Source organism: Saccostrea echinata, unplaced genomic scaffold, assembly GCF_033153115.1.
Source record: "Saccostrea echinata isolate AGI-Se365-2 ecotype Australia unplaced genomic scaffold, CSIRO_AGI_Sech_v1 ptg000012l, whole genome shotgun sequence".
In the NCBI taxonomy this organism is placed as follows: Eukaryota; Metazoa; Mollusca; class Bivalvia; order Ostreida; family Ostreidae; genus Saccostrea; species Saccostrea echinata.
The window spans coordinates 7955331-8099509 of record NW_026889761.1 but is presented as its reverse complement, the minus strand read 5'-3'; the positions used below and the strand labels follow the sequence as shown (position 1 = coordinate 8099509).

At 33.3% G+C, this 144179-nt stretch overlaps 8 protein-coding genes across 9 annotated transcripts in view; 3 read left to right on the top strand and 5 right to left on the bottom strand.

Moving 5' to 3' along the window:
- The window catches only part of LOC133185895 (uncharacterized), an 11504-nt gene extending 2705 nt beyond the window's left edge, over positions 1-8799 (bottom strand). The window contains exons 1-4 of the mRNA XM_061321187.1: positions 8405-8799; positions 8009-8154; positions 3031-3232; positions 519-626 (exon numbers count right to left, since the gene is read on the bottom strand). Coding sequence (XP_061177171.1) covers positions 519-626; positions 3031-3232; positions 8009-8154; positions 8405-8642 — 694 coding nt within the window. The 5' untranslated portion in view covers positions 8643-8799. The remainder of the gene's footprint in view (positions 1-518; positions 627-3030; positions 3233-8008; positions 8155-8404) is intronic.
- A 39284-nt stretch (positions 8800-48083) lies between these two features.
- Positions 48084-51395, bottom strand: LOC133185756 (uncharacterized). Its single transcript, XM_061321055.1, has 3 exons — positions 51084-51395; positions 48377-48461; positions 48084-48277 (listed from the first exon to the last, which is right to left on the bottom strand). Exons 1-3 carry the CDS (start codon positions 51393-51395, stop codon positions 48084-48086), a joined length of 591 nt encoding a protein of 196 aa, XP_061177039.1.
- An 8438-nt stretch (positions 51396-59833) lies between these two features.
- Positions 59834-66040, bottom strand: LOC133185288 (uncharacterized). The gene is made up of 7 exons (XM_061320405.1): positions 65876-66040; positions 65701-65733; positions 64558-64596; positions 64037-64245; positions 63711-63880; positions 63096-63271; positions 59834-60333 (listed from the first exon to the last, which is right to left on the bottom strand). Exons 1-7 carry the CDS (start codon positions 66021-66023, stop codon positions 60269-60271), a joined length of 840 nt encoding a protein of 279 aa, XP_061176389.1. The 5' UTR covers positions 66024-66040; the 3' UTR covers positions 59834-60268.
- An 8438-nt stretch (positions 66041-74478) lies between these two features.
- Positions 74479-83015, top strand: LOC133185287 (uncharacterized). The gene is made up of 5 exons (XM_061320404.1): positions 74479-74575; positions 78180-78277; positions 78561-78701; positions 79407-79547; positions 81802-83015. The coding sequence occupies exons 2-5, from the start codon at positions 78181-78183 to the stop codon at positions 81960-81962; spliced, it is 540 nt and encodes a 179-aa protein (XP_061176388.1). The 5' UTR covers positions 74479-74575; position 78180; the 3' UTR covers positions 81963-83015.
- A 6576-nt stretch (positions 83016-89591) lies between these two features.
- LOC133185291 (uncharacterized) lies at positions 89592-94202 on the top strand. Its single transcript, XM_061320409.1, has 4 exons — positions 89592-89741; positions 89939-90082; positions 91336-91488; positions 92370-94202. Exons 1-4 carry the CDS (start codon positions 89660-89662, stop codon positions 92495-92497), a joined length of 507 nt encoding a protein of 168 aa, XP_061176393.1. The 5' UTR covers positions 89592-89659; the 3' UTR covers positions 92498-94202.
- Positions 94203-95119: 917 nt separating this feature from the next.
- Positions 95120-104046, bottom strand: LOC133185286 (toll-interacting protein-like). 2 transcript variants are annotated; one of them, XM_061320401.1, is made up of 8 exons: positions 103942-104046; positions 101452-101625; positions 101014-101147; positions 99357-99405; positions 99007-99159; positions 97685-97763; positions 97396-97413; positions 95120-95987 (listed from the first exon to the last, which is right to left on the bottom strand). In XM_061320401.1, exons 1-8 carry the CDS (start codon positions 103999-104001, stop codon positions 95779-95781), a joined length of 876 nt encoding a protein of 291 aa, XP_061176385.1. In that variant the 5' UTR covers positions 104002-104046; the 3' UTR covers positions 95120-95778. The 2 variants fall into 2 exon arrangements, with proteins under 2 accessions (XP_061176385.1, XP_061176387.1); XM_061320403.1 differs by lacking the exon at positions 97396-97413.
- Positions 104047-107810: 3764 nt separating this feature from the next.
- On the bottom strand, positions 107811-117183 carry LOC133185755 (uncharacterized). The gene is made up of 6 exons (XM_061321054.1): positions 117015-117183; positions 112145-112396; positions 111335-111464; positions 109980-110106; positions 108833-108981; positions 107811-108180 (listed from the first exon to the last, which is right to left on the bottom strand). The coding sequence occupies exons 1-6, from the start codon at positions 117181-117183 to the stop codon at positions 108132-108134; spliced, it is 876 nt and encodes a 291-aa protein (XP_061177038.1). The 3' UTR covers positions 107811-108131.
- Positions 117184-124646: 7463 nt separating this feature from the next.
- Positions 124647-135593, top strand: LOC133185285 (heme transporter FLVCR2-like). The gene is made up of 11 exons (XM_061320400.1): positions 124647-124698; positions 127422-128005; positions 128179-128320; positions 129295-129432; positions 129690-129757; positions 131192-131295; positions 132369-132479; positions 132759-132864; positions 133102-133213; positions 133401-133444; positions 135185-135593. The coding sequence occupies exons 1-11, from the start codon at positions 124686-124688 to the stop codon at positions 135284-135286; spliced, it is 1524 nt and encodes a 507-aa protein (XP_061176384.1). The 5' UTR covers positions 124647-124685; the 3' UTR covers positions 135287-135593.
- The last annotated feature ends 8586 nt before the right edge of the window (positions 135594-144179 follow it).

Below are 144179 nucleotides of genomic sequence, written 5' to 3'. Positions count from 1 at the left end.
ATACTAACCTCTGATGGTGCGTTTGACAGGAAATCTGCACCCAAATCTGACTTGGCTGACAATGTACTCACCCTTGATGTTGCGTTTGGCCGACAGTATGCACCCAAATCTGACTTGGCTGACAATATACTAACCTCTGATGTTGCGATTGCCTGGCAGTGTGCACCCAACTCTGACTCGGCCGAAAATATAATAGTCTAACCTCTGACGTTGCGTTTGGCCGGCAGTGTTCACCCAGATCTGACTGGCTGACAATATACTAACCTCTGATGTTGCGTTTGAATGGCAGTATGCACCCAAATTTGCCTCGTGTCATGTTGTAAAATTTAAATTTACCGGGTGGCAGTAAATACAAAATTTACAACATGACAGTTGTCATGTTGTAAATTTTGTATTTACTGCCACCTGGTAAATTCAAAATTTACAACATGACACTCGGTTGACAATATACTAACCTCTGATGTTGCGTTTGGTCGGCAGTATGCACCCAAATCGGCCTCGGCGGACAATATACTAACCTCTGATGTTGCGTTTGGCTGGCAGTGTGCACCCAAATCTGACTCGGCTTTGGAGGACTTCGGAGGGTTCTCCATAATACACAGAGGAAGTGGTCCTAGGATCGAAGGCTAGGGAAAATACAAATCAATTATATTATCATTTTAATTACAATGGGAAAAACTGATAAATGAGATGACTAACAACTTTACATATAAGTCATTTTATATCATCAAAAGAGGAACAAGAGGGTAAACTTATAAATCAGATATATTCATGCAATTTCTATTAAAAGTAGCAATATTTCTATTATACCACTTGTACAACACCTGTGCTAAGTTTGGTAGATATGCATGCATAACTGAAAGACGGGGGGAAATATCTTAGGCAATCAGAGGTCTATGTGGCCATGATAAATTCCACCTATATTACATGTAACAATACAAAAGCACGACATGGGGGAATATTTTTACCGGATGTAGTGGCTGTACATCCAAAACATTTTTTTTTAATTTACAATAGACACCGGGTAATATAGACAGGGTTCCTTGAGCTGCCAGCTAATGTGAGCTGAGAAGGCGGACTCTGGGTAGACAAAACTATATAAGTACATCTAATACTTGTTTGTAGAGCTATTCAAACAAGTATGTGGGTACATGCACTTCAAGGGCGGATCTAGAGGGGTCCGGACCCCTGCCCCTGGACTTTTCAGAGCTATGTAAAAGAAACAAAAAAAAGACCTTGGAAACATGACCCCTCTTAAAATGGTAAGGAGAGTGATTTACGTATATGAAGAAAATTGACTTAAGAATGTGTATTCTCCACACACACAGTGATTTTTTTTTCAGGTTTGGGAGAGTTGTATACGTTTTATTTACTTATTTATTTATTTTTGTTTGTCAAAAAATTTTGAGTCTGACATTTGGTAAAGTTAATTTAGAAACACCTGCCGGAAAAAAATCCTGGATCCACCTCTGTTATTTTTTTCGAGTATTGCTGTAATTAGAAGTATTTTTGTTTCGTTTTTTTAATACAGTACACTGTACTTTAAATCAAAATTTTACGTTTAATTTAACAAAGAAGTTAAGTATTTTTGCATATTGAATAATTCTCGTAGATTCAGTTTTTGACCCATCACCAAAAGCCATTTCCAAACAAATTTCCATTTGTTGTTAGCTAGTCCATTCAATAAAACTCAAGTCCTGTAGTATACTATGTTTTGACATATTTTCCACGTTAAAGCAGTGCTCTATTACGTATAATCATGATAATTATCTGAGCATTTAAATCTACAGTTAGAATATTGTCTATGATGAAGTTTTCTAACCTATAGAGAACATTTATTAAAGTCGGGGAAAAACTGACTTAATCATTCTGGAATAATATGAATCAGCAATGTCTGTAATATATATAACTTGTAATTTTCTTGAAAAGAAACCATTCATTTTTAATAAATTCATACTAATACCTAAGTACCAGATACTAAGAAAAGTGTGTAAAAAAGTGTTAAGTGCATCCTCTTAAAACTATCTTTCATGTGGAGAAAATGTTTTTATTCCCATACTATAATGTCTCCTAACTATCCTATCAAGAGATAACTTTTAAATACATATACCAAATCTGACAAATCCTGACTGTGGAATATCAATTATACATTAATAGTTGTATGAGGATAAAAAAATCCAGCATATAACTCATATGTATATATAGATTTAAAAAAATAAAGTGGGATATTCATATTTGGGAAAAATGCAAATTAAGAATGATGTTACATTCATCAACTTCTATGAATCACTGCAAAACAAAACAGTTACTTCAATTCAATCACAGTCTATTATTACCATTTACTTCACCTGAAATTTTATGTGCCATTAATTATACATAAATAAGCCACATTATTATCATCATTTTGTTTTTTTGTTTTTTTTTATTCTAAAGTTAATTTTGAAATGGAGGAAAATTTCAACCTGAACATACATATATATGAACAACATCTACTTGTATAATTCATGATTCCATTTTTTTCCAGCTTTCTCTTAAAATCTTAAATTCAATATGCATTTTGAAAAGATATGAAGAAGATGCAAACTTTTAGCCAGATCTGTTCATTAATTACATGTAAAAGATAGACCTCATTTGATCTTATAGGGAAAAAAAAATTAATTTACAACTTTAAACACTGCACCTTATCAATGGTCATCATTTTGAATTTTTACCCCCTCAACTTTCTAAATAGAATTTTTTTAATTAAAAGTAAAATAATTAATTAATTAAATAAATAAACACTAAATAAACAAATATATAAATAAATAAATAAAAAAAATAAATTAATGACTTAAAAAAAAATAAAAAATTTTATTTAAAAAAAAAAACTTTAGCGCATTCCATAAACAAGATGAGGTTCATTAAAAGGCTGTGAAAACTAACAATTCTGTGTCTACTTGGATAATGTCAGGGTGTTTTATTAAACCATTAAGCATTAACATTGTAAAATTGTTCCCAAGGTTAGTGTATCAAAGTTCATAGACTACAAACCTGTCCAAGGCCTGCGGGAGTTGAGGGTATTAATGTACTCGGTGCGCTGGGTCTTGTCAACCCACTTTGGTTCCATCCTGACTGGTTCTCTTGACCCGCGGGTCAGGTTGTTACGGTAACCAGTAAATCTGTCTGTCACTCCCACAAAATCTCCAAACTGTCGGATACGGTCTGCAGCATTGTAAGTCGAAGTGTCCAAGGCCTGTCAAAGAACATAAACTCTGAATATTTTTCAAAGAAAATCAGTGCCTCTTTGTGTATTTCAATACTATTTCAAAAACTCAACTATGATCCCTTGCTGATGGGATTAACACAGCCTCTCATTATCAAATTCAATTCTTAAAAAGTGGTGTTATTGTAATTATGTAGTAGTATTCCAATTTGACAAGAAATCAGCAGATAATTTTGAGTCATAATATAACTCTTTGTAGAATTGGTAGTTTCTACAAAGTATAAAGGGGCATAATTCTTACAGTTAACAGTCAATAAAATCTATCAAAATTGCTCCAAAGAAACTATAAACATTGTATAAAGAAATACATGTATATGTGGTATACGTGTAAAACTGATTGAAGACTTATGTTGATGCCCCTCTTACAAATCAATTTCCGAGTGTTTATCAAACAAGTCACTTCACACTTTTGCAGGCCACAAGAAGCCATGAATGATTTAAAACCTTATTAAACATTTCTGTTGCTATTGACACTAGCTATAAAAAACAGCAATAAATTTCATTCCAAATAATGCAGCTGGTGAATAGATTATACAAAAAAGATGTTCAAATCATGTGAATAAAATCATGTATAAATCAAAGATGTTCAAGAACTGCGAACGATAGCATTGTTCTCCCGCCTACCTCCAAGTCGATTTTCAAAAGTTAACATATTTGGATGATTTTTCATATTCAAATAAATATTTATATGAATTTTCATAAAACATTACTTCTTGGGGAAAACAAAGAGAGATAACTCCATAATTTGGGTAAAACTTGTGTTTTTCACTACAGAAATCAACGGAAAATGGAAAATATTTTTAAAACATCTCCCCCCCCCCCCCCCCCCCCCGAAACAAAAATTCCTTTTTACTTGTCATATGGACTGTCATTTTACAAATTCATACCAAATCTTTTTGTGTTTCACGGGGGGGGGGGGGGGGGGGGGACATATGTTTACAGACAAAATACTACAAAAATGCTTATTTTTTTCACCAATTTCAAAGGTTTTTACAACTAAAATATTGTATTTTTTAATAATATATCTTTAATTTTACATGCGTAAAACATAAGCAAAGATTTTAGGAACATTTATTCCTATCCAAGAATATTTAAAAATGTGTTGATGCTTTAAAGCCCGATTTCAATGGAAAATATCGTCTACCCCCCTTATTTTAAGAGCTGGAATTAGGAATAATTAACTATTTAACACTGGCATTATAATTATCAGTCAATTACCATTAAACTGTTCTTTGCATTCAACAAGGATTTTACGGTCAAATTGCCATAAGTATTGAATTAAATGGTTGTAAAATGTACGCGGGAATCGAAAGTTAGCGTGCGTAGTTCTTTAAAAAAGATTTCAAATAGTACACAGTTGGAGTGGGTTATCCAAAATTATCTACATGTATGTACTAAACATATTTATAATGACCGAATTAAAACACTTATAATATGTACATTTCTGTGGTTTATAATATAAATAAAATAGACTCTATACACTAGCTACTATGTGCATGCATCTCTCCTCTTCTGAATTGAATAAAAGAATGCACTGCTTAAAAGTTATCTTCCATTGACTCACTGATGTCTAGAAGAGGATTTTTCTGGAGGCACAGTTTCACTGGAAAGTCGACAATACCTTAATGCATTGAAAGCTCTACAGATATTGGCTAAGACATCCAGCCTCCCTTTGGTCTTCTGCAGTTGAGAGGTGATAAAGGTAATCTAAATGGCTTGCAAGGTTATAAGCTTATAAGGGTTTGTTATGACTCCAGTCCTTAACATTTTTACCTGCATACACGGCTATAAATAATAGTGAATAGGACTTCTGGGGATTAGAGCAATTGTAAGATTGTTTCATTCCAAATCCTGCAAGAGGCTTTGCTAAAAAATCTAATTTTTTAGCTCTACTGGTAAGAGACCAGAAGAGCTTATGCGATAGTAAGGTGTCCGTCGTCCGTCCGTCTGTCTGTCTGTCTGTCTGTAAACAATTTTTCAAAATGCTACTCCTCCTACAGTTTTGGTCTGATTTTAGTATAACTTGGCACACAAGTAGACTACACTAAGATACATAATTTAGTGCATCAGTTTTTTTCGATGAACGGTGTTGCCATGGTTACTAAAAATAGAAATTTCTGTGAAATTCATTTAAAACGCTACTCCTCCTACAGTTTTGGTCTGATTTTAATATAACTTGGCACACAAGTAGACTACATTAAGATTCATAATTCAGTGCATCGGTTTTTGATTTCGATGAATGGTGTTGCCATGGTTACTAGAAATAGAAATTTCTGTGAAATTCATTTAAAACACTACTCCTCCTACAGTTTTGGTCTGATTTCAATATAACTTGGCACACAAGAAGACTACACTATGATACATAATTCAGTGCATCGGTTTTTGATTTCGATGAACGGTGTTGCCATGGTTACTAAAAATAGAAATTTCTGTGAAATTCATTTAAAACACTACTCCTCCTACAGTTTTGGTCTGATTTTAATATAACTTGGCACAGAAGAAGACTACACTAAGTTACATAATTTAGTGCATCGGTTTTTGATTTCGATGAACGGTGTTGCCATGGTTACTAGAAATAGAAATTTCTGTGAAATTCATTTAAAACGCTACTCCTCCTACAGTTTTGGTCTGATTTCAATATAACTTGGCACACAAGTAGACTACACTAAGATACATAATTTAGTGCATCAGTTTTTGATTTCGATGAATGGTGTTGCCATGGTTACTAAATATAGAAATTTCTGTGAAATTCATTTAAAACTCTACTCCTCCTACAGTTTTTGTTTGATTTCAATATAACTTGGCACACAAGTAGACTACATTTAGATACATAATTCACTGCATCAGTTTTTGATTTCGATGAACGGTGTTGCCATGGTTACTAAAAATAGAAATTTCTGTGAAATACTTTTAAAAAGCTACTCCTCCTACAGTTTTTGTTTGATTTCAATATAACTTGGAAGTAGACTACATTAAGATACATAATTCTATTTATTGCTGCATGCTGCAAAGTTTCAAATCCAAGTGCTACTTTACTGTTATACCTACAGACCAGTAGAGCTACAGTCTCATCAGAGACTTCTGGTTTATTTTAAGTTACACATGTATATCTTGGTACTAAAAAAAATATTTAATATGCACTTAAGCTTCATAGCAAAATGTTTGCTTGTCAACAACATTCAAAGCATTAACTTTGCACAGAATATCCTATGTAAATCATAGACACAGTAAAAATTTAGATCTAGAAAATGTCATTTGTGTGCTCTCTGTTCCAAATTAGAAATGAGCTGGCAAGAATTTATATAGCCAACCTAGTCCATCATGACACTGACTTTAATAGAACTACATGTAAATCTATAATTTCAACAAGGTGCTACTCAGATGTTTTGGGAGCCATGTCAGATATACAGTCCTACCACTCAAGAGCCTCACTGGCATCAAGTCAGCGGTATCTCATGGTGAACCTCTAAAAATTGCTGGAGTAACGAATTAATAAAAAATAATGCTTCATACTAGAATTTGATAAACATTAAAGCATTATCCACTGGTAAACATACAAAATCAAAGAACCTAGCCAGGATAAAATGCCAGATTGTTTATGTAAATGGAGTCTAACTACATATAGCACATGAAGATTCTGCTGGTTTAGTGTAACTACAGATGACTTACAAGTTATTATCACTGCAATAGAACAACAACAAAGCACAATTGCATCAAAGTTGCAACATTACTGACTTCAAACCGCTCCCTACTCTTGACTCTAGCTTAGCCCCTAAGCTTGATCCTGTCAGGCTACCGGATAATATGATCCGATACAAGAATTTGAAGACATGACATTATCAAAGATTCAGGTATTTGTGATCATACTGCAGGTCACTTTCTTTTCGCCACATATTATTTTCGTGAGATAGCTATCTGGTAGTTTTGAGCAAGACAAAATTCACGTGAGATTTGATTATTATTGTAAATAGTCCTAAACAATACAAATGTATGCAAAAATGAAATTTTCCTGAGCAGGCAGACATTCATAATTGTGCGAAAATAAAGTTCTCGCAAATTAAAGAGTGATTTACAGTAGCAAAAATCTAAACATTGCAGAACAATAACTCTGAATTCTTTTTCAGCAAGGATTCATTATATGTATTTCCATATTGTAGCACATTATAAATGCAGAGCAAAATACAAAACATGTAACTTCAATATTCTGAGCTGACTTGTGATGCTTTTACTAAAGGGAATCTGTGCATGATTCAATCAAGTGATGCTTTCTAGACATTGTAGCCATTTTTGTTAACAATCACTTGAAATAAAGCCATCAAAACATTCTCTGTGCTGCATGTCAAACATGTGTATCAGTGTTCTGTTGTGCATGAGTGGGAACAATTACCTTTCATTGGACCAAGAATCACTGGAATTCAAGTTAATTTTTCTTTTATCATAACATTTATGAGCCATCTATTATACATTTTGCTTTGAGAGAATTGACAGTACATGTAACCTTATTTGGACATAATTCATTTACATGATGTAGCTGTTATAAATAGTCCAGATGTCTTGGAAAGTACCTGATTACATCAGATTTTCATGTCTGACACAATCTAAGTTTGTCTTTTTTGTAAGCAACTGGTAGCACTTAATTGCTTCCAAAAAATAATGGTTTACTATTAGACTGCAATTATTTATAACAAAACATATATTACATCTTTCACCTGAAATCACACTGACAGGAAAGTACATATATCCCACCTGTTGGATCCCCCTGAGGTTGTCCACACCCCACTGGTGAAGCTCCCGCACCTGGTTCTCTTGTTTGTCTCGTAATGAGTTGACGTGGAGTCGTGATTTGAGATCTTTGATATACCCTGCTGCGTTAGCCAGATTGTCTGCTGGTCCTGAATTATATAAGCAGGGCAATTTTTAAATTTGCCAAATACATGTAGTAAAAACAAAAGGTTATTTTGACATAATGGCATAATGGACACTCAAAGTAACACTTTTACATCTTCTATTTTTCATATACTGTGAATGAAGTTATATTCCAATTATTATAACTAATTTGAGTATGTTTAAAGACATATTTATCTAGTATTAGTGTGGAATTTCTTAATACTTATGATTTTATTTTAACAAAAACAAACTTACTGACACCCTCGGGAACGCTTGTTCGAGGGTCATAAAATCTCTTAAAACTGTCCGAAGTGGACATGATATTTCCGTCCAGTTTAAGATGATCCACGGCATTGTTGATTCTTGTCAGCTCGTTGGCCAGTTCATTGGTGCAGTAGTACTCTCCACTCTGCATGAGGTCTTTAATCTCCGTTTGGACAGCGTTGGCCGTGGCTATCAGGCCAGGATCTGGTCGTCCTACTCTCTGATACATAATTCTTGACTTTTACTCAAACGTCAGCAAGATAAAAGACAACAGAGAGTCACTGTTTCATCCCCAGTATCCACGTTTAAACGTTAGCAACGACCTATCTCTTATAACCTCCGGTGTAAACAAAATCGAGATCGTCTTTCTGTCACGGCTGTTTATATTAGATACAAACGCCCGTGTGAGCTAGATGAGCAGGTGCGTGACACGGGACATAACTCTCGCGGACTTGCCAAATAGCCTTAGTTGTATTTGATAAATACTCAGTAATGATTTCTTTATATTTTTCAACCAAAGTTTTATCCTACATCTTAACTCAAATTGAAATAATAAATATCTTTAAATAGTTCCATTATATCATCCAGTGTGTATGGAATATATTGTAAATATTGAGATATCCACATAAATGATGACAAAATGTTGCCAGAGACTACCATTAACCAGAAAAAAAACTACTTTTGAATAATTTTTAGAATTTATTTTGGTATGACCGCACCTTAATACATTTAAATAATTTTGGTTAAAGGGGGTCTTCATATTGAAAATGATGAAATTTTCCTTCACATTTAAGATTTATAGGCCATCTTTAATATAATGTTTGTTTGCCCTCTCCCGACTCAGGGTAAAAAGATTGATTCGGTAGGTAGGTTGGAATTTTTTCTAGAAAATTTTAAGGATACACCAAAGGCTTCTTTTTTTTTTCAAGATTTTCAATAATTTTGAGAATTTTGGCTAAGAAAAAGAAGTTAATCACTGCTCTATAATGCTTGTAAAATTCTTGGTAATTATGAAATGGTTTTCTAATTATTGAACAATAATGAAACATAAACACTACCACATGTGAATGTTCCGTTATTGAAGCTTCTGATTTGATCTGTGACTGCCTGCTTATGAAAGACGCAATAAATCACTGTGACCACTTGGGGAATTCTTCACTAGCCACACAGAGGTTATCTGTAATTAAACTACAGGGACTCTAGATTTAGAGAAGATCTAACAGATCACTGATGACCATAAAGTAGGAGGTGGAGCTTAGCTCTTGCCATTTTGCCGGGAAATCTTTCTGATTCAGAATTGAACCTATTTTACTTAATCAAAAACATCTAAATACAGAAAAGAACCTCCCATTCTCGTGAATATGCATAGGAAATATGGCTAAGTGACAGGTATCCAGAGCTGAATCTCCAAGGTGTCATATATTCCTAGCTTTGGCAGATTTTGTTGTGTAATGGGTTTTTGCCCTCTACTGTAAAGTAAGATCAGACAGTTTGTGGTATTATTTCAAAGGATTCAGCTCCCTTATTTATTGACCAATTTCTCTGAAAATTGGATGGGTTGCTTCTCAAATGTGTTTTCACAAAACCGTATCTCAGATTTTTTATATCTAGCTTAGTTTTGGAATTACTGAGGGAAATGTTTAATTAGGCTAATAAACTGGTAACATTGAAGTGCAAATGGCTGTAACTTTTGAATTAGAAGATTTATCAAAAATCTGAGATACAGTTTGTAAGTTCCTTCCACCTTGAGGCAATATGACCACTTTGAGGGGTTAAATACAAAAAAGTTGATTTATAAAATATTTATGCACCTCATATTTAAATTAATTATTTTTTTAATTAGGATAATGAAATACAGTAAATTTAACAAGCTTTCAAATGATATATACTTTTATTATGTTAAAACCTTTGGTGTATCCTTAACATACATATTGAGAGAATGAGAAAATCCAGGAATAAAAAGAAAAAAATATCGTTTCCCGGAGGTTAAAAAAAAATTGAGTCGGGTCATTTTTAGGCAGTCGGTCGGGAGAGGGCAACAACATATTTTTAAAGATGGCCTTAGCAATTCGTCTTAATTTATATCTTTTCAACGTCAATGATTACAGTTCATATATTTATTCGTTTTGATATTTTTATGGCGTCCTATTTCAATATCTAAAATATATAATTGCTAGCGCTCTCGAGCGCTAGCAACTACGTTAGTCTATATTTCTGAAATACGCATGCTCGACTTCACGGTCGGGGATTCTGGGAAAACTACTGTAGATAGACTGTGCGATAACAATTTCGTTTTGTCATACAAAAATAGAAATGATCCGAATTTACACTGGCCTTTCCTGTCTGATATGCGCGATATACATTTCGTATGTTAGAGACAGTCAATACCAGTCTAGATCCGGATTCTGAATTTTTTTTTAATTTATTGTCTAACCTACACATAAAAGTACAAGAAAAAATTTGGCCATATAATGCCAAGATTCTAGACATCTAGCTTTCCTTACAGTTTTACCACCTTAGTGGATAATTCCGGCAAGCTCGGAAAAAAACAACAACAACAAAAATCTTTTTCAGAGTATGTCGGAAAGACATGTCAATTTAGTGTTTATCATCTGAAAATACATATGATCTGAAGTTTCGTGTTTTGTTGTCCAACCTGCACGTAAATGAACAAAAAGTAACAGTAACTCGGGTCTTATAAAACCAAGACTGTTATTTCTAAAGTTGTAATGAATACATAGCTTTTCTAATCTACCTTCATGGATCTTTCCGGCAACCTCGGATATGTTTTCCGAGCTTGCCGGAAAGGGCAGAAGGTGCTCATTGGTTCTACTGACCTTTTATTTTTCACCTCGAAATTGAAATTACAGTAAAATACAGAATGCTTAAAGCACAGTTAGGAGTTATGCCATTGCCGACGTGAAGCACATTCTTAGATTCACCATTTTGAATTGTGCCCACCCACCCCTAAACTCCTTAAGTAGGCTGGGGGGTCAACAAATTAACCATCAGATATAACTTATTTTTTTAGATATGATATCTTAAGCTGTCAACTATCATTTGGAAAAGAAAAAATTCATACATTTTAGTTTTAAAATTTGATCATTTTTGTATATCTTTATATGGAGCTCTTCTTCTAAAGGAGATCAATATAGTCTAAAAATGGTCACGACCACCCAGCCCTCTTAATAATTAATCGATTCAGCAAATTTAACAAATGGTTCAGATATCTTCTTCTGTATTTTATTATGCTACGGCGCTAGCTCACCAATCTTTTTAAAAGATAAGCTTGTGACAGTCTTATCTTACTAATATACTTTTTATAAATTAAGGAATATGTTTTACCAAATAATATTGCAGTGCAAAGTGGTCAATAATGTTCTTAAATAGCATACATCTAGATGATCGAACTATTGATATCTGCAAGGAGATTCTGTACAAAAGTTTTAACAATTCTTCGTTTTATATAATCAAAAAATGGCTATAACAATGTACAACTAATTCCATCTTGGTCGGCCCAAATGTATCCTAATCCAATTTCAAATAATTATATTAAATGCATTTATTAAACCTTTTTGGAATATTCTGATGTTGTTCTGATTAAGAAGTAACTCCTTTCAATCAAAATTTTATGAGGAATTGCGGGGGGGGGGGGGTATCTTTAAAAAATAAGGAAAAAGGTTCATAAGTTGATATTATTATTTTATAAATTTATATTTAAATGGCCATTCAACCCAATAATCATTCCTATAACCTCAGAAAGAATGATGCACAATTCAAAATTCCTCACATTAGAAGTATAGATTATATGGAAAGTTTTCTTCCATCAACAGTTACACAGTGAAATAACATGTCATATTGTTTTAGAAATGCTTCTGGGATATCTTCATTCAAGAATCTTTTGAATTTTTATTTCTGTAATAAAGGGGAAAAAGTAATGAACTTTTTTCATTTTGGAATAAGAAAACACAATCTAATACATTTTCAGTCAAGGAAAAACAGTGAAAAACGACATTGTCATAAACCAAGAGAGCAACTCTCTCAATTATAATCCCAATAAATTTACACAGTTTCATCAGTTGATCTTTGCTATTTAAATTAAATAATTGTTCGAACTTAAAACATTAGGATTTGTATAATAGTAGTTGGGCAAACATTTAAGTCTAGAATTCTTAATGTATGGGTCAGTGCATTTAAATAAATATTGAATTTCATCTCCTATTTCCTTATATGGACACAAGTGACAAATTCTGTTTTCTCTTGCAATATTATACCATCTTCCTGTCTCAACTGGAAGCTTAGTATTTCCAGTTTTAAAAACACAACATTTCATAGAAAGTTTAGAAGACAAATTCAACAAGTATTTCTCAAAAGTTAATGATTTTTTAAACAATCTATAATTAAGACTTTTTTTTTATCTTTCATGCCTCTTCAACCACAAATTCAAATCCCCACGAACCAGTTTTTTTCTATAACCACTGATGAAACTATGTGATTTTACAGTACTGTACCGATTTTAATACAGAAATACACAACAATTACATATAGAAACATTTAGAACATTTTCCCATAAGAATCAATATACACGCTAAATGTCTTGCAAGTTTGCACATCAGTAATTCGGTCAAGGTTCCAAACAAAAAATCGACAGGGCAAAATAATTCCAGAAACTCCCTCCAAATTAGGCCACTTACACACTAAACAGAAATTGAATTTGTTGGTGCTGTTTTTGGACATTTGGGGTGTGTAGATTTTTTTTAATTGCTCCATTTAAGATCAACTTAAGGACAGATGATGCAAACAAAACCAAATTGCTGAATGCATTGGTATATATTTTTGGACCTATTTTGCTTTTAAATGATGAAAATAATAAATTTCTAAAATATTAAGAAATTATAAACTTTCTACGATGTTCAAAAATATACCTTTCTGCCACCATCCTTATTAGTCTTTATAACTTTTTGTCACTTTAATTCCCATTATTGTGAAACTTTAAAAGAAAACTTAAAATCGATGCGATTAAACTTAGTCAACATGACTTCAGTTTTTATTTTCAAGATTTTTGATAAAAGTTTGTGTCATCTGTCTTTAAGGAGAGAGTTATGCGATTCTTCACTTGATTGCCTCGCGGGTTGGGTATGTGCATTCTGTTCCAAAATGTTTGAAAGGAAGTATCTGAAGAAGTACGCTTTGATACAATCATCCTCTTAATGTTACGTAAGTATAGATAGCATTACACGAATATCGCATAGTTCAACTCAATATTGATTTCGAATCAAGGAAGGGTAACTCCACACTCGTACCAGGAATTGTACCAGTAGGAATTGATTCTCCGACTCACGTTTCCGTACTGGAATTCTTCCCCAGCATGTAAGCGATAATATCCTGAAAATGTAAGAAGAACCATTGATCTGTAAAATTAAGATTTTTTTTTTTTACAACAGGAACACTCTATTACACTGTATCATATTTTGATCGTTGATATGTAGTGTAATGCAGGTTTGATAAGAAACTTTTTTAATATGCTTATTTCCATCGTCGGATACCCACGGGTGATCTCGTCTTTTACTCTTTTACTTTTTTTTTTTTTTTTGATAGGGTTGTAGTACCAGTCTTACTATATGGCTCTAAAGTATGGGGATATGAAAATCTTGAAATTATTGAACGTTTGCACTTGAAGTTTTTAAAGCATGTATTTAATTTGAAAAGGTCCACGCCATCGTACATGGTCTATGGTGAAACAGGTCGCTTTCTTCTGTATATCTCGGTATATTGTAGAATGATTTCATATTGGGCAAAGCTTTTTTCAGGCCCGCAAAATAAAATTGTAAATGTTTTATACAAAATATGTTTAAAACTGTACTGTGTTGGAAATTTAACAAACCCATGGTTAGACTAGACTGAAGCTAGCAGCCAATAACAGCAGCCACTAAGCCCGTAGAAGCTAGCAGCCAATAAGGAAATTCATCAAAGGACTGAGAGTACTCTGACGCAATACTGTTTAATACCTCATTTTCGACAATTTATAATTAATAATAAGATAATTAATGCAACACTTAATTATTTAATGATTCAAACACTTGGAGGACGTATTTCAAGCATTTATTTTTAGACCTTCTTTGGCTATTGAACATACTAACACTAGTGAAAGGTTAAGGACCTTAGGGAGAATTCCTTGCGAGTTTTAAGAAGGGCCCTGGGGAAAGGAAGGGGCCAGTGTTACAACGCACTTTGAAAAATTACGCACTTTGAAAAAAAAATTCAGAGTGCGTTAATTTTGGGACCACGTTAACGCACTTTGAAAAATTTTACTTTTTTTTCAAAGTGCGTTAATATCGACCATATTAACGCACTTTGAAAAGAAAATGTGCACGGCTTGGTCAATATTCTTGCAAATTTTAGGTATGATGAATAATTATTTGAACCTGGTTTAATACTTTTTCAGTGATGATGTCACTTCAGGATCTGAGATAAAGACGTTTTAAAGATATTTAGGGGTTGTTTTCTTCCCGACAGTTCTCGTAAATGTTATAAAGGGAAATAGGTCTTATAGAAATGATTGCATAATTTCGTTCCTTTTTTATTTAATCCATTCTGTAATAAGTTCAGTGGATGAAGGGGTCGATGTGTGACTTAAAGCATGGCATTTTTCTTTGGGAAAAAGGAGCAATTATGATTTTTCTCCACTATGAAAATTCTCTCTTTCTCTCTCTCTTTCTATCTATCTCTCTCTTTCTCTCTCTTTCTCTCTCTCTCTCTCTCTCTGTATATATATCTATTATATTCAATATGAACATACGCTAGACTGATTAATTTGATAGTAATAAAATAAAACATTAGCCACAATACTCATTCGACTGGAACTCTTAAATTTTTTATATCATAATAAGGCTAGATATATATCAAATGTAAAAAAAAATTCTAAGATTCTGGTATATAATATTTGCCCTGTCCGTCCGTCTGTCTGTCTAGCTGTTTGTCTGTTTGTCCGCAAAAAACTTTAACCTTGTCCATAACTTTTGATTGGGCGGAGCTTTGACTCTCATGTCCCACATGCGTATTTCTTGTGACCTTTCTTTGGGTAACAACATATCTGAACTTTTAACCTTGACCTAGGAGTCTGAGCTAATTTGATTTTCCTGAAAATGAACATAAATAGACTTTCAGTTTTAAAAGAACTAAATTTCGATTAACTAAAGACTTCCTTATAAAGTGCTTTTTACTGTATTTAGAATGTTCCATTTTTTTCTTCAAATATGACCTTAAGATGTACGAGTTATGTAAATAAATATATCTGGGTAGGAATGATAAAGAGTTGAGCTGAGAGATCTTCAACCTGTCTTTTCTTCGTTGTCGATGAGGGTTGATCAATTCATCAGTTTTTAGAAAGAAATACAACAAAACAAGGGCACCGCAAAGCGGAGCATTCCTTCCCCAAAAGCATAATTATTCTGTAAATCAAGGCAGCATTTGACAACGACACTAACACACAATCGCGTTACTATATCCACTCAAACGTTGCGAGGGGATAATAATGTTGTCTATTGCCAAAATTTAAGTCCAAAATTTTTGTTTTATACATATTTTTTTCAAAGTGCGGTAAGTGTGTACATGGTTAAAAATTATGATGTACACTCTTAACGCACTTTGAAAAATTTTTTCAAAGTGCGTTGATTTGGTCCCAAATTCACCGCACTTTGAAAAAATTTTTCAAAGTGCGTTGATTTTGTCCCAAAATAAACGCACTTTGAAAAATTTTTTCAAAGTGCGTAATTTTTTCAAAGTGCGTTGCCACAGGCCAGTTAGCTAACCTGAACTTTGTTGTTTTTCACTTTGTGTATAAATGTACTGGTTAAAGGTCGGCTATTATACCCCTTGTCTTTGAAGTGTGCTTCAAATCATTACTGGGGCAAAGTAGAGGGCCCCTAGGAATATCATTTCCCGCTATCAGAATGGGGCTGTAGTGATACCACCAAGTGGTGCCAAGGGTGGGGGACGTATTTCAAGCATTCATTTTGAATCCATCTTTGGCAACTAGAACAAATTAACACTAGTGAAAGGTTGAGGACCTTAGGAAGAACCACTTGCCAGTTTTATGAAGGGTCCCGGGGAAGAAAAAGGGCCAGTAAGCTAACCTAAATGTTGTTGTTTTTCTCTTTCTGTTTTAATATACGGGTTTAAGGTCAGCTATTATACCCCTTGTCTTTGAAGTGTGCTTCAAATCATTACTGGGGCAAGGTAGAGGGCCCCTAGGACTATCATTTCCCGCTATCAGAATGGGGCTGTAGTGGTACCACCAAGTGGTGCCAAGGGCGGGGGACGTATTTCAAGCATTCATTTTGAAACCATCTTTGGCAACTAGAACAAACTAACACTAGTGAAAGGTTAAGGACCTGAGGGAGAACCACTTGCCAGTTTTATGAAGTGGAAGAAAAAGGGCCAATTAGCTAACCTGAACTTTGTTGTTTTCCACATTGATAAACGAGTTAAAGGTCAGCTATTACACCCATTATCTTTGATCATTAAATGATATCTGGAGACAAATAAGCACTTCGAATAACACCTTAGTTTACCCTAGTTATTTACAGTTTTTATTTTCTAAAGAAAATCAAAGTTTATTCGTTGATAATGTTTTTGCAATGAATTTCCTTTCACATTCTTCAGTTCTTTTATTCCTACGATATTTTTTTTCATTTGAAAAGTACAAATTTGCTGTATATTCATACGTTATATACAAATTTACATTACTGGTAACTTTTCCTCTAAAACAGTTGTAGAGTAAAGTTTCGATGTTAACTTAAGCAGTATGTACTAAAGTAACAATAGTTAACTATAGTGAACAATAGTCTATTTCTGCTATGATAGTGGCACCACAAAATGGTTCCTATGGTCGTTGGTGGTGCTTTTGGCCCGACCATATATCGTGCATTTATTTCTATATCATTCATGGCCACCGGTACCAGAACACATCAACTCTGAGTAAGCCCAGATTACCTTGGGCCTTATCAGGTTTTGGAAAGGTCAGTGGCCAGTTACCTCACCCAAACTTTTGTCATATTTGCATTGCATAACCGCTGGGGAAAATGTTGGTTCCTTTCATGAATTGTTAAAAAGTCCATCAAACAATTACTGGTACATAGTAAAAGAGCAAAATCAGTATACTTAATGTCTCATTCTTCAAATATATTTCGTTAACAGTAAAGACTGTGTACTATTAAATACATATATCCATGTTGATAAGATAAAAATCAATTGATCCTTACATCTATATCAATTATTGTCGTTGTTTCAATTGTGTTTTATTGAAAGAACAACCACTATTGAAATAATCATTTCAATTGTGAACGTTATTTGAAAAGTAGTTGACATCCGTTCTAGGTTTTGAAATGCATTCTCAACCACTATTGAAATACTTATTTTATAAGTGGTTGCAACAATGCACAATTTAAGAAATGGCTCTCGGCGTAAATAAAGTCGTGAAACTCGTAAAGATTTCCTGCACGCGAATAAAAGCTGATTCACGTGTTAAAGGTCGGCGTTTATCACCGTTATTTTTGAAGTGTGCAAAAACCGATTACTAGAGCAGAGTAAGAGAACAATATGGTTATAATTTGCCACTCACAGATTTTGTTTTTAGGGAATCACAAGAGGTGCCCAAGATCTTGGACAAATTTGAAGCAATTATTATCATCATATTTTTTTGTAAATTCTGGGCAAAAGAAGAATGTAGACATGAATGAAATGAAATATCCCTGATAAATTTTGAGAGGATTCTGAATTGTGATGGACCTGACAGGATAAGTTAGCTGACATCAACATTGTCATTTTCACATTGCATAGTAAGATTGTGTTATGAGTCCTTCCGTATATTGAAATGTACTGTAAACATTTACTTAAGTAGGTAAGAGTTTAAAAGCCTATTGTTCTCAAATTTCAAACCAGCAATTGGTACCAAAGAGATAAATGTGCCCATGAACTCTAGTTTTACTTCATAGAACCACTAAAGCCACTATCCTATCCAATCTGATCTCTTACCCAGTATGCTTTTGTTACACTTCAAAGGTAAGGGCCCGACCCAAAATAAACGCACTTTGAAAAATTTTTTCAAAGTGCGTAATTTTTTCAAAGTGCGTTGCCACAGGCCAGTTAGCTAACCTGAACTTTGTTGTTTTTCACTTTGTGTATAAATGTACTGGTTAAAGGTCGGCTATTATACCCCTTGTCTTTGAAGTGTGCTTCAAATCATTACTGGGGCAAAGTAGAGGGCCCCTAGGAATATCATTTCCCGCTATCAGAATGGGGCTGTAGTGATACCACCAAGTGGTGCCAAGGGTGGGGGACGTATTTCAAGCATTCATTTTGAATCCATCTTTGGCAACTAGAACAAATTAACACTAGTGAAAGGTTGAGGACCTTAGGAAGAACCACTTGCCAGTTTTATGAAGGGTCCCGGGGAAGAAAAAGGGCCAGTAAGCTAACCTAAATGTTGTTGTTTTTCTCTTTCTGTTTTAATATACGGGTTTAAGGTCAGCTATTATACCCCTTGTCTTTGAAGTGTGCTTCAAATCATTACTGGGGCAAGGTAGAGGGCCCCTAGGACTATCATTTCCCGCTATCAGAATGGGGCTGTAGTGGTACCACCAAGTGGTGCCAAGGGCGGGGGACGTATTTCAAGCATTCATTTTGAAACCATCTTTGGCAACTAGAACAAACTAACACTAGTGAAAGGTTAAGGACCTGAGGGAGAACCACTTGCCAGTTTTATGAAGTGGAAGAAAAAGGGCCAATTAGCTAACCTGAACTTTGTTGTTTTCCACATTGATAAACGAGTTAAAGGTCAGCTATTACACCCATTATCTTTGATCATTAAATGATATCTGGAGACAAATAAGCACTTCGAATAACACCTTAGTTTACCCTAGTTATTTACAGTTTTTATTTTCTAAAGAAAATCAAAGTTTATTCGTTGATAATGTTTTTGCAATGAATTTCCTTTCACATTCTTCAGTTCTTTTATTCCTACGATATTTTTTTTCATTTGAAAAGTACAAATTTGCTGTATATTCATACGTTATATACAAATTTACATTACTGGTAACTTTTCCTCTAAAACAGTTGTAGAGTAAAGTTTCGATGTTAACTTAAGCAGTATGTACTAAAGTAACAATAGTTAACTATAGTGAACAATAGTCTATTTCTGCTATGATAGTGGCACCACAAAATGGTTCCTATGGTCGTTGGTGGTGCTTTTGGCCCGACCATATATCGTGCATTTATTTCTATATCATTCATGGCCACCGGTACCAGAACACATCAACTCTGAGTAAGCCCAGATTACCTTGGGCCTTATCAGGTTTTGGAAAGGTCAGTGGCCAGTTACCTCACCCAAACTTTTGTCATATTTGCATTGCATAACCGCTGGGGAAAATGTTGGTTCCTTTCATGAATTGTTAAAAAGTCCATCAAACAATTACTGGTACATAGTAAAAGAGCAAAATCAGTATACTTAATGTCTCATTCTTCAAATATATTTCGTTAACAGTAAAGACTGTGTACTATTAAATACATATATCCATGTTGATAAGATAAAAATCAATTGATCCTTACATCTATATCAATTATTGTCGTTGTTTCAATTGTGTTTTATTGAAAGAACAACCACTATTGAAATAATCATTTCAATTGTGAACGTTATTTGAAAAGTAGTTGACATCCGTTCTAGGTTTTGAAATGCATTCTCAACCACTATTGAAATACTTATTTTATAAGTGGTTGCAACAATGCACAATTTAAGAAATGGCTCTCGGCGTAAATAAAGTCGTGAAACTCGTAAAGATTTCCTGCACGCGAATAAAAGCTGATTCACGTGTTAAAGGTCGGCGTTTATCACCGTTATTTTTGAAGTGTGCAAAAACCGATTACTAGAGCAGAGTAAGAGAACAATATGGTTATAATTTGCCACTCACAGATTTTGTTTTTAGGGAATCACAAGAGGTGCCCAAGATCTTGGACAAATTTGAAGCAATTATTATCATCATATTTTTTTGTAAATTCTGGGCAAAAGAAGAATGTAGACATGAATGAAATGAAATATCCCTGATAAATTTTGAGAGGATTCTGAATTGTGATGGACCTGACAGGATAAGTTAGCTGACATCAACATTGTCATTTTCACATTGCATAGTAAGATTGTGTTATGAGTCCTTCCGTATATTGAAATGTACTGTAAACATTTACTTAAGTAGGTAAGAGTTTAAAAGCCTATTGTTCTCAAATTTCAAACCAGCAATTGGTACCAAAGAGATAAATGTGCCCATGAACTCTAGTTTTACTTCATAGAACCACTAAAGCCACTATCCTATCCAATCTGATCTCTTACCCAGTATGCTTTTGTTACACTTCAAAGGTAAGGGAGGCAGTAGTCTTTCTTTAACTTCATCTCACAATGCAATATAAGAAGAAGTTTGGTTTAGTCTACTGGTCCCTCTCAGGACCAGAGTGCCGGAGATCCCTCAAAAAGTTGACAAGATATACTCAATAAGAATACCTACCCATAGAGTGCTATTTTAAATGTTGTCCACAGATGACAAAGAAAAAAATGCTAACAATTTGCTCCCAAACCTTTACACCACTTAATGGTACCCCCTACAACCCTAATGTGACAGTAGGAAATGATAGCCCTATTTTGCCTCAGTCATGGTTGAATGCACTATTCAAAGGCAAGGTTGATAATAGCTGATATTTAACTCTTTCAAACAATAGAGTGTCCTTGGGTAGAGGGTATGCAGTTACCTTGAATCAATTTTCTAGATGAAAGATCAACGTCAGAAAATAGCATTGCATAAGAAAACTTAGTTTAGAGTATGTCTTCTCTCCCCTTGACCTTACCTGGCTCAAACTTTACTCATAGAGTACCCATGGAGGGTGTTCAAGGACTTGGCCATTTTTTTCAAACAAAGGTCAAGGTAAAGAAAACCTCCTTGTGTAAAATCCGTGTTCAGAGCATATTTTCTATCCGCTTGGCTCTTTTGGGCTCATACTTTATACATACAGTCCTCTTGGGTAGAGGGTTTGCAGTGACATGGAACCAATCTTCTAGATGAAAAGTATGCCATGACATATACTACTAAACTTTTATAGATGAAAGGTCAAAGTCAGTAAACTCTCTGTGTACAATCCTTGTCCAGGGTTTATTTTTTCTCCCGTTTGCCCTACGTGGATTAAACATTTATTTTCTAGGATGGTGGTCAAGTTTATAGAAAACCACTGCAAATAAATTTCTTGATCATTTTTCCTTCCATCCAAGTCACAAAGAAAACTACAACTGAGTTCAAGGCTTAAATCCATCTTCACCAGACTTGTTGCAGACGGGTAAACATGACTCTCTGGGTATAATTACCATAATTACCATATGGGCCTGTACAAAATTGGACTAGGCAGGAATTAATCATCATTATTCTAATCAAATGAAATATACGGAGATAACGAATGGAGATAACGAACAATATTCAAGCTCAAAAGTCCATTAAACAATACAAAATAGGAGCAGAGCAAACACGGACCTCCAAACATCAGAGGTGGGATCAGGTGCCATGGAGGAGTGAGCATCCCCTGCCGACCGGTCACACCCGCCGTGTGCTCCTTGTCATGATCGAGAAATAACGGAAAAATCCGTCGACAATTAACAAGAAACACACTAGAGGTATGATAAAATATATAGAGAAACAAAGAGTTAATTTCTATTGTAAAACGTTATATTTTGTATGTTGTTAAACTATTCCCTTGCGTCTGTTTGGTCCCTCCCTTCGACAAGAACCAAATCTCATGGCACTTTCGAAAAGTTTGCCAACATATACATATCCTATGTATGCAAAATTTTGGGAACAGCTTTATATTGAGTATTTTGTTAGGCAAGTATTCCATCCCTCACCCTCTTCCCCCAGCAGCCTTTATTTTTAGCTCATCTGATCTGACGGCTCAAATAAACTTTTAATTTTGATTAAAATCTCTGTCATTGTTGTTGTCTTTGGCGTAAATTTTTTACAATATTATCTTCTCAAGAACTGTTGGAACAGTTTAAACAAAATTGCCTAAAAGTTTCCTTGGGTAAAGGGGATTTCAGTTTTTTCAAATAAGGGTAAAGCTCATTTTAAGGAGATATAAGATGACTGAAAATTTCAAAAGTCTTATTCTCAAGAACCACTGAGTCAGAAAAGTTTAATTTATTTGAAAGCTTCATTACATAGTGTGGATTTATTTTGTCCACACATGACCCCCCAGGGATAGAGTGGGGCCAAAAGAGGCAATTAAAGTTTTACATGGGAACGTATAAGAAAAAAAAACTTTTCAAGACCCACTTGTTAAGAGCAATGGGAAATTATTGTGATAGCTTCATTACATGATGTGTAATCAAAATTGTTCTTACAAAAGCACTACTCCTCCTACCGTTTTATCTAATTTGTTTGAGACTGTACAAGTAGATTATACTAAGATACATAATTCTGTTTATCTTCTTTAAAGAGATTTACTTGAACAGTGTTGTCATGGTTAGTAAGATAGATACAGTCAAACCTCATTACCTCAAACTTATTGGGACCACTATTAAAGTTTGAGATATCCGATGATTCGAGATAACCTTGAATTTATACATGTTATAGGTGGATTCATGAACCATAGGAACCCCTATTTGACCCCCAGGGTGAAAATGAAAATTCCGAAACATTATTGCACATCTACAGGACACCACCCACCATCTTTCATAAGATGATTAGGCTACTGTGTAAAATGTAAGAGGGGTTCTGGGAACCAGGGGGGGGGGGGTTGGGTTGCATAAAAACGTCATTTTTCAACCCCATATGACCCTAAGTGTGAAAATGAAAATTCCAAAACCTTATTGCACATCTACGGGACACCATCAACCATCTTCTATTAGATGATTAGGCTACTGCGTAAAATGTAAGAGGAGTTCTAGGAACCAGGAGATTTTTGCATTTTTGACCTCCATTTGACCCAAGGGTGATAAGGGTAAAATTGAAAATTTCAAAGCCTTATTGCAAATTTACAGGACACCGCCAATCATATTCCAAAAGACTGATTGGTTACTGCTTATAATATATGAGGAGTTTGAGGAAGAAGAAAATGTGACAGACGGGAGGACGGAATAGGGAAACAACATTACAAGAAAACTATACAGGGCCTGGATATGGAATATCTTAAACATAATCCTCCATCGTGTTCATGTTCTTCTTCACCCTATAACTATAGTCCTGCTGGACACGTTATTACTGGTGACGTAAATATAGTTAATAATGAGGACCTCAGATCATTAATTTTAAAAGGTCCTAAATATAGGGAACCCCGATCCTTCAACTGGCGTCGGAATTCCATAAATATTATGGATTCTGTAGAGGATTACGCCAGGCGATGGGCCAGATATGAAAAAGAAGACCTTGACACTTTGTCAGAATGAATTAAATGTATCAGATGTATGTTAAAATCGCACATTAAAAGATTGAGGGCAATATGAGAAACATCTATCCTTCTGTATTTAATAATCTAGAAGTGAAAAAAGATTTAGATAGATTACGTGATCAGTACGTACTGGTCCCTGCTGACAAATCAGATAACAACATTGTCTTTGTTTGTAAGGCTCATTATATTAAATGTATTTTAGAGGAACTTGGATTAAATTCTACATGTGGTAATCCAACTTATAATCATAGTTCCCTTTCTAAAGAAGAACTTCTTCAAAATCATATGTCAGTTTTGAATATTTTTAATATTCCAAACAACAATTACCATATCTATATTTGATTCCGAAACTCCATAAAAATCCTTAAAACAAAGATACATAGAGGGTTCCAGTAAATGTTCAACCAAGCCTCTATCTTTACTCCTCACTAAAATATTAACGGTGGTGAAGGAGAAACTTCAAGAGTACTGTGCAACAATACATTCGAGAAGTGATGTAAATCAGATGTGGATACTTAAAAATTCCAAGGAACTTTTGGAAAATTTGAAATCACAAGATTTTACCAAAATCAACAGCTTAAAAACTTACGACTTTTCAACTTTATACAGAACCATTCCCCACGATAAATTAAAGTCCAGGCTTTTTGATATGATTGACAGCTGCTTTTTCAATCAAAATGGAACTCGTGAATTTACTTACCTTGTCATTGATCATTTGCAAAATTATGCTAATAAAAACATTCTGATTGTACACATAAGTACTCTGAAGTTGACATTAAAAAGATGCTTGAGTTTCTGATTGACAATATCTATGTGGTTTTTGGAGACCAGGTCTTCCAACAATCTATTGGAATTCCCATGGGTACCAATTGCGCCCCGTTATTAGCAGACTTTTTTTGTATTCATATGAAGCAGAGTTTGTCCAAAATCTTATACGTGCTACAATGCGCAACGATTCCTTCAATGTACCTTAGTAATTTTTCTCAAAGATGTTTTCAAGTAACGATAATCATTGTGTTATTGAAAAAAACAAACAAACAAAAAGTCTTCACTTTTTTGGATGAGATATACAGCATAATTAAGTATAATAAAAGTCGTACAAAATTTCTTCAATAATTGAAACTATGCAAGGAAATTAGAAAATAATATTGAAGATTACCTTGGTATATCCTTAATTTAAGCACTGTCAAGGAGTCGAAATCAGAGATCAAGAGTTATAGAAATGGCTGGGACTGGACATTACCACCCGACAGTTAATTCATGCATTCTGAGTATACTGTAAATGTACTTTTTAGCTAACCTTAGCCGAAGGCACAAATGAGCTTTTCTGATCAAAGAGTTTCCGTCGTCCGTTTGTCGTCCGTTAAACTTTTCACATTTTCGACTTTTCTCAAGAAACCCCGGACTAGTTTCAACCATACTTGTCACAAAGCATCCTTGGGTAAAGGAAAAATTAAGTTTGTACAAAGGATGCTCACTCCTCCATGGTACCTGATCCCACCTCTAAATTTTTAGGTCCGTGTTTGCTCTGCTTCAAATTTGTATGTTTCATTGAACGTTCGAGATTGAATACTGTTCGTTTTCTTCGTATTTCATCCTATGAAATTGATGTTGAGTTCTGGTTGTAGAAAATCTAACGAAGATTGAGACACCTTTTTTTTTTATCTATCAATAAGAACCCAGGGGAGAAGCAAGGTGCAAATAATACATTAACCAGTCCTCGTCTCTAGATAAGGGAAAATTTTAGTACTGTAATATTTGACCTCAAAGCAGTCATAATAATTATTCCAATCATTAACTCAGAAAGAGTAAAGGGTTAGACTAAAGACTGAGCAGAAATTTGTGCAGGTGGCAACAAACTCTAAGTCAGACCCACATATTGCAAGTCAAAATTAGAATATATGAACTCAGAATTAGAGTATATGAACTCAGCATTAGAGAATATGAACTCTGCATTAGAGAATATGTACTCAACTCGGCAACTCATCACGTTACTTTACAAAGAAGTATTTTGCTGTATCGGCAAAGAGCCTCCAAACGGCTGCAGGTGTTACTGTATGTGGCCATACGGCCACATATATACCTTCACCAGAGACTCAAGTACTCCGCATAAGTGAATATCCTCTTCATTATGTATGCAATTTTAAGACAACTTATTTAATATTTTATCGGAGGTGAAGAAATCAAATTAATTTTGTCTCAGTTTCTCCTAGTATGTAATTGCTCACATGAACTGAATGAACTAAGAAGGTTATTGTAAAGACAATATAATTTTATCATATCATTATGTGGGAGAATTGGCTAAATATCGGATTAGAGACTGGGATATAGTAGTACAATCATGAATGGAAAATTTGTACTCGTACTGACAAAACATCCATTTCTTTTTCCTGCAACCCCATGAAACAGTAGCAGAAAGAAAAACTTGTAGAAGGATTCCTTTATTTTTCTTTCTAAAAATGTACCCAAAAGATTTAGAAATATAATATTTTAGCTAAGAATGTTTATCTAATATTCAAAGAAATGTGAAATTTTTATATAGACAATTGTAAAACTGTTTGTGAAGAATTTATTATCGCTAGAACACATATTGAACACGAAGTTTTCACTGAAATCCAGCCTTGTGCTATATTAAGAATTTAAAAGGAAAGAAGTAAATGAAGCATCAGATGATATTCGGTTTTTTTTTCTCTGAATGCATTGGATTTCCTATTAGGTGATCACAGTGTAAATCGATATTAAGTATATGAAATTAAAATGACTCTTAATCTCAAAAAAAAAAAAAAAAAAAAAAAAAAAAAAAAAATTCCCAGAATACTGGTTATCCCTGACATATTGAAAATAAATCATGTTTTCCAATTATCAGGATTTCAGTTAATTAAGGAAGAGTCTGTAAATATCGAAGTCATGCGTTTCCTTTATACTTTAACTTATAATTTTCTCCCATGGTACGTTACATTATTCATAATGCATTTCTATTACAAAGATTGACCCACCAAGTATCTACACTGCAGCCGATATCAAACTAAGAATATAAGCATACGTTACACCAATGATTTTTTTTTTTAAAAAGGAGTCTTATTATCTCAGTCGAACTATTTAAACATACATGAGAGTTTGGTTTCAACTTTCTCGTGTTTCAAAAAATTAACAAATGAAATCTTCGGATATTTGAAAACTAAAGTAGAAAAACATTCATCTAATTTCCATTATATGTATTTCATTTGGGTAACCGATTATGTCAGTTTCCATCCCACGTGAAGTTAATTTGAGCTTTTCTGACTAAAACACATACACGTGTTAACTAGAATCAGGCAATTGCCCAATGAATAGTAATTCCTTTCTATAAATATTAATAGGCATATTAATTTTGCCCCAAAATTGTTATAGCAAAAGTTTCTGAATAAATACAAAAGTGGATGGTATAAATTTAAATATTCACTACCAACATTATCAAAAACGCAAGTTGCGAATATTACATTTTCTCTTCCTCTCTTATTAATTTACTTATTCATATATATATATATATATATATATATATATATATATATATATATATATATATATATATATATATATATATATATATATATATATAATTGACAATATCTATATGGTTTGGAGACCAGGTCTTCCAACCAACAATCTGTTGGAATTCCCATGGGTACCAATTGCTCCCCGTTATTAGCAGACCTATTTTGTATTCATATGAAGCAGAATTTGTTCAAAATCTTTTACATGAAAAGAAGAAAACACTTGCTGTGGCCTTCAACTCGACATTTAGATACATCGACGACGTATTGTCAATTAACAATGGTTATTTCCATTCTTATGTCGATACGATATATCCCGATGAGCTAAAAGATACTACAGAGTCTGACACATCTTGTTTTTTATTTGGATATTTTACTTGAAAAAGACGTTAATGATAATCTAACAATTAAGCTTTATGATAAACGTGATGACTTTAACTTTTCAATCGTCAACTTCCCTTACTTATGCAGCAATATACCTTCGTCTCCTGCATACGGGGTTTATATCTCTCAGTTGATTCGATACGCAAGAGCATGATCTACGTATGCACAATTTCTAAAACGAGGTAAATTATTGACAAACAAGTAGAGGAAACAGGAATATCAGCACTCTCGTTAAAAGTCATCATTTCGTAAGTTCTATGGTCGATACAATGACCTTGTCAGCAAATACAATTTGAGTCAAATACTGACTGACGTTTTTCATACTAATTGTAAGGCCAATATTTACAGAGTGAATTGTCGGATTTTTCCGTTATTTCCCGATTATGACAAGGAGTACACGGCGGGTGTGACCGGTCGACAGGGGATGCTTATTCCTCCATGGCACCTGATCCCACCTCTAATGTTTTGGAGGTCCGTGTTTGCTCTGCTTCTATTTTGTAATGTTTAATGGACTTTTGAGCTTGAATACTGTTTCGTTACCTTCATATATTTCATTTAGAAAGTGCGAGTATAAAAATGATTTCATTTAGTAGTTGAATGTTTCCTAGTTTACAGTCTCATAAATCCAATATGGATGGGCAAAATATAGAGATATTTAATGTCATGATATTTGATCAAATTCGCTGTGCAAATGCTTCAATATTTTGTGTGACTACCAAGCGCTAATACAACAGCATGACAATGCCTCAGAGAACTACGAATAAGAGTTCTAATCATTTGCAATGGGATCTTGCTCAGTTCTACACAGGGAGCATTTTCCAATTCCTGTACATTTGTTGGAGGCACATCAGTCGTACACATCGCTGAAGGACATCCCAAGTTTGTTCTACTGGGTTTAAGTCTGGCAAACAAAAAGGTCATTGCATTCGTTCAATTGTTTCATTAGAAATATATTGTTCAACAACTCGAGCCCTGTGTGGTATTGCGTTATTATCCATGAGATCAAAATCTTGACCAATAGCAGCTGTAAAAGGACAAACAATGTTGTGAAAAATCTCATCCTGTATATAAGACCAGTTAAAGGACCATTCCGAATGAAATACTCTTCTGTAATCTATCGGAACATAACCCACTCCAAACAATGACAGAACCGCCACCAAAGCGGTTATGCTTAGCAACACAATAGTTATGGTACTGTTAATTCTTTTGGCGCCGCTCACAGAGACGACCATCATGGAAGTCCACACAAAACTTGGATTCATCTGTGAACAGAATCGGTCTCATAATTGCCAATGTTCATGGTTACTGCTAAACTCAAAACAAGCATTGCGATGTATTACAGTCAAATGATGACAGATATGCTGGCTTGTAAACATGCAAATTTGCTGCAGGTATCCTATTTCTTAACGTCTGAGAGGGTTTTTGCAACCCATGATCATTCCTATACTTCCTATTCAAGATTTCGGCAGACATGAACCGATGCGTTTTGCCAAGAGCAAATTTCACACTGCTGACGAGCTGTCGTACTTTTTGGCCTGTCACTACACTCTTTGTTGCAACCCCCCCCCCCCCCCTGTGTTTTGGGACCTTTCCCTTTACCTCGATACGCTTTGACTGACGTTGAACTGTCGAACCAGTTGACGTTGAGCATACCCAATTGCAACATGCCTATGGCACAACCGTTGTGCTGTACATCCATATGTCGCCTCTGCGGCATGTTGTCATTAATTAAGGTCAGCAGTTGTCAAAGTTCAAAGTCTTTTGTAATTTCTGAAAATCATAGTCTTACACCAAATTTCTTTACCTTGACCTTTGACAGCTGTTTCTCATTTTGGGAGGGGGATATTGTAAATGTACACGTGGTTTTGGTTACTCGGTAATCGAACTTGTGCAAATAAAAAGCAGAATGTACATCAGCCAAATAAATATTATTCTTACAAACAAACTCTTGTATTAAAAAATAAATTTAGTACATGTTTCACACCTCGAACAAAGGGTTTTTGCTGCTACCAAATCACTTGGTACACTCCAAGCCCAAGCTTCATGGTTGGATGACTATGCCATTGTGTGCATAATTATTGAACTAATCATTATCAATGATAGGTTACAATCATGGACACAGGGCAAGGTCACTTAACAATGAATGTTGGACTTGATGTGCTAAATAGTCAATAAAACCTACAGAATAAAAAAAGGAAAAGGATCCCTTTTTTCTTCTCTTTAGCCACAATTAAAACATCAAATTTTTAATAAATCAAAATCAAAATTAAAACAGAAATTTAAAAAAGGTTTAGTAATTGTTTGAGTATTTAGGATTTACCAATTACACTGATACTTGAACCAGAATTACATGTATATCTCATCAAAAAGTGCTAAAACAATTTACTCACCATCTCGTCTTCGATTATAATTACATGTAACAGAATAAGAGGAAACAGCAAGAAGTCAAAATTTGATTCTTTACGAAGTTCAAATACACAGGGTCAGTCCTATATTGCTCAAGTAGTGTGTAAACTTTCCCTGTAATTGTTGTAAGCCGAGACAATCCAACCGTATATAGATTTTTTTTTTTCCTTTTTTTCTTTTTCTGTGGAACTGTGTGCTTTTCAAGAACAATTTATCCATTTTACCGCTAAAAACAAATTTTTACTAATATTCACAAGATTCCATCAAAAATGACATGAATATCTCCATACAGAGATTTTGAATCTACAGAAATGAACTTATTGTGTTTGAAAACTACTCACTGTAGACCTTCACCTGACCTGTTGCAGACAGGTAGATATACCCCCTGAGGGTATAATTATCACATCTGGGCCTGTACAAAATAGCAACAGTAAGGATCAAATCATCGTTATCTTGATTAAATAACAAGAAGCATACAAAGATTTGTAATGAAATAGATAGACACAAAGGGTTTAATTTCTCGTGTGAAACATGTACTAAGTATGTTGTTAAACTTTTCCCTCGCCATTCGATTTGGTCTCTCGCTTCGCTCGGCACCAAATCTCATGGTGCTCGGGAAAAGTTTACCAACATATACATTTAAATATTGTTTTATTTTTATTGATCTATCAATTACAGTATTTACAGTGATTAATTATCATAACTGAATAAGCAAAAGAAAATAATTTCTCTCAGTTTACTCATAAGATCAATGGTACCCTGCTCATATGATTTATAAAGCCCAACTTTTACATCAAAACTCCAAATCTAAGGACCATGAATTTCACAGTTTGCTTTTGAGGTATCATTGCTTATTGGAATTCATAAGATAAGCAAGTATTTAACGAAAAAATTGATTATATAAGGATATAAAGAATCTCACAATATTTTGAAAATTCTATGGTTGAAACAATGGCTATGATTGCAACTACAATCTCTCGTTAAGTCAATTACTTTTACACTGAATTGTCTACTGAATTCTTCAGTTTCCCGATAATGACGAAGAGCAAACAACGGATGCGACCGGACGACAGGGGATGCTCACTCATCCAAGGCACCTGGTCCCTCCTCTGTTTTCAGAGGCCTTGTGGCTCTGCTAACAATTTTGTATTGTTTGCTTTGACTGTTCGTAATTCTCATATTTTATAAATGCTTAAAGTCTGACTGCTTGATGTCTAGGAGTAAAAAAAGACTTTTAAAAGTTACATTAAAGTTGATAGTTTGAACCCCACCCCTCAGGTTCCAACAAATTTGATGTCGATATCGACAATATAATGTCGATATCCTAATGCTATCGATCCTGATCATTACTATGGAATTGGAAATACTGGATAAATGATAAACTTAGTTTTATTTCGACACCGTTGATATTGACAATATTATCGATACAGATCTGTACAATTTATTTCCAAATTGAGGAATAACACATTTGTAGAAGGACGCAAGTATGATGTCGATGTGTATTCATTATTTGGCATAAATATCTAAATAAATAAGGATGACAAATAAAGGGCAAGGGGTTGTTTTTTTTCAGGAGATTAGGGATAGGCTAAGGTTTTGGGTAAGGGTGAGCGTTGGTAAAAATATTATGGCTTGCGGAATCATAATTCGATATCGGTACGATTTCGACATAAGGGCAAACTTGATAATCAGAAATGTTCATAAATGTTGCATAAAGAAATACAGCCACAAGAATGATGTCGAAAATTATTTGATATCCATACGATATCGTCGATATCGACAATATCGATAGCAAGTACAATCTCATTAAATTTAAAGTATTTAAACAAAGACATACATACATCATGGCAAGGACAGCAGTTTGAAATGCTTGAGCAAACATGATTCGACATTGAAATGATATCGATGATATCGACACTACAGGAGAAACCTCAGAAAATGATAGCATTCAGGAAACATAACATTGAGGGAGGTAACCAAAACCCATTGAACAATCATGATTCAATATCAATGCGATATCGTGGATATGTACAGTAAGAAAAGCCTTGTAAATAGTGAGTATTGTAACATACGAACAAGAAAAAAGAAATATTGTAGCAAACTATGAAAAATTAATCTGTCGATATCGTAACTACATCTTGTCTTGGACATAACTCGGCTCCAAAGAGCCAGGAACATTAAATTCACAGCTTTCTTTTCCCATTTTACTCACAGATGCTATATACCAAAATTGATTAAAATTGATATAAGTCACACAGAAAAAGCTGAATATGTTTAAATATAACACACGACGGACGACAAATGACAACAGACAAAAACATATAGCAATAAGTCACCTGAGTAAATGAACAACCTCATCTCCCAATGTAATGTTAAAATGTGACGATGTTCGGATGAGATAATTGCCTCAAAGACTCTCTTAAAACATAACAAGGGACACTTTCTATGATCCCTTACCCTTGTCTAGTGTTGATTTGTTACATTATTCAAAGATGGTTGAGAAAAAAATACTGAAACAACCCACTTGGTGGAACCCCTACAGTTCCAACTTAAAAGCGAAAATGATAAGACACCCACCCCCCCCCCCCCACCCCCCACCACTCTGTCACAAAAGTGCTTTCACGCACACTTCAAAGATAAAGGGGTAATAGACGAATCTTAAATTTTCTTGAAAATGAACAAGAAAAAATAAAGATTCTATCAGAATATTGGCAATGTCCAGTCTTAAAGACCCTCCAAAAACTGAAAAGGAATACTCCCTATGATCCTTTATCCTTCCCTTGTGTTGGTTTAATCTGGTGTTCAAATATTGCGAAAAATAAATACTTCAAAAGCGCTTTCAATCAAAGCACAACCAGGTGGTTCCCCCAAAGTCTTAATCTGAGATCGGCATATGATAGCCCGATACGCCACCTACTATGCCCTACTAACGGTATGATGCATATCCACTTTCAAAAAAAAGTCTTATAATAACTTATCGTTATCCGTGTCTCAATATTCAATGTAAATAAACGACAAAGTTCAACTGGCCCCCATCAAGTCCGAGAGAACCCGATAAAATTTTTCAATGATCCTCAACCAATCAACAGTATTAGTTTCTTCTAGAGATCTACGATGATTTAAAAATAAAAGCTTAAAATACGTCCCCAACCCATGGCACCACTTGGTGGTACCTCTACAGCCCCATTCTGATAGCGGGAAATGATAGTCCTAGGGGCCTCTACCTTGGCCCAGTAATGATTTGAAGCACGCTTCAAAGATAAGGGGTATAATAGCTGACCTTTAACCCGTTTATTAAAACAAAGAGTGAAAAACAACAAAGTTCAGGTTAGCTAACTGGCCTCTTACTTTCCTCGGGACCCTTTATAAAGCTGGCAAGTGGTTCTCCCTAAGTCCTTAACCTTTCACTAGTGTTCTTTTGTTCTAGTAGCCAAAGATGGTTTCAAAATGAATACTTGAAATACGTCCCCCACCCTTGGCACCACTTGGTGGTACCACTACAGCCCCATTCTGATGGCGGGAAATGATAGTCCTAGGGGCCCTCTACCTTGGCCCAGTAATGATTTGAAGCACGCTTCAAAGATAAGAGGTATAATAGCTGACCTTTAACAAGTATATCAATAGAAAATGTGAAAAACAACAAATTTCAGGTTAGCTAACTGGCCCCTTCCTTTTCTTGAGACCCTTTATAAAACTTGCAAGGGATTCTCCTTAAAGTCCTTAACCTTTTACAAGTGTTAGTTTGTTTTAGGAGCCAAAGGTGGTTCCAAAATAAATGCTTGAAATACGTCTCCCACCCTTGGCACCACTTGGTGGTACCACTACAGCCCCATTCTGATAGCTCCAAATGATTGTCCTAGGGGCCCTCTACCTTGCCCTAGTAATGATTTAAAGCACACTTCAAAGATGAGGGGTATAATAGCTGACCTTTAACACGTATATCAATAGACAATGTGAAAAACAACAAAGTTCAGGTTACCTACCTGGCCCCTTTGTTTCCTCGGACCCTTCATAAAGCTGATAAGTGATTCTCCCTAAGGTCCTTAACCTCTCACCAGTGTTAGTTTCTTCCAGTAGCCAAAGGGGGTTTCAAAATGAATGCTTTAAATACGTCCCCCACCCTTGGCACCACTTGGTGGTACCATGATAGCCTCATTCTGACAGCGGGAAATAATAGTCATGGGGGCCCTCTACCTTTCCCCAGTAATGATTTGAAGCACACTTCTAAGATAAGAGGTATAAAAGCTGCTTGAAATATTTGACCGGCACTTGGCACCACTTGGTGGTACCACTTCAGCCTTATTTTTATGGTCATATATAATAGCCTTATCTTGCACCAGTATTTTTTTCGAAGCACATTTACATGATAATAGCTTAAAGTAGATTGAATTACCTTCAAACCCTTTATCAATCTACAATATTAGAAGTATGCAAATTTCAGGTAAACTTATAGGCCCCGTCATGCTCCTGAGACCCGTCAAAGGGCTTAAAAGGGATTCTTCCTGTAGCACTTAACCTATTTACAACGTCGGTTTGTTCTTAAGCGGTCAAAGATGGTGACATTTTCTTTTGTTTGTTTTCTTGTTTTGAAACCGCATAATTTTTCTTATGCAGGTGAGCTTAACTGCCTCCGCATGTTTGACTTATTAATTAATTAAGTGTTGCGTTAATTATATAATTATTAATTATTAATTGTCGAAAATAAAGTATAAACAGTATTGCGTCAGAGTACTCTCAGTCATTTGATGAATTTCCTTATTGGCTGCCAGCTTCTACGGGCTTAGTGGCTGCTGTTATTGGCTGCTAGCTTCAGTCTAGTCATGGTTGGATTGCATACAGAAAATATGTAATATGTGTTGTTTATCAAACGTATGGTACGAACAGGGTTATATATGGATAACTGCTACTGTAAAACAAATATTACAAGATCAATTTATTCAAAAGTGGTCTAGTGATGTAAATAATTCCTCAAAAAGACAGATTTACAGAATATTTAAACAAAACTTTTGATTTGAAAATTATATTGAAAAAATTTAGAAAAAATATTTCATATGGAGAAATGATGTACAGTTTATTCATGAGGTTGCTCCCACGTGATTTACTTCTCATTAATATTCATAAGATCCTGCATAAACTCGAAATATTCCATTTCTTTAAATTTTAATATTAAATCCTGCAAGCACAGTGCGTTTTGTTTCTTTAAGCCTCCGTCATAGTTATTTGGGCAGAATTTTGGGTTACTAACAGTTGAAAACTCATGAAACCATCTTTTTTGGTTATAAATAGGTCACACTGATGCGAGAAATTGCCGTTTTCAAATTAAAAAGGCGGTCGTAACTCTTCATGAATTGATTAATCATCTGTATTTTATAAAAATAAGCATTCGTCTGCACCTATTAATCGGCGGAAGAACTCTTTCAACTTGCAATAAACACTTACATTTAATCACCAAAAATGGTAAAGACACCAATTCTGTTTTCTTTCCTTCATAAAAACATTATACTCTCGCTTCGGAATTTCAAATTAAAATTCACTTTGGCATCAACAATATTGTCATTTCCGGTAGAAGATAATAAGAAAAATCTAAACATCGGCGGAAGAACTTTTTCCGAAATAGTTAGCATATAAAATCTGCGGGTTTTTGTTCGTTCTCAATATAAACCTTTATGTAGTCTCGTTCAACCAGACGCTCGGCTGTCTCCGTAAACTTCGACCACCAGAGAGTCTGGTAAAGAAGCACGTTAGCGTTTGTAACCGTCAGAGGGCGCTATCTTGTTTTCATTTTGATGACCCTTTTTTGAAAACGAATGTTATATATGTGGATTGTGACTTTATATTAATAAATTGATCTTTATTTTGGGATTTAATTTAATTAACAAACGAGTAATAACAATATCAATCGAAGAAATGTGTAATATGCAGGTAGACTTCACTACTTTCGCTTTTGCTTCCGAAAATAATTTTAGCGAGACATTGTAAAACACACTTACCTGTAACCAGTGGGCAATACCATAAACAATTCCTCTCTGATTGCTATAACTTTTAGATATTAAACTTTTAAATCTTTAAGTTGTTTTTCTGTCGATTTATCATGTATTTGTTTCATATTGTGGAGGTGTGTACTTTTCAGTCAATCAAAAACTTTACCAGAATTTCGGTAAGCCTCGTTTTGGCGTAACAAACGCTATCATGGATCTTTACCAGACTTTCTGCTCGTCGGAGTTTACGGAGACAGCCGAGTGTCTGGTTGAACGAGACTAAACTTTATGGAATCTGTCGCCATTATAGCTCCAATATGGCCGATATGTAAATGAGAAGAATGAACACCATTTCTCCATATGTATAAAAATTTCGTACAGCAAATCATCATCTACTGGATGATGGTATGGAATACCACTGTGCAATAGAATACTACACCTTGTAATAATACTCAAACTGCTGATGAGACTGGAAGATGGTATGGAATACCACTGTGCAATAGAATACTACACCTTGTAATAATACTCAAACTGCTGATGGATTTCATTATATCTTGGAATGTAAAACTTTTAGCTAATGTAAGAAAAAATTACTTGGGCAATTATTATTCCTACACACCGAATGTTATTAAATTCATGGAACTAATGTCAACTCAAAACGAAAGAATGCTGAAAAAACTATGTATGTTTATCTTAAAAATTAATGATGCTGCCTGTCCTCCTTGATATATCCCCCTTTTATTTATTTATTTTTTTCAATCTTCTGTCATGTTTTTTTGTTTTGTGTATGTACCTCTGACCAGTTTGGTATATAATCAAAACATTTTGCATTCTACAGTTAATTGTTTATGGTGTTGAGAAACAATAACTAAATGAGTAATGTATATTTAGAAAGAGATAGAATTTTTTAATGTCCCAACATTAAAGGTCAAGTACAAGAGAACGGTGAATCCAAGTATTTGGTTAGACCCTGATATAAATGCTTCATATTGAAATGCACAGTAGTCAGTTAGTAGGGTCAAATTAAATATAGCCAAGTGTATAATTAATGTACATATGTTATTAATGTACCCCATGTACCAATATATTGGTTTGGGTGAATAAACAGAACTTGAACTTGAACTCATCACCCGTGAGCAAATCCGCTGAAATATCGCCGTTAAAATATGCTAATTTGTTAATTACAGACAACCAATCAGAAAGTTGAAATTCTTCAATTTTGAAAATACGTTCATTATAGTTGCCATTTATGCTAGATATCTTGACGCCAATTAAAACGCACGAATTTTGTTTTAAAACGATTAAGTCGAGTCGTACGTATACAGGTCACTGACATCAAATAACAGTCAGAAATTATATGGGAGTCCCTTTCTAAAACTGCAAAATGCACTGGTCAGTGAGTGGATTTATTAACAATCGGTGTGTTGTTCAAATTATTTTTGTATGCTTGGTGACTATAATGCCAGAGTAGGCAATATGAATGATTTTTTCACAGCTGATGAATTTGTATTGAACCAAAACAATTGTAACGAAAACATGTATACTGATATTTTAACAAGATCCACGATATTTGAAAAATGTAATATACCATTAGAAAGAACTGTTAAAGACACCACGGTAAATAACTATGGGCATAAATTGATTGATTTTTGTAGGAATAATGAAATGTATATTGTAAATAGTCGTGTAGGCAACGACAAACTTAAGGGAGATTTAACTTGTAAAAATAGCAGCACTGTAGATTATGTTTTAGCCAGTGTGCATATTTTTGATTTGTTTAGTGATTTTGATGTTGTCGAATTTTGTAACCTATATTCTGATGTACATAATGCCTTATCAGTATCTTTATCTAGTTGTAAGACTGTTATTTCAAACGACACAGGTGTAAATCACTCAGGTGTAAAATTATGGTGTCCTAACAAATCAGTGGAGTTCTGTGGTAATATTGAAACACTTGCTGTAAATAACATTGAAAGTAAACTTGATGATTTAGGCGGTGATAATACTCATGTAACAAAGGAAAATATCAATCTTGTAACACGCGATATATGTGACGTGTTCTTTAGTGCGGCAAAAGAAACATTCGGGTACCATAAAGATAGAAGGGCTGGGGTTGAAAATAATTGTAATAAGCAATGGTTTAATCGGGACTGTAGAAACGCTAGAAAAGAGTTTCATCTCGCTAAACGTATGTATAATCGAAATAAATCGACCGAAAACAAGCGTAATTTGAATGCTATGAGTAAAATATATAAGAAAAAATGGATGAGAGCATAAAAAATAATAGAAAGAATATTGCCAAAAAACTCAAAGATCTGCATTCTACAAATCCCAAAGATTATTGGAAAATTTTGAATGCATCCGATAAAAATAAGAAATGTGCTGTTGATATAAATGACATGTATAATTTTTTGAAAGATATGAATGAAGATAAAAATTGTAATGTTGTTCCTGATAACTTAGATGAACAGGAAGATGTAGCGAATTTTTCAAATGATTTTTCAGTTGATATCCTAAGCTGTGCTATCAGTGATGAAGAAATACTGAACAGTGTCAAAAAGCTTAAAAATAACAAAGCATGTGGTTTTGACAAAGTGTTTAATGAACATATTACTTCAACAATTACTATATTTTTACCCGTATATAGAAAACTGTTCAATTTAATATTTGATTCAGGTACCGTCCCGGATGAATGGTTAATTGGCATTGTTAAACCTATTTATAAAAATAAAGGTGATCCAACACAACCAGAAAATTATCGACCCATAACATTATTGAGCTGCTTAGGAAAATTATTTACAAGTATTTTATGCACACGTTTGGAAACATTTGCTGAAGAAGTAAATTTAATTAATGAGAGTCAAACAGGGTTTAGAAAAGGGTACTCAACTTTAGATCATATAGTTACCTTACAGTTTTTATGTCAGATTTTTTTTCAAAGAAAGAAAAAAACTTTTCTGCGCTTTCATTGACTTTAAACAAGCTTTTGATACGGTTTGGAGATTTGGATTGTGGCATAAGCTATTTAAGAGTGGGGTTAGTGGAAAATGTTTTAACTACATCAAAAATATGTATATAGGAATTAAATCTATGATAAATCTGAATGGCACAATCACAGATTATTTTAACTGTAATGTTGGTGTTCGTCAAGGTGAAAATCTATCGCCTTTTTTATTTTCCTTATATATTAATCACCTGGAAGAGTTTCTCTCGGACAGAAATATTATTGGTTTACAAAGCATAACTGACGCTATTGAAGAAGAATTATATGTGTGTCTTAAGCTTTTCATTTTGTTATATGCAGACGATACTGTTATCTTGGCTGAAACAGATGTAGATCTGCAAAAGGCTTTGGATGATTTTATTTGTATTGTTCACAATGGAAACTCAATGTTAATGTTAGTAAGACAGAAATTCTAGTGTTTTCTAAAGGACCAATGTCAAAAAAGGTATTTTATTATAATAATAATGCAATTGAAAATGTAAAAGAATTCAAGTATCTTGGGATAATATTTTCACGCTCAGGTTCATTTTGTAAGGCCAAAAAACATTTATGTGAACAAGCACAGAAAGCAATGTATGGTGTTATAAGGAAGATAAGACAATTTAACTTACCAATTGAATGTCAGTTAGATCTTTTTGATAAAGTTGTTGTTCCAATTTTGACTTATGGCTGTGAAATTTGGGGTTATGAAAATCTCGACATCATTGAACGTGTACATTTAAAATTTTAAAACATATTTTCCATTTAAAGAGTAGTACGCCCTCGTATATGGTGTATGGGGAGACTGGGCGATTCCCATTGTATATTAATATTTATACAAGAATGATCTCCTACTGGTTAAAATTACTTACCCCGAATTCTTTAGAAAACAAAATAGTTTGTGTTTTGTATAAATATCTATGTTCTCAATATTTTCAAGGAGGTCCAAAAAACCTATGGGTAGATTTCATTTATAAAATTTTAACCTCTTGTGGGTTCTCCAACATTTGGTATGAACAAAGTCCCATTGACAGGAATTGGGTACTTGCAGCAGTGAAGCAAAGATTTAGTGACCAATTTATTCAAAAATGGCATAGTGATATAAATAATTCATCAAAAGGTCAAATTTACAAAATTTTTAAGAGTGATTTTGGATTTGAAAAATATCTAAGTATTTTACCTAGTAAACTCCAAAAAATACTAATAAAATTTAGAACTTCAAACCACCACCTCCCAATTGAAACTGGTAGATGGTCAAATATTCCACTGGATGAAAGAGTTTGTAAATTGTGTAATACAGGGCAAATAGCAGACGAATTTCATTTCATCCTAGAATGTAAAACATTGAACAGCATCAGAAAGAATCTTTTACATCCCAGATTTTGTAAAACGCCAAATACACTTAAGTTTTCTGAAATTATGTCAACGACAAACTTAAAAACTTTAAAAAACCTTTGTATATTTATATCTAAAATAAACGACACCGTCTGTCCTCCATAATTTAAATGTTATCATACCATTTTTTTTCTTCTTTTCTTCTTTCATTGTATGTTTATTGCTATACTATGTACATATGTATATGCCCCTCATTTATGCTATTGTATCATAATTATATTTATTATTTTTGTCACAATTATGACGACTAATTTATTGTACCTCATGTACCACTGATGTTGGTGTGAGTGAATAAAATGAAAATGAAATGAAATGAAACACTATGGAAAATTTTTTGGCATTGCCGAACATACATACTAACGTGAACTTTGATTCGTTGATTTGCCATCGTGACTCTGAGCAGCAGCCAATCAAATGACCCGCGCATATTAATTACATACGGCGATTTTTCGGCGAGTTTGTTCACGGATTATGAGATCACTATTGGGTATCCGACGATAGCATATTAAAACTGTAACACGTAGTTAACATGTCATGCACGTGTAAATCATGCATGTAAATGTCACTCCTGTGTTTAGTGTGTATTTCTTGGGTTAGAGGCCCTTTGCATTTCAAGCTAGATCGCAACGAATAAGAGTCCTATTTATTAATAGAAATTTGACAAACATGGATGATTGTATGTAAAAATTGATATATGCTATGTTACAAAGTTGTCATGTTGTAAAGAAGATGGGCGAACACGGCGAGCGAAATGCCTATAACTGTAGTTCGACAAATATGAAGGTGAAAAATTAAATCTCAATTATAACAAAATTTTCTTTGATATTTCATCTAACATTAAAGTAAACTTTATGTAAAATCTCCACAATTTGCAAAAATCTCTGTAAGATTGAAATTAATTGCCTATGAAATGGCATACACACACTAAAGAGGGCACAAAGGACCATTTTCTCATACTATAACACAATTTTTCGATGTGAGTGGGTCTTCGTCCTCAAAGTTTGCATAAAAATATACATTTTTGGTTAACAAAACATGGAGCAAAGACCCACTATACCTTAAAGTTAACTTTGAACACACGACATTCGCGTCTTTCCGAGAAATACTTAAAGTCTATTTAGTAAAGGGTCATATCAAAAAACATGATTTAAGTAGTGGTTAGCGTGTTAGTATCGAAGGAAAATGATACTCAGGATTTTTATTGCTAGGGTTCGAACCCCACATTTTTGAACAAAAGAATAATTTTGTCATGCAAATAATACATTAAAATATGATAAAATTATGATTTTTATATATCTGAAGCTAAAGTCATTCTACACGCCTTGCTCACCAATCTCCTATTGTATTTACTGCCACCCGGTAAATTCAAAATTTACAACATGACAGTATTAACAAGATAATACTAGTATTTTGATGCAAAGCGCATCAAATCGGTCGAAAACATTCTGCGTACTGATCTTAATACCCTAGATCTATGTCACGTGATGCTGATGATTTCCGGACACCACAATAAATGTGAAGCATGGAAAATATATCGCTTTGTCATTCGCGCCTGTAGAAAATTCAAAACAAAATTAAGTAGCAATAGTTTCTCATTTTTTTTATGAATACTATAATTTTCCGGAAACTTGCGATCGTATCGAATTGATTTTAAACATTATACACTCCCATGCTGGGGAGCGCCTCTTGTAAGAATCTTGTAAAATTATAAATTTGATATATGATTAAAACTGACAAAAAAAAAAAAAAAATGAAATGCATTAATAACAATAATTAAAGATAATATAAAACTATTTTTAACTAAAAATACTTTAACTAAAATTACTACTTTAATGCATGCTATCAATAAGGAATTATTCTATCAAAACAATAAAAAAAAACTTTTAAATTGATGCAAAGCATCAAATCGGCCGCAAAAATATATTTTATTTTGAAGAATTTCCACAAGAAGGAGTCTAAAGAAAAAATCTAAAGAGGAAAAAGGTATATGATATATTTTTACACTTGCTTTACTTTCCTGTTCATATTTTTCCACTTCATTTTTCAGTGATCAATTGTTAAATATGTATGCAAATAAATAAATTCATATTAATATGAAAATCGGACTGTAATAAAGGATATGAATGCATTATCATCAAATTATTTGATTCAAGGACAAATGCAACAAATATCTAAAATAATTGATTATGAATGTCTGTATTTGTAATTTTATTGAAGTATCAACTAATATTTTCCAAGTGTCATTTCTTTTATGCAAGAAATTACAACAGGTTATTGAATAAATGTAATATCAGTTCACTCTGTGCTGACCTTTAGAAACATTTTTGAAGGAAAAAAAGGGTAAATGAATGAAGATTAAACAATTTTACCATGATTACTCTGGTTGTGTACTTTTTGAGGGAAATATGGAAGGTATTTCATTCTCCAAGTCTAAGGAGAAACATTCAAAGAATTATCCACTTTTCTAAAACTGTGAGATGATATTAAGTCTCCTCTAAAGAAAAAAAAATTGGTTGTATCATCTGTCCTTAATAATTGTGGTAAAAATGAAATTCTTCCCAGGTGTGAAAGAGTCTGTCGTTACTGTACTTCAAGTCCAATTGAGGAAGAAATACATTTTTTTTTTTTTTGCTAGAATGCCCACTGTATAATTATTCCAGAGGATAGTTTTTAAATAAAAATCTTTAAAACATTTCCAAATTTAATACTGCTTAATAATGTTGACCTGTTTACATGGATTATGTCAAATGAAGATTCTGAGTTTGTTGTTTTATTATGCCATTATTTAAATGAAAATCTTAACATGAGAAAACAACATAGTACAATATAGGCATATTACAGTCATTATTCATATACTATTTGTATACATTTCATGCATCATAAAAGTTGTCAATTAACTCTCTGTTCATTATGTAATTGTTTTTTGTTCTGTTTATTGTTATTTATGACTATGATTTCGGACATTGTTCATCTTTATGATCCTCTGTGGGCCCAAATTGTTTGAATAAATATTCCGTTCTATTCTATAGCAAAATACTATACCCCTGGCCCCCCGCGCTCTTCTGACCTGGCTTCACATTGCTTTTCCGCGATTGATTTATTTTAGTTATGTATATTGAGCTCTTCTCGGTTGTGAGTAGTATCTCACAGTGTGATAAAAATTGAATGAATTTTGCCTTTTACACTGGTGGGTGGTACTTTTTAGACATTAAGGAAATCGTTCATACAGAGACAAATCTATATGAAGTTTGCAGTGAAATGTGAAAATATGTATATTTGTTCTGTGCATCTTTTAATATTTAGACTAGAGGATTTTTTTTCATCATTGTTTTATCCAGTGCTAATGTTTTTAAATCATTGTTCTCCTCCGGTGTTTTACAAGACTTTTCCTGATTCAAATCCTACCTCCGCGTGGAAAGCATTGGGCAACAGGTTTTACCTGGCTAACGGAAGAGGTAAATGTTAAAATAAGTCGCGGAAAGCAATAGATATCATCGCGAAAAAGCAGTACTTGTCGCGGAAAAGCAGTGTCAAATTGCAAAAAAGTGAAACTACGCTGACGAGCTTACCTGACACTACTGGTGCGAACGGATAATCACCAGGTAACTGAGCATTTCCTTCAGATCCGCCCACAAGTTCACAGTGATCAGCTCCGGAGCCTGATCCATCAGCAATGTTTAGAAATGTATCTGTTATGTTCTGACCTCCAAATATTTTGTATCTAAAATTCACATAAGCAGTGAAATCAAATGAAAAATACTGCGATGAAGCAGACTCCACTTAAACAATTTATACATAATACTTATTTTTAATCTTTCAATATAAGGTCATACGCAACATACATGTACTTTTCAATGTACCTCTCCCATCAATAGTTTTCCAAGATAGTCTTAGTTTAGAATCGTGAAAATTTGATTCAGAGGAGATATAGGCTTACAGCATTATCAGGCATGTTAAAATCGCATAAAGATCAATCTATTATTGGAACTTCTTAAATTATACAGGAAATAAGAAAACTAGTTCAAAACTACGTTGCGTGTGTCCTTTTATATGTCATAGAAAAAATATATACGTAATAGCATTTTAGCTCACCTAAGCTGAAAGCTCAAGTGAGCTTTTCTGATCACCCGTTTTCCGTCGTCCGTCCGTCCAGCTGTCCGTCTGTGAGTCCGTCCGTCCGTCTGTAAACTTTTCACATTTTCAACTTTTTCTCAAGAACCACTGGGCCAATTTTAACCAAACTTGGTACAAAGCATTCTTAGGTAAAGGGGAGTTTAAATTATTAAAATGAAGGGCCAAGCCCCCTTCCAATGGGAGATAATCAAGAAAAGACAAAAATCGGGTGGGGTCATTAAAAAATCTTCGCAGCTATGTTAAGGCTTCCCGAAGCTTTAAAATGCGCTCAAAACATACTATGTCATTGCGAGGTCGTTTTTGGTTTTAATTTATAAGTATTGAACTTAAGTACTTCCAATTTATATAGAGGGTTTCCTCGGCTATATATTAACATATTTGTTATGATATCACATGACTTTGCAGATCACGTGACGGTCATTTATAATTTTTTGAAGTGTTTCATATAAATCGCTTCGGCGCAGCTGATTACCACAATAATTATTAACATTTTGTTATGTAAGTAAACTCATCGTATCCTTGTGTATCCGAAATGTGCTTGGGAAAAGTCATAGTATTACTTAGATACAAAATATTTCCTGAGAAATTTAACTTACCTACAAATTTGAGGGTATTTTCCACACAATATCGTAATTTGTATTAAAACAAAGCCAACATACATTTTTCCCAAGCAAGATTCAGTTAGAGAACAACCTCTTCTTAAAGATTTCCACAAAAATTCTCAGATTAATCCTCATTAATCACCTGCGCCAGACTCTTTTATACACGCAAAATAAATTCTACCTTCAATCACGGGTATAAAACAGAGTACATTTCAAAAGTATATTTTTCATAAGCATTTTATACATGCTGAATTTCAATCAAGGGTAGGTAAGCGGTGTATTTTTAAAATATTCGGACATATACGACTTAAAAAACCTTTACCGACCCGTGAATTATGCAATAGCTATCTAGCATTTTACATGCAGTTTGAAATAAAGTGTAAAGTTCATGACACTCTCCCCGTCATAACACCTCAAGTTTGCAGTGACTTGACGTCATTTTCCATTATGACGTCATATTTTGGTAGTTCAGAGATGTGAAGGCACAGAGTGCACTGTGATATTCTACGGGAAGCCTTAACCTACCTGCGTTCCTCTCAAGAACCACTGGGCCAGAAAAGCTGAAACTTATGTGGAAGCATTCTGGGTAGTGTAAATTCTAAATTGTTCAAATCATGATCCCCGGGGGTAGGGCGGGGCCACAATAGGGAATCTAAGTTTTACATTGTAATATGTAGTAAAAATCTTTAAAAATATTCTTCTCAAGAACCACTGGGCCAGAGAAACTGAAACTTAAGTGAAAGCATCCTGGGGTAGTGTAGATTTTAAATTGATTGAATCATGACCCCTGGGAGTAGGGCGGGACCACAATAGGGAATCCAAGTTTTACATTATTTTCATTGAAATATGTAGCAAAAATCTTTAAAAATCTTCTACTCAAGAACCACTGGGCCAGAAAAGCCGAAACTTAAGTTGAAGCATCCTGGGGTAGTGTAGATCTTAATTGTTCAAATCATGACCCCTGGGGGTAGGGCGGGGCCACAATAAGTACTACAAGGGGGGAAATCAGATGAAAAACAGCAAGGCCAAAGTTACTCAGGTGAGCGTCGTAGCCCATGGGCCTCTTGTATATTTTTGCATTGGGTATATTAAAGTATCAGTAGGTTGGAAGAATTCTTAGAATTACTTTCGCTCTCAATGCAACAGAACCAGATTTTATCCATTTTAAAATAAATCAGTACAAAAAAAAATGACAAAACATTAAAAAATTATTAAAGGTCCTTGCGAGGATCGAACCAAAAAAAATTTCGACTCCATTTCACGGGACGGGTAACGCATACTACTTAGCTATCATCGCTACATATACAACTTGGATATTAAAACGACAATGAAGCACCGCATTTACACATTGGAATTTTTTTTTTTTTTTTTGGAAAAGGTTAATTTTTTATGGTCTCTGTGTCTTCTCTCCTTTTTTTTTTTTTTTTTTTTTTTTTTTTTTTTTTTTTTTTTTTTTTTTTTAAAAAAATGATTATTTGTTTCTTTGAACTAGAATGCATACAAATAACGTTTGAAAAGCATGGAAAGATGACCCAGAGATAGCAATTTTTTAGAAAAACGTGTTTTAAAATGTGACATTTTGTACCAAATGAATCATCTCGCCTATTATTTTATAGGAAATCAAGTTATTTTATTAGTTATTTTATAGGAAATCAAAACACAATATCGGGAAAATATTTCCCTTCTATTTTACAGGAACTCGATACATCAAAAGAATGCTGTGACAACAATGAAATTTTCACTTTTCAAGTGCGCCCAGATTCCTGCCGAATGCCAATTAAAAGCGCCCTCGTTCTTTGAGTCGGGCCGTTTTTAATCAGTCGAGAGAGAGGACAATCAAACATTTTTTTTTCAGATGGCTTTGGTAGCAATTTTCTTTTCTAGCGCAACATAAATACACATGCTTTTCTTTATTCAAATATCTTGATACAAATAAATGACAAATACGCAATTCTTATTGAAACAGTATGCATGTGAAAAAAAATATTTTCTAAGCATTTTTACAAGACGGTTGTTGAAAAAATTCATTGAACATTGATCTATCATGAACGTTTTGTGTATTTATTAGAACTATATTGTAATAATAGGTTTGTAAAGAAACGACAAATAATATAATTAAACTTTACTGATACTGATATTTGAATCATTTGTTTTTACTTTACAATAATAGGGCAAACAGTAATATGTTGGCAGTATAACTATAACGTTACTGACCTGGTACTATTGCACAGCATCACCGCGACATAAGGCAGGGAGATATATGCTGTTTTTCTGATGTATGTTATTCCTCCGGAACAATTATTCCAAGAATTGTCCACGGAAACGTTGTATTGATACCAACAGGACGAGGATATATTAAAACAATCGGGAATGTCTTGACAAGAAAAAAAAAACTTTCAATGATACATTAGTTTTTTGTGCATAAACACAGAATGGATAAACTACAACTAATCAAATCAAATTTCATTACAAAGAATTATCTAATATAAAGAAGAAAAGCGATGGAAAGTAAAAGCAAGAAACATCAATGTACAGGAAAAACTTACTGGAAAATTGATATGAAAATATATTTTTTTAAAGATAAACAAATGCTTTTCACAGAGAAAAAAATATTGCACCGTCAAATGGCATCGGTTTTTAGTACTTCCTACCAAATATTTATTGAAATACCAACACCACCTAGAAACCATGTATTACAACGGAATACATGATGTGGTTAGCTCAGTAACTTTTAATGAAATCTAATTCTAAGTTAACACTTTATTATTCTTTCCTTTTCCCTGTTTAATTACCTCGAGGTATGGAGGATTTGCAAAGTTCCAACTGGGATGTCCATGTTCCATTGGGGAGACAAGTAGAAGTCAGGGACACATGTGTGTCTGGGAATTTAGTGCAGTGATAGTTCAGAACTGTCCCTACAGTGGTGGAGGTGACAACTACAGAAGTATTACCCCTGTCTGGATGAAGGCGAGGACAATCTATCAAATACATATAAATAAGTGTACCATCATCCTCTGTTAACTTTTTTTTAACCATAAACAGAAATATGTTATCATCATTGTTATTGATTATCAAACCTGACTTGACACAGGCTGGACCTGAAACTGTTTCCACACATTTACTTTCGGAAAAACATGATTCATTGCAGTCCTCAAAGTCTGTCTGAAAAAAAGTGTTTAATGCTAGAAATTTACGTTAACTCTATATACAAGAGTGACGAATCAATTTACATGTACTTCGAACCAATCGTAACTTACTGTGTAACATGAATTTTAACCTATCAGAACAGGTGATATGTCATTATATATGTTATTAATATGTTATTATTTCCAATCTATTGGTTTTCAACTTTCAAATTAAGCATGCAAAAATTGTATTTAAAAAAAACCAAACAAACAAACTAGTATATAGGGTTTAGTAGTCTAGTTGTAGTGTTAGTTATTTTTTTATTTTCAATGTCTTTTGTTTTTATGACTTTCTAATCTTTTCGACAGGGCATCTCAAACATTTGACAATTCTATTGTTCTTGTCATGGATATATATATATATATATATATATATATATATATATATATATATATATATATATATATATATATATATATATATATATATATATGTGTGTGTGTGTGTGTGTGTGTGTGTGTGTGTGTGTTATATAGGGGGTTTGTTTTCTCTTTGTCAGAGTGAGAATCTCTTTGAGTGGACCTATCTCCCGACAATGAAACTGAAATTCTGGGTCTATCCCTGACACGTTTATGTAAAGGTTATAGGCCGAAAACGAAGCTAGTGCATCACACATCTAAAATTTTGTAGAATTATTCTGAAATTCACGTTTGAATTCTGCATATATAACATATCGTCTCGGAACATCCTACCAAGAATACTATATAATAACAAACTATAATTAACCACACTTGACTATGGTAAATAAAAATTTTATTATCGAAAATCAAAGTATAGAAGATTTTACTATACAGTAAATCAAAGTGCTTACAACTATCATTTTTCATTGTGATAATATGTCCTCTCTCAAATTAAGAATTTGTTCAATTTAAAGAACAAGTCTCAATAAGGCTTATCTGTGGTCCCCGGTTACTCGTCAAATTTCGAACATTTATTAAAATGTTTAAAAATTAAATTTTATTATTAATTAATGTCTTTATTATTTGATTCATCATCTAAAAATGTCAAACAATAGATATAGGCAGCATACGAAGCTGCGCGTTGAAGGTAGGGTCCTTTGATTTTCATGAATATCAAAAGAAATCAGTGACATATACACACTTCAAAGCTTTCGTACACACCGAGCACAGGTTTGTTCAGAGTCGAGTTTGAAATATAATGTGTGTATTATATGTTTAAAGGTTGAGTGAAAATATCTTTGTTGAACAACCTTGTGCTCTATGTTTTCTAATTAAAAGTATTGTGATTTTGAATCTCTTCGCTGACTTCATTTACATGCGATTAACCTCTTTATGACCTGTTTAGAATCATAACAAGCCACGTGGTTTTGTATCGTTACAGGTAAATGCCCCCAGTGAACGTGCTAGTTCTCAGTTGAAACGTACTCAGTTTTATATCGATCAGCATGGACTTGTTTGGTTCATTTTGTTATAGCTTTTATTCCCAAAGTTTTGTAAATAGAAAATTGTATTTGTAATTGATTGTGAATCTTGAACATATAATTCGTTCTTTGAAAGAAAAATATTATACCAAGATCTTCTTTTTATAGTATCTAATATAAATGTCTCCGCCCATTTCCATGTAATAGAGAAACCGTGGTCTGATCGGGGGAAAATGTTCCGGCATTTTTTAGTGCGATAGGTGTTAAAAATAGGCTTGTATTTTCTGATATGTTTAATTATTCATTATAAATACACAATGTTTTAATTAGAAATACTTCGTTGTACACAATGAAAACAAACAAAATACCGTATGCTAATATTTAACCGGTAAACCAAGGGTGGAAAAAGGGACCACACTACTATACTTAAGTAGAATACTCCTTTGTACATATATTTGAAAATTGGGAGAGGTCATTACAAAGATCCATAATATTCACCTCCAGCACCATCTTACTTGTCAAGGGTTTCTGGAGCAAAGGAATACTAGTACATTGAAACACAGTATTACTAAGGTAAACTTAGTACATGTTTGTATATAGTTTACCAATCTTTTTTTTTTTCTTTTCTTTTCTTATGCAGTTTTAATCGTAATTAGCTATTGATGGTAGATAATTTGAATCCGAACAACGGTCTTTCCACGTCATTTTGTCTGAATAAATCGCTTCCAATACTTTTGAAAGATATATCAGAGACTTTAACCACTTTCTTTTCTGTTAAAACAAAAGCAGAGAATATCTTCAAAATACACATGCTGTACATAGTGCACATATTTCAAATCAGATGCTTAGAATAAATGCCACGTGAGCGGGGTGTTTGGTACAGCACACTACATTTACTGTATGACGAGTAATTTTCGCCCCTGTACATGTTTTATTTTTGGCTCCTTTTGCCTTCTCGCAAGTAGGCGAATTTAAAACGGAACAAATTAAAAGAAAACAGTTTTCACCATTTAAGATTTAAATTTAAAAACGTGACAAACTCTTTTACAAACTTAAATAGGGAAAATAGCCCTGTATACTGTAGTATCCAGACTTCACACAATCATTTATATTAGGCGTTACGAATTCTTTCGGGAAATTAAGCAACGTACTCTCCTATTCGCTCCTTAATAAATACGAAATAAATCTTATTTTGATCTCATTTTGTTATCAGTTACCTTTGGTGCTTTTGCCTTCTCAACATAAACATATTCCGGGTCATGGACTAAATCTGAAGAATGTAATTCGCCATTAGATGAGGAAAGTTCACATTCTAATTGCGTCCGGTAGAAATTCAAGGACGCACAAATAGATCTAGCCCAGCACTCTTTCAGACACATCTGCAACCCGATTGGCGATATTTTATCTATGACGTGTCCAGTTAACCGAGTGTTCGGAGTGGTCAAATTCGAAATGCAGATGACAATTCTACAAAAAGAAAAACAGAAAACTGTGTCCATTAAAACTGCTTTTGTTGAGAAGAAAAGCATCGTTAGACTCACAAGGTGCTTAACAAAATATTCAATCGACGGAAAATTGATTTGTTTCAGGAAAGGATGACAATTTAAAATTAATGCGTTTTTATCAGTTTTCATGGCAGGATGTATATGGTGGTAGAAAGTTTTTAAAAATTCATTCTTATAACTGTTTTGGGGATTGATTATTTGCAGCGCGAATCAATAAATATACATCCCATAAAAAATTATTTTGCTTTAGCAATATCCCTTCAAATGCTGCATGTGTTATTTTCAAAGTTATGCATATATATTAGACCATTTGATTGCATTTATACGTCTTTATTTGTACATTTCATTAATCTTTTGATGAAAGTATCACGCAGTGGTTTATTATTACTTTCACAAACAGTTTTACACTGAAGGTGTAAATATTGAGTTTATATATTTCATTTTCAACATAAGGTACTTGTCAAAAGCATCACTATTCAGAACCCTTGTTGTTTGTGCAAATGAGGAACATTTATGCAAATAAATATTCAATTAATTTATCTTGACCAACATGAACTATTCAAAAAAATGCTTGAATTATTGATTGAAAACTATCATAAAAATTACATCTTTTGGTTGGAAAATCCGTCAGACTGATTACATTTCCCTTTACCAGTATCCAGTGAAAACACTCTTGGAAAACACAACCCACTTACAAAACAACAACAACAAATTCTAAGACTTAACGTTGCAAAAACAGCTTTATACCATGGTGTGACAACAAAGTAAACGAACATTAAAAGTCAGTGATAGTGTGCAATAACTTTTTATTACTGTATATTATTTTTTTAAATTCATTATTATAACTGATACATATTTTCAAATTTTAGTGCGAATAATTTTATGCTTCTCTTAGGTAATATTTTAATTATTTATGAATTATTGATCCACAAAGATTTTAATTTTTTTTATGTGAACTGTAATTATGCACTTCCAACTGTCTAGTTGCTTCGAATTCAAGACTTAGTTCAATTTATTCTTTCAAACCACTTAGTGGTATATGAGGTTCTAAGTACATTATACATGTATACAAAGACAATATACTAAAGATACACGTGAAATAGCGGGAATACATACAAATTAGGTAAACAAAAATAATTATGGAGGACAGATTTGTTCATATACTTTAGATAAATATGTAATTACACAATTTAATCATTAAATGACAATAATTCTGAAAATTTGATCTATTACAATTTTATTTTGGTAGATGCCTTTTTCGGCATTCCATTATGAAAAAAATTGACATTCTAGAATTCAGTGATACTCATCTGCTATTTGTCTTTTATTACAGATATATCAAAGTTTATCATTTGGGGATATATATATATATATATATATATATATATATATATATATATATATATATATATATATATATATATATATATAGATAGATAGATAGATAGATAGATAGATAGATAGATAATTAGATAGATAGATAGATAGATAGATAGATAGATATACTGAAAGGAAAAAGAAACGCAGGGTAAACTTTTTAGTTAAAATAAGGTTATATATTTCAGATTTATTTTCCAGTTATCCTATCTAACATTTAAAATCATTTTTAATAAAAATGTAACCAAAATCTCACTTGATTTTCCCCAGTAGTTCATGAGTTATTGAAACTCATATGACGGTACCCCCCAAAAGTGAAAAATGAAAATTCTCAATATTTCACGTCTCCCTCGCGCATCTGTCACAGCCTTGATTCTCCTATGCATGGAGTTCATCAGTGTGTTTATCCTTCTAATAGAGATATTATTCAACCCTTCCGAGAAGGCAGCCATTAGTTGATTGAGACCAGCTTTGACATTTTAAACCCTATCGTCCACGTAGTCCCACAGACGTTTGATGCAAAAAATAGGGACTTGACAAGAGACCAGTCAAGTCGATAAATGTGTTCGCGAGAAAATCTTGACAAACCCTGGCAGCATTTGGAGGGGGGTTAACATGCCCAAAAAAAATAAGCAAACGATGCACGCATGCGCGAGTTAGAGGAACACTTACGTAAAGTTGACGAGCTCACAAACCAAAATCGCGCTATCGATTTCCTTCAGTTTTGGGGTGAATGTAATAATTATGATAGCCTGCTGTATTAACAGCAGTTTTAGAGTAATGAATAGCCCAATCTTTACGTGGCGCTGTTACGCGACAACGTCATCGTCACGGTTGGTTGTAAACCTTTCTACGCCCTCTCTGAGGACGGATAAAACGTTCTATTGTGGAAAAATTCACAACAAACTGCACAGAAATCTGTCGTTGCCTTTGTCCTTACTTAGGCAATGCAATAGCCAGACCCCATGGTACTACGGTATCGTCAACCATACCTTGATTTCAAATCGACTGTTAATATCGAAAACGGTGTTAAGTGCAGCAAATGGTACTACGAGAAGAGTTGAAAAACATGTCGTCATCGATATGCACGTGTTTTCGGCTTTTTACCACTTTCCTTATGTGACGTCATACATTTCACGGTTGAGTAGTTCTGAAGACTGATTTTAATGTACAGTAACCAAGATATCCCTCCCTCTACGAAAGCTACGAAGCCCAGAAGGCTCATTCGAGTTTCGAAATACGAGAGCCTTCTGGGCTTTCGTATCCCTCTGACCAATTTTCATAATTTTCGGTTATAGTAAAAAAATGTCGCATATTATGTTACCCTGCATTTTTTTCCTTTCAGTACATATATATATATATATATATATATATATATATATATATATATATATATATATATATATATATATATATATATATATATATATATATATATATATACAGTACAGGCCACGAGTTTTCCCCGTCGCACGGTGGAAAACACACCGTATGAAATGCTCTGTGTTACACCGTGTACACGGTGTAGCACGGTGTGTGTGGATTTGAAATACACAGGTAGGCACACCGTGCCGCACCGTGTCTAGAAAAATCCCTGCTAATGCACCCCGTGTCGCACCGTGCCCAAAAAATTCCCTCCGTGCCGAACCGTGTCCATAACATTACAGAGAAAAATAATTTTGTTCTGATAAAATATTTTAAGATTTTAAAACAATTAGCACATTGATTTATATGTAGTGTATAATTATCGTTTTCTAATCTAGAAGACATTAGAGTTCTGAATTGTACTAATGATACATGTAACAGGATTAAATATCAGTAACAGAAAAATTAAATGGAGTTCAATTTACCGTTCGCCCAGAAGTTCATATTTTGTAAAGTTGTTTAGTTACTTTTTAAAATTATTACTTGGATTGAAATTTTTAATGTCTGAAGAATTTAATCCCACGTAATCACGCAACGAAGAAATGGCATGATCAGTGTTACATGTGGTATACGATCCGAGCTGCATGTATTTGTTTTAGTGTACAAACCAAGCATTTATATTCTTGTGTAGTGCACATTTATTTTGTAAATCTTATATTATTCTGAATTTATAAGCGAGAATCGAGAGCAAAATTCCTGTGTACAATAATGTGCGTATTTTTCGTAACAGAATAAATTCTTTACATAAACTAGTAAGTATAAATTCTGTTTTAAAAATCCTTTCAGTGTAACAATTTAATATGTTTTTTCCTTAATTATGTAAAGAAACAATGTCAGAGAGATAAAGGAGAGAGAGAGAGAGATGCTCTTAACCCCCTTTCATTTCACATAAGTCTGAAGAAAAAAAAATCATTTAATTCTTCGTTTAATAATGCCAACGCGTATTTCTCGTAACCGACGTTTTTTTTTCTTTTTATAAACTAGTATTTATGTTTTAAAACCCTTTCAGAGTAAGTATTTTATATTAAGTTTTTCTTTAATTGAAAAGTGTGTAAAAAAAAAATCAGAGAGAGAGAACGAGAGAGAGATTCTTTTAACCCCCTTTCACATAAATCTGTTAAAAAAAAATAATAATAATATTAATTCTTCGTTTTATTTACATTACCAAAGTCACAATTAACCATTCTATAATACTATTTAAATTCTGCAACATTGTTTCATAGTCAACCCAGTTGCAACATGTTGTTCTTGGTTACACACGAAATCCTCGTGCTACACCTGTCAATCAAAATCGCACGACGCTAGATGGCTCAGAAAGTCTGTTTACACGAAAGTCTTGTGATTTGAAACATTCTTATGGTTAGTTCCGAGTTCACACCTTTCTTAAAAATATATTGGGACAGAGCCGGAGGGCCGGGGGCGCTGTGTGTTTATCACACCTTTCGTCTTTGACCACATCAAGTGTATAACACACTCAACTGACTTTCAGCGAAATTCATCTACCGAGTTACGCCACCACACGTGTACTTTGGCTTGATTACAAACTTACTTTGTAAATTATTCCTTTTCAGACACATATAAACATGTAACCTGTTAGATTATGGTTGTTTTATTTCAAAATAACGTAACATAAAAAAAAAATCTTCAGACTCTCGATTAATTTAGAAGGGGGGGGGGGGTAACAAACGTAATAGCTTGAAAGAGGCCAGGGATTTTACTACATGTAACTACATATTTTTTTTCTCTAAAACCATGATAATAACTTTACAAAGACTTTGATCATAAGAGAAGCTTTTAAATTATTCTATGCATGTACATCCCCGAACTACATTCGCTACATGTAATTGATTTTTTTTTTTTCGCAAGCCGTTCGACACATTTTTCATTAAATAATTTCAGGATAAGGTAATATATGTACAGTATACCAAAACTCGACTTTTTTGTGTGTGATATATATTTTCCTCCATATTTTACAACATTACAGACTGCAATAATCCTTAAATTATCAGAGAGTTTATGAATTATGTGCGTGTATCTGACACGTTTTAAATTTTATTTTAGGTATTTTTTTTTTAAAAATTCTCTTTATGTAGAAATGATTTATAAAATAAAATATGCATCTGATAAATACGACATATGAATGCATACGTGCCGAAAAAAAAAATAGATGAAAATGACTGTAATTAAAATGAACACAGCTATAATCGAAAGAAAAGACAACCAGGTAATTTATTTACGAAAGTGTAATCACTATTCCTTCTAAGCGTTATAATAGTTTATCGAACATATTTTTTCTCTCGTATAACTAGGTTTTGAAACACGACTTACATGGATGTGTGTACACATTTGAAGACTTTGCCTTTTCGGTGCTGGGCACGAGCACGTGGATCTTAGATTTTAGGACATCTTATTTGTTCAAACATCTGTATATCGATAATGAGGAACTAATATTTAAGAAAAAAAGTAAAAAAAAAATTATTTCAAAGGAAATTGATATAATTGATTAAACAACGACAATGAATACTTTTTTTTAAAGTTCTGCGTGATATCGTAATGGGACACTGTGATACACCGCGCGTACACACCGTGTTACACGGTGCGCAGCCATCCTAACTTCAAAGACGCCGACATTGATCGAGGTCCACGCAAAAGCGTGGACTTGCGGTCCACGGGGCCCCGTGTTTTTCGGGGAAAACTCGTGGCCTGTACTGTATATATATATATATATATATATATATATATATATATCTCCATACCTGTAGAGTTTTTCAGTAATAAAAAGTAGAACAAAAGCCTAAAAACATGGTGCAATGAAAGAATAACCCGAGGCGTTACTTTAAATTGTCGTGAAGACAAGTACTTTTAACTAGTTTTTTTTTTTTATCACAAAAACATAAGGGGTTGGATTAATTAACTATCCAAATGGTAGACATGCATAGGACTTTGCGTTAATACTTGATTAGCTGTTGTGTATGCTATGATCGTTGAAGTCCGGGTTCTTTTATTTTTCCTTGATCAGTTGATGGTCCAAAAATGCGACCGCACGGTGGCTTCTTTTTCTTTTCTGGAGACGTTGTCCTCTGAATAGTCTGAGATACAGTGAATCAGTCTTCCTCGTAGATGCATAAATCATGGTACTGTCCCTCGCAATAACAAGTAACCAAATACTAGAAATTTGGTATAGTTGATAGATTTTTACAGCATTTTACAAATATTTCATGTTTTATTAATTAAAAAAATCCATATACAGTTTAACATTACTTCTACATCTGACTGTATAAGTTTTGAACATTATCATTGATTAAAAATTTCGCTTGCTTTTAAAATAAATACCTCATAAAAAATTAAGTTTATATAAGCTGAGACACATGCAGCTGCTGCTTTTCACGGAAACAACAAATCCTTGAACATTTGCCTTTCCCTTATAAAGATGCAAATATTACATCTTTAATGTTAATTATATTTTCTCCAAAGCGATCGAGTAAACATATTGATTTTAACATGGTTGTCTGTCAGCCTGTCTGTCAAAATTTTGTGCCCATGTCATGATTCCGGAACCTAGGACGGAAATGGTTTCAATTTTTAGGTCACCGTAGTCACTCAGGTCACCTTAGCCTGGTTCCGGTCTACCCATAATGCTACGCACAGTACTGTGCGTAGCATTATGGGTAGGCCAGAACCAGGCTAAGGTGACCTATTGCTACCCGTTTTTGTCTGTCTTCGCGCGTCGTACTTTGTGCGTTAACATTCGAACATTTTAAACTTCTCTGAAACTGCTAAACCACTTTCAACCAATTTTGACATATAACATCTATGTGTGAAGGGGAACAAAAAATGTGAATTTCATGATCCCTGTCCTCTGGGGCCTAAGGGGTGGAGCTAAAACCACCAAAATTAATGCAATCTTTAAAAATCTTATTTTTTACTTCTTGACATCAAGCAATCAAACTGTTGGCATGATTGTAATTAGCATTGAGCCCTCTACCAAAATTGTGAAATTCATGGCCCCAGGGTCAGAGGTGCATTATTTGTTTGAAAATCTTATTCTAATATGTTGACGGTGCGACCGTTAGGGCGAGCGCAGATACCTATCAGTTTTCATTACTTAGATCAGGCTAGTTTAACCGCACGTGACATTTGCTACGTCTAGACTTTGACGTCATATGACGTCGTATGTATGTTGCATTAGTCTACCAAAACGAAGTGTGAACAGTGCTAATTTTAATCAAGAACACTTATTCCACTATTTGTCTGCTGTTTATCCATTATATCAAGGTGATTTTATTTTTTGTTGACTTTTATTGCCACCGCGAGAACGCAGTTTCCGACGAGATGCAATTCGCTAAGCATTATGGGACCACAGGTAACTGCGGAAAAAAATTCATTTGGATCAATATGCAAAGTCCGAATTTTCTTTTCGCCCAGGCGTTGCTTTAAGAGCTCGCAGTGACGAGCGGCGCTTCGCGCCGCTCGCTGCGCTCGCTATTATCATGGGTATTAAACTAACTATAACTAAATACATAGCGATGATGAGCAAGGGTGCAATTTGTGAATTTCATGGCCCCTGGGTCAGGGGTTCTCACTGGTGTTAGGGCGGAGCTCTATTGATTATATAGTGCAAATGTATTAATTCTTTGAAAATCTTCTCTTCTCCCGGATAGTAAACAAACTAAGTAAAACGTTATGAAGAGGAAGGGTGCCTCTTCCCAAATTGTGAATTTCATAGCCCCTGGGTTAGGGGTTCTGGTGTTAGGGCGGCGCTCTATTCATTGTATGGTGCAAATGCATTAATTCTTTGAAAAATACTCTTTTCTGCTCCTGGGTAAGCAAACTAAGTACATAGTTATGATGAGCAGCAAGAGTGCCTCTTCCCAAATTGTGAATTTCATGGCCCCTGGCTCAGAGGTTCTGGTGTTAGGGTGGGGCTCTATTGATCATATAGTGAAAATGTATCAATTCTTTGAAAATCTTCAACTATGTGCATAGTTATGATGAGGGTACTTCTTCCACATTTGTAAATTTCTTGACTCTTGGTCGTGGGTTATAGTATGATATCTTTAGTGAAAATGCATTATTTCTTTGAAAATCTTCTTTGCTCCTGGGCATATCGGAGGCAAACAGAGTAAAAGTTTTAATAAGCAAGGGTATTTTTACCAGATTTGTGAACATCTGGACAATTTGATCAAGTGTTCTGGTCCTGACCAGGGCTCTATTAATTTGTATTCTACTGAGAGAAGTTATTCCTCTTTTCCATTCACTTTTGACAATTTATCACTGTAAATAAATAATATATTTGAAAGGTTAATAGAATGAGAGAATTATGCAAGATTTTTATTGTAAAACACAAAAAGTACTTTCAAAGTTTTAATGATCAGGTAGACTTGAATAATAGTTAAATAAAGATGAGACAAAAATAACTTATCTTATTAAATGTTCTTCAAAGACCAAGAGAGGTGAATTTAAGATGGATAACCAGATTTGAAAGTAAGGCATTTTTTTAAAGATGCAGTTGTAATACAAAGACTTAAGAATATTCCTACATATGTGGTCTCACTCTAATTAAAAAAAAACTTGAATCTACACTTCATGTATGTGAAGCTTGTAGAATAATTTGACTTATTAAACTCTCTTGGAGAAAAAAATATTTAGTGAAAAAAAACTTCTATGTATTGCCATGGATTTTATTGCCTGTATATTGTACATATACATGTACATTACATATTTTTCAGGAAAGGGTAACATTTTGTACACGTTTATTTTTCAAGAACTGTACAAAATATAAACTTGAGGTCTTGTAATGTTATTTCAAACAGGCTGATATTGAATATGTATCATATATTTTATCAAAATGTTTTCACATGATTTGTTCTTGTTTCAAAATGATAAGATTCCGATCATGCAGCAAAACAAGTGACAAATCAATTTGTCGAAAATTCATCATTGAATTAATACTTATTTTCGCTCAGCATTTCAATTTGACTTTTTATATCCTTTTCATTAGATACATATGTAGTCTTTAAGGCCCAAGGTATAAAAATACGTCATTAGACATCTGTCACTTTTTTAGAGTAATCATCTTTGATTCATTCCATCATCTAGATCATCGGCAACTTGTTTTTAGCTTTTATCTGGATAGCGAAGGCGTCCGCATTGATCGACTCTGAAAAAGATAAAATATTAAAACATTATAGCGAAACAGAAAAGACAAAATACAAATCATTACTTTTGCTCATATTAATGAGTTTAACCGTTAGAAAATCGCTTTTATAGATATTATGTTTCTGCTAAATAATACCATTATTTTATATATATATATATATATATATATATATATATATATATATATATATATATATATATATATATATATATATATATATATATATATAAAAAGATAACTTGAAACACGTATTATAAACAAGAAAAATACACAATGCTGATTTTGTTTAATAAAATTAACATAAATTTGGAACAAATCTTTATTAAATGAATAATCGTTTTACTTAGCAGAAACATAATATCTATATAGGCGATTTTCTAATGGTAAAACTCATTAATATGAGCAAAACTAATAATCTGTTTTTGTCTTGTTTTGCTTCGTTATAATAATTGAAATTAGTTTTGATTTTTTGACCGAACAAAAAAGCATGCAACATTGACTAACAATCTACAGGTGGGGATCAAAGGATCTAATTTTAACCAGATGATCGAGACAAGAGGCCCATGGACCACATCGCTCACTTGAGTAACTTTGGCCATGCTGTTCATTACCAGACTCCCCCCTTGTAATACCTATTGTGGCCCCACCCTCCCCCCAGGGGCCATGATTTGAACAATTTAGTATCTACACTACCCCAGGATGCTTCCACATAAGTTTCAGTTTTTCTGGTCCAGTGGTTCTTGAGAATATTTTTAAAGATTTTTCCTATATATTTCAATGTAAAACTTGGGATTCCCCCTATTGTGGCCCCGCCCTATCCCCTGGGTCATGATTTGAACAATTTAGAGTGTACACTACTTGAGGATGCTTCCACATAAGTTTCAGCTTTTCTGGCCCAGTGGTTCTTGAGAAGAAGATTTTTAAAGATTTTTCCTATATATTTCAATGTAAAACTTGGATTCCCTATTGTGGCCCCGCCCTACCCCCGGGGGTCATGATTTGAACAATTTAGAATCTACACTATCCCAGGATGCTTCCACATAAGTTTCAGCTTTTCTGGCCCAGTGGTTCTTGAGAAGAAGATTTTTAAAGATTTTTCCTATATATTTCTATGTAAAACATTGATTCCACATTGTGGCCCCGCCCTACCCCCGGGGGTCATGATTTGAACAATTTAGAATCTACACTACCCCAGGATGCTTCCATATAAGTTTCAGCTTTACTGGCCCTGTGGTTCTTGAGAAGAAGATTTTTTAATGACCCCATCCTATTTTTGTCTTCTCTTGATTATCTCCCCTTGTGAGGGGACTTGGCCCTTCATTTTAACAATTTAAATTTCCCTTCACCCAAGGATGCTTTGTACCAAGTTTAGTCAAAATTGGCCCAGTGGTTCTTGAGAAGAAGTCAAAAATGTGAAAAGTTTACAGACGGACGGACAGACAGACAGACGGACAGACGGACGACGGACAAAATGTGATCAGAAAAGCTCACTTGAGCCTTCGGCTCAGGTGAGCTAAAAAATGATATCGATTAAAGGGGAAACAATTACTCAGTATATAACCATCTTTTTATTGTATTATTTATTCTGAACTGTCTCCCAAAAAGTGAACGGTCATGTAAAACCAAATTATTTCAATTTTCAATTACAGGTTATGAATGTAAGGCATGCATGTTAAACATTTCATAAACAAAGAATACTATATAACTGTAGGAAATCAAAATAATGTTAAGCATACTCAACACCATCATTTCAATAATTACGAGGGGTGATCAAAAAGTTCGCGAACTATCTCTATATTTACAAAATTCAGATCAAAATGAAATTTGGTACACATATAGTCATATACATGTTCTATAAATAGCAGATGCTATGTCATGTTTGGGACGTCACAATGTGAAAATGACGTCAATATGTAGATCACTTGAGACAAAAAATGATTGACTCTGTCCTACTCTAGCTAAGAACGGCAGTAAAGTTGAGCAATTTGTTATGGAAGATCGCCAAGTAACAGTTAGAAAAATAGTTGAATATCTTTACAATAATATGATTATTAAATCCCTAAAGTATCGTTTACTTTAGACTTCAGACATATCAGATATGATAAAAAGAAGGCGCCCAAACTTTATCCACATTGGATAAACGACGCTCCCAAGACAGAGGAGTCGGGTTGTGATGGTCACCATGCTCATTCTGGGAAAGGGTATTCTTATCATCTCATCCTATTTCCGAGATTTGGCAATTTCAGACAAATGGACCGTTCTTGTTTTAAAAAATAGCATGCATGGTAAGAAATATAAGAGTCGGAAAAATCTTTTAGCCTCTGTGAACAGAACGATACGGAGCATGTCAAGTGACCGCCTGTATCACGTGATTCGCGCATGGTCAGAACGGTGGCAGATGTGCATTTAAATTGGAGAGGACTGAAACCTTATTTCGTATCTTACATTGAAGTAATTCAATTAGTTCCCGAACTTTTTGATCACCCCTCGTAGATGTAGAAGTAACAGGAATATATATAATGTGTACGTACAATAACATTTACATGATATATGCGATTATGATTCAGATTGCATGCTCAGTCTCATTACATATTCTCATTAAAAGTATCTTTGAATGAGTCTGACTTATTAGTAAAACATGTTGTATACAAGCATTACAAACACTTATCAAATGTACATGGTATATTTTAAGAAATAAATAAAGCAGAAAGAAACGGAAGTGAAAAAGAAGAGAAGAGAATAAATCAAATGCAAAAAATTACCTCTTTGCATATTGCACATTGTTGTTCCAGGACAGACGACAAAGTTAGGCATCGCCGATTCTCGTTTATCAAAGGCACATCCGGTTGGAGGATAAAATGAGGTGGTAAACCAGGCTCTGTCATTTGGACATCCTCCAAAATTATGAGAAATTGACCAGTGTCTGTTCACTCTTCCACTGAAACAAAGATAAAAGCTTAACGTTTCCGTATTCATAGCAAACGAAGTAATTAAACCACACTGGCAAAACAAGATGGCTTCCAACTCCCTAGCTTCAACCCTTCATAAAACTCAATACTTGTTTCATTCCCAATATTCCACTCCCCAGAATAGGACTTAACCTTATTTAATTGTTTGACTGTTTCGCCTCTATCACTTCAAAACTCTCTGGATCTCTTGCAAGTCATATCTGTACATTACTTCAAACAGTTTGTTGATAACTGTATATGGTTTTAATTTACTGTATTTTTACTACTTATTTGAAATAAACTATACTCGTACTGTTCACAAAGCTACAACTTCTCATTATCTTTTATAGAAATCATGCAGCCACTTATATCATATTAATGTGATTTTGTGTCATTTATGTGTACTAGTCATTATAGTGGTATACGTACTCTTGTATCCCTTGTAGAGAGAAGAGATTGTATGTTTGAGTTGCTGTTAGATCCGTCCAAGATGAACTCAGAATCCGCCGACTAGAAAACCAGTCGGTGCTGGTGCTGTTTTTTCCGTCAAAAATAATTTCTCTTTTAATTTCACTATTGATAATAACCAAAAATCGAACCTAAAATGGAATGACATCAAAGTCCATAATTAAGATTATTTTGGACAGGAATTTGTTAAGGAAAAAAAACAATTAAAGACTAAATTTGGTGTTAAATGTGATTTACTGATACTAGTAGATCTTTATGTTATTTCTCAGTGATTTTTTCAACACTACCTGTTGAATGTCTAGTTTTTCCCAGCTGTCGATCAAACCAGTTCTGTATGGCGTGAAACATCCTGATACTTTAGCCAGATCAGTACAACGTTCAGGAAATGAACCCCAGAATTCGTGCCGAACACCCTCTGACTTGTATATTTCAAAGGGAGAAATTCCTGTCAAACTCTGGGCTTTGAAAACAAGAATCCAATCTCCGTCCTTTTTGTCTATACAAAGGAAGAGAGGAATTATTTTATTTTCTCAAACTTTAGAAAGTTTTGATAAATATATTCATATTTCTGGAGGAAGACAGAAATAATTCGAAATACATTATGACAATTTTGTAATTGTCTTTTCTGATTATTTTTCCAACTGAAAATCCATTTCAAATTGCTTCAATAAAAGTGTTTCTATCTGTGATTATTAGCAAAAACGCATAAATATCTGGCTCAGTCATTTAACAAATTATCAAAAACAGATTTGGATATAAGTTATTAAGTTTGAAAAAAATGTCTCCAATATTGCAAACAATTACTTACATTTTATTACCGGTAGACTGGACGGCTCTGGGTTGGAAACTAGAAAAAAAATACATTCGATAATGTTAAATTTTGTAGATGTCTTATTTTCTGCATCAATTCGAACTAACTTTTTTGAACCATGCAAATGAATTGTGGAATTTAAGACTGTGAGGTGAAATTAGATCCCTGCTGAAATAGTGATATTCATTTACATGCGTATACCAAAGTTTCACTAAAACAGAAATTTCTAAATGCTGGATTGAACCCTTGATATGACTCCGGAAAAAAATTCGTCTTTTTAAAGAAAACGTTTACTTTGTACCTTAGCAAAAATTCTTTTTTTTTTTTTTTTTTTTTTTTTTTTTTTTTTTTGGAACGCATCTTTTTTTTCTTAGAGAAAGGCATTAATGGCAAACTAGCAACTAGACTTAATGATAAACGTGATGACTTCAAATTTTCTATGTCAACTTCCATATTTTATGTAGCAATATACATTATATGCATATGGAGTTTATGTCTCCCGATTGATTCGATACACAAGAGCATGTTCTACGTATGAACAATTTCAAAAACGAGGCACACATGTTTTGAATTCGGTGCATTTTATTAATTTCGTATTAAGCTGTACCGAATAAAATAACATTGCAATAGTATAAATGTGAAATAACTATTGATAGAACCAAAATTTCCGTAGCTTCCTTCGTTAAATATTTACGAATGTTTTTGATCCTTGGATAATTTAACATTGCTGTACGACATTTCCTATTTACATGTTCTTTCAAATTAAGATTTTCGTCCAAAAATGCACCCAAGTATCGTATACATTTTACGATATGATGACCATTCTTAGGCCATTATTTTCATACTGAATTGTCTACTGATTTTTCCGTTTACCCAGTCGTGACAGGGAGCACACGGCGGGTGTGACCAGTCGACAGTGGATGCTTAATTGCTCCTCCATAGAACTTGAACTTGATCCTAACGATAAGGTTTTGGAGGTTTGTGTTTGCTCTTCTCCCAAACTGTATTGTTTCAATAGACTTTTGAGATTTTTTTTCAATAAAGTTTAAGAAATTAAAAAGCAACAGACTGGACACTATTTTAAAGAAAAAGAAGAATTCTTTTCACTGCTGTTTGGAATTAGTAAATTAGTATACTCACATTTCATTGAACTGAATGGTTCATTAACGGAAACTGAAAATAAAAATTGTGCGGAGATATCAGTTGATGTGGTAAATATCATTTCAGTTTTTACTCAACTTAAAGTATTTAAAATATCAATAGATTAAATTTTAATAGAATACTAGTATAAAAGAGACATGTTTATAAATATTACCGATGTTACTTCCAATCCTGAACTTGAAGTCAAATGCAAAGTTTTCTAGGTTTTTAGTGGCATCGTCTCCTGTTAAAATTATGTTTCTTCCCTGGCTCTGTGTAATACACAATGCACAGAATACGAGTTGTATTTGAAATAGCAGCATACTTCTCTAACTCTGGCTGAAAATCCTGAATGACTTTCATTTGTCTATCAAATATTATTTATATACACATAGAATGAAACTAAATATTGAAATGATGTAACTTAACAAGTAGATTTATTTCGAAATTCACAAATGATTCATTACCACATAATTAGATGCATTTCCAGTCTACATATAAACTTGTCGAATTGTTTTGACCTATATTTTGTATTCGGGAATAACTGACGATCATGGTTCTAATGCAAACATAATTTTGTAGTCGGGGACAAATACATGCATAATTTTTAATTGAAAACAAAACTAATTATGTTTTCAGAATTTACTTCGACACACACGCGCGCGGCTGGGTGCTCATTTCTACCTTACCCATCAATTTTTATTAAACTCATCTTATGTTTAAATTTCATTGTTCAATATTATTCTTCAAATTAATCTTAATCGGATCTAAATATACTTTAGTTAACTTAACATGTATATTGCTTATACTATAGTTAACTATAGTACTTCGGTACTTTGATTTATATGAAACTTTACTCTATAGAACATTTTGAAGATTTAAAACCTTAATATTTCTTAAATTACATCTATCAATGATGACAGTTTTTGAAATAATATGTGAATATGCAAGTAATATTTCCTTTCAATATGAGAAAATTGTTTGTAGGAGTTTAAAAAAATAAAATAGACCAATCTGAAATTCATGGTAAAAATACTTCGATTAACTATAGTAAAAACTTTGATTTACTATTATAATAGTAGTAAAAACTTTTACTATTAAATAGTAAACTATAGTTAACTATAGTACTTTTTTGTTAGGGCTTCACCATATTTCCAAGATTTTACATAGAACGTTCGTATTCACTATTGTTATTTTGTATGAAGAAATTTCACAAGTGAACATTCTTATACTTTTAGAAACAATCGGAATGTGTTTAGGTAATTCTCACATATTTCAAATGTATTAAACCTGAATATTGTCATGGTACGTAATCGAGTATGCTAAACATTGACGGTTCTCGATAAATGTTATCAAATCGATTTTAAAAGTGTTCCTTCAGAAAATTTATCGAAATGTTGTGTAAAATTTAAAATGTTATCAAGGTGTGGAAAAGTTCGTATAAAACTAGCATCTGTTTGAAATCCTTACTTAAATGCGCTATATCATTTTTGTCACTAAGAGAGATAACTCTCATTCGATAGCAAACCCTCAGTGTTTCATTTATCAAAAGTGTTTTGTTTCAGATTTTTGTCTTGTGTCGTGTACTTGATTTCCTTGAAACATACTTGCGTCAATTTTCTGGTAACCCAACCTCTAATCAGTGTTCCCTTTCAAAAGATGAAATTCTTCAAAACCACCTTTCAGTTTTTAATACTTTTAATATTCCAGTCAGTGGAAGTGAGTTTATTTTACCGTATACTGGATTTCAAAAATTTCTTTTTAAAAATCCTTACAAAGATATACTGCAGGGTCAAGTAAATGTTCAACCAAGTCGCTATCCTTATTCCTCACCAAAATATAAACTTCTGTAACGGAAAACTTCAAACGTACTATGCAATTATATATTTTCAAGAAGTAGTGTAAATCAAATTTGGATTCTAAAAAACTTAAAAGGACTTTTGGAAAAATTAAAATTCAAAAACTTTTTAAACATCAAAAGCATTTAACGACTCTTCTTTGCTTTATACAGCTATTCCTTACAATAAATTAAAGAGCAGACCTTTTGACGTTATAGACAACTGCTCCCTCAATAAAAATTGAACAAGGGTGAGATTTTTTTTTTTAAAAAAAATGACCAAACGCATATTTATCAACCTGCATTAAAAATACAGGCAATGGGAATAATTTTCTATACTTCAGCAAATTCTTTAGATAGTGTCTAAATACCCTCTAAATGTCTCATTGATATCTTCACAAAAAAAGTTATGTCCAAAAATGATGCTAAAATGTCATGAGTGGATACCTTTTGTGACATTATGAAAATTTAATATTTTTTGAAGATCTGTGAAATAATAAATAATGGTTTATGTTGGAAATAAAGACTTTCCTGATAATACTCATAGTATTGAGCTTTAAATATAGACTATAACAACTTTTATTTGACCAAGTTGTGGTCATTGCTGATGTTGAAAAAAAAATGTTACACCATGTCAGAAGTGCAACAGAAAAATGTAGTGTTGCCAAAAAACATTGATTTTAAAAATCTGAAAGACAATTAAGTCAGAAAAGAATTTTCAAAGTGTAAAACAATAACTAATACACAATTTAAAACTTAAAAATGTTCTATACATCACAAGCAGCATTAATGAGAGTCAAGTATCTGTACATACCCAATAATGTCAGGAGTGAAACATTTGATGTTTTGCTTCCCAGCATGAAAAACTTTTATCAGTATATGATTCTCTGGTTTTTATTTTGGAAAATAAAGAGACAAAGAACATTTTTACCAAATAGATTTATCAATTACAGGGTCTGTCTGTGTTTCAGATCTATATTTCTATGGTCAGGAGCGCGACCCATTTTTTTAAGATTCAAGTTATATGATGAAAAGACTTCTATTCATACTAAGAAAAATATTCTTTGATTAATAATAATCTATTTGAATAATTTATTACTAAATTATGGACAGTTTTATTATTAAAATCCTTCTCTTTTTCAATTTTATCAGTTCAAATGTGTTTGTTTTTTCTTTCTTTGATTTTTATGACTGTAAAAAAAAAACACACACACAAGAAAAATTGTTACAAAATTCAAGTAATTCCACCTCAACTTCATTGAAACAACAGAACAAGTTCTGATGTAATTTTCACATCACAATTCTACTTTAGAGACTTCCATGCTCTTAGACAGGAGTGCAACACATGTGTTAGAATGATGTTGATAAAAAAAATAGATATAAAGAAAAAAATTGATCAGTAGAATGTTATACTGGGTGACCTCAGTTGCTTACAGTATTTGTCCTGTGAGGGAAAATATACTATGAAATATATTTTATCTTCTAAATATACATTTTAGCTTTTTTTTTTTTTTTTTTTTTTTTTTTTTTTTTTTTTTTTTTTTTTTACATAAACAGAAAATAATTCAACATATAAAGCCAAGTTTAAATACTTTCATATGTTTTAATTATGAAGTATTGGACATATAAATATTGCAAAATTTCGTTACCACTTCATGTTACCAACACTTTATGAATGTTTGTGTTCCATGATTTTAATTTTAAATTTTACTGTAGTCAGGAGTGCAACAAAACTGCTTTATAATTATCATCTATCTTTACTAAAAATAAATTGGAAAAAAATGTCTTTTTTTAACATTTAATGATGGAAAATTAAATTATAAGTAATGAATTTAATAGCTACCCAAGTTATACTGGTATAACCTGGATTGAAACAGATTATGCTTTTTTTTAAAATATATATTCGTATATAACACATTGCAAATAATCATGTTTTGAAATCCTGAAAATATGACAAACTTGTCGTAAATGATAAAAAATATCAAAACGACGAAATGATTTACAAACTAAGAATGAGTTATTGTGTGTTATAATTTTTAAAACAATGTTAAATAAAATACATATCAGATGTTAGGATACAACACAATATTGTAAAGATAGGGCCAGTTCATAATCTAATAATTTTTGTAAGAAAACTTTTATATCAAAATTCTTTATCGAATCATTTATATCCCTGATACCATTTTGAAGCATAGATTTTTTTTAAAAAAAAACAAACTATAATTTCTTCTGATTATGTATTTTATAAAGATTTTTAGGATGTAGTGATATTTTTCTTTTTTCAAATGAAGTTTTACCAATAAAAATTCTGAAACTTTTTTGCATGTACAACATGATGATATAAGTGAAAAATATGTTATGGGTATAGTTGAATCTTAAAAAAATCAATTTGGTGGTCATTATTTTTTTAATTCAACCACTAGCAATTTTCATATCTTGTTATTGGATATCTACAAAATTACTTTGTTTAAAAGCATTCTGATTTTATAGTTGATATTAAAAAGATGCTGGAATTCTTCATTGACAATTTCTACGTAGTCTTTGGAGAGAAGGTCTTCCAGCAATCTGCTGAAATTTCGACAGGCACTAATTGTGCCTCTTTATTAGCCGACATGTTTTTATATTCCCATGAAGCAGAATTTATTCAAAAACTTCTACGTGAAAAGAAGAAAACTCTTTCTGCACACCTTCAACTCGCCTTCAACTCGATATTTAGATATACCTACAACGTTTATCAATTAACAATAGTTTCTTTCATTCATACGACTCGATATATCCTAATGAACTCAAAACTAAAGATACTATAGAGTCTGTTTCATGTTTTACTGACTATAGACAATAAAGACCAACTAATAACTAACGGGATGAGTTGGGCTTTTCCATCGTCAACTTCCTTTATTTATGTAGTAATATTCCTGCATATGTCTCTCAAGTGATTCGATACTAAAAGAACATGCTCTGAGCAGATTGATTTTTTTTTAACAATTCTTTATTCACTCAAAACCAGATCACTGGTACAAGAGGTACATATATACATATATACATGTACAAACAAAAATTAACCGAGGTAGGTACTGACAGATAAGTTGATATTACAGGGCTTTCAGGAACCTCGTTTAAAGTCAGCATTTCGTACATTCTATGGTCGTTATAATGAACTTGCTAGAGAATATAAACTATCATTGGGTTTATTTGACTGACATATTGCATACCGATTATTAATCCTTTGCTTTTATATTTTGATTTGACTACGGAATATTCCGTCTACCTGATCAATACATAGGGCTCACAGCGGGTGTGACCGATCGGGAGGGGATGCTCACTTTTCCTTTGTCATTTGAACATCCTCCAAAGTAATGAGAAATTATCTAGTGTCTGTCCACGAATACACTGAGAAAAAGAAGATAAATTAAAGCTGAAGGTCTCCTTATTTATAGCTAAGCGAAATAGACGGACGCGCTGACGGACATACGGATACCCCCATCACTATACATCCCCTCGCCCGATTGAAAAGCGGGTGGGGGTGCATGGATGGGGTTGGTTGGTTGGTTATAAAAATATTAAGATTTTAAGAGTCACACGCACGTGGCGAGTTTTTCCTGTATTACTGTACCAAAAAGTAATTGTAGATTTATACGCTTTTTAATAGTCTCAAGTCTAATCATTCTTTCTTAAAACCACCACGTGTATACCAAATTTATCAATATAATTTTGTCTTCATTGTTCATGAAAATCAATTATTGATTGCGTTATTTACGATCTGCAACGAACAAAACCATGTATCCCCACCAAACCTGCAATTCTGTACTTAGAGGGAAAATCTTGACATGCAGTCAGTATATATAGGATGTCTTTTTATCACAAGCACTTGTTTCTGTAATAGAAAAAATTAACCATATATATAATATAACATGAGTTAAAAAAATTATTACAGAAACAAGTGCTTTCTACTCCTCAAGAGACATTAAATTAAGTTGTGTTGGCCAATTTGATACACATCTGTGAAATTTCCCACTTTAAACTAGTTTTTACTCGTGATGCACTTTGTACTGGGGAACCACAAGTAACCAGAGTAACTTTCCGTGTGATGTTGTTTTGCTCTCTGCTTTTTTAAGGTCATGAGAATTTTCTCTGGAAGATTTCCTTCATTAGTTTATAAAGCCCCATGCACATGCGCCAATTTACTTACATATGCATATGATGTGTAAATATATTTTGTGTATGTTTGGGGAGGGGGTGCTTTACATGAATTAACTGGTTAAAACCGATCTAAAACCCTGTGCAAATCAAGCAGTAAGTTGGCAACTTTCAAGTGTATTCTGTATAAACTTGATAGTTTGTTTCCCTTAACTTATTGCTCATCGACTCCATGGTCTTCCAATCTAATTAAAAGGACATTTTTTCCCCATCTGCAGATGACATTGTTATTATCTCTCTCTCTCTATCTCTCTCTCTCTCTCTCTCTCTCTCTCTCTCTCTCTCTCTCTCTCTTATTCAAATGCTACTTAAAATAATAATTGGACAAAGGGTCACTGCTTTTTCGGACATAGGAAATGATGCAATTTTTAAGGAAATTATCATCTAATGAGCAGAAATTATGCTGGCGTATATAACATTTGTACAAACTTCAAAAAGATATTTGTTAGCTGCTAAATCTATTTTTTAAAACAGAAAGTAGAGTATATTACGAAGGCAATATTTTTTTTTTCAGCTTGAAATGCGGACATTAAATTGGTGTGGACAGTTTATCCTAATAATAAAGTTGTGGTTTTTATTAATTCCTAAGTTAAATCTGAACATTTTCAATTTCGGGGTAAGAAGTATTTTTGGCTCATGTATAAATTTCAATCGGGTGTGGAATTCCAAGAATAAATTATGAGAAGGCGCTAAAAGTGAAAATACATTTATACAAAATCAGAAATAGTGCAATAGGTAAAAAATGCCGTAGTGGAACAAAACACCCAAATTATGTTTACATCAGTGTTCAAAAAGCGGGAAAATATATTTGTTTTCCTTATTTCGGTGTTGTTTTTTTTTTTCAGAACGTTCTTGCCAGCACTAGGATTTTGTTCGTTCTAATGGCACTGAGTAAGAATATTTACATGATACGTATTGTTGTTTTGTTTGGTTTGTTGTTGGTTTGTTGTTGTAATCATACCATACATACATATGTCCATGATGGTGAGTTCGGAATTTTTTTTCAATATCAATCGCAGATACGGCATGTAACGATGGTTAAAATTCTTAAAATTTCATCAAAATAAATTCAGCATTTTTATATTATAGTTTTTATAATAAGTCACATTTATTACATCAAATGATATAATATATATGTATGACGGTACAATATCGTTTTCGTTATACCCTTTGTAAGAGAAGGTTTTAGACATTCGTAACACAAGGCATGTGAAAATAATACATAGTCGTGACCTGGGCTTGACCAATGAAGATGTTTTTGTGAATATAATTGGAACATATTGTCGATCAATCTTGATGGATAGGTATCTTGTACAGGTAATGATGTCATCGCTAGTTAGTTTTGATTGTTTTAGGAAGGGAGACATTCCTCTCTTACTTCCACCATGATGCTGTGACCATTTTGTTTTTGTTTATATTAAAATGAGCAATTCATTGCAGTAATTTAGGGGCATCTCACAGAAACTGTGTATGAATTTGTTTATTTTGCATGAACAGATGAATTCCGAAATATTTGATAAAATGTCTATTAAAAATTATCAATGACGATGTTATTGAAGAAATAACCATATTCTTTATAATGATATTGTTGTATTACTGAGTGCTTTAGTACCATTGTGTTTAAAGGGAAATAACTCTTGTAAAATTAAACATTCACATGCAGTTTTTGTCATTGATTTGAAATGAATTGAAAAATTAGACACATATAGAAATGAATGAATATTTACATCTTTTTGTATAAATATTGGGTTTTTTTTTAATCTCTGAGATTTGATTTAACCTGTTTGTGGATATGGAAGTCAATTGATTACACATTTGGGAGAAATTTAATTTTTAAAAAAGTACATATACATGTACTAGGAGTTGTGGAATTTAGGATAGAATTAAAATAAATCTTACTCATTTTTTCTTACACCAGAACTTTCGCCAAAATACTTCAGGTCCTTAAATATGAATTGTCAGCATCCGTTTTAGGTTAGTTCACAACGATTAAACACTTAGACACCAATAGAGATTGTCTAAAGTAGATGAAATTCTTCAATCTATACAAAAGAAAATGCACTTGAATTTGATAACTACGCAGAAATTTCAATAAAGTAGGTCATGTAAATAAATAAATTTGTAATAGCATGGAAATTTAATAAGTCCGTATGAACTGGCTTCTTCATAAACTGAGGAAAACATTCAGCTTGGGGGAAAATGTAAAGAGCAAAAACTGTAATGATAATAAATTTATTTTTAAAAGAATTTTGCAATGAAATGTTAATTAATATTAAAGTAAATAATAATGACAGCTAGATTATGGCATTGTATTTGTCTCATTCTTCTGGTTTTAAATTCTTTGAATTATGTCCGATTATGAACTGAATTAGCCAAAAACAACTATTTGTGTGATTTCTTTGGTGTATAAAACAAGATTTTAATTCTTTATTGTTATCAATGTTTTAATAGAGCTAGTATACAGTTTATTTTAAACTTTTCTGTTTGTATCTACTTCTTGACCTCTTAGATTAAATATTAATCTTTGATACATATACTTAATGACGTCAGATTAATTTTCCATAACATAGAATTTGTTTTTGTTTTCAAGCAGTCAGGAATCATGCGACATGGTTATTTTTGCCTGTAGGGAAGGTCTTATGGCCAAGTCTGTAATCTGATTGGCTGCCTTTAATAGCATGACCTGCCAATATTATGGTGAGAGTATATAACACAGGAGAGCCATAAGATCATGTTATCAATGAGAAAATAGTGAGGAATAAAGTACCCACTCAAAACCAGAACAAACCGGCCGTTAACCGGCTTCAACCAGCCTTAACATCTGTCCTAAAAGAACCTAAGGCAAGTACTTGTTTTCTGTTAATTTACAAATAAGTGTTTGTATCGCAGTGATTTAAAGACTAGCTGCCATGTATTAAAAAATTTAAAATGAAAATTTTAGGGAAACCAGCATCTTCCTCAATAGAAAACTTTCTTAAATTGTTTATTTTTACTAATTAATGACCAAAAACTAGCAATTCCAAATTTGAGAGAGAGAAAGATAGAAAGAAGAGAGAGAAATTGAAGTTTCTTTTTTGATTGCTGCAAAGATTTATTCTCTCATATTCTATTACTTCAGTGGCATGGACAATTTTCATAGCTATACTCATGCAACCATAAAACAAGCAGGAAATCTTGGACATTAATAAGAAGTAGGTTCAGAGACCTGGCTTTAGTTTGCATTGATTCACAATAATCTGTTTATCGCGATCTTTAAAGAAATTCTAGTGTTCATAATTGTAAATTTGTGTGCCCTTCAGTCTCGGTAAAATTTACTGCACTCTCTTTGTTTCCTGTCTGCCTTAGGTTATGCAGGTAATCTCTGATACATAAATGGGAGAATTCTGATAATCTATGACTCACTTTTTATAATAATTTTTTTTATGTTCTTTTATTGCAAGTTGCTTTAATGCAGTAAGAAGAAGAGTATATCCAAGCAATCACCCAAATACCCAATTAATTATAAAGGAATTTTAACTGTTAATTATAATGACCTCAACATGCATTAAATATTACAGACTAGTTAAATTTGAGTTAATCCCATTATATAAACACTGAATACAGACCAGTTTAATTTGAGTTAATCTTATTACAAAAATACAACTCAAATGTATATATTCAGAAATTAAGGTTTGCTTTTGTACAATCTGATGAAACTATACACACATTTATAATTCCTATTTTTGCTGACCTCTGTGCATAAATTAAGGATTGGATCCTTTGTTGGAGCATGGCTGAGCATTCCCCGAGGAGATTTGGCCATAATATTTTTTGTCCAATTAGGCTAAATATGTTAGATCTGTCTGTAATGGCCAATACCAGTATCTATCAAACCAGAGAATGGTATATCCTGAATAATTCATCAGAACTGTCTACTCAAGGGACTACTGGTGGCAGAAAATGTTAAAAACACAGTCTCTTATTGCGAGCCGATCTAGATCCATATATCACAAATATTGACGCAAGATTTCTAGATAACAATGTTCATTGTCCATGCTCTCGCACATCAAACTGTGTTAGTCACAATATCACACTCTGTCAAATCCATTGTAGGGGGTAATTGACAAATTCCTTGAGATTTGAGAGGAAAAGATATGTTTAATATTCTTGTGTGTTAGACTTGATATATCTGAGGTACATATACCTCCTGTCCTTTCTGTGACCAGAAAGTCTGAAATCCATATAATTAAGGCAAAGTCTCCCTCATCTTTTAGAATGAGAAGATATCATATGACCTTAGTTTATTGACATTCTAATACATTTGTTTGTTTAACATTAGTGGCTGTAATGAAAGTCACAAGATAGTGACCATTATGTCAATAACCCTGTCATTATTTTTCATTAGGGTACAGATGGGAGTGTAATTAATTTACAGTCTGTCCATTGAAATACTAATGCTGAAGACCTGTGAATGCTTCAAGGCCTTTGTATCTCAGATAGTACTAGTATTATTTCTGAAGTTCTTAAGTCTAGTTAAATTCACATCATGCCTACAATTAAATAAACCCAGCAATGATTATGTCCCTTTCTTAAATTAAGTGAATATTGATTTTAAAAAAATAATTAAAAACAAAAGGAGCTCCAAAATATTTTAACAGAAAAAAGGGACAGTGGGTAAGAGAATTTAGAAATTGAAAATGAGAATATTCAAGTCATAGTAAAAATATTGACATTAACCTGTTTTCTAGGTTGGACTAGTGATAGTGTCAGTTATTTGAGCTAAGTATTAATAAAGTTCCATTTACTAAGTTAAATGAAGTGTGGGGGGTCCTTTATGCCATACTGACCCGGTCATGCACTGGAACCTAAGAGAGAGGGGAAGTGTATGGAGTATCATGGTACTGTGTTTATTCAAATCAAGTAACTCTTGTCCAGTATTTGTTGTGTTAGATAACAATAAATCTAGACAAGTCTGTCAAAATGTTCTTTATGTGAAGTATTGGTGTAATTAAGTTTGCCCCCTTGAGAAAAATAACCAGTACTGACTGGTTTTCTGTGTAGCATGGGGGTTGTATACAAACAGGTTAAGAAACTGCATGCAAAGGCACACCTTTAGGTAGTATTTGATAATCCATTTATTTCTAGCCCTCTGAGTCACTAGCAACCTGTCAGGTCTTGCATGTTACATAATTTGATCCAATTTATTTCCTGCACAAGAACTTTAATATTTGATCTTCTGAATGGATAGAGTCTTTGCTAAGTTTGATCCTTAAGCTCAAAAATCTCTCATTGCTTAAGTATTATGGCACTATATTTTTTCAAACTTTCATATCTGATTAAAATAAGATTTGCAGGATAACAATGTGTGAAGGAAACCTCCTGAATTAAGTTCCTGATAGTGCATTGTTGTAAAATAATTTATAGTTTGGGAAATCTGAACATAAAAATAAAGGAGGAAGATTTTTATGTATAAAATTCATTTCATAAAGTATCATATTCTGAAATAAAGCATAAAAATATGACAGTGTGGGTTGTATATATGGTGATAAAAGAAGCTCTTTGATATGGTTAAAAAATTTTTTTAATAAAAAGAAAATGATTGCTTTGATGAAACAGCTACACTGCCTTCTAATCTATAGGTTATAAAGATCTGACTGTTGATACAGGATTATATTTTTCACCCTTACTAGTGTCCTTGCCTCTGAAGGCATCCACCCCTGTTTTTCAATCTAAAAAGACCGTTCATGGTAGCTCAGTAGGTAGAGCGCTTGCTCCGTGATCGGGAGGTCATGAGTTCGAATCTTGGGTGCGACCGACCTTAGTTGGCACGATAAAGATCCCTCACTGCTCAATGGCCCTGAGTGCTGAGTAAAGGTCAAAATTTGAAGCCCTTCACCGGTATATGGTGACGTCTCTATGTATTGAGTGAAAATTCTTGAATGGGATGAAAAACAACATACAATCAATCTAAAAGAGAAGAAAAATTGTAAATTATTTTTTTTTATTAGGATTTATTTGTTGCATAATGGTCAAATAGTAATTGTATAGTGATATCCTGGTGAGAACCAGTTTTTAAACATGGAATTTTAATAAGATCCCCCCCCCCCCCCCTTCAAAAAAAAAAATACTTCCAGTGCTCCTTTTGACTTTGAGAAAAATATTCTCATATTTAAGAATTAATTTATCAGATATTTTATTCTGCTTGAAAGAAGGGTACACATTTGTATATATATTGTTGAGGAAAACATTTTCAAACAATATACTACATGTATTTATCACCCCGTTTCCAATGCATGTATTTTTTTTTTATGTTCTTTTAATATTGTGGTACATGTACCAGTATTAAATTAAACATGTCTGATGTTTTATTTCCTTGTGTTTAATTGGTGGTGATGCAATATTTATTACGTTTCCAGTTATTTTTTTCTGTTCCCTCCTTTTATGGTAATTCTCGTCTCTTTTACAGGATGAACACTAAGATCGTAGTATTGTTAGTGGTAGTGCTGCTGGCAGTTTCTTTAACAGAGGCCCGACGAAGGAAAAACAAGGGCAACAAAAATCAGGGTAACTATAGTAACATTAATTATTTCTTAATTTTACATTATCCAAATACATGTACATGTTATTCTCAAAGAATGACCCATTGTAACCATGTAAATATAGAATCTATGCATCATACAAATATATTAATTTTGTAATGGGGAGGGGGGGGGGGAACTTTTCTTTAAAAAAATTGATTCAAATTTTAGAACATGTAAAAAAAATGTATTTGAAAGAAATTGAGCATGAAAATGTATCTCATGTCTTGAAAACATTTTATTGTAAAAACATTTCATTATGTTTACAGACAGATGTAGGTACAAGAGAGACAAAAGTGCCGGGAGGCCCGAGTGTATTAAGGGCTACATGACCCTCACTTTGCAGTTGAAATCAGGACCAGCTGATTGTGCACCAACCCTCACAAAGACCAAGAGGTGCAGAAACAGAGGTCAGTGTACAAATACAAAAAATGGAGAAGGTTAAGGAAGCTTAATTTGTTAAACGGTCCTCAGTCACTCTAGAACAATTGAAAATGAATTTGATATACAGTTGAACTTTCGGTATCTCAAACACTGATATCTTGAATACCATGGATACTGTATGTGTACTTAAAAAAATGAGCTTCATATTTTAGCGGCTTTGGTGCAGACAATAATGCACTAATTCATGAATACTGCTAAGAAATCATTTATAAATACAATATAGTTGCACGGACATGAATAACGCTAATTCATGATTTCGCCAACAACTCCATACCAGTGATGGCGCCAAATTTTGAATACGCCAATTTATGTACACGTACAGTATGTCGAAGTGATTTGAAAGTCCCAACTACTCATTCTTTAAGTATTTTACCCTCAATATTTCGAATCCTCGGATATTTCAAAGTTTTTTCTTGGGCACATCGAGTTTGAGATAACAAAGTTTGACTGTACTTATTTAAGAGTATGTGTGATAGACATTAATACTCACTTATTATTCATATTTCATGGTAAAAGACTAGGATTTGAGAAACCCCCCTTTCCCCCTTAATTTAAATACATGTATTGTTCAATTTACATACATTCTGTATTCTAAATTTGCCAAAACATTCTTTTTTCAATATCTCGGAACACCAAAATTTAGTATAATAAGACAATTTTTTTTTTTTAAGACTGCAAATACGATGTGATCAGCTCAGTATGCAACCAAGAAACCAACAAAATGGTTAAAACTCTGCAGCTGAAGGAAGGAGGGGATGAAACAAAGTGTGAAAAAACCATCACAGTGGAGAAGAGGAGGTGTAAGAACAAAGGTAGGTGTCTCTGTGAGTGGGGGTGGGGGGGGGGGAATGTGAGAATCTGGGGTGGTGAGAGTCAGTTATTTTAACATATAATAAAAAAGTCTCAGTTATGCAAAGAAAAAGGAATTTCCCTCCATAATTAATGCTATTTGGTGTAATGATTTTGTACTTCATTCTGAGAGGTTCATGTAAATAGAGACGCATGTATTTATATCTTGCATTACCAAAATCAAACTTTAATTTTGTCTAGTTACATTTGATAAAAATTAAACATCATTTGCCATAATGATTAATTAAACTTTCTCCCGTCTGGTTCCCTACATATAACAGTCATTTACTAGTTTGTGACAGGTTATAATATAGTTATTGGTTTGATATATTTATATAAGCAATAGGAAATTCTCTAAGGATTATCTCTAATTAGGGAAAAGGGTCATGGCAATGTCATGTTTGGCAGAATACTGTAATTATATCCCATATTACGTGGAGTAAGTGATGTCTGACCTCTGAAGGCTTAAACAGTGAACCTGCTGAGATATTAATGGAAACAGGAATTTGTGTACCTATAGAGGCATGTTAGTGGGGAAGAATGTAATGAATATGAAATATTTAGGTCTATTCTGGCTTACAAACATCTATACACAGTATTAAAACCTCAAAAGGCTACAAAGATTCCTATTAGATGGACATTTAAACGACTTTCTTAATGTCAAAGTCTTCAAGGTACATGTACAGCTGCATATTGCTCTTAATAACCTTATAAGATGGGCAGACACTTAAAGTCTGATAAAAAATGGGAGGTTATTATGACTAGACGTTCCTTTTCTTAACAACCCAGGTAGGCATTAAATAAAACTGAATTTACAGGAAATAGGACAGAACGTATAAAGGTGCCTTTTTTTCGGTAAGAGCCTACATTGACAGTGTCTTATTGATCCTAGTCAAGAGAAACCCAGCTACTGCAAATTAAAGGGTGAGAATGTTTTATCGGAAAGAAGCGGTCTCCGAGATTTTTATGAATGTATAGTCTCACTTTAGTGGCTCATTTCTTTGAAATCATTGATCAATATCTGGAAGTGAAATATAACTTGGAAAAGCAATATTGAATTTTGAAAAATCTGCCTAAAGTGTAAACATTGTATCAGATTTATGGTCATTTTTTTTTTATTTCGACACTCTAATGTAGAAAAGCAATATTGAATTATGAAATATCTTCCTAAAATACAAACATTGTTTCAGATTTATAGCTTTTTTTTTTTTTCATTTCACACCCTAACCAAATTGATTTTATACCAAAGCTTTCCAGGATTAATAAACATGTTATGTAATTGATACAGTACAGATTTGGCTATATTGAACTGAATCAACACAAAAATTATTTTGTTCTGGGATCATCAGCTATTCACCATATCATGTATGCTATATGATAGTGATCAATCTGCAGACAGATTTTGTGTATTAATGTTATAATTTATTTCATGTTAGGATGAGACAATTAAAACAAACTCATACATCCTGGTTTAATTGTATAGTTCAAAAATAGATAATGAAGTCTGCTAACGTCCAGACAGAACATCAATGCCCTACATTTAAACTGGATAATAACTTAAATGCAAAGGATGTAGTTACATTTTGATAAATGCCACAAAAAGTTGTAAAAATGGTAAAAATTTGAACTGAATATTTTGTCTCAGAGATGTAAAGAGGGACGGCAGTGGAGGGCATGTTGTGTCTTGAGGCAGTTTGGTAGAAGTTTGAGAGATTACCATGCAGTTATGTAAAAGAGTGCCTTGGTGTATTTATGCAGAATACATCATTCTTTTTTGTTTGAATCCCCAGAGTGGAGCCTGTCTAGGAGCTCCAAATCAATGTAGAATCTACATTATCCATATTGCATGATCAACGTACAAGATCAATCGTAAGATAGGGTAAAAACACTTGATGCTTAATCGTACCAGCATCAAAGAGATTTAATGACTCAGGCACACACAGGAAAATTTTCACTTCAGTCTATTAATGTGTATAGTCAGGTTCTAATGCCTTGTGTTTTGGTCTTGTTTGGTTACTTGATATCAACAATAGGTTTTATTGTTAAGTAAAGCTGATTTTGCTGTTTTGTGATTTTGTTTGGTGATTTTTATCTTAAAAAAATTTTAAAACTATTTTTTGATTTTAAAAACTTTTTTTTTTAAACAATACTTTAAATCTATTTTTTAGCAAAGTCAATTATTAATTATTTAATAGTATTTCGAATATTTTATTCCAGCTGACAAAGCTGCAAGAAAGGCTGCACGAAAAGAAAAGAACAAATTAAAGAAGGCTGAGAGAAAAGCTGCCAGGAAAGCCGCCAAGGCTGAAAAGAAGGCCAGGAAACACAACAGAAGAGAAGGTACCACTACCGCAGTGATCCAGGAGCCAACAGCATAAGCACAAAACAAGCACATGTGCTTGTGTGCTATCCTGTATGCTTCATGCTCCCTGGTTCTTTAGAACAAACTCTATGACTCAACAGCACCAATGATTCACCTACTTAAATTTTGTTTTGTTTTTTTTTTCCTTCTCTCAGAATGCAAGATTGATTACAAAAGTAACCCGCTATTAAAATGATAAGAGTGCTTTTTTTAAATGCTTTTTAAATCTTTGAATTTTAACATGATGGCCTTTAGCTATAGCTAGTCAAGTTTATACCAGTCGACAAAGCATGAGGAATGAGTTAATTCATCATTTATCTTGAGAGAATTCATAGTTCATAAAGTGTTCACTGCATTTTTTGGCAAAATTTATTTTGTTGTTTTTTTTTTTTACATTAAATTTCCCAAACATACATAGTCCCATGTAAGCATGAATTATACATGTATTTCCATATAAGTATTTTACATTGTATATGCATGTATGTTAGACTTTTCTATGGTGTAAAGAGACAGAATTTTTTTTTTTTAAGAAAGGCTTATATTTCTTTTGTTTTGAATGTTGTTAATTGTTGATTTTTATTTTCAAAAAAAAAAATTCTATAAATGAAAATGTATATAAAGGTAAACACAGGCCAACCTATGAATTGTTGGTATGTGGTGCATAAATAAATTCTTAATCCTTTTAATTGTACCATTTAAAAAATCAGTTCAAGATTAATTCTCTCACAGGATAATGTACTGAAAGAAAAGTTGTCACAAGATTTTTGAAGAAGTACAACAGAGCTTGTACTTTAAACCAACAATTTTAGGTCTGCCAATAATTTCTTTGTTGGCTGGTGATTAGGGGCTCTGCTGTAATTATACTGTGATTTTCAGAAGTGTTCTGCTGTATTTAGTGTTATCTTGAAAAATTTTCTTTCTTTTATGTCATGTAGAAATTTTCCACTGTTTATGAAATTTCCTGAGCTGTGTAACAGTACAGCCCTTATACTTCTCATTGTGTGTATTGTTTTATATTATCTGTGCAGTTTCTCTTTTCATCAGTCAATAAAGTCTCAGTAAACTTGTACTTTGTGTTGTAGTTTATAGAGAATTTCAATTATAATGGGTTATAGCATTTAAGTACACTTTAGTAGCTCCTATGCACTAAATGCAGTAGATTCAATACACCTGGATTTAATGGGTATATGTAGAGCAATGCTGAAGAATGTTATATAATTATACATCAGTCAGGAAAATTGGCCCTAAGTCTGACTAAGATGTCTGATTGTTGAAGTCCATACAGTTTCTCTGATTTGACTTCCTTGAAATCATTTCGTTGTTAATATACTGAAACGCAAAAGATGCGCAACAATCGTTATAACTACAAATACCCATATTTTTTATCTTTTGATATGCACAATTTAGCACAGATTTTAACAATTAAAGATAAAACTTGATTTAAAAACATTAAATTTTATCTGTTCATCATAGAAAGAAATATCCGTTAACAGTCCCCACACCCTCACCATTCAATAAAAGCGTGCCACGCACAACAACTGCAGCTTAGATTCTTCAATGCACCAGTCTCTTGGTCTGAGCAGAAGAAATATTCTTCAGCCTTTTTTGAAGTGCTTGTTTTTTAGATGCTGAGGTCCAATTTCCTGGAACCTCGCCCAGTCTAGCAACCCTTAGACTCCCAGTCTACGGACTGTAACTTAAGCTAATGAAAGTATGACCATGATGAGGAGTGATATAGTGCATCTTTGCATCTGCAACTCTCATTCATCTCATTTTGAGAATTTCCAGCTAGAGCAATGGAAATGCGTGCTAACAGTCATTTTCAGGAAGTCTTGGCATCACTTGCAGAAAAGAAAAGAGAACTTTTTTTGGAATATTGCTGCAATACTTATGATGAACAGATGCAAGCTTTTGTAACTCCGAATTGTAGTCAAGTTTTTTGCTTAACATGCAATTTTTGATTTCCGTTAAGTCTGCATCAAACTCTGGTCCAGAAACGGGATGAAAATCATTCAACCATTAAAATACTGACTACGCAAAGGGAAGATGTCCTCACTTTTTAAGTACAAAATTATACCCTTGCGTTTCAGTATAATACATATTTTTAAGGACCACAAAAAACATTCAGGAGGGTTGTTTAGTCAGCATGTATGTCAGAGGATGCTAAGGTAGAGAAAAAAAAATATAAACATCAAAATAAAAAAGATTGTTTTAATAGTGAGGTCAATAATATTTAAATGAAATTTATGATCAAGACAAATTGAGCGTATTTGAGAACATGTTTTATATATATATATATATATATATATATATATGAATAAGCACTTATAATGTATAAATGAAAGACATGACAGTTTTACTATGTCATTCAAAAGAAACAAAGAAAATAGGAATTAACTTTTATGAACAGTCAGAGACTGTTAATGTGTTAATTAATTGTAAAGTTGGATAACATTTTAATGCTGTTTTGTGTAGTAAGTTCGATCGTGATTTAAAATCTGCCAAGAAAAGGTATACATGAACATGCACCAATTGATTAATTTTTTAAGCACTCCTATCAATGTTTAACCCAGATTGAAGTGAATATGCATTTTATGTGGCCATCAGAGGAGAATAAGCAAGATAATAATTATACCTAAAAAAAAATTCCCCAAGTCTAATGTTTTATTGAGGATATTTTGATATGAGCTGATAACAGAACAAAGGGCCAATGTAAAAGGGATTTTTAACTTGCTAAATGTTAAGTGAACATTCATGCCACATGTAAAATTATTCTTTATTCATATTGTTAAGAGTTAAAAGACATACTTTATGCCCTGCCATGAATATAGTGTTTGTCTTCTGTCTGTCCATTCATCACACTTTGCATTTAGCTCAGTTAAAAAGGAACTGTTCAAGAAATTTTAACCAAAATTCAAACATTAATACATACTGGTGAGAGCTATTCCACTGTGACATAATATTCTGACCTTGACCTTTCTTGTAACATTGACCTAAATACTATTCTGGGTTTAGTGCCTTTTCGAAAAAAAACTAGTCAAGGTATTAATTTTATCAAAACTCATACACAGATCATTATAGGAACTATTCAACTGTGTCATAATTTTCTGACCTTGACCTTCCTTATGACTATACTCCATTATATCCATCTTGCATTTAGCACAGATGGAAGAAACTGTTCATAATATTTCCATCAATCTCCATACAAAGATAAAATTGATGAGAGCTATTCAACTGTATAAATATTTTCTGACCTTGACTTTCCCCATGACCTTGACCTCACTATTAATTATTTTGCATTTAGCATTTTTTAAAGGAAACTCATCTTGATATTTTCACCACCAAACTTCATGTACTAGCCTTATACAAGTTTGTGCCACCTTAATTCAACTGTGTCATTGTTTTCTAATCTTGAACTTCCCAGGACCCTAACTTCACTTTTCAAGATTTATTAATCAAACATTATAAAAAGTTACATATTGGTTAGAGCAATTGAAGTCTGTCATAATTTTCTGACCTTGACCCTCCCTATGACTTTTACTCTCTCATGACCATGAACTTAACTTCAAATTTTTTTAATGAAACTTAATACAAAGATACATATTGGTGAGAGCAATTCAACTGTCATTATTTTCTTGCCTTGACTTTTTCAATGACCTTGACCTTCTTTAGTGTTCAAGATATTTTTGTCAAACTTTGTATACTGATGAAAATTAGTAAGAGCAGTTAAAATTGTGTCTAATTTTATTTTACCTTTGACCTTCCCTATGACCTTCGATTTCACTTTAATCCTCATTCTGCTCTTCTTATTCAATTCCATAAATTTTAAAGATCACTTCATTCATCTCTCAAATAAATCTTCTTTTTTTTTTTGTTGTTGTAAAATATTGGTTTAAAGAATGTAAACATGAATAAAATCATCATTCTACAATATACCATTATTATATAAAAAGTACATATTACTGAGCCATTACCATAGTTGTATAATGTATTTAGTTGCCAAAAATGGATTTATTAAAGTACTTTTATAAATTAAAATACAATTTAGATAATTAAGGATTTTCCCTGACAGAATGGAATTATGGTCATTGAAAAAGGAAAGACTTTCTACAGTTTTACTGATCCAATAATTTTTACTATATTGCAGAATATGATGTTAATAATTCCCTTATTAATAAATTGTACAAGTCTAATGGTGCAGTGTCTCCTAGCAACATTACATTAGACCCTGGCTGCTGACCAGCTCCATGTTTAGTTTGTATTTTGGGGGATTTAAGGATTGATTTTGTGGTTGTGATGGCATAAGTTTGCTCAATTTTCCAGAGGTATATTAGAGTCTGGGCCCATTACTTGATGGCAATATTGAGCTTTAAAGTGTCAATGGACCAATTCGCAAACCGGTTTTTGTCTGGAAAATTGTGATTGACACATCAAAAGGCTTCCAGCAATGAAACAATATTGATCTCGCAGATGCAATATTTTAGTCTGTAAAGAAAATTACATCTTTTGTGACATTGTGTAAATATTTTCTCAGATAATTGTTGGTATCAATTTAATATGGCTTGCTTTCTATAGTTCATACAAGGCTTTGGCATTGGTATTTCTGTTCAGAGTAAAAATAATGTGTTTGCATAAAATGTATCATTATCAAGATAAGGCCCTGAAATTCAATTCAACTGTATTATTAAAGAATTGCTGGGTCCTTCAGTTTGAGCATATTATGCAACAACAATATTAGTTTTAAAAAAAAAGAAAACTATTAATACATACAAGGTCCTTTTGACCAGAAGGAGACAGTGTCATTTGATCTTCTCTAAAAATATTTGGACAAAAGGGGGGGGGTGCATTTCTACTCCAACCTGACTTATGAGGGTGTCTCCAGATAGTGAAATCAATTGAATCAGGTCAAGGTCATTTGTGAGGAAAGGAGTTCAATTTGATCACTCTTAAAGGGGCTGGGACACAGATTTAAGCTCATATTTTCTAAAATTTTCTATATAATATCATGACTTATTTGTTGCTAATGAGCATTTCACATTGAAATATATTAAAATTGTGTTAAGAAACTTCTTTTATCTTGAAATTATTAAACTACAAATTTTGGGATGCATTTGATTAACACATATCCTTCCATTTTTCACAAAGTAAACTTTATCCAAAATACTTCAGAAAAGTAGAAATTTTTTTGTGTATTAATGAAATATAATTAAAACTATAATCCAGAAAGTTCAGAGTAGAAATGCGAGAAAGCAAAACCAACTCACCAGTATTGTCACTCCATGCTCAGTGATGTATGCAGACTAAACAAATTGAACACACCCAGTAAAACATTTAAACACTAACAATGACAGAGCTCTTGCCCTGTTTACAAACATGGGTGTTTGACATGATGTTATGAATAATATCGTCATTGAGTTCTTATAATATTCATGTAAGTTCAAATCATTGAACTGAAGTTGTTTTTGTTTTTTTTAATAAAATAGACATATAAAATTGTAAACAATGCAACTGTGTCCAGGCCCCTTTAAAGACTTAAAATGTTTGAAAGTTTGTACATGTGCTAATAACATTTACTCACAAAGGTTTGCTTGTGTATTTTGAATTGAAATTTTGAATCAGTTAAGCAGGTAAAGGTCACTTGATGAAACAGAATGCAATTTGTTGTATTTTCTGATTATATATTTTTAACTGGTACTTAGAATTGCATTGAACAACATCATTTGCTAACTTAATTATAACAATATATATATATATATATATATATATATATATATATATATATATATATATATATATATATATATATATATATATATATATATATATATATATATATATATATATATTGTTATAATTAAGTTAGCAAATGATGTTGTTCAATGCAATTCTAAGTACCAGTGAAAAATATATAATCTCTTTGGTTTTTCACCTGGATTAAATAAATATACATGAATTTGCATAGAATATTTTTTTTATATACAACATCTTTGAATTTATTTGCCTTGAATTTGAAAAAAAAAAAATTAAATTGCAGATCCGTGAAACAATTGTTTTTCTCTTACTTCTAATTTTTGATCAACACAGTTACACTGCATGCCTTCATGAGGCTGACTTTCAGGTCTCAAATTCTTCTATAATCATGACATTAAACAGAAAATTATTGTCAACATCAACCAAAATGACTCCATTGCAGAGCCTGCAGAATTGGGCTATAATTGAATGAGAGAACAAAGTTTGGATTTTCACATGTTCACAAAACTTGTTAATATATATCCTAATCATGTGACAGTAGAATTCCAGTCAGTCTGCTAATGTTAGAGTATATAGTATGTTCACATGAGAGCTGACATTACTTATAAGGGCATGCAATTAAGTAAATGCATTGGAAATAAAACATTTGTAATTCAAATTAAGCAAAAAAACATAGACTTCAGAGCCTAAGCTAGATTCTCTGCAAGTTTCCTATGCTATATCATATATAGCTGAAGAAATACAGTAAAACTTGGTTATAATACTAAATATGTTCAAAAAGCAATAAATACAAAACTTAATATCTTAGAGAACTAAAGTTTCTGATGAATTTTAAATATAAATAATTTCAACAACAACAAAAAATTCAGTTCAACAATTTAAAGTTTTAGGTCTTTAAAAATCTGCTACAAAAGTTGTAAATTTCATTATTTTCGTTTATAATAACCATAAATTTTTACAAGGAATTGTTAAGAATTTTTACAGGGATCCCAAAACGCTTTGCTATAATTATCCCCAAGGCCAGGACTTATCTGGGGTGAAGCCAAAACTCCTTTAATGATATGAATTTTTTGTTTCTTTTATTTCATGTACCAGGTAATAATACAAATTTCAAAAGTAGGGGTTAACTCACTTGACTAATGCACAGAAAATGGGGATTAAGTCTATTTACAGCAATACACTTTGATACAAATTTTGAAGCAGGGATTAGCTCACTTGACTAACTCACAGCAAAATAGGATCTAATTTCTAGGGAGTTATTCACATCTAATTTTATAATTAGTGTGCCTACACCATTAAATGTTTATAGGAAGAAATAGATTTGAGAACTGCAGTTTTGGATCAGCTAAGTTAAATCTTTAATGAAAAGGTTAAAGTTAGTTTGCAAGGTTGCAAAATCAAACTACACATAAATATAATTTTAAATTAAATGATATACATGAATATTTTCAGTGGCTGCATATGGAGATTTTAAGAATATCTTCATTTTCATGTACTCAAGACATTCAATTCCATTAAATGCTCGGTTACACATTTAAAGATCTAATTTATTATTACAGGTCACCACAGCTGTTGATACACAGATCTAATTTATTATTACAGGTCACCACACACGTTGATACACAGATCTAATTTATTATTACAGGTCACCACAGCTGTTGATACACAGATCTAATTTATTATTACAGGTCACCACAGCTGTTGATACACGGATCTATTTTATTATTACAGGTCACCACAGCTGTTGATACACGGATCTAATTTATTATTACAGGTCACCACACCTGTTGATACACAGATCTAATTTATTATTACAGGTCACCACACCTGTTGATACACAGATCTAATTTATTACAGGTCACCACACCTGTTGATACACAGATCTAATTTATTATTATAGGTCACCACAAATGTCAATACACAGATGGTCCATGGGAAGCTTGTGATGAAACCACAGACACAATGGCTAAAACACTGACCTTGACCTCTGGTGACCTTAATCACTGCCAACAAACAAAGATCATGCGTAAACCATGCCGAAAATGTTAGTAACCATGTAAGCAAAGTTGATAATGCTCACTGAGGTTTGGTTGATTTTTTTTTTAATGAGTTTTGTTATTGTTGCAGTATAAGACATAAATTTGCAAATTTTTGCTTTAAAATTGTACAGAATTTTAAATTTAAATACTATGAAGAATCTTACTTAAATATAGTAATTCTTTTAATTGTCATCTTTTGTAGCATGTCAATACAAGGCTGGTAAATGGGGGCGCTGTGATCCTAATACTGGTCTTGTAGAACGCCAGGATCGACTCAAACCCAACAGTGCAAAGTTCTGTGCTCAGTATAGAACTCTGACCAAGAACTGCAGAAGGATTAGAAAGAGTGAGTACCCCTGGTATCTTTTATGGGAGCATTTTCATTTCCTTTTTCTTAAATTTGATTTTTTTCCTGAAAACTATATTTAACTAGTATATTGTCATGCTTTCCTTCATTTTGTTTATATGGATGCTTTTAATTGCATGCATTGCCAAATAGTTCTCGTAAATGATATTTCAAAAAGTTGAACTCAGAAATTAAGTATTATACCATGACACATCGACAGTCTTGTCCTCGGAAATGATTCCCTCAATAAAACTGTCACTAATAGTTACAAACCTTATTTGTATTCAGGAGCCTCAATTAAACTTCTACTAAACACAGTCCCTTTGCTTTCCGCATTCCTTAATCTATTGCTTCTGGCATGGAAACTTACACCAGCTTTACTTAAAGAACATTTGTATTCTTGCCCCAGAACAAGTAATGCAAACTGAAGCAGGGGAAAATGAATATTTTGTAGCAATGGTCCCTGCAAGTAATTTTTCCCGAGGAAGAAGCAATCAGTGTTGAACAAAGGCTAACAATTCTTTTCAATATTCATTTGTCTTCAAGTATCAGAGCCCCACATGTCAAACTCAATCTCTGAACACTGTAGTCTATACACTAGCTATACTGCTTCTACATGTTCTATAAATGTACAGTTGATTTGTTCTACATTGATCATGTTTTACTTGTGAACTTAATTTTATTTATAACAGTGACTAAACTGGTAAATATATATACATGTATTTCCAGTAGAGTATACATTTTTAATTACCACGTGTTCTGCCATTTTGTAAAATGTTATCTGGGTGTTTAATAGTGCGTAGAAATTGTTTTTTTTAACCATAAGAAAAAAGGTTTATTGGTAGTTTATGTATAGTTTGGACTCAGGTGGATGCACATTCTGGTGTAAGTGCTGTGTGATTGGTGATTTGAGTGTTATGTACATGATGTCAGTATATGTCATGTCACCATTTGTCAGCATGACATATTTTCGGGAAGAGCGGGGATGTGTTCCAAGGTCATCTCTTTTCTTTACTATACAGATTTGGAAACTGAAAATCCCAGAGGGGAGGGGTGGTCCCTCACTCTAGATTTACATATGGATTAGTACAACATTTATTTCTATACCTGCAACTCTTTTCATGGTTTTCAAAGTATACTAATCAATAATTAAGAAATGCATCTTTAGGAATCATTAATGTCATGAATATAGTCATTTCTTCTCTACATACTGATTTAGTAATACATATTTAAAAACAAAACATATACAATAGGAAACTCCTGTAAGTACACAGTGAGTCCGTGGGGACCATGTGACCCAGTGACTAAGAAGAGGACGAAAGTCCTGACCCTAGTGAAGGGAAACGCCATAAAATGTAAATCAACAAAAGAGATTCACAGACTGTGTATACGACCAGATGGAAGAGGTAAGGTTTTTTTTTCTTTTGTGTGTATGTATATGTATGACGTATACATAACCTGCTATGCCCTGTGCCATTACATCTCACCTCAAGGTGACCCCTAAATATCAATTCTTTTAATTAGAAGTTGATATTTTCATTTTTGTGTCCATATTTGATCAGATGTCATCAGAAAGTCTAGTAAATAGACCTCAGATGTGTTTGAATGCTGTGAAAATAAAAGAAGAAAATGAGGTTTGATTGATGGAAAATGCTTCAGTTCGGAATCATCTTGTCGGAATAGAGAATATAGATTTATATTGTGGTCAGCTGGTTCTCTGTCAGTGTAGCAGCTGCTAAATCATTCTGTGAACTGATTGTGATTCATTTTTTCATTTTCACTAATCATATCATAGATCACTATATAGTATATACAATGTTCTAGCTAGTATATGACTTTGTCTTACTTGGCTATTTTATTGCCCGACCATGAAGAGCAGGCACATATAGTGTTTCTGTCATCTTCCATCCTTCTATCACACTGTTTTTAGCTCAGTTTCAAAGAAACTATTCTATATATTTTTTTATCAAACTTCATATGCTGATACATATTGATGAGCCTTATCATTTTTTTACCTTGACCTTCCCTTTGACCTTGACCTCACTTTTCAAAAATTTGTGTTTAGCTCAGTTAAAGAAACTGTTCAAAATATTTTTAATCAAACCTTATGTGCTCATACATATTGAGGAGAGCTATTCAATTTCATGAACATTTTGACATTGACCTTTCCAGTGACCTTGACCTTACTTTTCAAAATTTGCATTAAGCTCAGTTTTAAGAAACTAATAACGATGTTTTTTACCTGATTTTTTTTTTACTAAAAAGGATTCATGCTTCTCTCTTTTAGATCGTTGCTTCTTTGGCCAATGGAAGGACTGGGAGGGATGTCTGAATGGAGTCCAGAAGAAACAGCGGGAGGTTCTACAAGGAGGAGATGAATGTCAGATCCGGGCCGTCAGAACTAGAGCTTGTTAGTCATGGAAATTCTGTGTAGAACAAGAGAAACTTGTGCACTCTGAACACTGAAGCCAATTATTGGTCAGGAGTTGATGGGTTCTTTTGTGTTAAACTTGTTAAGTAATCATGGTAGTTTTATTCATTCATATTGAATGAGACTCAGTTTTACAATGTTTATATGTGTAATTGATGGGGTTTTTTTTCTCAAACATTCATATGAAATTTTGGGTGTAGACAAGGATATTTATTATCAAAAGTTGATATTTTACATATTTTAAATTATATAACACATATTTTGAACACATCCCATTTGAACAGCTAGTCTGGGCGGCTTAGAAATGGCAAAGATATGGATTCCTGTCATCCAGAAACCTGTGACTATAGCAATCTTTTTCCTATGGAAAATATGTATAGAAAGCCAGGCCAAAAAGAGGTCAAGGCATGGAATATTTGCTGAAATATTGAATTACATCACATGGTTCTAAAACTCGGAAACCCTGTGCCAGAAATCTGTGTCACTTTCCATATATGGAGACACAGATTTTTGGAAACCAATGTCAAAAAGCTGTATGACTTACCATATAAGGAGTCATATGGGATCAGTGCATTCAGCTTTATATAGGTCAGGAATGGGATCAGTACATTCAGCTTTATCTATGTCAGGAATGGGATCAGCACATTCAGCTTTATCTAGGTCAGGAACTCTATAGAATCTCCTGATGTTACTGTAGATGTTAAACTAAGAATTACATGATTAATATACACAATTGTTATTTTACCCATTAATTAAATTTGTTCAATTTGAGAAAGAATTGAATTAAATCATATAACTTTCTTTATCACAGTGGCACATAAAATAAAATGGGACTGTTAAGTTTAAGTAAAACTTATGTCCATGTTCTGGATATGCAGAGCACTGACAGATTTTCAAAAACACAGGTTCCATCCCTTAGCCATGTCTATTCAGCCTCAAAATGTTTTAGGGTTAGTTGATACATGTAACTGTATTGTTTCATATGTGTTTTTAATTTTTTTTTTTTTTTTTATAAATCTTAAGTTTGATAAACTTGTATATGAAATTATTCAATTTAATTTTATCATGATGCAAGATTTTTTTAAATTTTTAAACACAGGATAAATATATAAGCATATTTTTAAATGAAAAATAATGTACATTATCAATGGAGGACAAGTATGTGCAATGCAAACCAAACATAAGTATCATTAAATTTAACATGATAATCAGTAAAGAAATTCAATCAGTATGGTGCTAAAGGTTTTATAATGACCTCACTTTTTTTAATTTCTTATTTCATTCTTCTTTTTTGTGGGAGGGAGTGTGGGGTATTCAATTATTAGAACAAATTTGTATCATTGAGGATGCTTATTATCAAGTCTGGTTAGATGGTCTTTTCGGTCCCCGAAAAGATAGATGAAAATGTCAAAAGTTTAAAGACAATAGACCACAGAGAGATGACAAACAAAATTTTGATCACTTGGACATGAGCTAAAATATAACTCCTTTATAAACAAGCAAATTACTTAGGCATTGCACTTTAACTTATTTAATTGAATCTGAGAGATACATGTCATTGAGCTTTTTATCATGATATTCCATCAGATATATCATTCCTCTTCAAACTGAAGATTTATCAATTTAATCCATTTTGTTATATCAGATCTTGAATTTACGTGTTCACATGATTTGTACTTCTACTTCTAATAAAATACAAACTTAATTTGAATAATTATGTTGTTGTTGTAAATACATGTATAATGAAAAATTAAGTTGGTCTGTAGTAGAAAAATCTAATTTATTTTATGCAGAGTTTGAAAAATATACAATTATTCCCTAAAGAAGTTGTACAAACATGATTTTGGGATAATTTTATAGACTTGTAAATATTCAGAGGTAAACGGTTTCCCAATAGCTATACCCCCATTTTTCATAGAATTTAATAACTAAATTACTGTCAGTGCATTATAAAATATTGATTTATAATGAAAGATCATGTTTTGAATATATTTTCCTGAACTTACTGATTTCTGCCTATTAGGGTTCAGGATTCAAAAAAAAAAAAAAAAAAAAAAACAACTTCAGTTGGAGTTTAAGGACAGATGATACAAACAAAAAAATGGATGTCTGGATTTGTGTATCTTTTTTGACCTATTTTGGATTGTAAGTGATGTGAATAATAAATTTATAATTTATTAAAAAACTTTCTCATTCATAATTCTACCTTTCTGCAACCATCCTTATTAATCTATACAAGTTTTTGTCACATAAAATCCCACTAGTGTTGAATTTGAATGAAAAATTAAAATCTATACGGTAACTTATTAATTTTACTTTATATAAACATGATAATTTATTTTCAAGATTTTTGATAAAAGTTTGTTTTGTACCTTTGTTTCATCTGTCCTGAAGATGAGAATATGCATCACATTTTGAAAGCCAACGATAAAGGAAAGACAACTCTTGACAGCCATAACTGTAATTATCACAAAGAGTTGTAGAACTTTGATAAGGAAGAATAATGGTTTTATACGTGAGCAGCCATCTTATGCTCTTTTTCGTCAATGAAAATAAAATCCAGGACTAAAATGGCAAAGAGAGCAAAAAGAAAACACAACAGTATCTGGTTTTGAATTTTAAAGTTTAATCATTAAGTAATCATCCTGCTCTGCAGAAATGTATGACATGCACTCCTCTTATATATCACAGTCAGAAACTATCATTCCCAGAAATGATCCAAACACACAACACATATAACAAAACAACAATGTAAACAAAATTATGCCACAGACAGACAGAGTCTGTTTTACACCTATGTTGAATGATAAACTATTAAAGTAATTCATTGTATTGTATTAGATGTACATGTTTAGTAATTACATCTACGTTGAATAAAATAACACTATGAATGGAATCATTTACATGTACCTATATATAATTCAGCTGAACTTTACTACATTACAACTTTAGACAAACCGGTAAATTATGGTATCTAGAATGGCATCATATCAATTAATAGAGAAGATAAGATAAAGGCTACACAGACTACAAGTAGCACTTCATGTTACTGTCGTAAAAAAAAATTCATACGGCTCTGGCTGCTACAATTACAATTATATGATTACATGTATATATCATTAACCGATTACTCTATACTTTAAACTACCTGTAAATATTTCATTGTGAAAACTAATACAGTTATTATTAAAGACATTTTATAATTTTAGTAGCACTGGTTTTTTCCCCCTATAAAACAAAGTCTGGTTTTAATTGGACATTGGTCTCAATCACTGTTCATCTGTAGAAGGGAGTTGATTGTTGTGTCCTTATTACCACGGTTGGCCTCCAGCACTGACCTTATGACCTCATCCTCCATATTTGGGAACATGTCCTTAACCTGCTTGAAGTCCTCCTCTGTGTATAGAGGGCGCTGTGGTTGGGGGGTCCCCCCTTGTTGAGGGTAAGCTGGCATTCCAGCAGGTACAGGTTGAACTGTAAAATAAAATTGACTCAAGTGTTGACTTCACTGTTTGTCAATTGTGTACATCTAAAAACGGTAGAAATAAATGTAAACAGTATGTATTTCAGGCACTGCGCTCTCCTTCATGTAAAGTTATGGAAATTACATATTGTAAATGGCCTTTATATTTTTATTTTTCCTTGATATGGGTTTACACTCATATACAAAAACTGAAGTACCCATATTAAATTGCTGGCCAGGTCCAAGAGAATGAATCAAATTCTTATCTAAAGACATGCAGAAAATGACATAATTGATGCTTCTGATCAGGTGTAACAAATTAAAGAAAATACAAAGGCAAGTTCAAGTTCGATTTAACACAGTACTGTACAGGTAGTTGCCATGACCTACATATACACATAGTTTAAGAACTGCCATGATAATTCATAACCAAATCTACAACAAAATTAGTATTTGTAACATAAATAAAAATAACTGTATAAAGGAGCAATAAAAATTGCAGGACAACTATTCATTTTTATCCAAAACATGCATAAACACACATTACCAAAAACTAACTTGATGAATTCTGAATATATGTACATAAACTATAATTGTAGAAAATCTTAGAACATGCACCAAAATTCCATTAAGATATAACAACACAAAAATGTCTTGCAAATAAAACAGAAAGGTGACAAAAACCTTAAATATGCCTTTTGAAATTACTGATTTGCATATATAAGAAAATTGAAAAGTTTATATATACACATATCCTTTTGACTGAAACATCTTACAGGACAAGGAGATAAATTTGCATTATATAGGCTGAAATGTCTATAACAATTTGCTTGTCAAACAATACATTATTTTAGCAATTTCAATGCTTTAAATTTACTTTCAAAAATCCTATCTCTATATGCATAGGTTGCATCGCAAACACAAAAATAAAATGTGTTTAAAATTGAAGCACCCAAAGAATATTCAAGTGATATGACCCCAAAAATACATGTACGTGTTTCCATCTCATAGAAAAGTACTTCTGTACAAAATATGAAAACATTATGTTGAAAACTATTTGAGTTATCCTGTCACATTAAGGACAACTAGACAGATGGAAAATGATTCCTATAGGGCTCCTGCTTTTTACAGGGCCACACTTTTTAGGTCTCTGGTACCAAAACAGATATTTGAAAAAAATTATCCAAAATATTTGGCATATATCTCTAAAACTGTAGAAGGAGTTTTACTGATAAGAGATTATCATAGATGGATAAATGGAGATAACTTAAAACAAACCCAAGCTTTCTCTAGAAAGTGTGGGCATATGACAAATAGAAGTTGTAAATCAAAATGCAATGTAAAGTTTAAATAGATTATATATACATGTAAATAACAGTTAGTAAAAACCTAAATTATGCCGACACAAAAACACATTACCTGCAATAGGGAACCCTCCTGTAATACCACAAGCTTTCATTTAGTTACACTGTTAAGAATGTTACAGCCAAAGGATACTGATAACAATCAACTCCAAATTATATAAAAGTAAACAATCCCAGTGGATGTTTTAATTTTATTTTTATTGAATGCTAGTTTAATGTGTAGAATAGGACCTGATTTAGCCAAACAACTGCCTTAATAATCCCATATTCCCTTTAAGCCTTGAGTATACCTTTCCAGGAGACTGACCTTATCACCACTGGTAGAGAGCTTGTTATTGACTTACCTATAGGTTGTGGGTAGTACACAACAGGCTGCTGGTAAAGAATGGGGGTGGTGGATTGTACTGCTGGTTGCTGTACCTCCTATGAAAATGTAAACATGCCACAAATTACTGTAGTATAAAACTAGAGATACTGTGAACACACTCACAAAAATTATACCACTGCTATATTTCATTCTTTTTTATAAGGGACCTTGACCATTAGTAAATAACTTCGGATCAGGCTCAAAATGAACTTCCACTTTATTTCATTCCAAAGTTAATGCACTGTACCTGGACAAAACTTTTTTGGCAGTGAATGTAATTGTCAAAGATGTTGGTATCTGTAGACTAAGGCCAAACAAAAAAATATGTGTGGTTCCGGTTACACTTCCAAAAAAATTAGGGTAGGTAGGCAGGGATTTTTTTTTTTTTTTTTTTTTTTTTTTTTTTTTTTTTTTTTTACCAAAATGATTTTCTTAATTTTTTCTTTAGAAATAATACCTATCACTGCTTTGCAAATGGCATTTAGATGTGGTGTGATAATATACTAGTCAATATTGGTAGGGGACACCTACATGCTAGTTTGCTTTGGATTTAACACTATTAAACTATGTTTTGCAAGGAGGCCATCATTGCTGAAACTAAAACTTAAACTGGAGCCATTGATGGAAATCGGGGAAAATTCCGGAAAAAATATGAAAATTGCCAAAAAAAAAGTTTAGGGTCGGGGGTATAAAATAGGGAAGGTCGGGTAACCGGAACCACATATATTTTTTTATTTGGCCTAATACCCACCCAAAGCCATAAACTATCTTTGGTATGAATTTGAATGCTTCCCTGTCACATACAGTTATATCCTGACAAAATTTACAAAAACAGATGGATATGCTGATTCCTACACACTAGGTTTTTTAAAATTTTCATTTTAAATATTTTGTTAAGGGGGGGGGGATACATGTACAAATGTAATTTATATTTAAATAAACAGACTAGCTGTGTTTAAGAATGCTTTTTGAATTAACTCTCTCTTTTCTCTCTCTCTCTTTCTCTCTCTCTCTCTCTCTCTCTCTCTGGAACACAAATAAAGCCTAATAAAAAATTATAGAGAATTTTTGTAACTGATTTCCTTCCACAAAATTTATGTATTTCAATTCAGCATTTTAAACTTTTACCTTATACTAAATCCCCTTGTATGACAGACAAACCTATTCTTGCTGGAAAAAGAATGTGTAATATACTATATGCTGCTGTTGGATCTTTCACATATTATTAAGCAAGTTAACATAATAAATAAAACAATGGATACCTACTATACAACAGAATAGCTTAACTCAGTAACTTACGCTTAGTGACATAACTAGATTAATCATGCCTTCCTTCTCATCTCCTTGACGACCACTCAGGGGGAACCACTCATTCACAGTATCCCCATTAAGGACAGATTGAGGAATGGTAATATATGCCCAAGCAATGCGATCATCCATTGTAAACTGTTTCTGTATGAAATAATACCAACACAAATTACCAAACTCCATTTGACATTTTCATTTTTAATAAATAAACTATTCTAATCAGAAAACCCGATGCACATTTTATAAAAGAAATTAAGTGAAAAAGTAATGTTACATTTAAATCATCTTTATATATGGCAGTGTTTTGAAATCTATCTTCTCATATATAAATAAATTTTTACCTCATCAAAAATCTCTAAATACATAGAATCAACTCCATGGGGAAGATACCTACAAAAAAGGCACAGCAATGTTAGAAAGTGCATTTACATTTTTATAATTTGGTGAAAAAAGAGTCAAAGACAGTGAGGATGTTCTCTATCAGATTCAGACTTATATATATTCAATCAGTACACCTGATACACATTCTGCTGTTCCTGCGAAGAAAATTTTTAAAGATTTTTTCCCATATATTCCTATGTAAAAGTTTAATTGCCTATTGGATTTGTGGCCCCACCTTACCCCTGGGAGTCAAGATGTGGACAAACTTGAATCTACACATGTAATGAAGCTTTTACATAAATATGACTAGGAAAGCATTTAATTGCCAATTGTGGCCCTGCCCTAGCCCAAGTGGTCATGATTTGAACAAATTTGAATCTACATTATGTAATGAAGTTTTCACATAACTTTTACAAAAGATTCATCTCTCTTCCAGTGGTTATTGAGAAAATTTCATAATTACCTCCCCTTGAAAGAGGGTGTGGTCCTTCATTTGATAAAAAATTTGATTCCCCTTCACTCAAGGATGCTCTGTACCAAGTTTGGTTAAGATGGAGAAGATGAAATTGTGAAAAGTTTACGATTTCAACAGACGATTAGCAAAATACACTTAAGACTGTTCACGGTAGCTCAGTAGGTAGAGCGTTTGCTCTGTGATCGGAAGGTCGTGAGTTCCAATCTCAGCCATGACTGACCTAAGTCGATAAAAAATAGGTACATAGCAACTGTTCCTTCGCCATGCGCTCGACACTTTGAAGTGAAAGTTGCGGGTCCTTTGGATGAGACCTTAAAATCCGAGGCCCCGTGTCACAGCAGGCGTTGGCACGATAAAGATCCCTCACTGCTCAGTGGCCCTGAGTGCCGAGTAAAGGTAAAAATTTGAAGCCCTTCACAGTTACATGGTGACGTCTCTATGTGAGTGTAAAATTCTCGAATGGGGCATAAAACAACATACAAACAATCAATCAATCACTTAAGCATTTGGTTCAGGTGAGCTAAAAGTAGCTTTCATTTCCTAAGAAACACTTACAGGTAAAAAAAAAAATGCATTTACAGTGTAATAAATAATTCAGTTATTCAAAATGTAATTATTGATAGACTTGCTGTGGTTTCAGTCTCTGAATTCAGTTAAATCTTAACACAGAAGGAATCTTACAATTTGATTGCATTGCAAAAAATATTCAATACAGTATTGAATTAGGAAGTATTATACTTCCATGTACCGTTTCGCCTTGAGTAATGGTTTGTCCTAAATTTTACCCTGTATGTAATACTTAATATCCTTCATTTTAATTTTTATCTCCTTTTTTGTTAGAAAATTTAATTTCCTTTATAAGGAAAAGGAAGAATTCCATTTGCCTGATGAGAAGATCATTTCCCCTAATTATGAGTGATGTGACATACTCTAAACCTCGTCAGAAATGCATTACTAAAACATGACAGAGCCCTCCCCCACACCCTTCAGCAAAAACATGTCCCCGGAAAAATTATGGTATACTGTATACATGAAATAAATATAACTTTGACAAGTTGCATTATTTGCCCTTTACATACATGAAGTACAATAAACCAATAAAACTAATCATACTGATAACGAATCATATTTCTGATGCCTACAAATTGATGTCTTTGTTCCAGCGTGGATTCTTTGATCCATTGTAAGCTGTAGGAGTCTCTATTACAGAGTGACCAATTCTGATTCGGACATAGGGATCCATTCTTGTTATTCCATAATTCTTTGCTAGTTTAGCCTGAAAAGATTCATGTTCTGTTGATAGTAGTATTGTTTTATGAATAAGAATTCAAAGGCAGAATGAGACACTCAAATATAGATGTTACAGAATAGGTATGATGTCTTTACTTCTTTTATAATAACAAAAAAATCAAAATACCAGGGTATGTACAATTGTGATACTGTTCTCAATTCATCTCTCATTTTAATACCAGGGTAAATTTGAATAAAATTGACCACATATTAATTTTGAAATCGTATCCATGTCTTTTAGACTGTGGATGATACAGCAGTTATATCATCATATAAGAGTTGTTCCCTACCTGTACAACCGTTAGACTGAGACGTCCCTGTATGTTAGCGGGGATGGGGGCCATGAACCCAGCTTGCTGCTGAGCTTGGAGGATCTGGGCAATGCGTTCATCCCCCATAACTTGCTGCTGTGTGTTGTTGTAGGAGACTCGTAGGAAATCATTAGGGAGTTCCCCGATCATCACCTGGAGGAAAAAGTGAAGATAATGTACAGTGATTCTATCTCAAATATCTATATACAATACAAACAGTGATCTATCTCAAATATCTATATACAATACAATACAGCGATCTATCTCAAATATCTATATACAATACAAACAGTGATCTATCTCAAATATCTATATACAATACGAACAGTGATCTATCTCAAATATCTATATACAATACGAACAGTGATCTATCTCAAATATCTATATACAATACAATACAGCGATCTATCTCAAATATCTATATACAATACAAACAGCGATCTATCTCAAATATCTATATACAATACAAACAGTGATCTATCTCAAATATCTATATACAATACAAATTTGTGTGCAAACATTAGAATCATATTAGTGACCACCAAAATTAGTTTGAAAAAACAACAATAAGAGCCATGGAAAATTGTTGTATGTGTAGCTAATAACCTATACATATTCTGAACTAGACATGATAGGACTTAAAATTTTTGCATTGATCCTCCAAAAACTTGAACCATTAAATCTAAAACTTAATTGACAATAATGCTCTTTGAGGGAATAAAAAGGAGAGAGAAAAGAGGAGGTCCTTCTTTCACAGTCTTCGACAAATCCCGGGAGTCTGAAGCCCGGGACCTGGTAAAATTGAGAGCGGGCATGTGGAAATTGCATACTTACAAGCCCGAAGGGCATGTAAATTCTGAGGCCTAAGCCTCCATATTATCAAATTAAATAATACCAATAACATTAAATGTACTTAAAAGTCTGATTTTTCATCAAAAGTGTAGCACCAAATAAAATTTTAACAACAGTTTATTCTACCGCCAAGGAGCTCTTTTGCAAAGGAGACACAAAAAGTATACACGTTGAAAACAATACGCGACTTCCAAGGAACTCTTTTGCAAAGGAGACAAAAAAAGTGTACAGGTTGAAAACAATATTAATGGTGAGACAATATATCGATAGAAATTGATTTCGGATCACTCCTTGGCATGAAAAGGCAAGTAAGAATAAAGTTACTATAGATAAAATTCTGGGCATGTAAATATTTGTTCGGGCTAGTGTAAAAAGTGGTTAAACCTGCCCGAAGGGCATGTACTGAAAAAAAGATTTGGCGAAGACTGCTTTCAGTAACTAATCTCTTCTTCTTTCCAAAATAAAAAAAATTATTCAATCAGTACTCCTTATTATAACTGTCCCAGTTATTGCAACAGGTGTCTGGGTCTTAATTAATATACATAAATATGTATGATATCTTATACACATACAAATATTTTTATGTATATAAAGTATCATACATTTTCATATGCATTAAGACCCATGCACCTGTGGTTATTGCGGTTCATAATGAAATCATGATCAGATACACTTTAGACATGCACTGATTTAGAACCTGTATTCTTTTATCCTATAATCATGATCTAAAACATCATTATTTTATTCTTATCAGAATAATTTGCTATCGATTCATAAAAAAATTTTTATTGTCTGATATCTTGGTATAAGACAGCATTAGATTTAGTCAATGGTATAACAGCACTTGGCCTTGCTGACCAATTGAATACTGCGCTTTAGCGTGGCATGATAATTTGTTGGCATGAACAGGTGCTGTTATTTTTTCGACTGAGGACATCCCAAAATAAGAATTCAATGCTTATGTTTATATTCTCTTATTTTCCCTATTTATGTTTTATCATTCATCTTTATTATAAATTTAGCACTTTTCAGAGCTGTTGTGGTTAATAAATGTGTGAGCTTTTTTGACATGGGAAATTGAAAGTTAAATAACAGAAATGAACTTTGCGAGGGGAAAATATGACATATTAATTTCAAACATGCCATTGTAATATTTTTACAACGATTTAATTAAATTCAGTCAAAACAATATACAGATATACATTTAGGTTTTGGTGTTCCTAGTGTATTGAAATTGAATGTAGTTTTCCTAGATCTCCAAGTGTTGTCACTATTTTTTACCGGCTATTTTCATGCTTAAAAAAGAAATCAAATAGACCTAAGTAGAATAAATTCGATCAAGTGCGAAGTCTTATTTTCTGTTGATGACACTGGATTCATCTTTTCTAAATTCTTACCAAAAAAAAAGAATTTATGTTGATTATGCTGGATTTGACTTTTTAGAAAAGCCAAATACTTGTAAAACATTTACTGATTTAGAAACACTCAAACAGGAACCGTGTAATGCGTCGTTGCAATATCGCTTGATTTTGTCAACAATCACTCTCTAAGATAATTGATGTACATAAAGTATTGTACATCCTGTTTGTTTAATATTATTTTATATGCCTACAGTACCTGTGCTCTTCTGTTTTGTGCATTTTGTGCTGTCGCACTTGATGTATTTGTTGTAGCCATCTTGATGTTTATGTTAACGTTTTTACCTGAAGTCTGAAGTAAAATTCAGAGGATATCCGAAAATTACCACTTCCGTTTAGAGTGTCCTTGACTTTCTAACGATAATGATCATGATGAATCATAAATGCTGCCATCAGCTGATTCTCAATCATAAAAAAAATAAAAATTCTTTTTACATATAGGCCTACTTTTCCCGGCAAAAGATAGTTTAATTATATATGTTTAACTATATTTACCACTATAAAAGTTTCATTCATATTACTGAAGATATTTTATAGGATTATTCTTTAGAAACCTATCTGATAATATCTATACTTTCCGACTAAATATTATGTCCCTGCATGATTATAATATATTTACCATGGAAGTTTGATGAAAGATTTTTAAAATTCTTTCAACATATACATTTCCCAGCAAAAGGTGGTTTAATGCTGTATATTAACCATTATATAATAAAATTAATTTATTAGTAACGGGCGGTTGCCCGATAGTCCCGAATCATATTACTTAAGATATTTTATAAGATTATTCTTTAGAAACTTGAGTATTGCAGGAACCTATCTGATAAATATATACTTTCTGACTATGTCCCTGATTATAATATATTTATCTTAGAATTTTATCTTCCATTTTCATTTATTAAGTTTTTCAAAATGAATTCTGTTACGACCCACAAAACATAGGGATCTTCCCATACATGTAGTGCTTCAAGAAGGATGTATACTGTGTTTTATCAGTATTTTATGCCACATGTACCTAAAAACAAGTGAGTGAGGCTTTTGAGATATTTTATGAAATTTTACTCCACCAATTTATCTATACAAGATTCAATTAAGTTTGATTTTGTTGCACAGTTGAACCAAATTTTACTAACTTTTTCACTCCTGTCCTGTCCTTTTTTTATTTTACAATTTTATTTTGTTCATTTTACTTTTGATGCACACCGTGTCGGGTGCTCCTTATACAGAAGAGGAAGTCCACCACATTGAACTGGCTATGGAGAGAGAGAGAGAGAGAGAGAGAGAGAGAGAGAGAGAGAGATTTGCCAAGGGGGTGACAATGTCGGACGGAATGCAACTTTCCCTCACGTAACATCGAGTTGTGGGTACATTTTTTTCTAGTGCTTGGAATGTAGATAATGTTTAGGCTAGTTATCCATTGACATGTCGAAACCCTAAAAATGCTGGGGGAGGAGGTTCCAGATCCTATAGTCGAATTGTATATATACAAGCCAATTTATCACCAATTTTATTCTGCATATATAGAAAGACTTCTAAACTGGTGTAATCAATTTTTTTGCAATGTAATTTTAACTTTAATAACTATAAAATCTTATGGGGATATGGATTCCTCTTCTTACCCGAACCAGCCCTTATAAATAATTAAATATTATATATATATATATATATATATATATATATATATATATATATATATATATATATATATATATATATATATATATATATATATATATATATATAAACTTAAAGATTTTATCATCATTATTTTAAAGAAAAAAAGCTAGTTATTACGGTGTACTTACTGCAGATTGATAGACTGAATGTGTAAAAATATAGGTCCTTCCTGACTTCGCCGATTTCTCAGACTTCCACTTCGATTTCTCAGACTTCAACATCGAGCTCATTTTTGTGATGATAACCAGTAATACAAATGTACATACATATACTGGTCAATAAAATACTGAGTATCTTACATATACATATTTCAAAATATTTTTCTTTTTGTTCATATAGATACCAAGGTCACCTTGATATCTTTTTCTTTTTTTTTTTTTTTTTTTTTTTTTTTGATTAAAAGACACGCAGTATATCTGTCTATGTCTCAGATTACTTTATATCATGCAGGTATATGTATCTGCTTACAGTATGACCTCATCGACAGATTCCCACCGTGGCCTCGCCTCTGAGGTAGGCTATGTCATTGTGTGACCAGGTTTCCGATGAACCAGTATGCTCAGGCAAGTAGTATCATGGTGGATTGTCCCTTTTTGCCTAACATAACTTTTTACTGTTGAAAATATTTTCAACAGCAAACATTGAAATGCCACCCTCCCCCCGCACTTTTTGTTGCAGTGTAGCCAATTGCAAATCACCCATGGCAATGTATCAATAAAAAATTTTGTTTGTAGAAATAGTTGGAACCTCCCCCTCCCACCACCACCAGGAAATAGGATTTTTTCGAGTTTGGATAATTTCCTCTTTTTAAATTTTTTTTTTAATTTGCTTAATGTCAAACTTTTGAAGTACGTTGACAATTTTTTTTTTTCGGCTGCTCCCTCCCCTTTCTGGTGCTCATGTATGTCTGCAACTGAAAAAGGGATTATTTAGTAAAAATTGTTGCTAAAAAAAAATAAAAATTGAATAAAAAAAAATAATTAACATTGAAAACATTATCAATTCTCCCAGTCTCGATGATTTATTTTCTTACTTAATAAAGTATAGAAATTTCAAAAATCACAATTTTTTCCCAAAATCGGTAACATCAAAATGTATGTCCTTTCAACATTTTACAGTGTATATACAACCATTCCTCACAATATATTAAAGTCCAGAGGCTTTTTAACATCATAGATAACTCACTGGAAGTCGGAAATGTTCATATCTTGTGATTGTCATCCAAAAACACGCTTTTGTGATGTCATAGCGAAAATCCTCGATTGAAATATGAATATATATCGCCGTATTTGAATTTAAAGTTTAAAAGTGCTTAGAGAGAATGTAAATTTTATACAGTATTTTGATAAACAATTTTATAGTTAATATTTTAAAAATATAACGAAAAATTTAAATACACCGGAAAAGTCTTTCTGATTCTACTCACAAGTAATCTGAAGCTGACATTAAAGGATGTTGGAGTTCGAATTCCTCATATGCATAATGTACGTAGTCTTTGGAGAAAAAGTCTTCTAACAATCTGTTGGAATCCCATGGCTGCCTACTGTGTCCCTTTATAAGCTGACCTGTACCTTTATGAAGCAGACTTTATTCTCTGCACGAAAAGATGTCTCTTGCTGTATAGCCTTCTGTTCTACATTTAGATATATCGGCATTTTATTAATAAACAATTCTTATGTTGATTCGATATATTCTACTGAACTGAAATATAATACACCGCAGAGCATCATGGATGTACATGTACGTTATTAGAGAAGCTAGGCAAGCTAACAATTAACTTTAAAATAAACGTGATTTCACCAATTTAAATTTTATATCATCAACTTCCTTTATTTATGGACATGGAGCAATATACATTTTCATCTGCATATGTTATTTATGCCTCCCAGTTGATTCAATACGCAAACTTTTTGCAAAAGCATGTTCTGCGTCCGAACAATTTGTAAACCGAGACAAGCTAGTGACAAGTAAGTTGATGTTACAAGGGTATCAATTTCCACGTTTAAATCAATATTAATTTTGCAAATTCTGTAGTCGATGCAATGACCTTGTTTGCAAATACAATATGTCTTTAGGTTGAATATTAAGTTAATAGGCCACTTTTTAAATTCCAAATTGTCTACGGATTACTGCGTTGTTCCCGATAAAGATGAATGGAAGTTATAATCTGGACATTTTTTTTTTATTTTTCTACGACAGAAGTTCGTTAATAAAAATGGAGTCGTCATGCAGCCTTCAATGTCTTATTCATTCAAATCCTGACTATATAATAAAACAATTATGGACTCTTTCGGTGGTGAAAGTGGTTTGTTATTCACCAGAAAAATATCAATATTGACATCGGCTTCAATTTTTTTGTCTATCTTTGCCAAAACAAACTAAAATAAGATATCACTTTTTTCAACCCCTTTTATTAGATGGAAAACAATACAAACCTCTTCATATAGATAAAGCACATTATACATATAAAAAAACCTGTAAATGATAAATAAACTTAAATGAAATAATATGCAAGCAATGTCAAAAACGATTACATGGAACAATCTAAATGGCAGTTACTAACACTTTCACACGCATTTCTTATTATTGAATGTTATAAATTTCATTTTAAGATAAGTTTGCAGTTAGTTTAATACCGGTATTTAAAATCGAACAGTTTAACAGAAAAAGATATTTAAAAAAATGAAATAAATTGAACATTCAGTTGATCCATCACTTTCTGGTGCCTCCTCGTCGGGGAGCCTTTGCCTTGAACACTTCACTATAAAAAAGAAAATAGAAATTCAATATCAAACATCACAGGTGTTTGAAGCAATTTCTTCCTTGAGATGCTATATTCAATACATGTATAAGTTTATGCCTTTTTATTTTCACCCATAATCAATGGGAAAAACTTCCATCATAAAAGAAAAAAAAAGAACTCGATCATTCTTGTTGTCACATTTTACATACTAATATTATGGACAGGAACCTTACAATGAAGCACCATATGAAGATCTAAAGGACCGTGTTACTCATTTAGAAATCTTTTTAAAAATACCATTAATAGTTATATATAGTTACATGTACTGTAACATATATGTAGTTCGTATATACATGAACTGTGACATATATGTAGTTCGTATTTACATGTAAATGTACTGTAATATATAGTTCGTATATATTATACATGTACTATAACATATATGTAGTCTCTTTTTTATGTGCAAGAAATACGATTTTTTTAAAACTGCGAATATCAGCGATTTTTCGATTTTTATTATAATCGGTATACTTAGACATAGAAAACACACCACCCTGCAACCGAGCCCCTATGACCGTAACCTTCCGTAGGTTCCTAAGTTCTTGGTCTTCACTTAGGAATAGAATATCTTTTAGTTATCGACAATGCCTTATATACATGTATATCCTACCTTATATCTCTTACTATACTCTTAAGTCCTTTTCCAATTTCTGCCTGGTTGTTAGCATCATCAAAATAAAACCGGTTCTTGAGGGTAATTTGTTGCACCTTGGTGTCATCAAGCAGCGCGCGCGCATTTCTCCATGTCATGATGTACGTCTGCAATATGCAATGAAAGGAAATATGAGTTACCACTTTCTTGTTTCTGAAAACTAAGGGGGTTTGCAGCCAAGACAAGCCAACTGAATAATGTGATTTATTCTGGAAAAACAAACATGAGGTAATCAAAATTGAATTCTGATATCAGAATCTATATACAATTTATGTATCTTGACGTGGTCTACGTGCAAAAAAATGTAGGGGGACTAGAGTTTAATCATAAATACTTTCAAACAGACGAATGCTTGGAGCTACACTTAATATTTGTATATTTATCTCTTCACATTATTCACTATATTATAGTTATATATACAACCAATCCCGGTCGCGGTAGCTTAGTGGTTCGCTTAAGTTCGTGACCGGGAGGATCTGGTCCGATTCCCGTGCCCCCCCCCCCTCCCCGATCGAGTCAAAGCTATAAGTAGTAACTATTCATACGCCAATTAAGTGCCCGGCATTAGAAGTGAAAGTCAAGAGAATTTTGAATTTGACTTTAACAATAGGCCCAAGGACCTTAAAGATCACGTATAAGTATAACAGATCCACAGAATGACGGATTAGTAATTATAAAACAAAGCAAAATTAACTAGTAGGGGAAGACATGTTGTTTAAAAACAAGAGAAAAAGGACAATCAAGGATCAATAAAATGGTTAATCGGTAATCTTAAACATCTCTGAAGGTACACTTCTTAATTGCTTGTATTTGCCAGATTGTTGCCCAAACTGCCACGTGTTTTAAATAGCACTACTCGTGACAATGAAATAGTGCTTTCGCATAACACTGCAGAGTTCCCATCCACCATTTGCCGTTCACTGTATAATCATAAACGGAGGTTCCATGTCACAGATAACGAATTCTTACTATACGATCGTTAGCGCCATGCATAAGTCAAAATTCGTGGCAGTTTACCTAAAGCTAGTGACGTCTCAGCATGAATGAAAAATTATCCAATGGGACGTAAAACAACATTCAATCAAAATATACAGCCATAACTTACAATGTCATCATCCCTAGAGTACAGCACTAATGTGTTAGTGTCACAAGTAGTCACATTCCAGAACATACTGAGGTAGTAGGCGTACACTCGTGCATCATACAACACGTCCTGGACATTAGCTGACTGACTGAAATAGAATAAAACACAGGCCAGGTAAAATGGAATGAAACAATAGAGGCAGATTGGTTAAAATAGAATAAAACACATAGGCAGACAGGTTAAAATATAATGGAGCACATAGGCAGACAGGTTAAAATAGAATGGAACACATAGGCAGATAGGCTAAAATAGTATAAAACACGTAGGCTGACGGGCTAAAAGAGAACGAAACACAAATAGGCAGACATTCTAAAATAGAATGGAACACATAGACAGACAGATTAAAATAGAATGGAACACAATGGCAGACAGATTAAAATAGAATGGAACACATAGGCAGACAGGTTAAAATAGAATGGAACACAATGGCAGACAGGCTATAATAGAATGGAACAAATTGGCAGACAGGCTATAATAGAATGGTACACAAAGGGAGATAGGCTAAATAGAATAAAACGCATCTTAGGCAGACCGGCTAAAATAGAATGATACACATTGGAAGAAAGGCTAAAATAGAATAGAATAAAAAAGGCAGAATGTTAATGATATAACAGACCGGCTTAAATTGAGCAGAACACGACTACCTAGAACACAGTAGTTACACATTAACAATAACAAACCGGAAATAGAACAGAGTAGAATAAGAAAAGCACAGTGGTAGACCGTAGTAGAATATACATTAACAGACAATAATATATAGAATGTCTAAATGTAGTCACAGTCTGCTCTGTCTAGATATCAGTAAAATATATAACAATTGACTAGGAAACAATAAGACATACGATAACACAGCAACTAAAACATAATACACTTGTATTATATACACCGGCTGACTACTGACTAGAATAAAATTCAGGTAAAAAATGGATTACACATATGAGACTAATCTCTAAAAAAAAATCTTTATTTCCGAAACTTCCGAAACAAACTGACTTTCAAAATAGGCGTTTTAATTTCTTTGCAACCAAGCACTTTATCTAATTTCTAAACGCCGTAGAAGTCACGGAAGTGCATGCATGCATTCACTGACGAAATTATATACAGTATATTATCTTTGGTATTTTGTGGTTTGACTTTTTTATGGTTTGACTTTTAAGTTCAAGAGACGCATTGTTCACCTTCTAAACGATGGACAACGTAGCTATAGATTGAAGGGTGGCAATGAAAAACACCATTGTGTTTTTGAGATTTCAAGATTGCAAATTTTAAGAAATTACACTCAACAATAATTATTATTAAGGCGCTTATTTACTCACTTGACTATTCTATACATCCGGGGCATTATGGCCACCATTATGGGATAACCCTGGTTGTTGGTTGCACACTCGGTACACGGGCACTGAGTGGACTCGTATGTATCCCGAACCATTTCTTGTAAAGCTTCAGCTGCATGTTAAAAACAAACATCTATGACAAACTATTCTTTAGCTTTACAACATTATGATTTTATGGTATTTATAAGCGAGTTAAAATTTTCACAAATCCTGGCCATTTTAGTATTAAAATTACAGAACGATATTTTCGCGAGTAGACGGTCTCGCGTAATTACGCGAAAATAATGTTCCCGAAAATAAAGTAATTTATGGTATACAGAAAGAAAGTAATTGAAAGAGAAACTTAGTGGTACTGTGAGGACTGAGCTCACAAAAGCCCCCCCCCCCCATATGAGTATAATGGCAAAGTGTATTTCTTGGTAGTATGGAAATTAGATTCTGTGAAAGTTCCATTGAATTTCATTCAGGGGTTTAGGAGGAGTTCTGTTAACAAAATGGGTACCCCCCATTATCGAGTATAAAGGCAAAATCCATGTTTTGCAATTTGAGACCCCATATATATCTGGCGAATCGAAACGTAAAGTAGGAGGAATACAATTGCACTATGTAACAAAGATTATCTGAAAGTCTCATTAACTTTTATTCAGTAGTACATGTACACGCACAAACCTCAAGCGGGGATATAAAATTCAACGTTTAGATATTTTTTTGTTACTTTACCAAAATGATAAATAGAATACGATATGGTTATTTATGCATGGTGAATAGACACGCCATTCAAAAGAGCCTTACCATCCGCTGAGGAGATAATGCCGTTTGGGTCACATATCCAGGAGGACTCCTTCATACCACACTGCTTGGACTGATAGACAGGGTGGGGGAAGTCTGTCACCCTCCATTGAGCGGAGGACTGGGCCCCAAGAACCACCGACAGAATTAAAACAGCGTATAGACAAAACGTCTTCTGTAATATAATTAAGGAAATGTTATGATTTGGAATTATGACTGGTGATATATTTGTATGCATGTTCTTGTATTCAAAACCTTCATTAACAAAGGAAAACACAAATACTTTAGATTATAATGCATAATACATGTATTTTGAGTGAAATGATAAAAAGTCATTGCTGCCAAATTTATTAAGTACAACAGGCTTAACCACAACTTACTCTAAAATATTCCGCCCCTTTCAATGAGGACAACATAAGTGTGCTAAATGCATTTTACATATTTGGGGTCACTAACTTTCATTTTTTTTTCTTTAATCTAAATGCCAGTGGATTTACGCTATATAATATCGACAACGAATCTATTTTGCGGTCCCATCTTTTATTTCTGAACCTACCTCTTTAAATATGCAGAAAAATTAACAACTCTTTGTTAATTATTATGTACTGACTGGAAAAAGAAACGCAACATTCTATTAAAAAAACAGAACAGAAATATTTATGAAGAAATATGCAGAAAAATTAACAACTCTTTGTTAATTATTATGTACTGACTGGCAAAAGAAACGCAACATTCTATTAAAAAAAACAGAACAAACCACACACACACACACACACACACACAATGAGTAAAGTTTGTGCTGTGAAAGTTGAAACCTTTTCAACTTTGTGTTGTCGATAATTTAGCGGTTGACTCAGTCTTGTCCCGACTGATTCACAGAATTCAATTTTGATTACCCCATCTTGGATTTGTCGCACTTCTAGTCAAATTATAAAAATACTACAATAAAAAATTTGCTCAGTTTATAACATGTGATAAATAATACTATATTGTTATATTTATGAAGCACAAAATTCTATCGTCTGGTTTCCAATGAAGGAAAATCAAGAGTTTTGCCGCACTTCTGATATTCTATCACGCAGTGTCAAAATATCATTTTTGTTCAATAAATAAACAAGCAATTTAAATTCAAAGAATAGTGATCCCCCGCTTTCTGTGTCTTAGTGGATGGGATGTCATTATTTATGGCATATTGTGTCAAATATCTACGCCTATCATACGTCATTTCAAAGTAATCACCAAAGTTAACATTTTTGAAAATTAGGTCAAACATGAAGGTCAAGGGGTAAAAAATTATAGCATGTTCGGAAACATCTTGTTACAGGTAATGCACATGTCATATATGTAAGTCCTATATCTTCTCAATCAAAAGTTATAAGGAAAGATAACATTTTTGAAAAGTAGGTCAAACTTCAAGGTAGGGATCAAAGATCATAGTATATTTGAAAAAGGTCTTGTCACAGGTAATGCACATGTGAAACATGAAAGTCCTCTCTCTTCTCATTCAAAAGTTATGAACAAGGTTAAAGTTTTTGTGACAGACGGATTGACTGACAGACGGACAGACAAGTGAGATTTAATGTCCCCTCGCTTTCGCGAAAGCGGGGAACAATTACAATATTTCACTCTTGAAATGTAATACAAAATATTTCATAAATTATATATTCAATTATTGTTGTTTTAAAGCAACCTGTTACGTTTCTTTTGTGTGTCAGTATAGTTAATAGAATGCATGAATAATAATGATTTCCAAAAACTCGCTGTCGATGAGATTCAAACTCGTACCAAAGGAAAGAAAGAAAAATGAAAAGACACAACAGTACCAGCAACCTCATGTCCCACCTAAGATGGACAAAATACATGAATCGTTTTATTATTGCAAATGTGTGATATTAAATAGTTTATAGATGGTCGCTCCCCTCCCCCATGGCAGGGTTGCACATAGAAAGTTCAAAGGAAGATGAATGAACTATTCACGATAAATCTAACGACATGTACTTTTAACATCTAAGCACTTTTACCATCATATTTTTCTATGCGAAAAAAAAACTGTTATTTTTTCGTTATATCATGTTGTAAATTTTGAATTTACTAGAGGGACGAAAATGCAAAATTTACAACATGATAGTTAAAACATGTAAAAGCAGGAAAATTATCTAACTTAAGAATTTGAAGACATCTTTTGTTTATTCTTAAAACAATGAAAATCGACCTGTAAATTTAGGTAATTTTATAATTTGGATATACATGTACATGAGTGTTTATATAGAAGAAAAATTCAACATCTTTTTTTCCTTTTAATAATGATTCTTTTGTGGATCATGATCCTTTCAAACGAGCACAAATTTACCATAGTAAACCACTGTATTTAAAAACAGTTACTGAAAGAAGAAAAGCTCTGTTCAGTTCCTCTCCATCATGAGCTCACGTCATAATCAAGTATACTATAGGATATTTCTGACTCGGACATCAAAGGGGTGCATGAATATGGAGAATTCTTATACGTACGTAGGTCCCTTATATGTACGCAGGTCTGGACCCTCGTTAATTCGGACGCCGAAAGCTTCACCTTTTCGGACGAAAGGTACAGAATATTTATATCAGTTCCAGTAATGGGAACTCAAGTGTCCGGATTGACGGGTCTCGACTGTAGTACGATTCGACAAAACAGGGACGTAGAGAGATCGACACCGGTCTATTAATTCCAGAGAGGATTGTCTCAAGAACTTAGTTATGAACAAAGGCAAAACTCATTAGTTATTAAATATAACTATGCGTACATCTGTTTGTATTCAGTAACGAAGACGGATAATTTGCTATTCACAAACAATATTTTGCTTATTGAAATTTAATATATTGACTATATTTTAAATAAGAATTAGAAATACGGTAAATGATAGATTCACTACAAAATGGCTGCAGCAGTAACACTCACCATGTTGGCTGTCTTGAGTTTTCTTTGTGTATACGCTGTATCTCCGCATCATACATGCCAAACAACTCAGCGGGAAATACCTACTGGGGTCAGGGGTCAAGCGGGGGAGTCATAGGGTGCAAACCAATTACACATAACTTATATAGCCTCAATGAGTGTTAGAGTATCATTGGCAGCTTTGTAATTATTTTATTTATTGATTTATTTTTTTTTTTTTACCTTTTCCACAGTTTTGAAATCTTTTAAAACATGTAAAAACGCTTTAGAAGTTAATCTCTCTGCATCAGATTAACACACTTTAGTTTTTCCACTTAAAAGTTATGACTATATTATGTACATGATCGCATTCCATATTTTAACTTTAACTTGTATTTATAATGTATAATACATTTGAACGTTTTCATTTGTACTTCGTTTTGAATAGGATAAATCAATAATACTGACTAGTATTCAGTGTATATTTTCTTACATGTTATTAATCAACATGTTAATTTCAAGTATAGTTAGTAAAGCAGAGTACAAATACTTTTTTCAGAGTACAAATACTTTTATAGTAAGTAAGTTGAAGTACTATCAGTATGCAAAACACAATCGAACCCCCCCCCCCTTCCCTGTAGTTCATACAGGCCTGCATAGACAGTTGAGCCTCGTTTTCCCGGACACTTTTGTTTCCACTTCCTATGAGTACACATGCATATGACTTTTCATATACCAATGGCAGTAAAGAAGAATCATTTGGCATTTCATAAATATGTTTTATTGTATAAAATACTGTGAACAACTGCATAGCACTTGTTAAAATATAACAAACTTGTACTGCGAGTACCGAGCTCACAATATATTTATGTTTAGCCTCCCATATGTTTATAATGACAAAATCCATGTTTTTGCTATTGGAAACCCGAAATGAGTGTCCGATTAAAAAAAAAATAGGAGGTGCACATGTACAATGGCAATATGTAATAAAGATTCTGCCGATGAAAGTACCATTAAATTTTATTCAATGGTATAGTAGGAGTTGCGGATAAGAGATGGGTATCCTTCAATATTAAAGAAAGAATGGCAGTATCTATGTATTGCTATTGGAAACCCGAAATATGCATGCGTCCGATAAAAAAAAAATAAATAGGAGGTGCACAATGGCACTATGTAACAAAGATTCTAGCTGTGAACGTCTTATATATTCAATGTCATTCAGAGGTATAAGAGGAGTTGCGGATCAGAGATGGGTAACCAAAGCGTAACGGACGGACGCACATCCCTATCACTATACAGCCCCGCTTTTCAACCGGGGAGTATAAATATACACCGCTAAAACTAATACAACTATCACAATATATTACACAATACAAAATTGAAATTTTTCTAATATTAAAACTTCTAAACATGTACACTGTATGTGTAATATAAACATGAACATATTAAAAAAGCACTGAAATTTAAAAAAAAAAAAAAAAAAACTAGAGGTACTGTGAGCACTGAGCTCACTAAATGATACCCCCCGCCTCCCATATGATTATAATGGCAAAGTCCATGTTTTGCTCTGAGAAACCCGAAATAAGTGTCAGATCAAAAAGTGAAATAGGAGGTGCACAATGGCACTATATGTAACAAAGATTCTGTGAAAGTTTCATTAAAATTCATTCAGTGGTATAAGAGGAGTTGCTGATAAGAGATGGGTTCCCTAAAGCGTAACAGACGGACGGACGTACAGTCGGACGGACATTCCGATCACTGTATACCCTCCCACTTTTCAAGCGGTGGGTATAAAAACCAAAACACCCCCCCCCCCCAAAAAAAAAAATTAAATTTCTTCACTTGTTATCGCTATCATCATTATTGTCTTCCATGCATATCAATCGATATAGATATTAATTATTGCAGTCCGTTCAAAATAGATGTTCTCTGTTATGTCTGATGCCTGTGAAAGAGTCACACCTTTGCATATTTCTTCTTTAGGAGTCTCGGGAACTTCATCTCGTGAAACCGGCATCATGATGTAATCGTTTGTCTGATAATTTCCAGACTCTGCATCTACACCTACTTCTCTGCTATCATCGTCACGGCTTCTGCATCTGCTGTTCATCCAATGGAGTGTCTTCTTCATCTACTTGCAGTACAGGAGGCGGGAAACTGGCACATCATCATCTTCATCTGAAATATCTATGGAGAAAAGAGTGGTCTTTACATGTCATTTGCAATTTTGTGAAGATTTATAATTTAACACAGTCCGAAACTGTTTTCACCTTGTGCAGGGAAGAATAAGTGCCTGCACACGAAAACCAAGTTCTGCGTATGGTAAAAGGGACACAGTAGATAAAAGAAGTTTATTGTACAGTAAAATATTGTTCATCCTGTACATATTGTATAGAATGTAAAATATAAGTTATGTGTTATAATTAAAGGTATTATTGAAATAGTTGAAATAAGAATTGTACACAAATACTTTATCATAAAAAATCATGCAGCTTCAATATACAGGATGATTAAAATACAGGTACGAGTAGTTATAATAAAGTGCTGTATAGTATTAATTATTAAACAGATATTGTTCAGTATGTAAACGATTACAGTGGGTGTATTAAGTATAGTCGGAAAAAACGTGTTGAAGACAAGCGTCTAAGCAGTGAATCTGAAACAACTTTTGCAAATACAAGATAGGAAATCGAAATTCTAGTTTCGCCACAGATCGAATGTTATTAAATTCATGGAACTAATGTCAACTCAAAATGAAAGAATGCTGAAAAAACTATGTATGTTTATCTTAAAAATTAATGATGCTGTCTGTCCTCCTTGATATATTTTCCCCTCTTATATTATTTATTTATTTCCTCAATCTTCTGTCATGTTTTTTGTTTTGTATATGTACCTCTGACCAGTTCTGTATATAATGTATATATGTTATTAATGTACCCCATGTACCAATATTTTGGTTTGGGTGAATAAATTGAACTTCAACTTGCCATCAGTCGTTTTTCGGCTTATTGTTAATTAAGAACCTACAGACTGATAATAGCTGTGAAGAACTTGAGACACTGGAAAGATAATTTGTCCCAAACATTGTTTGGTTGTCCCCTCCATCAGTGGTATGAAATCTTATCGTTACTTATTTAAAAAGGTCATGTCTATATGGACCTATATAAAATCCACTGAGTGACACAGTTTAAGGAACAGATATACTGAGATGGAGAAGACAATATCGGAATCAGAAACGACCTTTACAGCAGTTAGTGTAATCCAAGTGGATCGACTGGAAAAGGGTTCTTTGCCACCCTCCTACGAATCCTTATCACCACTGCCTGTAGGTCTGTAAAAGCCTATTATTTCTATTTATTAATCTTTTTCCAAATGTCTTAGGGGGTCCCACTTTTTTAAGAGTGGACACCCCTAAATTGTCAGCGAAAAGTTTCTGATACGAACTCTACAACAACACATTTTGATCAGAAGCCCTTGGCCGTGAGGATGGGGCGGGGACAAAAGACTTTTTCAGAACAGCTGCGCATGCTTACTATGTTATTTAGGCTAGGCACATGCCAGTGATCTTATCAAGAAATAATATAACCAACCAAAAAAAAAAAAACTTCATGATAAACGTGATGACTTCAACTTTTCGATCGCCAACTTCCCTTATTTATGTATATGAAGCAATTTACCATCATCATCTTCATATAGAGTTTATATCTCCCAATTGATTCGATACGCAAAAGCATGCACAGTTTCTAAAAATGGACAAGCTACTGACAAATAAGGTGATGATACAAGGATATCAACAGTCTCATTTAAAGTCAACATTTCGCAAATTCTATGGTCGATACAATAACCCTGTTAGCGAATACAATCTATAATTGTAAAGTCGAATGTTGACTGACTTTTAATACAAATCGTTAAGCCATTATTTTCACAATGAATTGTCTACGGATTTTTCCGTTTGTCCGATCACAAGGACAAGGAGCACGCGGCTGGTGTGACCGGTCGACAGGGGATGCTTACTGCTTCATGGCTCCTGATCTCACTTTGATGTCTTAAAAGGTCTGTATCTGCTCTGCTCCCAGTTTGTATTGTTCCAATGGACTTTTGAGCCTTGATTACTGCTTATTCATTTATAATATATAAATTCACAACATTATTAAGAAACCTCTATATAACGAGCTTATTGTTGGGCGGTATTGAATTTCATTATTTTTTTTTCGCACTGATATTCGAACTTTAATTGTCTTTCAACATCAATCTGTTATTTCCACAAGAAATCCAACAAATAGTACATGTAACCGAGAAAAATCATTACATATGAAATTAGAAGTAACCTTTAAACACAGCTCCAAATATCGTGCGATCAAATATGAACGCCATGCACGAAAAACCATTAGTAGCTGATTTAATGCAAACTTGAACAGAACATTTTCTGGAATTTTAGGTTAGGATATACGTGGTGATACGAATCGATGCGTTCTCAGATGATCTGTTTTGCTTTCTTTTGATATTGTCATGATTGGTCAAATTCAGGTGACAAGATCTGTCAGATCTGAGTTCAGACTCTATTTTATATACGTTGCTTTAGGATTGTCCTGATCGAGTCTACGATTGGATCGCGATCTGACACGATCAGAACGATCCTGGTCCCCGATTTGGGACGATCGGGTACGTGCAGATACTTTTGTCGCAGTAGGTGCTGACACGAAAAAGATCCCTCTCAGCTCAAAGTCCTTAAGTGCCGAGTACAGGTCTAAATTTGCAGCCCCCACCGTCAATTGAGTGAAAAATTCTCAAAGGGACGTTAATCAAACGAATAAACAAAGCAATAGGATACGATTGTATTTAACCATCAGGATCGAGGATGGTCACGATTTTAGTTATGTTTTGGCCTGTCAACACTGATGAGAAATATAAATTGGCCATTGATTCTAAAAGAAAAAAAAATCTAGTTATTTAAAAAAAGAAAAGAGGTACATGTAAGAAAGTCAGTGGCTACAGGCCCGTAGGAAGCAATTTCAGTTGGGGGGGGGGGGGGGGCACAGCCGTACATTTTTCAGTTGACAGTTGAGGGGGCACTACCAAAAATTCCTTGACAAGCAAAAAAAAAAAAAAAAGGTCATCAAACGTTTTTATTGAGGGGGCACAAGCATATAGTATCTATGTTTACTATAGTAATCTATATATCGGCAAAATTATTGGGAGGGGGGGCACGGCCCCCCCGTGCCCCCCCCCGGTTCCTAAGGCCATGGGCTAACTTTTTCCAGTACGGACCCGTCAAAGATAAAACATGAAACTACTCATTTAATGCATGTATGCAGTTTGAGATACTGATATGCAAACGGTGTTTTATTTTTAATTATAGGTAAAAAGTAACAAAATCTGTGTAAGATTTTGTCATGGAATTGTGGTTTCACAAAAAGAAAAGGTCAATAGACATCATTTTCAATTTAAATATGAGACATCCCAACATCTCAATGTGACCTTTGTCCAAGTTGGAGCTCGATCGTCACGATTTCTTAATACGATTACATGTAATGTATCGTTTGTTACAATGCTGATGTGATGATCATGATGATTACGATTAAAAACCAATCGGAATTTTTTCCCCGAGATGTACTAGTATGTTTATGCATGACATTTTACTAATATATATTCAAGAGTAATATGGTAAATGATGCAGGTATTATTTTTTGTAAACCTGAAGTTTGACGGGTGACTTATCTTGAAAACACTGAAAAGCCTTAAAATACGGGGGTGGGGTGTCCGGATCTTCGGATTCCCCTTTCCTTCCACAGGATCTGCCCATAACAGATATTCATTAACAAGCATTCTGAGAGTATTGCATTAGCAATACTAGTCCTCTACCGGCAAGTGTAATCTGATTCCCATTAAAAATGCTGTAATTCCATCAAAAAATCATTGAAGCGGAACATAATGCAAACTTGATCTGTAACTCATCAAGATACACTCACATACCAAAAATCAGCTCAATATCTGCAAGCGTTTAGAAAAAAAGTGCGGAAAACCCTTACAAATTAAAAAGGCCGTAATTCCCTCAAAAATCAATGAAACGGAACGAAATTCAAACTTTATCTGTAACTCATTAATATACACTTACTGCCAAAAATCAGATCAATATCTGCAAGAATTAAGAAAAAAAAGTGCGGAAAACCAAGTCGAACAGACTGACAGACAGCTAGAGGGACAGACAGACAAACGGACAGCTAGACAGACGGACGGACAAACTCGGAGGAAACCTATAGTCCCCTCCGGTTTCACCGGTACGGGACTAATAACATCAATTCCATACAGTCGATACAATGTAATTATACATACAGATCCGGGTGACCGAGCGATATAGTGAATTTTCCTCTTGTAAAGATAGTATCAATTCTAATCCCACTAGAGTAAGTTTATACTGTATTTAATTCACGAGCGGACCACTGTACTGATCTAGTTACATGATGACTGTTAATTAAATTGCCCGTTGTTCACGAGAGTACAAAGTCCACGTACTTTAACCGTTAATTGTACAATATTTAGGTCGGTAGTTCACCTTAGAACATGTAATATTTCACGATCTGTCATAAAAAGAAATAAAATAAGAAAAGAGAAGGGTATAAAAATCATTCAGAAAATTTAATAACATCATTATATTATATAATGCCATCCTTGTACAAGCTTATGCAAAAGTAAAATTTTAATAAATCATTTTTGGTCCTATTGGCAACTTTTTTTTTAAAGTGTTTCTCATTTATTTTCGACATGTTTGCTCTAATACTTTATTCTCAACATATCCAGTGATAAATTAAATAAAATTTTTAGTCAATTCAAATATCGCGTAAGACACGTCTTTAACAGCGTATGTAAATATATAAATGCTACACAACAGTGCATTTTTAGCTCAAAGTGTGTGTTTATATACTAGTATATAAATGCTATTTGTCATTTTGGGATTTGACAAGCTTTTAATAAAATTTAAATTTAGCAGAGTTGAGAGAGTAACATGTGCTAGATGGATACTAATATTCAGTTTTGAAATTTGTGATTTATGACACTTTCAATTAAAAGTCAATGTTAAATTACAATTGATCATATATAAAAGGGAAATAAGAATAAAACTTATTAGGACATCTTTCAAATAATAGAATTTCTGATGAGCTTTTTGTCCCCATTCCTCTTTCGATTTTTGCAAAAAATTTTGAAAACTGAGAAGCTTAAAGAAATTAATATTTATATCATTGGTTTATCATCTCGACTTTGCTATTGTACGAGTAAATATAGTAAATGATTTTAAGGAAAAGATATGAATTTTATTTTTTTTTTCATTCACGAACGTATTTAATTAATAATCAGGTTATACTTCCATAAAGACAGACCTACATGTACCTATAGCTATTGCCCTTAATATAAAATATCTCACAATCATCTTTTTTTATTGACTGGTTTGCAACTCCGTGCTGAATCTAGAATTTTTTCTTATTAAGGTGTCCATTTCCAGTCCGAAAAATCCCACTCAGAAAAAAAAGAAAAGAAAAAGAAAATCACAAAACACACGTACGCACAGCAAACCCTTACTTTTTTGATGGTGGGGGGTGGCAGTGATTGGGTTTGGCTTGAGCTGTCAAAAAGCAGCCTAATAAACAACCTGAAAAATCTAGGGAAAGGGAGTTGCAACCCCCCTCCAAGGTCCGCCAAAGATCCACCTTTGCTTGTAGAATCCATAGTCAAAATAAGTGTGTCGGATACCTGGACAAAATTGATACGTTCAACCCCGATAGTGTGGGGAGAGTGGCGAACCTTAGAACAGAAGGGTGAAATGGCAGATGCACAATTTATTTTTCTTCTGAATTATAGATTGTATAGATTCTCAAATTAATCTGATTCCCTCTCCAGAAAATTCTACATATGGAGGGATACAAGATCCCCCATCCTCACAGGGAAAAACCTAGTATTTCTTGATCGTAATTCTCTTCTCCTTTAAAGAACATCGATTATAACTTGCATTAAGGACAGATGGTGCAAATAAAAAATGGATGTCTAAATTGGTATATATTTTTTGACCTATTTTAATTGTAAATGATGTGAATATTAAATCTATACTTATAAATTAATAAATTTTGCAAATAAACACCGAAACGGGTGCACCAGAGTTCTTACTTCTCTAACAATACATTAGATACAAGATGATGTCCGTAAACTATATTCAGATTTCAATCGCATTGTAAGTATCGTATATTAAATTAAAAGTCTATTTTCATTTTCTATAAACAGTCATGAAATAGCAAAAACGTGAGTACGGTGGCGTTTCCGGTTGGCGGATCTAAGTTACTGGTAATTTTTAATGAAACTGACAACAAGCATTCGTTTATTTATTTCATAAAACGTCATCACTGAATTATTCAATCAAAACTTGATTACATGATATAAAAGAAATAAGTTGTGATAACCGATCAAAAAGGGAAATGTGCAAATTATTTTCGTCATTCACCCATCTTAATATTGACGGAAGCTTCTAGAACATCATATAGCATCGAGCCCGATGTTAAAAAGAAAAACGAGGCGATTTTAGCTGCGTGAACATAAGAAAAGCTTTTGTGTGAATGGTTCATTGAAATAATACATGTAGTAAATCACTGATAACACTATAAGATGTTAATATATTTATACATGTATATCGAAAGACTATTACATATACATGTATGTAGTAGTAGGTTTTCCTACTAAATTAATCAATACATTTCAGGGTTTTTTTCTGAATATAGTCGTTTGTATCAAATACTCGGCCTATTCATAAGGCGTTAAAAGCTAATTTTTACACAGGTATTTGGGTCTTGGTTTATAAATATGTATGTACATGTACCTATGTACCTTATTGATATGTAAAAAAAGTAAAGTACATTTTTACATATCAATAAGGTATACAAACATATTTATAAACCAAGACCCAAGTATACCTGTGAATTTTTACCCCCCCCCCCCCCAAATCAATTTATCAGTAAAATGTGCATATTCGCTGCTTTAATCCTTGACGGAAATGAAATAAGAACATCTGAAGTATTATATCTATAACATAGTATAACAGGTTTCACGATAAACGTCAATGAATGAAATTGTTATTTTTCAAGTTTTTACAAAGGGGGGGGGGGGGGGGGGTGGAGACGTACATCTACTTCATGCGAGATTTTGAAGAAAGTATTTCTTCCTGCTATATAAGCCTGTAGGCTGTCAGTAGAAACTACAAAATATTTTCTCTCGGTAGTGGTATAAATTCAATTTCCCGCGCTTGCGCGGGTTTTCATTTAGTTTCTAAAATATTAAGACATTGTGAACTTTCTATGATGTTCAATGTTCTATCTTTCTGCAATCATCCTTATTAATCTTTACAACAAAATTACATTAATGTGAAACTGAGCAAATAAATAAATAAAATCTATGCGGTTAAATTTATTTATTTTACTTATATAATATAAGCATGATTTTATTTGTTATTTTCATATTTTTTTTTAATATATATAAAAGTTTGATTGTATCATCTGCCTTTAAGTAAATGTTTCCTCTGGGCTTCCATACACAAACAAATACAAATTGATTTAGGAACTACAACAAACGTACATCGAACCCGGTGTTGTGAGCATGGCTATATTTCGTAAGTTTTTGAAACTAGTGTCAGCTCTGTGATTGCATGTTTTTCTATATTTTGTAATCCTTATTTTTTAATGACAATATTTTATATATTTACATAAAGTTCGTTTTACATATTTCTCTTTCTTTTTTATTGATTTAATACTAATGTACAGGATTAGGAAGGAAATGTATAATGAACACATCCGTGTTGTGTAAATATGCTAAATGAAATATCTTCGCCCTGCTGAATAAATCCGAATTTTGCCTTGTCGATCTTTGATCCGCCACTAACTTATACTCAGTTCAATGTCATCTCTAGTATGTATGAATGTGTTTTAAACCGACACTAGGGGAGATTGTGAAACTGGTTCATTCTAGTTTTAACTAGTTGTTCTAAGCGATCGCTGAATGATCCCCCTCCCCCTATACTATTTTACACCTAAATGGTTTCAGTACCCTTCCCAGCAAAATATTGCCAAATCGAACAGGTAGTTAAATAAAATCCTTCAAAGTTCAAATGTATATTTTTATTTTTTTTTATTAGCTTCTTTAAATTAAAGGTCTTTATGAATCATTGCACAAAACACATGCATATTCTTTAATATTCGTGCCAGATAATAGATGCGCGTAATGTAACCGTTACACCATCATGACGGGACGTAACTCGTGTGAAAAAAGTTCAACGTAGTAAACGTTCTTTGAATGATAAGCTCTCTCAAAATATTTTTTTTTTAAAAAAAATGCATAAATATTTAAATAGTAATAAAATAATAATTAGTATATGAATAAATAAGGAATTGTAATAAAAATATTTTACGAAACAAGGTTTGTTTTTGAAACACGGATGCCCCCGCACGAAAGCTAGCTCCACAGGCACCCGAAGCGTGGATCAACCCCCACCCCACCTAACTAATAAAATATAAGGATTATTTATTTTCTTTATAATATGTGATTTCTGAATCTCCGTCAATTCCGTTTGTATGTCATTCTGTGTAATTGGCTTAAAGACCCTTATTATTTTATTACATTAAGTTAGGTGGGGAGGGGGATAGATTATGATTATATTTTCCACGCTTCAGGTGCCTGTACTAGAGTTTGTCAAATGCAAGTGAAACTCCAAGGTCAAGATCGTGAAGTCTAAAACGGAAAAGTTTTGTCACAAGGAATGCACCTGTGAAATTAGTGTAAAGTCCTAGCACCAACCGTTCAAAAGTTTTGGCCAAAGTTAAAGTTTTTTTCAAAAGTAGGTCAATTTCCAAAGTCAAGGTCACTAATGTTAGTACCCTGGATGAGGTCTTATTACAAGGAATATACATGTGAAGTATGTAAATCCTAGCATCAACCATTCGAAAGTTATGGCCGAGTTAAAAGTTTGGTAAAATTTTGCAAAAGTGGGTCAAACTCCAAGGTTAACTAAAGGTCAATATTTATGCACAAATCACTGCAGAAAATGATCAGTGCGGTATGAATATTTGTTTATATAACGATGATGTACACTCAAACACACTCTGCATGTATTAAAGCTACTTTTTGAATACACACACAAATATGTTTCATGAATTACTATACTTTTGATACTCAAATGAAATCATCACGAAAAATTGTTCACTTTCGCTCAGTGCTCACAGTACCTCAAGTTTTAATAGTTGTTAAACACATTAATGATTCTCATTTAGTACCGGTACCCATGGATCCGCATCGGCCGGTGCTCTTAAATTTGGCTTTGAGAATAACGTAGTTACAGTTGTAGATATATACTACATGTATAACGGTGTATTCCCGTGTCCGATCAATATTCTATCTGGAAAGAGACCCTCCGATACAAGGAAAAACCAATATCAGTATAGAACCAATATGAAGAAATTCCGTTTAATTGTACATGTATTGATTTCACAAGATATACTAACATTTTGACATGCACATCATCATACATGTACATAGGGTCAGGATTACCCCCTTTCCCGCCTTTATTGGCTGTGTGTGTGTGAAGGGTGGGGTGGGGGTGGGGGTGGGGTCCACATATACTTAAAACAATCATTTTCACGCCACCCCATCTATACTAGATGACGACTTTTATATGTTATGAATTTACTAAGAATATATATTGTTAAGTTTCTTTACAGCAAGGTCAAAGTATCAGGGTCTGGACTTGACCGATCATTGATCCAATTCATAAATTAAGATATTGGTGTTCATCTATAGCTGTATGTGAATGATGTACATTACATAGAATGAAAAAGGGGTACAAGAATATGATTGTCCCCGAACTGTATTACACGAGTTTCATCGCACAAATTAACTTTCATCAGAGTTTTTAGTTTAAACTTATTAGTTTAAATGTGATTGTCTTGATTTAGAGGTCATGATTGCATTGTCTTTTTAAAAGCATTTCTATTATATTGTAAACGACCAACGCTGCACAAATTAGAAAAAAAAAATAAAAACCTTGGTCTTATTTTCCAGTAGTGGTCATTAACATCTAATTTTTTTGTAACCATGTGACCTCCCGGGGTTACCATAACAAAACGAATATCTATGTGAAGGGGACAGTCACCTCCTATCTCTGACCTTACACTTTTATCAGCCCCATATCTCAGTAATATTTCTCCGCACGTTAATGCAGAGTGTTATACTGACAAAGCCATGTTTTTGCTTCTGGATCTATAATTGTTCTCGTCATCTGCGTTTGGTGGATACAGTTTATTGTTTTTGAGTTGCAACACGTTGTTTTCTTCATGTCTACAGGTAATGCGCTCAGCCGAAGTCTTCCTGAACTTGATAATGGACCCCAAGGTCAACCAATTCTGGTCCAGAAAAAAGAACCGGATGAAAACTGGACAGACCACGACACAAAAGGTTCTCCTACAACAAAAGTGTACAAAAGACGTTGGGTGATTGTAAGCCTGTTTTGCCTCTATTCCATGAGTAACGCTTATCAGTGGATCCATTTAAACATCATTGCGAACATCATCACAAAGTATTACAATGCCAGTCTTCCGGAAGACAGATTCCAAAGGGAGACAACCGTGGACTGGTTATCTATGATTTACATGCTAGCCTACATTCCACTTATATTCCCCTCTACTTTCTTACTCAATAAGAAAGGACTTCGAGTTTGCGCCATTGCTGGGGCTTTTCTGAACGCTCTTGGGGCGTGGTTGAAGGTTGCTTGCATTTCCCCTGATCGTTTTCCAGTGCTTATGTTTGCTCAGACTATTTGCGCTATTGCGCAAATCTTTATTCTTGGACTTCCTGCCAAAATTGCAGCTGTTTGGTTTGGCCCCAACGAAGTTTCAACAGCTACCTCTCTTGGAGTATTCGGAAATCAGGTATTGTTCTAAAAAGATGAATCATAAAATAATACTAGTATCAAACTTCCTGGTCTATTGCCATGCTTAAGGTACTACTTGCCGATATCAAATCAAACATTCGCTGAAGAATGTTAAGTTTAATTCTGTCCATCCCATGATACATTTGTACATTTTAATCCTTTGACTTTTAGGTAGGCGTTGCGATTGGATTTTTAGTCCCACCTATTTTAGTCCCGAACAGCGAACCACTGGAGGAAATCGGTGACGATCTCAGCATTATGTTTTATGGAGGAGCTGGTTACATGACTCTGCTACTTATCTTAGTTATAATAAGTAAGTCATTTCAAAACTTGAACATAATTTTATTGTCAGAAGTAATTTATATTAGTTATATATAAAGCTATCATTTTTCTTTCCTCCCTCCGGTGTAAAAGTGCGCACTAAGAGAGCAATGTCGCAAGCCACGAGTTTTTAATTGTGTCCAATTTTTTTTTCAAATAGAGTGGACAAAAAATTTGTGGCATGAGACAATGGTGGAAGATCTAACAAGTTTATGATCTTGGCCTTTGACCTTTCACCTCAAAAATCAATACGGGTCATATGTTAGATAAAGATAATACTAAAAAAAAGAATGTAAAAACCATTTTATACGCATTGAATATAGAGTAATGACCTCGACCGTTCATCTTTTGACCTCAAAATCAAAAGGAGTCTTTCGTAAATTAAAGAAAATCATCATCTAAAGTAACATTGCAAAGGTTAAAAGAAAAGTATAGTCATCACCTGGAAACTATTTAATGCTTTGTTTGAATTTTTTTATCTTGGTCTTTGATCTTGACCTTAAAGAGGCTGGGGGGTTGTGGCCATTTTTAGACTACATTGATCTCCTTTAGAAGAAGAGCTCCATATGAAGATATAGAAAATGATCAAATTTTAAAACTAAAATTTTTGAAATTTTTCTTTGCCAAATGATATTTGACAGCTTAAGATATCATATCTAAAAAATTAAGTTAAATCTGGTGGTTAATTTGTGGTTAATTTGTTGACCCCCCAGCCTTCTTAAAATCAGTGGGAATTTTCTTAAAGTCGTAAGGAGTTATACATAAAATTTCATCGTAAATGATAAAGGAGTTTGGTGATAAATAGACATCAAAGTGTTACGTGGAAATTGGACGGACAGGCATCTGCTAGTAGCAAAAGTTTGGAACAGTAAATTTCATTTCCTTGCAAGCTCATTGATAAGGATTTTTGAAAATTTGTATCCGTAATTGTAGACACAAAAATGTTGAGTATGTAATATTTGGAAGTTTTTAAGGAGAGACCTCATCATCCCCCGAGCAAGGCCCAAATGATGGCTCTACAGAATGTCCACGAAGAGCATTACGGGAAATCACTCCTCAACCTTTTCAAGAATATTGGTTTTGACATCCTCACAATAACGTATGGTAAGCCGGGGAATTTCATTTATTCTGGATTACAGAGAACTGTAACCGAGTTTATTTTGTAAACCAATTTTGTTGATATATTAATAAGATTGTAGCTATAGTCTTTTTCAGAAAGATTCTCTAATATCTAGATAACACGAGAAAATATTAGTCTGATATATGTATTCTCTGTAAATATATGAGAAATTCTCAAACATCCTGTATTCGGCACTTTTAACAATAAGTTTATATCACGTGTAATATCCTATATTCTGCAGGTGTAAATACGGGATGCTATTATGCAATTTCCACGTTGCTGAATCCAATCATCTTAGATTACTTTCCGGTAAGAACATTAGATTTTTCATTCAATATTCAAATATATTTACTGAAGGACTCTGATAAAATTTGCAAGTTTGCGAGACCGCAACCGTTTACTACCTAAATTTCGTAGAGACAGTCAAATACAACAGCAACTTTTTTAAGGAAAAAGATGGAAAAAAATATTCTGAGATATAGTCAAGAAATTAAACAAAGCGATATTGAAATTGTACGAGTTATGGTCATAAATGATACAATGATTAGACGTCATTGTAATCTTTAAAAGACGTGTATGTACATTTATTGTTCAGTTGTCATAGACGTGCAACAGGCAATAATTTACGAGACCCTTATCTATTTAGGCCGAAGACTTCTTATCAAAAAGCATAAAAATGTTGACTGGCTTTTCATTATTATTATGTTGAGCGTTGAACTTTAATAAAATAAAAAAAAGAGGTTGAAGTCCTACAACGGAAAAAAAAAAGAAAATGAAAACATACAAACACATCGCTCATTTGTCAAAATACTGGACTGCCTCATCTGTCTAATATGAAACAATGCTTTGTTTGGAATAATGTGACGTTTCCAAAAAAGTCGGGGAATTAATAGATTTTTTTATCCGAACGAACTTAACCTCCTGTTGGAATTGATGGCGGAGTCGGGTTTGGTCAAGGACTATAGCACCTAATCCAAATTGAATTTTTCAACTGATCCCGATAAAAAGAGGAAATATCATTTTATCAAGATTAGACATGCTGTCGATGGTGATATGCAAGCAGCATCAATTACTCCCTTCTCGGGGTAAAGGGTAGAGTAGAGCTTCAATAAGGGATATTTAAGTTTTACATGTGGGAATGCACAGAGACAAGTCCTTTAAAAAATGTTCTCAAAAAGAGTAGGGTCGTTTTTTTTGGTTTGTTTGTTGTTTAACGTCTCTCTCGAGAATTTTTCACTCATATGGAGATGCCACCACTTGCCGATGGAGAGCTGCAAATTTTTGTCCGTGCCAGCACCTACTGCGACACGGGACTTTGGTTTATACGGTCTCATCCGAAGGACCGGTCTCCACGTCCCACAGTGGGATTCGAACCCGCGACGTAAGGATCAATTCCTTACGCCGCGACTCTAGAGCAGACGCTCTAACCACTGCGCCACGCGGGCGACTAGAGTAGGGTCGTGTATAGGCATATTTGCAAGCATTCCAGGAAAGTGCAAAATTGAAGTTTGTTCAAATCACGTCCCCTTGGGTGAGGTGGGGTGGGGTAAGGCTACAATAGGGTGAGGCTACAATAGAAAAATAAGAGTTTTAACATGGAATAACTGCAGGGCCACACTAAATTATATCAATATGCAAGCATTCACAAATAGTGGGATTCATTTTAAATTATGGACCCTGGGGATAGGATGGAGCTAAAAATCGGAGATGCATTTTGAGATGGACGTTTCTGTTTATCGCTAGGGTCATGAAGAGAGTGCTGGACAGATTGGTCTGACCATTGTAATAGCCGGAGTAGGAGGGTCAATTGTAGCCGGAATCTGGCTCGACAAAACCAGGACATACAAGTATGTTACGGATTGATTTTGATTACGCATATCATATATGTACAATTGTCTATCATAAAAAAATGTAATGCTTATCCTGGATACTTTATGCTACAAATGCTTGCAATACAGATTAAATGTACACTATTCCAGGGGTAAAAATGGACTGAAAGATTAATTTTTTTTCCCCCTTTTTTGGATATTTTTATTCTAAAAAAAGGAAGTTTGCCTGATTACTAGTCTGATATTCGGGACTTCTCAGGTGGCTTTTAGTCAGAGAAGATGAAACCAATTTTTAGCTCACCTGAGCTGAAAGCTCAAGTGAGCTTTTCTGATCACCCGTTGTCCGTCGTCCGTCCGTCCGTCTGTAAACTTTTCACATTTTCAACTTCTTCTCAAGAACCACTGCGCCAATTTTAACCAAACTTAGTACAAAGTATCCCTGGGTGAAGGGGAGTTTAAATTGTTAAAATAAAGGGCCAAGTCCCATTACAAGGGGAGATAATCAAGAAAAGACAAAAATAGGGTGGGGTCATTAAAAAATCTTCTTCTCAAGAACCACTGGGCCAGAAAAGCTGAAACTAATGTAGAAGCATCCTTGGGTAGTGTAGATTCTAAATTGTTAAAATCATGACCCCCGGGGGTAGGGCGGGGCCACAATAGGGAATCCAATTTTTACATTGAAATATAGAGGAAAAATCTTTAAAAATCTTCTTCTCAAGAACCACTGGGCCAGAAAAGCTGAAACTTATGTGGAAGCATCTTTTGGTAGTGTAGATTCTAAATTGTTAAAATCATGACCCCCGGGGATAGGGCGGGGCCACAATAGGTATTACAAGGGGGGGGGGGGGAAATTGGTAAAGAACAGCATGGCCAAAGTTACTCAGGTGAGCGATGTGGCCCATGGGCCTCGTGTTCATAATGATCTAATTGAGGATACTGTCAAGAATTAATTTTGTATGTGCCACCTATACATGTATTATAATACAATTTATACACGTATCAGGTGCTCTGAGTGAAACTGACATGTTTTTAAATAAATTAATTATGCTCTTCAAAAGAATCCTTAATACCTTAGCATTATAATAATGCAGGGGTACCACGTTTGGTATATATTTCCTGTCCATGGCTGGAATGGTAGCCTTCACCTTTACCCTTGATGTTGACCTTTTATGGGTTGTCTTTTTATGCGCAGGGGCATTAGGGTAAGAATTTAATAAATTATAAGAGATATTCTTATCATTAATTTTTTGTTATTATTTTTTGAATAAAATGTGTTGGTAGATATTGTTTCTGACCTCTAGTTGTATACATTATAATTTTATTATCATTTTTATTAGTTGAAACTGTTTTTGATCTATATTGAGATTTCAAAGGAAATAAAAATATTTTCGTAGGAAAAAAAATCTTCCAAATTCATTATGGCAGCATAAGTAATTTAAAAGCAGAATGACTTTAAATATTATTTCTGTTGATGTAACTAGCTTCTTTATGACCGGGTACCTTCCCGTTGGTTTTGAATTTGCCGCCGAAATCACCTACCCGGAATCGGAAGGAACGTCTTCCGGTTTACTGAATGCTTCTGCGCAGGTACAGAATAGTGGTCCTGCTAATAAATAAAATTATATAATGAATAAAAGACAATAAAAGTTTAGGGTTGTAGTTTATATAAATAAAGTAGGAATGTAATATAATTAAGAAAATATGTTTAAATATACTTTTCCTGATATTAACTACATGTAGGTGAGAAATTTGATACAGGACGTACCAAATCTCGAAATTCTGCATACAATATTTAAATTATACTGAAAGTTATTTATTTTGCAGTTCTTTGGGATCATTCTTACCATAGGTTGTAGAGCAATGATTAACAAAGTGGGGACATTCGGTTCAAATCTCTTAATATCAGGGACACTTTTGCTGGGAACCATATGCACGGGTATAGTACTTTTTCACCGGCTTCCGTGGACTTATTTCAAAACTTTCTCACATAAATAAGGGCAGAGGAAAAAGCGTTTTAAAATTTTGAGCCTCTGAATATTTTTTTTAATGAATGCATATCTTCACCTTAATGTTTTCACTGTCTGCTCTATAGCCAGAAAATTTGAATTTTCGCTTCATTTCAGGATTCATTGCAGCTGATTACAGACGACAGGAAGCAGGGAAAGAGGTTTGTAAATCAATTTGTAATGGAAACTTATAAAGTTTTCTCCAAGAATCAAGAGAGATAGTGCTTGTCCTGTCTACGTAATTCTATTACGTTTTTTTTTATACAAGACGGGGGCTTTATATTTGCCATAATATATATCAGGCCGAGGTTATAGGACACCACAGCTTCATTTGGACTTGAATGTTATATTGTATCATTGTTTAAATACAATATACATTATTGACTGTGTTCGAGGGTAACATGCGTTTTGTCGGACCCAAGAATCAAAGTTAAAAGTTTTTGAAGAGTTATCCGCCCTTGATGAAAAGAAGGAAATTTTAATTTTTTCAAAATATCTATGGTGAATGATTCATTTTATTTCATATTATTATAAAGAGAGAGTTTATGCATATATTCACCAAGAGATTTGTATGAAATTCAAATTACTTTTTTACAATATTTTAATAACACATGCGCTGCCCATAGACTTCAATGTTAACTTCAAGTTACAATTAATTGTTCAATAGTTAAAACTTGGTAAATTCCTTTGGTGGAGTATTTTTGTTTAATAACACCTTCGAAATGCTAGCTACCATGATTTAAAAATCGGACCATTCATTTATTAGTACAAAAAATGGTCGTTATACATTGAATACCTTAATATATAGGATGGCAGTTATTTTTTTCCCCTAAATTATCGATGTGTAAACTCATGCCTTTGTACCTCACAAACTGAATAAAAGTGTGAAGCACGTAATATATTTTTTTTGTGAGTGATAAAACTTTTTTTTAATCCAGAATTTCTTACTTTCACACATTTTTACTTATTTTAGTACACCAATTTTGAGATCAACGTTAATCCAGAAAACACATGGTATATATGTATTTCAGTTTCATGCGCGGATCTAGAGGGGGGGGGGGGGTCCGGACCTCCCCTGGAATTAAAATAAAAAATGACTTTGGACCCTGCTTTCACCACCACGAAATAGGTGGGTTTTTTTTAGGGGGGGTGGAAATTTTTTTTACTGGGATGGAACCCCCCCCCCCCCCTGGAAAAAATTCCTGGATCCGCGCCTGAGTTTCCCATCTATGTCAGAGTTTTATAACATACACATTTATGTAGACTACTGCACTGGAATTATTCAATCACGTAGACACATTTAGTACCTTCCTCCTATGTAAACCATTCATGGCGTCCTTCACCCATGCAGCCCAGGCTTTTCTTAATAAGTCGGGATTTTTACTTAGATTTTTTTTTATCGATTTCCTACATCTGGAGGTCTGTTATGGAGCGTCAGAGTTTTCATTAATACATGCATGTATAGATGAACGATACTGGCAATATGTACGACGATTTTTACAACTTTTAATCATTGATAAAAGTTCAAAACACGTGCCGTGAAAATCATCTATCTATTATTTAAACCGGATTTAATTTATTAAAATGTTTCAGTATTTTTAATGTTGGCCAATTATACATCCCCGTTAGATCACATGAAGGTTCTACAAATAAAAGCAAAAACAGATTTATCAGCTTAGAAATTTTTAAAAGAAGTTTCATCAGAAATGGGAATAATGTTGATTTACTAATACAAGGGAATTAAAAGAAAAAAATACTTTAAATATCCCCTATTTCAATTTTGCAAGATTCTTTTGAGAACATTTTTTGTGAACACCCATCTGGTGTGAGGCATACGTACATACACGTTATATAATATGGAGTAATAGTCCTTAAGATGTTTGTTTCCTTCTCTTTTATAGATACTGGAGCAAATGGATAATGTTTTGGAGATAGAAATATCGGAGAAAGACTCCGAGAAATACCGAATGGCGGAACCCAATAACTGTGACAACCAGTTGTGACATCATCTATATGTGTGTTCTGTGTATCATCATTTTCACTGGTGGTCTAGACTGCTGTATGTCTAATCAAAAGAGAAAAAAGCGTCATGATCTCGAGTTATCAAGTCCTCCAATATTAATTTGTCTTAATATGTATCTGAACGCAAAAAGGTGCTAGTAGTATTGAATGGCAGTATTGGATTTAACCTATGACAGTATAACAAACAATTTTTTCAAGTTTTTCAAAAGTAGGTCAAACTCCAAGGTCAAATTTTCTGGTACCCAAAGGAAGGTCTCGTCACAAGGAATATAGCTGTGAAATCTGAAAGCCTTAATACTAACTGTTCAAAAGTTATGGTCAAGGTTAAAGGGTGTTTTTTTTTTTTTTTTTTTTTATAAATGGGTAAATCTACAAGGTCAAGGAAAAATATTTACACCTATGGAAAAATCTTGACATGGTGAATTCACATGTAAAATATTAAAGCCTTGGTACCAACTGTTCAAAAGTTATGGGCAAGGTTAAAGTTGGGGAAATTTTTGCAAACGTTGGTCAAACTCCAAGGTCAATGTCACATAATTACACCTCCCATGAAGTTCGGGGGGAGGTTATGCATGTAGGAGCCTTCCATTTCGCTCCATAATAAAACCTTTTAGTTGAAGAGACCCAGTCATTTGTATCGATTTATCAAAGAACTGAGACAAACTCAAATGTGCTGTAAAGCAAGCAAAATGCAATGTTTACGTGCCGAAAACAAAGTACTGCTGCATGTCGTCTATGTCGTCACATGACTTATTTATAGCACTAAGTCAGAGCACAAGAAGGAAGATATTTTGATTATTTTTCTTTTAATTCTGTCAAAAAATTCTTGTTCTGTCGATATTCTAATTAATTCATGGGAGTTGACCACAGTATGTTTTCTGCGCAAGTGCATAATCAGGAAGGAAGAACGAAACAATATTTTTTGTGCTGGACCAGACATTATTTGATATACATGAATAAGGTTCTGAAACTGGTAATTTTGTGAAATCTAATACTATCAATTATAATAACTATAAAAAATTATGAGCCATGCAGCCCCCCCCCCCGAAATTTTTACCGTTTTTGCATCACCCGAGTCTCTTGAGAAAAAAATTCAATGATTATGATCTGAAAGTGTCTTGTCCATGTGCAAAGGTCTTTTGAATAAGATCAACCTCTCTGGGATTGTGTGAAATTTCTGTTGGACAAAGTCACTGTGTATAAAGAAGCAGACACACTCTCAAAAGAAGTACTTTTTTTAAGCCACGCATTGTCAGGATTACAGAACACCATGTATCGTCATTTATAAATGGTCAAAGCCTCAATACATGCAGAATTGATACATAGAATGTTCCCTGCCATGTTGTGCGTTCCCTGTGTGGGTGTAACACCAGTATAGACTGCTCCATTCTTTTTCTTTCAGATATTTTTATTTGTATATAATTTACTTTGGATAGTCATCTTCTGATGACTTAACATCCATGCGCAGATTTGGGGGGGGGGGGGGTTCAGGGTCCGCCCCCCCCCCCCGAAGTTTCAGAGGTATTAAACGTATATACTGAAGCAAATAAAAAATGACTTTGCCCCCCCCCCCCCAGCATCACCACCACGAAATAGGTTTTTTCACGTTTAAGAAATGGATTTTTTGGTCTCGAAATTTCTGGGTAGGAATTTTTTTTGACTGGGGTAAACCCCCCCCCCCCCAAAAAAAAAAAAAAAAAATCCTGGATTCGCGCCTGAGATCCATTTGATCAATATGCTGATCAACTGAAAGAATGATATAACAACATATTTCTGTGGAGATTTAGAGAGGAGAATTTTGATTGTGCCATATATTTTAATTCCAAAATAAAAATCTTTTGTAATGTAAATGTAATGTATGGCAACAGCTGTAGTGACCATACAGCCAAAATTGCAACCACCCAATGAATGTACTATTTACTCTGTTACAGTAAAACTGATGTCGTTTATACATTATTTTTAAATTAAGGTTTTGTGGTTTTGTGTCATGTTTGGTACTTGGTCTGTGTGTGACTATATTATCTTGGATGTGGGTAAAATAAAATTTTACTAAATTAACTCTGTTTATATTCTACGAAAGCCCATTGAGCTCATTTCCGTAGATAAACACAGGTAATCAGAGATTACAGAGCTCACCTCAACGAATGTTGTCTTTAAGTAAGGCAAAGTCCCACACTAAACTAATAATCTAGGAGTATGCATCCCTAGATGCAACATTTATGCAATTTTGGTCTGATAGGGCTTGCAGTTACTTGGGAATGGACTTATCTGAAAACTTAAAACTAGACACTCATTCAGAAAATGTAAGTCAAATCCAGCATCCGAAGCAAGTTTTGAGATTGTTCATCCCTTGATGCATCATCCATGCAAGTTTGGTCAATATAGGGCTTTTAGTTACTTGGAAATGAGATCTGCTCCAAAAATTTTAATCTGGTCACTCATCCGGAAAATATAGGTCAGATTCAGCATCTGAAGCAAGTCCAGTAGTGTGCATCCTTAAATGTATCATCCATGCAAGTTTGGTCAATATAGGGCTTTTAGTTACTTGGAAATGAGATCTGCTCCAAAAACTTTAACCTGGTCACTCATCCGGAAAATATAGGTCAGATCCAGCATCCGAAGCAAGTCAAGTAGTGTGCATCCTTAGATGTATCATCCATGCAAGTTTGGTCAATATAGGGCTTATAGTTACTTGGAAATGAGATCTACTCCAAAAACCTTAACCTAGTCACTCATCCGAAAAATGTAGGTCAGATCCAGCATCCGAAGCAAGTTCAGTAGTGTGCATCCTTAGATGTATCATCCATGCAAGTTTGGTCAATATAATGGCTTATAGTTACTTGGAAATGAGACCTGCTCCAAAAACTTTAACCTGCTCCAAAAACTTTAACCTGCTCCAAAAACATTAACCTGGTCATTCTTTAGCTGAAATTGCAGCATCTGAAACCTTGACTGGTACAATGAAACACACTAGATGCATCCTCCATGCATCTCTGACTAATATAGGCCATAGAAGTACTTGAAAAGAAAACTGCTCCAAAAACCTTAACCTGGGACGCCGACACCGACGCCGAGGGTATTACATAAGCTCCCCCAACTTCGTTCAGGTGAGCTAAAAAAAAATATATTTTTTCGCGTTATAACGCGAAATTTTCGCGAATAAACGCGTAATTTTCGCGTTATAACGCGTAACTTTCGCGAATAAACGCGAAACTTTCGCGTTATAACGCGAAATAATACATATATAGTCATGTTACTCAGGAACCTGTGATCTTGACTGACAGATAGGAAACATGAACGCAGAGGGGGACTTTTATGAATTTATAAATGACATTTCTTCAGAAGATGTAAATGAGAATTGATGCGAGAAATGGATAGATTAGTGTTGATTTTTCATTCAATCTCAAAACGTTACTAATTAATCAAATGAATATTTCTTTAAAGATTTTCTTGTTTTTCACTTGTTGAATCCAAGAAATTCTTTAGACTAATTTTTTTCTCAGGAAGATCTCCACTCGTTGCTTTCTTTAAATAAATTGTCAATGTTTTCGTAAGTAATGGTAAGACCAAGTGGTGCAACCTTAAAAATACAATGTTGTATTTCTACAGTGAGTCTATTGGAGATGAATCATTTGATACGAATATTTGTCATCCAATTTTCACATTAGGTTACTCATGTGATGTGACACAATTGTTCCGTGTAATATACAAATTTACCTCATTGTTGTCAATTTTCTGAGATCTTTTATTTCAAATTCTATAGAGAGTGTCCAATCTAATTAAAATTAGACTTGTATTTTTCGCTCCTCTACTATACTCTTCAACACTTGTATTGAACAGCATTGAGAAAGACAAAATGTGACGTCAAAAAGATTTAGAAAGAAGAGAGACACATTCAATGGCGAGAAAACATAAAAATTCAGCTTGTGATAATCCAACTTCAAAATAGTCTTTTTTTTTCATTGTAATGAATAAACTAGATCATTAAAAAGTAAAACAAACTGTAGACTTATGCAAATGTCTCTGTTTTACAGGGAAAGTTTCGCGTTATAACGCGATAAGTTTCGCGTTTATTTGCGAAAGTTACGCGTTTATTCGCGAAAGTTTCGCGTTATAACGCGAAAGTTACGCGTTTATTCGCGAAAGTTACGCGTAATAACGCGAAAAATATATTTCTTTTTTACCTACGAAAATGAGCTCAATGGGCTTTCGTAATATACATGTATATAGAAAAAGAATAAAAAAAGATGATTTTAAAGTATTTTTCAGTTGGAAGAGGTCAAGAACATCAGTACTTATATTATGTGGTTTTAAACAAATTTAATACTTGTGTATGCAGTAGGAATTGATAATTGAAATAGATAAAACATTGAAATCATACTGTGATGATATGAAACTCGAAACAAATATTTAAACATTGAAAGATAAAATGGCAACTATTTGAAAAATTATACAATAGTCACATGTATTTGAATATTTGGTTTTATGCATTTTAATTCAAAGATGATTTTAAACACTGAATTGCTAACAATATTATTCTATAAAAAAAAATATGCCAAAAGTTTGTTCATTTCATTTGAAATACAAGACCGTTTGAAAAAAGCCCCCCCCCCCCTTCTTTTTTTTTTTATACAGTGCAAATTAAGTTAGTGCTGCTGACTTACATGCATTTAGAATTATAATGTAAATAAAATAAAGAAACTTGTAAAATTTATTGTTTTGTCTACACCAGTACAATGGAAATATGTATAGTGATGAAAAGAATAGTTTGATGTGGCTATATTGGAATATTTTCAGTATTTCTTTCAGCTTTTTTATCCTTCCTTGTAAAATATAATTTTAGTAAAATGACTATCTTTCATTTATTCATTAAAAATGAAGGTACAATAATTACACTATTCTAAATAAATCTGAACAAAAAAACTTAACTGCTAAATTTTCTATGGTTGCATAACACAAATTTTAACAAGAGATGTTTGTGAAACACTTATGCCCCCCCCCCCCCCCTTCCCTTTGGACATACATTATAGGGTGCACAAGCCTTTATTATGGGCAGTGTACATGGAAATGAAATTGACTCTCTGAACTTAAGAGTCAATAGGGGTCATCTACTGGTACTATCTGAGATGCATCAACCTATCAAGTATGACTATCTAAGCTAAAAAGTTTTTAATTAAAGGTTGCACAAACCTTGGTTGACATATATATATATATATATATATATATATATATATATATATATATATATATATATATATATATACACACCATTAGACAGGTTTGACTGTACTTCTAAATTATATATTATTATCAAATAATTGGAATTTTTCTAAGTCCAAGGGACATAACTCTGTCAAAAATGGCTCAATTGTACCCAAAACAGAACCTGACCTAGATATTCTTATGATAAATCTGTATACCAAATTTTTTCAGTATGTGCAACCTCCGCGAAGAAAATGAACGGAAACTGTTGTGGACTGACAGACCGACCGACAAACAGCAGCAAAGCAATATGCTCTCGTAAGGACTCACTCCCTTCTTTGTAGGGGGGCATAAAAATTCAAATCACAAGAAATAGGTTCAAATTTACTACAATTATGAAAAATTGTGCATTTTTTTTTAAACAATATCATCACATGTACTTATACTTGTATAAAAAGTACATAGCAAAAATAAAATTGCTATCAAACTTACATTCCTGACCTCTCTTGGTCCAAATAATAACAAAACAACAGTTCTTAAAATACAAATTCCAGATAACAATCTCTCATGACCATTTTATTTTTCAATGTATTACTTTGACTCTCCGTTGGAGGGTGGGGGTGTCAATATTTGTGGGCAACCAAAATTTTACTTGTTTGCCTAGATATAATTTCATGGGTAACTTTAATATATATACAAAAGATATACAAAAGATTCAATGAAATGATAGGATGACAAAAATTATTGTGTGAGGAGATGTAAATTTTTGTTGGTAAGGGTGACCCACGAAATCCATGATCACTGGTTCTCCACAAACAATGATGATTCCACTGTACCATACAAAAGAATGTGGAAAACACGATTCAATCCTCACGATTAACAATATGAATGTCATATTGCCCTCTTGCTATCCTGCAGAGAGATCAAAAATGGTATCTTGACAGTAGGGGTGGAATGATATATCAATACCTATCAATATATCCCCCTATGATACGTACTCTCTTCGATACATGTACAATAACAACAACAATTGGTGCATACTACAAATCCATTCATGTTCCTACCAAAATTAGAAAGTACCAAAATTGATCAGTTGAGCTTTTTTTTACGAAGACAATTATGCACTTGGAAAACTCATGCAGTTAAGAAAAGTTTAAGGATATCTGATCCTCAGCTAAGAATGATAACTCTTAAATCTATTAATGTCTCAAAATAAAGCTTGAAATTGAAATATTTTCTTGCAACAATTTTCATTTTAAGCATTCAATATGATTTAAGGTTCTTTGAAATCTTTATAATGATGTTATAACTAGAAATATGTCCATAGGACATGAATGCCCCGCCGAGGGTATATTAGTAATGCAACATGAAAATTTGTTTTAGTGTATGAAATTTGATGAGAATATCTTGAGTAGTTTTAAAATTGAAATTGAAATCTAAAAAGTTGGATATAGATGATAAATTCTCGCCAAATTATGAAGTAAAAATTGTGAATAAGACTCTACACAGACATTCTACGTACTGTATTTTACGTCATACATAACTTTTTATTTACGATGTCAAAGAATTACAGTATGTATTAAAATAATGTAAATCTAATCCGCATGCTGTATCAATCGTCCGCAATTTTATTTGTTTATAGCAATGTCATCCGCAATTTTTACTTCAATAGATAAAACTTCTTGTATAATTGTTCTGATGACGACTGTCTCTGGTTGAAACCGCTCAACTAAATAAATTCACTTGTGCAATCTCACGAAGTGTTGGTGATCTGTTTGTTCCGTTAAGTTTACTACTTTTGATCCAGACCCTATTGAATACCACGTGGTATCCAATCGTGAGAATCTTACGTAATTTCAACCTTAAGGTGTTGGTTTCCAGTCTAATTTTGTTTTGTTTTGTTTAAATAAATGAAGTTAAGGTCAAAGGAAAGGTCAAGGTCAAAAAATGTTGATGCAGTTGAAAAGGTTACATCAGTATGTATTAGCATATGAGGTTTGATAAAAATATTATGAATGTTTTCTTTAAAACTGAGTTAAACACAAATTGTGAAAAGTGAGGTCAAGGTCAAAGGAAAGGTCAAGGTCAAAAAATATTGATGCAGTTGAATATCTTACATCAGTATGTATCAGCATATGAAGTTTGACACTGATTAAGGAAAGTGAGGTCAAGGTCAAAGGAATGATCATGGTCAAAAAATGTTGATGCAGTTGAATAGCTCTCATCAGTATGTATTATCATATGAAGTTTGATAACACTGTATTGAATGGTATCTTTAAAACTGAGCTAAACACTAAATTAAGAAGTGAGGGCAAGGTCAAAGGAAAGGTCAAGGTCAAAAAAATATTAATGCAGTTGAAAATCTCTCATCCGTATGTATCAGCATATGAAGATTGATAAAAATATCTTGAATGATTTCATTAAAACTGAGCTAAACACTAATTTAAGAAAAGTGAGGTCAAGGTCAAAGGAATGGTCAAGGTAAAAAAATGTTGATGCAGTTGAATAGCTTACATCAGTATGTATCAACATATAAAGTTAGATTACACTATCTTGAATGGTATCTTTAAAACTGAACTAAACACTAATTTAAGAAAAGTGAGGTCAAGGTCAAATGAAAGGTCAAGGTCAAACTAGAAATATGTCCATATGACATGAATGCCCCGCCAAGGGTATATTAGTAATGCAACATTTTAACACAAATTGAGAAAAGTGAGGTCAAGGTCAAAGGAAAGGTCAAGGTCAAAAAATATTGCTGCAGTTGAATAGCTTACATCAGTATGTATCAGCATATGACGTTTGATTCAGAAACTAATTTAAGAAAAGTGAGGTCAAGATCAAAGGAAAGGTCAAGATCAAAAAATGTTGATGTAGTTGAAAAGGTTACATCAGTATGTATTAGCATATGAAGTTTGATGAAAATATTATGAATGGTTTCTTTAAAACTGTGCTAAACACTAATTTAAGAAAAGTGAGGTCAAGGTCAAAGGAAAGGTCAAGGTCAAAAAATATTGATGCAGTTGAATAGCTCTCATCAGTATGTATCAGCATATGAAATTTGACACTAATTTAAGAAAAGTGAGGTCAAGGTCAAAGGAAAGGTCAAGGTCAAAAAATGTTGATGCAGTTGAATAGCTCTCATCAGTATGTATCAGCATATGAAGTTTGATAACACTATCTTGAATGGTATCTTTAAAACTGAGCTAAAAACTTATTTAAGAAAAGTGAGGTCAAGGTCAAAGGAAAGGTCAAGGTAAAAAATATTGATGCAGTTTAATAGCTCTCATCAGTATGTATCAGCATATGAAGTTTGTTAAAAATATCTTGAATGGTTTCATTAAAACAGAGCTAAACATTAATTTAAAAAAAGTGAGGTCAAGGTCAAAGGAAAGGTCAAGGTCAAAAAAATGTTGATGCAGTTGCATAGCCCTCATCAATATCTATCAGCATATGAAGTTTGATAAAAATATCTTGGATAGTTTCTTTGAAACTGAGCTTTGAACAGAGCTAAACGCAAAGTGTGACGGAAGGACAGACGGAAGGACGGAAGGACGGAAGACGGACATGACAAACACTATATGCCCCGGCCATATTCATGGCGGGGCATAAAAATGTTGATGCAGTTGAATAGCTTACATCAGTATGTATTAACATATGAAGTTTGATTACACT

Bases quoted from the DNA above. Each gene is read 5' to 3' on its own strand.
- LOC133185756 (XM_061321055.1), bottom strand. From the start codon at position 51,395: ATGCTTTTCTTCTCAACAAAAGCAGTTTTAATGGACACAGTTTTCTGT. The intron at 48,462-51,083 runs GTAACTGATAAC...ACTTTTTTTCAG, and splicing joins AGAAGGCAAAAGCACCAAAG to ACAGACTTTGAGGACTGCAA. The intron at 48,278-48,376 runs GTTTGATAATCA...TGTATTTGATAG, and splicing joins TCCAGCCTGTGTCAAGTCAG to ATTGTCCTCGCCTTCATCCA.
- LOC133185288 (XM_061320405.1), bottom strand. From the start codon at position 66,023: ATGCTGCTATTTCAAATACAACTCGTATTCTGTGCATTGTGTATTACA. The intron at 64,246-64,557 runs GTAAGTAATTGT...TCCTTTGTATAG, and splicing joins CAGTCTACCGGTAATAAAAT to ACAAAAAGGACGGAGATTGG. The intron at 63,881-64,036 runs GTAGTGTTGAAA...ATTCCATTTTAG, and splicing joins AAAAACTAGACATTCAACAG to GTTCGATTTTTGGTTATTAT.
- LOC133185287 (XM_061320404.1), top strand. From the start codon at position 78,181: ATGAACACTAAGATCGTAGTATTGTTAGTGGTAGTGCTGCTGGCAGTT. The intron at 78,702-79,406 runs GTCAGTGTACAA...TTTTTTTTTAAG, and splicing joins CAAGAGGTGCAGAAACAGAG to ACTGCAAATACGATGTGATC. The intron at 79,548-81,801 runs GTAGGTGTCTCT...ATTTTATTCCAG, and splicing joins GAGGAGGTGTAAGAACAAAG to CTGACAAAGCTGCAAGAAAG.
- LOC133185291 (XM_061320409.1), top strand. From the start codon at position 89,660: ATGGCTAAAACACTGACCTTGACCTCTGGTGACCTTAATCACTGCCAA. The intron at 89,742-89,938 runs GTTAGTAACCAT...CATCTTTTGTAG, and splicing joins GCGTAAACCATGCCGAAAAT to CATGTCAATACAAGGCTGGT. The intron at 91,489-92,369 runs GTAAGGTTTTTT...TCTCTCTTTTAG, and splicing joins TATACGACCAGATGGAAGAG to ATCGTTGCTTCTTTGGCCAA.
- LOC133185286 (XM_061320401.1), bottom strand. From the start codon at position 104,001: ATGGCTACAACAAATACATCAAGTGCGACAGCACAAAATGCACAAAAC. The intron at 101,148-101,451 runs GTAGGGAACAAC...GAATCTTTTCAG, and splicing joins TCAGTCTAACGGTTGTACAG to GCTAAACTAGCAAAGAATTA. The intron at 99,160-99,356 runs GTAAAAATTTAT...TATTTCATACAG, and splicing joins ATTTAGAGATTTTTGATGAG to AAACAGTTTACAATGGATGA.
- LOC133185755 (XM_061321054.1), bottom strand. From the start codon at position 117,183: ATGAAGAAGACACTCCATTGGATGAACAGCAGATGCAGAAGCCGTGAC. The intron at 108,982-109,979 runs GTAAGTTATGGC...TGCATATTGCAG, and splicing joins ACTCTAGGGATGATGACATT to ACGTACATCATGACATGGAG. The intron at 108,181-108,832 runs GTAGGATATACA...TCTTTTTTATAG, and splicing joins AGTATAGTAAGAGATATAAG to TGAAGTGTTCAAGGCAAAGG.
- LOC133185285 (XM_061320400.1), top strand. The intron at 129,433-129,689 runs GTAAGCCGGGGA...TATATTCTGCAG, and splicing joins CATCCTCACAATAACGTATG to GTGTAAATACGGGATGCTAT. The intron at 129,758-131,191 runs GTAAGAACATTA...GTTTATCGCTAG, and splicing joins TCATCTTAGATTACTTTCCG to GGTCATGAAGAGAGTGCTGG.